This window comes from Coffea arabica, chromosome 2c, assembly GCF_036785885.1.
Source record: "Coffea arabica cultivar ET-39 chromosome 2c, Coffea Arabica ET-39 HiFi, whole genome shotgun sequence".
Lineage (NCBI taxonomy): Eukaryota > Viridiplantae > Streptophyta > Magnoliopsida > Gentianales > Rubiaceae > Coffea > Coffea arabica.
In genome coordinates this window covers 10516109-10629301 of record NC_092312.1, presented here as the reverse complement: position 1 = coordinate 10629301, position 113193 = coordinate 10516109, and the positions used below count along the sequence as shown (strand labels likewise).

At 36.8% G+C, this 113193-nt stretch overlaps 13 protein-coding genes across 19 annotated transcripts in view; 5 read left to right on the top strand and 8 right to left on the bottom strand.

The window, feature by feature from the left end:
* Positions 1-2769: 2769 nt before the first annotated feature.
* LOC113730881 (uncharacterized) lies at positions 2770-8195 on the top strand. Its single transcript, XM_072074299.1, has 3 exons — positions 2770-2960; positions 5620-6941; positions 7815-8195. Exon 2 carries the CDS (start codon positions 5622-5624, stop codon positions 6918-6920), a length of 1299 nt encoding a protein of 432 aa, XP_071930400.1. The 5' UTR covers positions 2770-2960; positions 5620-5621; the 3' UTR covers positions 6921-6941; positions 7815-8195.
* A 5353-nt stretch (positions 8196-13548) lies between these two features.
* On the top strand, positions 13549-16041 carry LOC113730878 (putative cyclin-D6-1). Its single transcript, XM_027255844.2, has 6 exons — positions 13549-13933; positions 14062-14148; positions 14526-14627; positions 14880-15081; positions 15189-15319; positions 15544-16041. Exons 1-6 carry the CDS (start codon positions 13757-13759, stop codon positions 15769-15771), a joined length of 927 nt encoding a protein of 308 aa, XP_027111645.2. The 5' UTR covers positions 13549-13756; the 3' UTR covers positions 15772-16041.
* A 4654-nt stretch (positions 16042-20695) lies between these two features.
* LOC113730877 (uncharacterized) lies at positions 20696-24843 on the bottom strand. Of its 2 annotated transcripts, none has more exons than XM_027255842.2 (3): positions 24703-24843; positions 21859-23487; positions 20696-21670 (listed from the first exon to the last, which is right to left on the bottom strand). In XM_027255842.2, exons 2-3 carry the CDS (start codon positions 23447-23449, stop codon positions 20886-20888), a joined length of 2376 nt encoding a protein of 791 aa, XP_027111643.2. In that variant the 5' UTR covers positions 23450-23487; positions 24703-24843; the 3' UTR covers positions 20696-20885. The 2 variants fall into 2 exon arrangements, with proteins under 2 accessions (XP_027111643.2, XP_027111642.2); XM_027255841.2 differs by lacking the exon at positions 24703-24843 and adding an exon at positions 23722-23869.
* Positions 24844-24925: 82 nt separating this feature from the next.
* Positions 24926-26197, top strand: LOC113728543 (probable disease resistance protein At5g45490). Its single transcript, XM_072076738.1, has one exon. It carries the CDS (start codon positions 24926-24928, stop codon positions 26195-26197), a length of 1272 nt encoding a protein of 423 aa, XP_071932839.1.
* A 2525-nt stretch (positions 26198-28722) lies between these two features.
* Positions 28723-31972, bottom strand: LOC113730876 (uncharacterized). Its single transcript, XM_027255840.2, has one exon. The coding sequence runs from the start codon at positions 31633-31635 to the stop codon at positions 28951-28953; it is 2685 nt and encodes an 894-aa protein (XP_027111641.2). The 5' UTR covers positions 31636-31972; the 3' UTR covers positions 28723-28950.
* A 588-nt stretch (positions 31973-32560) lies between these two features.
* LOC113730875 (putative disease resistance protein At4g19050) lies at positions 32561-39912 on the bottom strand. Its single transcript, XM_027255838.2, has 3 exons — positions 39560-39912; positions 33117-37285; positions 32561-32884 (listed from the first exon to the last, which is right to left on the bottom strand). Exon 2 carries the CDS (start codon positions 37271-37273, stop codon positions 33227-33229), a length of 4047 nt encoding a protein of 1348 aa, XP_027111639.2. The 5' UTR covers positions 37274-37285; positions 39560-39912; the 3' UTR covers positions 32561-32884; positions 33117-33226.
* A 617-nt stretch (positions 39913-40529) lies between these two features.
* LOC140035824 (myb-related protein 308-like) lies at positions 40530-41956 on the bottom strand. The gene is made up of 3 exons (XM_072077216.1): positions 41772-41956; positions 41506-41635; positions 40530-41100 (listed from the first exon to the last, which is right to left on the bottom strand). The coding sequence occupies exons 1-3, from the start codon at positions 41902-41904 to the stop codon at positions 40548-40550; spliced, it is 816 nt and encodes a 271-aa protein (XP_071933317.1). The 5' UTR covers positions 41905-41956; the 3' UTR covers positions 40530-40547.
* Positions 41957-44878: 2922 nt separating this feature from the next.
* LOC113730874 (uncharacterized) lies at positions 44879-49510 on the bottom strand. 3 transcript variants are annotated; one of them, XM_027255837.2, is made up of 5 exons: positions 48983-49510; positions 48310-48373; positions 47386-47550; positions 45700-45765; positions 44952-45551 (listed from the first exon to the last, which is right to left on the bottom strand). In XM_027255837.2, the coding sequence occupies exons 1-5, from the start codon at positions 49276-49278 to the stop codon at positions 45321-45323; spliced, it is 822 nt and encodes a 273-aa protein (XP_027111638.2). In that variant the 5' UTR covers positions 49279-49510; the 3' UTR covers positions 44952-45320. The 3 variants fall into 3 exon arrangements, with proteins under 3 accessions (XP_071930398.1, XP_071930399.1, XP_027111638.2); XM_072074297.1 differs by lacking the exon at positions 45700-45765 and having other exon boundaries at positions 44879-45551; XM_072074298.1 differs by lacking the exon at positions 47386-47550 and having other exon boundaries at positions 44879-45551.
* A 2455-nt stretch (positions 49511-51965) lies between these two features.
* Positions 51966-54759, bottom strand: LOC140035023 (uncharacterized). The gene is made up of 4 exons (XM_072074296.1): positions 54448-54759; positions 53227-53725; positions 52703-52947; positions 51966-52570 (listed from the first exon to the last, which is right to left on the bottom strand). Exons 2-4 carry the CDS (start codon positions 53673-53675, stop codon positions 52335-52337), a joined length of 930 nt encoding a protein of 309 aa, XP_071930397.1. The 5' UTR covers positions 53676-53725; positions 54448-54759; the 3' UTR covers positions 51966-52334.
* Positions 54760-56967: 2208 nt separating this feature from the next.
* Positions 56968-63332, top strand: LOC140035022 (universal stress protein PHOS32-like). Of its 4 annotated transcripts, none has more exons than XM_072074293.1 (3): positions 56968-58108; positions 58202-58277; positions 63126-63332. In XM_072074293.1, the coding sequence occupies exons 1-2, from the start codon at positions 57406-57408 to the stop codon at positions 58249-58251; spliced, it is 753 nt and encodes a 250-aa protein (XP_071930394.1). In that variant the 5' UTR covers positions 56968-57405; the 3' UTR covers positions 58252-58277; positions 63126-63332. The 4 variants fall into 4 exon arrangements, 3 of the variants coding, with proteins under 3 accessions (XP_071930394.1, XP_071930396.1, XP_071930395.1); XM_072074295.1 differs by having other exon boundaries at positions 56969-58108; positions 58212-58277; XR_011838934.1 differs by lacking the exon at positions 58202-58277 and adding an exon at positions 58342-58451 and having other exon boundaries at positions 56970-58108.
* A 6319-nt stretch (positions 63333-69651) lies between these two features.
* LOC140035021 (uncharacterized) lies at positions 69652-70949 on the bottom strand. Its single transcript, XM_072074292.1, has 2 exons — positions 70218-70949; positions 69652-69958 (listed from the first exon to the last, which is right to left on the bottom strand). The coding sequence occupies exons 1-2, from the start codon at positions 70767-70769 to the stop codon at positions 69896-69898; spliced, it is 615 nt and encodes a 204-aa protein (XP_071930393.1). The 5' UTR covers positions 70770-70949; the 3' UTR covers positions 69652-69895.
* A 16785-nt stretch (positions 70950-87734) lies between these two features.
* Positions 87735-90718, bottom strand: LOC113723241 (coniferyl alcohol acyltransferase-like). Its single transcript, XM_027246411.2, has 2 exons — positions 90095-90718; positions 87735-88813 (listed from the first exon to the last, which is right to left on the bottom strand). Exons 1-2 carry the CDS (start codon positions 90509-90511, stop codon positions 87848-87850), a joined length of 1383 nt encoding a protein of 460 aa, XP_027102212.2. The 5' UTR covers positions 90512-90718; the 3' UTR covers positions 87735-87847.
* A 21357-nt stretch (positions 90719-112075) lies between these two features.
* The window catches only part of LOC113725887 (G-type lectin S-receptor-like serine/threonine-protein kinase B120), a 3927-nt gene continuing 2809 nt past the window's right edge, over positions 112076-113193 (top strand). The window contains exon 1 of the mRNA XM_027249308.2: positions 112076-113193. This exon is cut by the window's right edge and continues 310 nt beyond it. Coding sequence (XP_027105109.2) covers positions 112177-113193 — 1017 coding nt within the window. The 5' untranslated portion in view covers positions 112076-112176.

Genomic DNA, 113193 nt, shown 5'->3' with positions numbered 1-113193 from the left:
TGCAAGCGAGCACATACACATTTAAACAAGTGCTTAGAGCATCTTAATAATGATTAAGCTAGTCGAGAAGGATTTAGGGTACGTTTGATAAAACTGAAATTGGTATCTGAAATCTGAATTTATTCTGTTGTTGAATTGTTAAGTACTAAATGTGATGCATTTTGAGTGTACATGTATCACATTAAGTGATAAGTGAATAACTTATCACTTATTTTTTAGAACAAATTTTGTCTAAAAAATTCAGTGCCACTTAATTAATTCAAAAGTTCAATTTTTCGTTATAAAGCGCGTCTAAACATCCTCAAATTTGAATCTATTAAATTTAAGTGCTGAATTGGATTATCAAACAAGACCTTAGTCTAGTAATCAAGATTAAAACTCTAAGAATTAAAGATTTTGGGTTCAAATTTTCCTTCCCCTTACACTTTTTAAATCTTACTCCTCCTTTGCTATAAAAATTAAAGAAAAACAACGATTAAGCTAAATTAACTCCATGTACATATTCTCACAAATATCCTAATCAAATCATTGGTGGTTGCAATAGCTTGGGTTGACGGCAATAGGTGACCAATTATAGCCTGCTGTGAACGTTTGACAACCCCTAGGAGTACATGGAATCCAGACTACAACCAGTTTTGCCATGTTAAGGGTATCTTCTTCGTTCAAAAGATATTTCAATTGTCTCATTGTGAATATTCTTGCTTTGATACAAACTCGGAAATTATCATTGTGTATCACGACACATACAAGAAAGTCAATGCATAATTGAGAGAGCACTCTGCCAGTAAAATGGAAGACTAATCACGCCGCTAGTGTCAGTTCTTTATTTTCAATCTGAGAAGGCATTGAGTGGTAACTTTTACAAGTATTTGTTTTTGTTGGATCGTATCCGGTAGCAACTTTAATCAAGCAAAAGAAAGGAAAAAAAAGTAGCTTTTATCACTTTTTGATGCATAATTCTAACTAAGAAAAGAAAGCACTCATACGCAACTTTGCTCATTCTGGCACAATACATTGATAGAGACTGTTAAAAGCAAAGGCCAACATGGACTCAAAGAGTACGACTAATAGATATGATCCTGTAGTGAATCAAATAGAAGTGACTGCCGTGTCATGTTTGATGCTCATATAATGATGGAAAAAAATATGCTGAAATTATCAGACCTATTTGCCGGAACATATCCCCGGTGGTTAAAGACTATAAAAATTTTTAACATTCAATATTGGTACATATTAATTTCTAGTCTTGCTGTGGAATATTGGGCAGCTTTTATTTCAGGGTAGAAAGTGGTTATCATCAGGTTGGGCTATTGTTGGCTGGGTTTCGTCTTTTCATGAATCAAGAAACCTCGTGATCTAATGTATGGGTTAGTTTCCTCAAGAAGTCAACGTTTTTCTCCCTCTTGCTTAACACCTTTTTCTTTGCACAGCTAGGGGAGTGCTCACACGGGTGTTTCGTGTCCCTCTTGCTTAAAGAAAATTTTCAATTGAACAAACAATAATAGTACGTTCGAGGAAGGAATAGTCATCAAATATGAAAAATTTAATAATAATATATTCTAATTACATCACATACTTGTACACTTTATTTTATCAATATTTTTACAATTTTATCATTCTCAAAAGGCCCCCACAGATATCTGCTAAAAGTCGTCCAAGAGTAAACATAATTTGTTTCGGACAAAGGAATATTCTCAAACAGTCAGTTATAGTAACGTGTTAATTGCACGACGTGTTAATATGTCTTTATGCTAATTGCACAATAGAAGCCACACTTGAATTAAATATGTCTATAATATTATTTCAGTATGTCTATAATATGTCTATATTTCAGTAAGTTTATATGAGTTGTATTTGATGCAAAAACGGTTGCAAAATAATTTCATATTTCAAAAATATTCAGATGTCTCCACAAATTAAAACTTTAAATGTACCAAAATGAGGAAATTTTATTAAATATATTTAAACACATGCTGTTCTCAGTTATACCAAAAATTTTAAAAAAACTACACAATATTTCACGTTTCCAAAAGACCCCCATCAATGCACTTGAAATTCAAATCCCCTTTAACCACAATTCATTCTTATATATCACAAGGATTTGAATTATTGACATTGAGGGGACTAACCCATGCCCATCCCCCATTCTGGGGCTGTTATTGCTCCGAAAAGCTACAGCCAACATCAGGTTTGTGAGAGATGAAAGGATGCACATAAATTTTACTACTAGTTATTTATTTCATCATGGATCAAGAATTCAAGATGAATTCGTGCCCTTTAATATGGTTACTTGGTTTTTACCTGATCGCCTCTATCCAACCGGAATTTGACAACAGTAGTTCATGCTTCCACTCCCGTGATCAAATACATTTTGTGGTGTGCTGTGCCCCAGTGACCATTCGTTCTTTTCTTCTTTCCCTTGTATGTATTTTGTTAATTAAAAGCACCTTTTTCTTTTTCTTTTTTTTCCCTTTATTTTGGGGAAAAATGTAGGAACCGCCCCATTTTGCCTTTTGCAAAGTCCCCAATGGGAAGGAATAGGACCCATTTTGGACTTATTGCAGATTGCAAAAATGGGATGATGAGATCTCGGGCACCGCCAGGGCAACGCTGGCCTTCAGTTGGAGACATGCAATAATTGGGTGCCACGTTGATAAGAAATAGCGTCACTTTGGACACAGGGAGGGACCCACATCCAGCTCTGTTTCTAACCATTTCTTGGCCCCACCACTTTATAGACCCTATACTCCAATTTCCAGCCTCCTCCTCCACTCCCAAACTAAACTTGTCCAGGATAAGTAAATTATAAGTCCGAATCTAACTAACTCCCTATATATACGCATATCTTCTCAATTCCTGCTGTCTCCTCCGGTTCCTCGTCCGGCCCGGCCCCCGGCAGAGTTGCAGAGGTTGGGAAGATTCGTTGAAGAAAAGGGTTCGAGCGATCACTGTGTAATCGAGTAAGTTGCTGTCCAACCCTACTCGTTGAGTTGAATTTGATTCGTCGCTTTCGTCCATGCTTAAACTGATCTTCGAATACGCTGAGGTTTCCCGTTTCATGGTTTCTATCATATATTTATCGTGCTTAAAGTGACATGCATGAAGCCGAAGTATGCTTAATCGTGTAGTATGTTGGCTTTTTGCTTGTTTGCGGCTGAATCAAGAGTCTCATTCACATGATTTCTTGGTAACTGAAGATTTGCGTTTTAATTCTTTATTGGAAATTATAGAAGTGGACAGCTATGATTGATTGATTCGATTAGTTTTAAATTCTTCTTTGCTGGGCTACGACTGGTTATTGATCAGTAGGGGTTAGAATAGATCCTTTTATCTACAATCGAACATTAATTTGAGAAGAAACGAGAAAAGGGTTCTCATTCAAGACTCCTTCATCAACTAAAGAGCTTCCTGCAGTGCCATTTATTTGATATGCTGATTCTTGATTAACCAAAGTGAAATGGACAGAGAAGATGACAATTTTTGTTAGTTTTTTTTTTTTTGGGCAGATATCGCTGTCTAATGTGGTGGGTTATTTGTTATTGTCATTTGTCAGTTTGTCATGGTCCTTGATCTATATATTCTTTTAACTTTATGTGTGGTGTGCATAGACCACGAGAGTTCGAACGTTGGCGAATATTCTTATGCACAAATAAGACGATCGATTTTGTTGCTAATGTTAAAAAAAAAAAAAAAGGGTTAGAAATTTAAGTTCTAAAAAGAATCTAGAAATTTGGGATCTTCTTTAAATAGTTCAACTAGTAAATTGTTCTGAAGTCACAGAGTTTAAAATTGCCTCTGATGTGAAGCTGCTATGTGAAAATTATTCACACAAATTTATTTGTATGCACCATAAATACATTATTATTTATACAAATCTATTTCCTTACATTATAAATACGTTTTTTTTATAAATTTTGTTATTTTATATATATCATATTTAAAAAATGTTATAATATTTTTTTAAAAAAATTATTTATCCCAAATAATTTTCTATCCAAACATACGGTTGGCTCCATTAATTATTTTTTCAAACCAGCAGGCCCTGCATTTTCGTTTTCGGTGTGATTTAATTTAACAGTCATCATCTAGAAGTTCAGTATACATATTCAGAAGGTCAGTTAATTTCCGGTTTGGTTTGCGGTCAATTGAGATCTTCTGTGTCACTATTTAATATCAAATTTAGTATCGATTCCACTTACTGCTGCTACGGGAGTTAAACAAATAGCACGCAATAACTTAAATAATAGAATGTTTGGTATAAATATAAAAGTTGTCACTGAGGCTCTTGGTTCATATTTACAAGGGGAACAAAAGGTTATTAGAAGGCTCCTTGTAAAGGTTTCTATTCTGTCAACATAAGAGCTAGAAAAGGCTGAGTGAATTTAATTTTTGCTAATTTGGTGTTGATGGTCATGGTCAATCAATCAATAATATGTTTGAATTGCCGCCAACGATTATAGGGTGGAGCGGTCATCACATCAATCATCATCCTCACGGAGTTGTTAGCCGTCCTCCAAATAGAAGTTAGACATTACTCTATACAGCGAGTCAATTGCTAGTGCTTAATTCCTAACGTTCGAAGAAAATCTTGAAAATTTCATAAGCTGCAAAATTAGTGGTGGGAGGATGGATTTATTCTCGTCATATTGATCTATGATGATGAAATCAGAGTATCATATAGTTTCCTACTTGACTACCAGGAAATAAATAAATAAATATGTGATCCTACTTGGAACGTCCACAAATCTCCACAACCTCTAAATCCTTTCGCAATTGATGATATTTCGGGAATTCTTCCTGTCCCTATCTATTTTGTGGCGTTCGAGCGTACTATTCTCCAAGCATGAAGCATCTCACAACCCAAAATCAATAATATATGGTTTGAGCATCTCGAACAATAGTACTACAAATTCCATATGGTGCAAAGCAGCATTAATCCCTTGCACGTTTCATAATTTTGGCTCCTAATTCTGACTCTTTAGCTGTATTTGCTTTCTGCATCATTTCTTTTTCCTCAAAACCAAAACGAAAACATGTATTCACCGTCATCCTTTTAAAAAAAAAAAAAAAATTACTCTTTCCGTCTCATTGAGAAAATATCCTGCTTTCTATTTTAGTTTAAGATCATGTTAAAGTCAAAATTACTTTTGATTTCTAATTTTAATGTTATTCTCACATTTATCTATACTTTATACTACTAAATTTAAATCATCATCAAATCACTATTTTTTCTTAAAATAAAGGTTGAAATCTCGAAATGTAATAAATAATTTGAGAGAGAGAGAGAGAGAGGAGTTCTAGTTAGTCGAAAATAAGAAAATATACGGAAAATAAGCTGGCATTTGATTGTCACTTCCATACACGACGGTTACCCCAGTTAGTTTCGCCCCTAATTACTTAGTAGTAGTGTTTATTCGCCTCGCCTCATCATCGTCCATGCACCTTTGTCCTTGCCACGCTCTCTTCGCCATTTTGATTCCACGCTAACCGGTAACCACCTCCCCCCCCCCCCCCCCCCCCCTTCTTTCTTGATGCTCCAAAACTTCCCTTATCTTTCTGCATATATTTAACATACTCCTTCGTCCTCATACAATATTTTCCTCTCTAATTTCCATACAGCTATGGCTTCTCACTACCCCGCCACCGACCTCGACTCGGCCGCAACCGACTCGGTCACTTCTACGCCTCGCTCAATCCAACACAACGTCCACGACGACAACCTCGTGGCCCAGCCACCACGGGTCCGCTTCATGTGCAGCTTCGGGGGCAAAATCCTCCCCCGTCCCCACGACAACCAACTGCGCTACGTGGGCGGCGACACCCGTATCGTCGCCGTCAACCGCCACACGTCATTTTCGTTCCTCTTGACAAAACTATCCAAACTTTCTGGGACGTCCAACTTCAGCATCAAGTATCAGCTTCCGAACGAAGACTTGGATTCTCTGATAACTGTCACCACCGATGAAGACGTGGAAAATATGATGGACGAGTACGATCGGCTTGTTCAGACCCACAAGTCGGCTCGCCTCCGGATTTTCCTTTTTCCGTCCGATTCTGACTCACGAACCAGCTCCATCAGCTCCCTTCTCGATGGCTCCATCAAGCGGGAGCATTGGTTCGTGGATGTTCTCAATGGTGGGTCGGGTCGCGAGCCGGGCTCGGAACGCGGGCAGTCCGAGGTGTCATCTATAGTGTCCGAAGTTCCGGATTATTTGTTCGGGTTGGATAATTCCGACGATGCTCCTCGTGAGTCTAACTCTAAACTTAGGAGCAAGAGCATTTTGAGCGAGACTCATCCGGGTTCGGATCCTGGATCTCCCGCACCAGTTGTTTCTTCTCCATTTTGCTCCACTTCCTCATCCTTGGCTCCTGCCAGCGTGCCAGCGATTCCGGACCTTCCACCGGTGAAAACCAAGCCCGTCAACCCGGTTCATACCAGCGAACCCAGTAGAGAAGCTCCGGTTGAGGCTGTTGTTGTTGAAGGAGGCGAGATTGCGGTTCCACAGCAAACGGGGTATACAAGTAATCCAATGTGGCATTACACGGGTCGGACCGTGCAATCAGTACCCGTTTATTACGTCCAGGGTCCAGTTCGGGCTGGGCATGTTCCGGTCCAGCAGGTACCCGTCGGGGCTCCATATGTCCAGCAAATACCGGTTCCTCCGGGCCAAGTACCACTCGGGTTCAATCATCATCCCGTTTCAAGTTTGGGTCAAGTTTACGCTGGAGGAGGGAGACCGATCACGGCAGTGGATCCAATGTCAGGAAGAATAGTGACCGAAGGGGTGAACCAACCTATGTATTATGGGGTTAGAAATGCTGGGATGGTTACAACTTATCCAGGAATGGGGGTTTCGGGTGCAGAAGAAATACAGGGACGTGGACTTGATGTCAAAATGGGCCGGGTATCTCAATCTTGAATATCTGGACGGAAGAATCGGGTACTTATTTTGGTATTTCTTACTTTTTCTTTGATGTTGGAATTTTGATAAAATACTTTGAAAAAAAGGAAAAAAAAAATCAGATGGGGTAAGTCATAAAGTGGGGGTTGTGATATATATATATATATATATATATATATATAAATTTGTAGCAGAATGGTGGGTGAAGTGTAATTGTGTAGGAGAGCCTTGCTTATTAGAGTTGTAACTGTGTGATAAACAATATAAGAATGGATTTTATAGTGGCGAATGGTAGTAGTTGTTGGATAAAAGCAGCAGCGCCCTTTGCTGTCTGTCTGTATGCCGAAAGAAAATGTAGAAAGAGTACTGATTCTTAATACACTTGAAAAACTCGTATGAGCTTGCCTGCCAATTGAAGACCCAAAGGCAAGCAGCAAATACTGAATTGGATTATATGCTTTGCGGGTAACTAATTGGATTAAAATAATGAATTATTTGACATGCTTTGGGGCATTTGAGTAGAGCTTCCCTTGGTTGGCCTGCAAAATCCATTTTACCTTGGATGGAAGATGTCCCAGAAAAATGTTCTTGTCTTTCGTGCTGGATGATTTGGAAAACTCAAATCCCTTTATTCGACTTCTCTTTTTTTTTTGGGACTTTCTTTCTCAAGGAAAAAAATAAGATATGTTGTATTTGCATTCTTCTCGTATGTACTCAGCACAATAAGTTCCGCCAGAGACATCCCTCCTTTATCAGAAAGTTTGGGGCTTTCCTGCTTTTAATTAGTGGATGAAAATGCAAATGCAAAATGATGAGACTTGGAGCTGCAAGCATTTTTCGCAGTAGGAAAGTCACTCGCTGGACTGACCATTTCCGTTGATGCCCAATTTCAACTGCCCATTATTTCTGCAGGCAAAATGCATTTGGACTCCGGGGACCGTTCTGGCTGGCAACTAAAAGCGAATCCAACACTTGTGGGCAAGACAATACAGGCTTGGTGGCCGGTCCAATGGCCATAGTCGTAACAACTCCAGCCTGCTATAGGAATATTTTAACATAACCAATGGGCGCCAGTCTACTGTGGTGTGTGTGCCTATGTGGAGCTTTAAACTCCCGTGGGGGGCTATAAACTGCGTCTTGATACTGTGAGCAAACTTCAAATTGAACTCTCACATTGACCCCTAAAATAATAATATTTGGAACGCTTTGTTCCCAAGCTTGTATTGTAGGTACCTTGCACGGTTTCAACATTAATGCCAAAAATGAAAAGAGAAAAATGTTTTGGCACTCAAAGTTTCTGGGTTATGTTGTAAAGTTTCAAAATTCCAACGTACGTAACGATGGTGCTTTGAATTTTCTTGTTTTACTCGCCACACCACACCCAAAAGCCACTTAAGATCAGCGTTTCCTATCCAACTAGCATCCTTCATACACAAGGAATAAACATCATTCCGTCCCTCAGTTTATCCCTGTGTCTGCTGGTGGAGAAGGCCCACGGGATTGTCTCATAGTACTGATCAGAAGGCAATGATGCTGCTATGTGAATGGGGAGAAGGCGTGAGAAACATGCAGTTTCTTTTCTTTTTTTCTTCTCCGAATCGACCCTCCACAATTCCACGCCTTAACCCTCATATATATATATATATATATTATAATATCATATACTCTTCTGATGAAAGAGCAGAATGCAATGGCATCCCACCACCATATTTACATCAGGACAGGCGGTGGCCCTGACAAAAATCTTTTGAGCTTCTTTAATTTCTTCGTTGGGGTTGGAATTAAAAACCTGCTAAAGTCTGTCTAATGAGTTGCAAGTTGGAGGCATAACTGTGAGGCAAAAGGTGGAGAGGAAAAGGAAAGGGGCAAAAGTAAAAGTCAATTGGTCTTGCAACAAGTATAATTGTATAGGGGGACGTTGAAAAGGGTTTATGGAGGGCTTTCTCTTTTACCAAAAAAAAGGGAAAATACTTGGTTTAAAGCAAGTTGTTAAATACTCCTACTTGGGTTCTCTTGCAACAAGAAAATAGAGAATTCTTGGTTTAAAACAAAAAAAAAAAAAAGAAAAGAAAAATGTGCAAATGTAAGTGAGAGCAACAGAAAGCTGATGATGTAAAAGCTACACTGGAGGGCTTGTCGTCCGCATATAAGCTCTGCTCTTTCTCTAGAGCTTATATTTCGAACGAGTTATAATTCATTATGAACTGTTGATATAATTTCGTTATATAAAGACGTAGTTAATGCATACGGATACATATGAGCAGTAGCTAAGTTGTTACGGAATTGTGCAATTAATTATAACAAATTATAATTTATTATTATTACATCGTTGGGAAATAATTAATTTATCTTAACAATTGCTCTTGCCCCTCTCGGCTTCTCGTATAGAATGCGACAAGCCACAATGTCAACCCTGACCATTTGGCCCGCCTAGTTTGTTGTCAATTTGGTGTTTTCCATTTATCGAACGAAGCTTTATAGCACACAACCCATCAGCTTCTCGCCCAAAAGGAAAAAGGCACAGTAGCACTCATATAAAGCTCTTACAGCATCATTATGTTCTCAGTATTTTGCTGAATCATTGTGTTGACTAAAGCGGTAAACCACGCACGATTCAGTACTTCACTAGAGGCAGCATTCGTCCTTGTACGTCTGTACTATTGAAGAAAAGTCGACCTCATGCTGCTTGCATTATTCAAGGGAAATTATACTTCAGACTTCAGAGATCTTAGGCGTGGACTTTTGATTTATTCATCTAGTCACATTGCGGAACTACAAGAAGAATAAGCGTCGGAGGAAGACGATAGCATCTCCAGGTTCTGAGAAAGTATTTTGTTAATGTACAGAACTTGGTGTAATTGCTTGGTTAAAGAAAACTCTATTGGAATCAAGTCCTGAGGCCATAATCAAGAAGCAATAATTTCGAGAAAGTGAAAGAGAAAAAGAAGAGGAGGCACTGCAAATTACGATGCTTTAAAGATATGGATTCAGTCTTACAGATTGCTCCAAATAAAAACGGCATATAAGCCAGTCTTTTTGGCTTTTATCAGTGTCCCTTCTCGCATACAACAATATATTGGCTTAATTCTGCCTTTAGATTTATTTTCTTTTTAAACTTTTTTAGGTAAAGCTTGTAACTTTATTTATCAGCGCGCTACACGATTGTACAAGAACAAAAAAAAAAAAAAACACTCAACTAGTGAACATGTGCTTTTATATATATTTTTCAATTAACGAAAGGGTTGTTGTGGTCTCAATTATTTTGAGAATTCTTGTCTTTGGTAGATCATTCTTCTAATCTTAGCTTCTTCTTTTTTTTTTTTTCATACAAAATTTCCTAGTCTTAACTTTTAATGGTCAAGTCAGTATCATACTGGCCATGCATGCATGTATAGAAGAAGAAAGATCATATAACAGAAGTGTTAGTATGCACTAAATCCTATCGATAAAATGACAGACGATTGTGAATTTAAATGTCCCTATCTCAGACTGTTACTAACCTACAAAATAACCACTTGACAGCCAAATATGAAAGGAGAATGTGTAAATTGGAAAATGCATGCAAAGGGACAGAAGCACGAGCTGTCGTGACAACGAAAGGCCAGCTGTACCCTCTGTACCATTCAAATTTGTAATGTTTGTGAAGTTGGAAAGTGAAAAACATCTCCTGGAGAGTAAGAGCTCAGTAGGTAGTAAATTTGCAGTTACCAATGAAGTTCAGACTCTAGACATTCTTTCCTGGCTTTTCCTATAGTGCCAAAAAACATCTGCTGCAGAGTAAGAGCTCAGTAGGTAGTAAATTTTCTCAGCCAATCCACAAGACGAAGTGGAGAAAATGGGGCTCACTCATTCTTTTCCGTGCAAGTTCTTCTCTGTGTGGCTGTGGAGGCAAAAAGTTAAAAAAGAAAACAGTGAAAGTTCATAATATGCTTAACTACATGCAAATTTTCTCCTTGTTGCTTGTCACTCGTACAAAATTTTGTAGTTAGGGTGTGCGCATATAGAATATGAACTCTCAAGATACCCAAAAGCATCTGGCATCTAAAGGCAATTAATTTGCAAAACATGTGAGCTCAATTTATATTTTTGGTTCTCTTTTCCCCTCGAGCAAAGCAAACATTTACAATCACTTAGAATTACAAGTCAATCACAAAGATTCCATGGCCTTATCATGCTCAGTGAAATGGGGAACCAAATTACAAGTCACTTGGGAAATTAGAAGATTCACTTAGAATTAAAGATGCATGGTTTACTTTCAACATGAATGCTGAAGCTTTTGAAAAACACACACGGGAAATTTCCAAAAATAGAGGTGACAAAGGTGGTGGGGTTCCTAGTTGAATGGTTGATATCGGACCAGCAAATCTGCTTCCTGCCCTTCGCTTCCTATATCGAATGCTTTGAGACTTGAGACGGCAATTTCACCACATAAATGAGCTTATATATATTAGGCCATCCCTAAATAATTACTAGCCTAAGAGAGAAGTAAACTTGACCTTCTCCTCCTCTGATTATAATTTTCTCCCCAGTTGTACTTATAATAGAATTACTCTTAATTTCATAACTTAATCTGAGCCTTCAAAGATATAAGATCAATAATGAAGTACTGAGAGCACAGCTGTGAACTATTTTGACATTGATTGTACTCACGTGTGTCGCACCTAGAATTATTCATCCTGCAATCTTGTATTCTCCTCCGAGTCTTGTTTGGTAGCTTGGAACTCCTTTAGCATTCATGCAGAGAAACTCCAAGAACATAGGACTCCACACTACTGTCTACATTGATATCCATCATGACCCACCACCCCACTCCAAGAATCATGTGAACGAACTTTCTTTCTTTCTTAAATAGATGAGTAGACTTCATAATCTGCCAATGCATATTCAAGAAACCAAATTGTCCTGCTTTTATACCACAATCCTATAAAACTTGGCTTTTTGGTCGTTTTGCTACTGGGCATTATTCACGTGTGATGTCAAGGCCTAAAAATTTTCGCATCAGGAATTATTAACAATAGTTTAAGGACTGATTAATCATTGCCCATTAATTCAATATAATAAGGTATCTCTAGGTCTTATGCTTTATTCGCATTAGGAACTAATTCTCGGAAAATGGCCTGACCAAAAATCTTGACGAAATCAAAACAATATCTTCTTCTGTCTGTGGCAGATTTGAATTGAAACTGAATGAAGAAACAGAAGGTGAGCAGGAAAATGTAAAATCCCATGTGAGTTTGCAGCAAAGTCATTGTCCGTGCTGAAAGCTAAAAGCTTGGCCCAGGCAGAGAGGAGAGGGCATTGCATTAAAGTATTCGAGTCCAGGATACATAGATCGCGTATGTACTGAAGATAAGGAAATGGTGATCCAGCTTCAGCATTGTACTAAGTTTTCAGATTACACTCTGATCAACTCTGGTTCTGAAGTCCAGGTTAACTGCTTTGTAATTCTTCCCAGATGACAGAGACGATAACGTCATGACCCGATTTAATGCCATGTTTTAAAGTGAGAAAGACATTGTGGACCATTCTGTTAGTTGATTGATTTTATGTTTTGAAAAAAAAAAAAAAGGCATTTTCATATGCACCAATTTAACTTTCCGAGTAATATTCATTTACTTGCAATGAAAATATAAGCAAGGCAAATTTACAGTTGGACAAGCGATGAAGCTAACTTGCACACTTCGAATGGGTTGCGGTCATATAGGAACATTTCATCAGTGTTGGAACTTGGAAGCGCTCCAAGATGAGATTGCACCGTATATAGATAAGACGTAGGTCTCGCTCTGTATTTATCTAATTTTTTTTTTTTTTTGTTTCACACCCTTTATTTGTAGTTCCATGTCCCTATTTTCTCGTAAAGATATCTCACAATATATTTTCACGTAGTTCAAAATTATTGATAAGATAAATGTATTTTGAGTTTTTCTGGCGCGTGCCTAAAATTGGCACAAATAGATAATTTTCTAGCGTGTAACCAAAGCAAAATTTATGACTGTTAAGTCAATAATTCGAACCTTAAATCTGACAGTAGAGAGGATTCTAATAAGAGCCTGTTCCAGTAGTACTGTGTCGTAGTATCAAGGATATTGCTGTTTTTAGAAATCAAAAAAGCATTTGGCTTATAATTAAGACAATCTCACTCATCCACTCTCATTTTCGCCATCCTCTCCTCTATTAGGACCAAATGATCACACTTGCCTGATAATCATAATCATTTTTTATGTTTAAAGTGTACTACGCCAAAGATGGAAATTTAATATTTTAGGCAGAAGAATAAGTGACGCGGAATGGAATTTGTTTAACGTCGTGAATCACACAACCTATACTAGCTAGAGAGCTCTCATCTTCAATAATATCACTACATTTGATGTGATGATGTAAACTCGCATTGCAGTAATATTGATTTGGTGTAATTCTTACTACATATTAGTAAGTAAGAATGCAGCAGCATTGTAGTTCAAACACCCATAAAAATGCAGTAGTATGTATTGATTATCCTGTGCATGGTGGAAAAGATAAAAGATAAAAAAGAGAGAGAGGAGGGGACACTTTTAAATTTGCTGAAACATTTTTCTCACTGGTCATCGACTCACTGCTGACAGGTTTCTTTCCTCGAGCGAGGAGAAGCAAAGCAGTCGTCGAGTTCTTTTTATTTCTAACTGGTATAAATATCGTATCGTAAGAAGCTAGAGACTGCTACCTAGCAACCTCTCTCGCTCACGTCTGAAAGTGAAACTGAGACAAAAGCAATAGATTACGCTACCTGAGAATGACTCTCACTTTCGCTTTATCTCTTTGAAGCTCCTTTGTTACAGCAAAGTTCTAACTGCCTTTATTCTAGTGAACAAGAATTAATGGAACTTGATTTGGAATATCCTCTAATGGCTTCATCGGAAGAAGAAGCCCTTCCAGCTCTCTTCGCCCAAGAAATAGACCACATGCCCTCGCAGTCCATCTTCCTCCCCTTCAACAGCTCCGACGACCACCATGTCTTCTCCGTCCGCCGCGAAGCGTTCTCTCTCATCTCCCACGTAAACTCTTACTACTTCCATTTGTCTGGATAAAATTACTCCAATCCCAAATGGTTCATTCGGTTTCTTTATAACAATTAATTTTTTTTTTTTAAAAACAAAAAGAACTTGAATCATGAACATTTCAGGCGAAGCATTGTTACGAGCTTAATCCCTTCACAACTTACCTGGCTGTTAATTACATGGATCGCTTCATCAGCAAAACGAATATCCGGGTAATATTTCTATACCTTTTCTTTTTTTAAATTCATTTTTGTAATGGATGCGGGAGGTGGAACTGGATCATACTCTATCCCTGGCATTAACTAATATGAATGCTATCTATCGCTGGTCCGGACCTCTGGGCTCTTACGCAATTTATTGGTAGGTGTTGTCTGTCCTTGTTTGCTGTGCAGTTTGCAAAAACCTGATTATGGGAAGTGACCCTGTAAAGAACAATCAAAATCGATTAAAGCTGTTATTAATAAATTCAAGATTTTATTTTATTAATAAATTAGAATATAAAATCAAGTGCATGTACATGCATGTTTAATTGTGTCTTAATTAATTATAGCACCAAGACGGTAAAACATAATGTCAGATGCCACTGCAGGAACAAAAGAGGTGGATTGTTGGAATTTTAGCAATAAGTAGCCTTTCACTTGCGGCAAAGATGAGGAACACTGATATATCAATTTCGCTCTCCCATGTACAGGTACCTTTTTTTTTTTTTTTTTTTCCGAAACGGAAGAAACTCACACACACTCACACACTTAGATTAGATTAGAACACATGTACAGGTACTTACTATATACACATATATATATATATATATATATGTATATATACTGTTATACAAAACTAGGAATCATAAAACTGATCAGTTCAAATTTGTCACTGGACTTGTTTATGAATGAGCAGATGATTGAAATGCCAACATATTATTGACACAAATTGAATGAAACAGAGGGAAGAAGGCTTTGCATTTCATCCACGATGGGTTCATCGAATGGAAGCGCTTATCCTCACCACTCTCGGCTGGCGAATGAGATCCATTACCCCATTTTCGTTTCTCAATTTTTTCATTTCTCTCTTCAAAATCCAAGATTCTTCATTGACTCGACCTCTCAAGTTTCGAGCCTTCGATATCATCTTAGACACGCATTACGGTAATATTAATAGAATTAATCCATCTCAATAATTAATACATTATTAGTATCAGACAAAAAAAAAAAAAAAAACACCACGGTCGACTGATTAATTCATCCATTTGCAGAAATGAAGCTTTTGGAGTACAAACCGTCATTAATTTCTGCCTCGGCTCTTCTCTGTGCTACTCTCGACTTAATTCCAATGGAGTTTCCTTCATTGCGGGATGCAATTTTGTCCTGTGAACACGTTGAAAAAGTAAGAATAACCAAAGTACGTTGGATGAAAATTTAACAGTGTGTTTGGATACAAAATAACTTTTTGTGATATAACAGCGTATTTGTTTCCATTTTTTTTTTAATTCTTTGTAACGAAAAAGAATTTTAGAAAATGGGATGCATATTTCTTCGTATTAAAGTTTGGGATAATGTGATGATTGTTATTTGAATTGACGGAAGTCGTTGTTGATTTTATTTTAATAGGAAAAGTTGCTGCAGTGCTTGAACGCAATGCGAGAAATGGTAATGGATAACTCTCTTAAAGCGTCCGGTGCGGTATCAATTTGTACCTCGACGCCAGGTAGCATCCTTCGCCAATTTACAAGTTCTGAGACCGAGGAGGCGACTGCTAAAGACAAGATCAAGCGGCGGAGATTGAATGGTTTTTGCGATGACCAGGCAGTCCAGATTTCACAATTTCAGCCTTGCTAAGTAAGGTTGGATGATCCATAATCAGTAATCACAATCAAATGAGGTTTTTAGTCAGTAATGTTTGGTTTTTTATGCATGAAGGCAAGAGACATTCAATGTGGGAAATAGAGTACATTGAAGTTGAAATAAGAGCAACAATTAATTCAGTTTCGACCAGTACTCCGTGTTTTCCGGTTTTAAGGTTTTTTTGTCACAACCTGTTTCTGTCAACAAGAATGGACAAAAGATAATGTAGTTCCTATATAAATTGCTATTTTGCTTCTTGACCAAGACCGCAATCGAGTCAAGTCAACTTGAGTTCAATTAGTGCATTGCTTGACTTCAACTCGAGTTAAAAAACTTGAATTCCAATTCATTGACCTCGAATTCCAGTACGATTTTATTTTATTTTACTAGAACTCAAACTCATATAGATCGAGTTTAATCGAGCCTCGTTGGGGTTAAAAAAATTTATATTTATATTTTATAGAGCAAATTACGCGAATTGTCACTAAACTATTGCGAGGTGTCGGTTCTGATCACTAAACTTTTTTATTAGCCAAAAATATCATTGAACTAATAAATCTGTACCATTTTGATCACTCCGTGTACTAATGCCGTTAGCAGAGGCGGAAATTGATTTTTTGAAGGGCAATTTCGTCAGTACAGCCTTTTCCCTGAGCTCTCCAGCATGTAAATTGATTCTCATGTTATTATAGCAGTTGAAAGTTCAAAAGGCCAAAGAGAAAGTCAAGGTTTTACCTGAAATTCAGCACTTGGGATCCTCGGTGACATGTTTTCTATGTCAATCCAATGCCACCAATAGTGTTGCGCCAAGTGTCATGTTATTATTTACACTTGTGTTAAATCAAGTCAAGTTGAATTATTAAAAAATTAAAGTGTAAATAATAACATGACACTTGACGCAACATTATTGGTGGCATTGAGTTGGCATAGAAAATATGTCACCGAGGATCCCAAGTGGAAATTCAGACCCCACCCCACAGCGGGACGCCGCTGCACCCACCAATACCATTGCCATTTCACCGGTCAAAGGAATCAGAAGCCTCCAAGAAAGAAAGAAGAGCACTAATACTACAGCTTTGCTAAATGCTAACTACAGAAAAGAAATGGGTTTCAACATTTTTGAAGTCGTCTTCCCCCTCATTCAAACCGCCGCCGTGAGAGGTTCATGCATCCCAGTTCCCATGTACCAGTGTTCTTAGTATACCCTCATTCTTCTTCACCCACAACCACCCATCACCTACATTGCCACCCACCGCCATCACCTCCATCTCCACTCTCCTTCCTCTCCCTTTTTCTTTCTTCTTCCTCCTCCTCCCTCTTCCTTCCCCCCTCCTCTCTCTTCCTCAACCACCCATCACAAAAAAGGATGTCGCGGGGGGGGGGGGGCTATCAAGACTAACTACCATTGAAATTTAATTAGCAGGCTGCTCACTGGCCACGGCTTCAGTCTCTTCAGCAGATGCGGGAGCAGAGCCATTAGCAATTGGTTCTTTAGTGGGGGCGGCAGCTGCCTCACCGACTGCAGATCCCTTGGCACTAGCTTCAGCGTCTTTTCCAGTGTTGGCCTTTGCATTTTTCCCATCCTATGGGTCCTTCCCATCTTTATCATCCTTGGAAGGAGCAGGCGGAGGCGGCTGTTGGAATGTATGCCCTAAAACAATGTATTTGTTTTTATTTTATACATTCTTTATTATATGTTTTGTATTTTAATAACTTCTTATTTATCTGTTAAATATTAGATACAACCGATAAAGTCCTTATAATATTACTAATGTGATGATAGTCACAAGAGTTGGTGACTATGAGATATCAATCACATTTATAGTAATATTATTAAAATTCCCTAGTTTTTGTACTAATGAAATAGGACATCTTTAGTACGGTAAAACTAGTACACAGTTAGCCTCTAATTAATGTAATTAATGGTTGTTCTCATCAACTATGGTATAAAGATACTTAGGCTAATGTGTAGATGATTTGAAAAGTACAAATGCATTGGAGTGATCCGTTTAGAGATCCCGTTAGGATATCTATCTAGTGCCAATGGTGTATCTCTAGTGAAAAATTGTGTAAGTGATCCTGCGACTTGAGATCACCATAGTATCTTGAGTGTGAATCGCTACATTTTGACTCTATTTACTTGTTACTCTTTGTGAGTACCTTAAAGTGTAGAAGTTGGATGTAGTGTGAAGCACGTAAAGAAAATGGGTGATCAAGATAGGATTTACCACTCTGATAGAAGGAGTTGATATCCGGATGGCCACTAGTGAGAAATTAACCCTAAAGTCGACTATTAGGTAAATTGAAGAATGTCTTCAATTTAACCTAATTAAGGGTAAATTTCGGGAACTGGAAAATTTAATTAGTCATCAAGGAATTGGCACTTATTCCTTATTCCTGACTGATTGGATATCTTTGGTGAAAGGATAATAATTACACGGTAATTTTTCACGGAAATGTTAGGTCAAATTCCCTTGACTAATTCCGAATAATTGGGCAGTCGCGATGTGTTGCTAGACACCGCTCGTGATTTATAATTATGGGTTAATTATTTATTATAAGTTATGATAAAATAAAGTTGTTTATTTTATCTAATTATTAAACCATAATTGTTACTAATACATTCGGGACCTATTGGGTCACACGCAATAGAGATTGAATCCTGGATTAAAACTATGTAAAATGTCGGGGTTTAATTTTAAAAGAAAATTAATCCCAGACCTATTTGAGCAGATAAGAGTAAATGATTATCTCTTATCTATCAGATAATGATAGATAGAGTCTTATGTGATGGGAAGTCTGAGGTTTTTGTTTTTGAATCAAACAAGAAGACTAATTAATCTATCATATGAGATACATCTCTCTCTTTCTCCGATGGTTTTTTTTTTTTGGGTTTAGCTGAGATACAGAAAGAGTGTGTGAGCGTCACATACAATAGAGAGAGAAAATTATACGTTCGAAGAGAGTAAAAAGGCTAGCACCTTTTCTCTTCAATACATAGTTCGTGAGACGATCCAGGGTTGCTCTAGCGTGGATATCAGTAGAGGCAGGACGATTGGACTGCTCAAGGGCTGACCATCCTCAAACAACGCTGCAAGGAGACGCCGCTTGGATTAAGGTAATCCTAAAACCCTACTTTTAGTACATCATACGTAAAATCTAGGGTGATTCCTGGATGGTTTTAGGGAAATTTTTTTTTATTTTATTTTTCCGCTGCGTAGTGTCCCTAAAACCAACAGCGGCATCATGTGAGGTGGGGGATTCTGCTTGAGCTTCGCTAATATTTGGCGCATCCTTGAAAGATCGGTGGGTTTGCCAGGTTTGGGTCCTTGGATGACGGTGATTGATGGCTTCTTTTCTTGTTCCTTCTTCCCTCTCCTTTTCTCAATATTCGGGACCTCATGCGGAATCAATTCTCCTATGGCTTTCCAATAGTGCTTATCAACCTCCTTGTGAAATTTCTCTTGACTTGCCAAGTACAACTGCCCCAAACAAAGATGGATTCGACGGTTAGACCAAATTAAACTCTCGGGAAGTCATCGAGAAGGCAGGGCGTAGGGGAAGAGATAGGAGGGGAGGGAAGGAAGAGGGAGGAGGAGGAAGAAGAAAGAAAAAAGGGAGAGGAAGGAGAGTGGAGGTGGAGGTGGAGGTGGAAATGACGGCGGTGGGTGGCAATGTAGGTGATGGGTGGTTGTGGGTGAAAAAGAACGAGGGTATAAATTTTTTAACAGCTGTTTAGACGAAATTGCCTCTCAAAAAAATGATTTTTCGTCTCTCCTAACGGCATAAATATACAAAATAATTAATACGATACAGATTTACTAGTTTAATGACATTTTTATAAATAAAAAAATTTGTGATCAAAACCGGCGTCTCGCAACAGTTTAGTGGCATTTCGCACAATTTATTCTATTTTATATAATGTTAAACAAGGAACAAAATAAACCTTTTATACTAAGAAATAAAAAAAGGCATATATATGTGAAGCTTGATTGAGTTTGATTAAGTTCAATCAACTTTCAAATTTTACATACTAGAATTGAAGTGCTTGATTTCAAGCTCAAATTTTGATTGAACAAACTTGTGAATTATTTGATTGAGTTCGACTTGCTTACACCTAACTATTAGATTGATGCATTCTCTCTCTCTCTCTCTTATATTGATGCATATTCAATTACCCAAAAAAAAAAATCCCTAACAAATATGAAAAGGAAGCAAGAGAGAATGTTCTCCGGAAAAAAAGAAAGATAGAGGCAATACGTAGAATTTCGTCTCAAAAATAAAAGGAAGAAGCAAGAAAGACAGTAGGAAAAGATGAAAGAAGAGGCACGTGAAATTGGTTTTCACTGCTGAGTGAGAATTTTTTTCCTTTTCAGTCATAAGAGCAAGTCAAAGGCCACCATTACATACTACTTATTAATGTACTTTGAGAAGCACCAAAAATATATAGTTAAAGAAGAAAAAGCCAAAAATAGCAGCCGCGAACAAAGATTTAAGTAACTGTATCCGGACGGTCCGGAAGGGCCAACATCTGAACGCAAATCATCCACGCGCTAAAAAAATGAGTCGCTCAAGTGTGAAAGAGAAGGCCTTTTTCCATTATAATTGAGCATGCTGCCCATCCCATATTATAGAATAATATTACGGAAAAGCCTTATCATTGACAGAGGGATCCATCTCATTTTTTGGGCTCCTGGATTGGTTGAACATAGCCCAGGGATAGTCTTTGGTTCTCCATAATAAACCTCGGGCTTGTAGTTAAGATATTCACCATCTGATTGCAATGAATGGCAGCAAGATTTTGTAGGTAAAAGATTGTCAATTTTCCCTTTGTTCTTCTGCCATGGTCGAGCTTAGGATTTGAGACTCGAATTTCTATTCATTGATCAGGTGCTAAACGAAATTTGTAAGAGCAAAGTTCAAGAACAACTTATGCATTTCTTCTTTGAGGAAAGATTTAGCAAACTTAAAACTTATTGCAGCAACTTCAAAAAAAAAAAAAAAAAAAAAAGGCAGTACAACAGATAACGAACGTGCAAATCAAAACAAAGTAGTATTAACTGGACAGACTAGAGAGTGGAGAGTAGAGTGCATATTGAGCATTTGAGCTACTTCCCCACAATCAGTTTAGCCCTGGCATGTCCTTCACTTATCTGAAATTGATCTCCCAAGCCAAAGTGAGCCATCAACAGCCACACAAAAGTGATGAGCTCTCCCCCTTTGCTAAGTTGTTGTGCATGAGCGCTTGCTCTGCAATGAATGGCAGCATAGGATAGCAGTTCCACCCACACTTTGCTCATTATCTCCCATTTATCTACTTCTATTCCCTCATCTGATGTTTTCAAGCCCCTAAGCTTTTTGGCCAAAATGCAACCATCGAACAGAACTGACTTGCTCCTGTCTCCTTTGATAGCAACTGGTTTAACTTCAGTTTTCACGTCAAGAATTTCTTTACATACTTTTGCATGATCGTCTTCCGTCTTTGCCAATTCCCCTTTGCCAAAGATTGCCAAAATGGATTGATGACACTTGTTGGCATTGCCCAGAATCACATCTAGCGCTTCCCATCCGAAGAGGGACTTGCTAATCTCCAGGATAATCAACAAGGGAGAGGTGATAATGAAGACTAAACACAGGATGAACCAATATAAACAGAGGAAAAAGTATTTGAAGAGGCTATGAATCACGTAACAGATGACTTGAATGACATTAGGCTCTTCTTTCTTTTTTTTTAATTTTCCTCGAAACTTTTTAACTTCTGCACATGTATCGCGAAATCTTATTTGCCCGATTCCTGTAACTGCAGACATCATTGTAGGCTGCATGACAAGAAGGTATAGCATATAATCTGAAAGGAGCTTGGAGAAATCGCGGTCCTTGTTAGGACTCGAGGCTGTCAAACAAACAAAACAGAATTTGTTCATCTCGACAGTATCATGACATCTCTGTCCAACATTTTAAACTTCTAAGTTGTAAACTCATGAGTAAAATAGGCAAATAAAAAAAGTAAGAAACACTTGCTCGTAAATCATCTATCGCACTTTCATATATAGTGTAAGTATAGATTATCCCTGACTTTACCTTTTGCTTCATCACTGTAACAGAGTTCAGTGGCAATATGCCACAAGAGAAGGCTTTGATCGTAGTCCATTTGGGAAATGTAAGGCAGCAACTCACCAAAACCTTCTAGTCGTAGAATCCAGTCACCTCTGGCTGAACTTATGTCCTTAGCAGTATCTAAATCGTCAGCCATATCTGATTTTTTCTTAAGCTCTCTGAAGATGAGATCCCTTAATTCCGTGGAAAAGGGCACCGTCTTAACATATTTCATTTGGTTCAAAATGTTGGCCAGTCCAATATATCCAATGAACTTTTCCTTCACTTCTAGGCGAGGATGAAGGCAGTAGCTTATTAAGTTGTAAGTCGAAACAGTTTCTGACCACCTCCTGCTGAAGACATGCCAAAGCCGCCTAAAAAAATTTCGAAAGGGAGATCGTGTTGATGCTCCGCCAGCAGCAGCACTTTGTTGGGAAGCTGCTTGAGTAGTTCCATTCTGCTTCTTAAATGCTAGTCGACGTCGAAATTCATTCTTTTTAACCACGGCCGAATCAGAGAAAATGAGCATAATGATAGCTATGACATCCAAGGCAATCGCACCATAAAGCAAGGTGTAGGTAATTCCAACGTCGAAGCCATTGAATTTTCTCTTCTTTCTTTCTGAGTAGAACAGACCAAGAGCAACAACAGTGCAGACAACAGAAACAAACCGGCCAATACATCCCAGGTTAGTGTACATCACACTCACCTTTGTGAAGAAGACGTCATAGTAGAAATTGAGTTCGACCTCTAATACTCTGAAAGCATCGTCCGCTGTTCTCTTGAGGAAGAAATCCCGGCTTTGATTACGCTCGCGAAAGCTGAATATGAGGTCCACAAATAGGCCTCTGAAGGTTCGGAAGAATTGATGAGCATAGAGAACCACATCCAGGTCTGTCAACGGTCCTTCCTTCACTCTTGAAGCTTTGTTTCCTCTACCAGATTCCCCAATCATCTGAATTCGAGTTGGAAGTTTTGCTTCTTTCTTTGAATAGTATTCATCCATGAGCTTAGCATAGTCAGGACCCGGGTCAGGTTCTGTAAGCATGGAGTCTTTGAATCTACCCAAGCTTGCAAGATACAACGAACGCGTTCGCTCAGAATACTTGATGATGCCTGCAACGAACATGAGGACGGTTGGGATCCATAGCATGTTTTCAAGTGACTTGAAGAAGATATAAAAGGCTGCTGCGGACTGGAATACGAGTCCAAGCAAGTGCCTAAGCCAGAGCTCATTATCCTCCAGTGCAAAAGCTGTGATGGTATCAGGGCCACCAAGATGCACGAGAAGAAAGGGAGCCCAAAATGCTAATAGATCTGCATCGTCATCGCGATCCTTATGAGGTCTTGAGTTGCCTTGACTGTTGGAGATGAGTCCTACTGCAAAAATAGCTGCAGAATCTGCCAGCAAGTAGGCTGACCATACTGCCATTATTAAGAAACCTGTTGATGCCCGCTTCCTCAGAGGGGCAAATAGAATCAAGAAGGTCTGAAGGGAGAGGCTTATAACGATAAATGCCCGAAGTTCCCATTTATCCCACAGCTGCTTCCAATAATCAAAGTTTGGGAGCTCCATAGTACACTTTGCGTTCTTTCTTCTTCTTCTTCTTTACCCTGGTCAGGAAGAAATGGACTGTTTCAGTTCGTATGAATCATGCCAGAGAGCAGATAAAGCAATATTAAGGGAGTTAAGATAATTGTGAGTCCGACTGAATCAATTCATTATTGTCTTTAAAGAACACAGCGAGGAAACAAAGAAAGGGGGGGAAAGACAGTGAAGAGTGAGCCTGAAAAAGACCACAAAAAAAAAAAAAAAAAAAAAAAAAAGAGAGAGACGGGATTCTTTACTTCTACTAGTCGTTTAAATCATCTTTATCAGGCGAATTCTTCATCTTTTCACTTTCATCTGCTTCGTCCATCCATTCACGACGATTATGACTTACAAGTAAATCTAAAGAACTGAAAAATAGGTCAATATTGGTCATTTATTCATGCATTAATGGAAAGCTTCTTGCATTATTATGTAACAGGATAATGGGCCCTACACAAAGCAGTGGCGAATTATTTTTACTTTTTTTTCCCCAGAGGATTCAACCTTGGCCGACATTTTGACGCAGGCCCTGGTGGTTTTCAAATGGGAAAAATCATTCAAAATGTTATTCATATTTTATCAAATTAACTTTTTTGTCATTTATTTTTAAAATATTAAATTTATATTTCTTACAAAATTAAATCAATAAAATTTAGTTCCAATCTTGGTTTTTGACAACTTTTTATCCGAAATCCATCATGTAGTTCACATATGATCATTTTTTTTAGAGATAAAAAGATAAATCCCTTTTATAATTGATAATTGACAAGTACCATATTCATTTTTGCTCCTAAAGGTGTAGAATCTGAGTTCGAGTTGGAAGTTTTGCTTCATATTTATTTTTGTCACTAAAAATGTGAGATTTGACTCTTTTTTTTTTTACATAAATAATAACTACATGGTTGGATTATTTTTGTAATCATTTTTGTAGGTCAGGTGGTGATTTCGGGTTAAAAGTGATAAAAAAATTAGATTGGAATTCAATTTTATTAATTTAAATTTATGAATGGACATAAAATTAATATTTTAAAAGTAGATGAGGAGAAAATTCATGTGGCAAATATTTTGAACTACTATTTCGCTTTTCAAATTGTTGAACCAAGATGCCTTCTAAAAACTACTAATACTTAAAAAGCATGTTAAGTGATGTCATGCATCTTGAGGCCCAGGACGTCAGCAAAAGCCTGAAAAATCAAAAACCCTGAAGTTGCCAATTATTTGCTGAAAGATGAGCTCACCTGGTAAAGTATGAACACTTGAGTCACCCACGAACTTACTCAAAGTATCAAGCTGGATGCTTTTCCGGATGGTCATATTATCATCCCATTCTTAAAAAGCTACCCGTTTTCAGCATCTCAAAGTTTTTGTCCTCAGATTTTCTTATAAGGCTGAAAGATCCACCCAGTTGTTCACATTCTGCCGGGAGAGTGCAAAACTAGAGGCCGTGTTGGGGTTGTTCAGATGGCCGGGCTAATAGAAGAGTACCTGTTTAACAAACTGGAATTAGCAATCGAAGAAACAAAGTCCACAGAGCATTGTCTGTCGACAGTCCTGTTTGGTCTGCATGGAGACTTCGAAAAATTGAAGAACTTGCTTAAAGACAAGTCAACGGCTATCAAACCTGAAGAATACAGGGAAAATCTTTACCTTCTCAACAATCTACTGACCCAGTGGCAGCTGATTTCCAAAGGCCAGAGTATATACAGTCCTGAGGCACTAGCTTTCGCTTATAAACTTGACAAGAGACTCAAGGAGATTAGTAAGAAATTAGAAGGTGGGGAAGGCAGTGGAAAAGGAGAAGGGTCTAGTACTGCTGCTGCTGCTGCTACTACTGCTACTACACAGGATGCTGCAGACGTGAGCTTAACTGGGAATTTGGATACTTATCGGTGGAGCTCGCGAACGGTGGATCCAAGCAAAGTCCATGGATTCGAGGACAAAGAGAGATTCTTGGAGAGGCTGCTTCTCAGGAAAGAGAGCAAAAATGGGTTCAAGGCATTTGCAATAGTTGGAATGACCGGGGTCGGGAAAACGACCCTGTGTCAGCTAATCTTCAACAATAAGAAGGTGAAGGATCATTTCCTCCCCAGGATTTGGGTGTGTCTGTCAAAGCAGCCCGAGGATGACGAGGACAACAGCAAGGAGAATGTTAAGAGGATGCTGATGTGCTTGGGAGTGGATGGTGAGATCATCCAAGAAGCCGGTAAAGATCAAAATCTTGGTCTTCAGAAACTGATGTTTGCTCTTCGCTTACAATTGATGGGGAAGAAGTACCTAATTGTGCTGGATGATGTTAGGAAGCCGGACGATGTTAGGAACTGGGACGAGTGCTTTGGGGACTTGGCTTCTGAGTCAACAGAGGATGATAAATGCTATGGACAACTTGCATATGGGCTCCCAAAAAGGCATGGTGGGACAGTCATTATCACAACCAGGTCCGAAGAAATTGCCAAGAAGATGGTTGGTGAAGAGAACTTGCATCGGCTTCCAATCCTCAAGGACGACGAAATCTGCTGGAAAATATTCAAAGACTCAGTTGAGAAAGATGGGAAAAAGTTCCCAGAAAATCTTATGCCCCTAAAAGACACAATTGTTGACAAATGTGCTGGTCTGCCACTGGCTGCTAAAATGATGGGCGAAATTCTGCATCAGCAACTTCCCAAACAACCCAACACACAAACTAATCCAGCAGAGAGCCAAAACCAGCAGCAATCACAACAGTCTACAGTCTAACCAGAAAACAAAAAACAACTATGTAGCAAGCTTATAACTTTTGTGTGATTTATGGTATTTGTGGTTCCGGCTCTCTTAAATTATTGGATTTTGTTATTTCTATGATAGCCCTCCATGAAATAAGGGGTTAGAAATCATATTTTTGTTACTTTTACCTAAACTTATGGCAGTTTCATGCTGGGATTTTACTGAATATTTTCTAATTTGGAAAAAATCAAGGATATAATTAGCTTAGAACCTGAGAATAAATAAAAGCTGCAAAAGATGAAAGCTCCACTTACCAACAGCACAAGTCATGAGGAAGGCCAAAACTTGGGTAGACCCGGTCTTCAAACTGCCTTTATTATTATTATTTTTTGGGCAACTAAAAGTTCCTTGATATTTTGTTTATTTCTATCTCATTCTGGACAAGGTTGCGTTCTTGAATATCTACCATCAAATTCAAGATCTATCATCTATGATCTAGGATAGCATCTTTATAAAATGTTACAGATATTTTCTGCCATTGCAATGTATAATTACTTCAATCATGGGACCATAACTTCACTATCCAGCCCGTTAACATAAAGCATTTCATCTGAAATAACTGCTGGGGCCAAAATATGGTCTGGTAATCAACATCCATTCCAGGACAAACAAAAAATCTTTTTTACTTTGAATAAGAACAAACTCATTCAATCTCTTCTACCTTTTGAGTCGTAGGCAACTTTCTAAACGAAATATTTCGGATTCATTACTTCAATTTGAGCTTTCTTTACTCGTCATGTGCTTTCACAGGACCGCTTTGTGAATGCCAGAGCATAAACGACAACTTTTTGCTTCTTATTCTCCTGCTATTACAAGTTTTGAATCTTGATCCAATGGGAAAATAAAAAAGGGATATTAAGATGTGAAACAAAGTGTAGGGAATAAAGAAAAGGAAAAGAAAACATGCATCATGAGTTAAGATCCCTGCTCAATCGCAAGTTATCCTTGAATGCGGCATATTCCTGCTCAGCCTTTTCTAGCAAACTTCTTAGGGGTGTGTATTGATAGTGATACAGTTGATTTTAAGAGAGAACGGCAAATCAATGCTGTAAGATACTAGGATTTTACCAGTTTCACTGACTCAAATGCACATTACGATTACATAGAAGACACTTAGACCACACTTTCACACCTAGTCTGCAATCCTGCATTTAGCTCTTCTATTATCTGGACGTCTGTTCAGGACCTGCTTTCAACTGATTCAGGGCGGACATAAATGACAGGGACAAATAAAATAAGAGGTTGAAGCTTATAGATGCATTTGCGTACTGGCTTCTTTTTGTGGAATTAACAGAAAAGTAATAATCATGATGTATTTGGTGGAGAAATTCTGTGGAATAACTAGAATGCTGGAAATCATTTACAGGCTTTCTTTGTTAGGGGATTGAAAATTCATGGTATTTATCTTCTTCTCAAGAAAACATGATCTCTATCATAATACTGGGTTCATAAGATAAGGCCGCCATAAAAAGGCCATGCACGGTATTCTATTGTGCGAGGTAAATTCCACAGGAATGATCTTGGCCCCATCTGAAGAAGAAGAAAAAGGAGGCTCTCCTCGCCCTTGGGGAAATGACAGCAGAATCTATTTAACTTACATTAGAAGTATGAAAAGCTAATCTTATTGAATTCCATTGGCAAGCAAAGTATTTGGCATCAAAACATGTGGCCACATGAGACATATAGTCTGGATAAACGGCTAACAAGGACATCTGAGACTGAAGAAATGAAAGGATGAGCCACAGTCGGCCAAACATGCTTGCAGATCATCCATTCTTATTTCATGTTATCGAATAAAAAGAATAAAAGAATCCAACAAGCCACATATCATGTTGATAAATCTAAGGAGAAATGCATTCGGAAAAACGTGCAGATTCACATTGTTAAATAGTCCAAAATGTTAACTCACTTGCAGAATATTGATCTTCCAACTAAGGTTCAATTCTAATCACCAGCAGCCCGGTTTGGCATGCAAGGTCGAAGTATATTATCTGAGAAATGTTTGACAAATTCATCATGATATCATTTCTTCTGCAGTTGTATTTCCATGTAGATCCTAACTCCATATCCATGAAAAGGGAGGAAGTCGAGCTTGGAATAATTGAATTTCTCCAAGCAAATCAAACAGGAGAATAAATCCTGCACTCTCCAATGCACCTCCAGTTCATTCTGGACCACTAAGCATTTTTCAATTGAGACTTAAAGACAGAGCAAAAAAAAAAAAAAAGAACCAGCGGACTATTCTTAGCCGTGCCAACATCTTTATAGCTTGCCCCTTGAATTACTACTATCTGAGGAATGTCAAGATTGACCTTGCACCTATGTACAGTTCGTCCATTCTTGATTTACAATGCAGAAGAAAACTTTGCAATGCTGGGATGTAATGCACAATAAATAAAAGAAATTCAAGAAATGCTCAATTGGCTAGCTGCAATAATCATACATATTTCTGATATGATTACCTACAATTCATCGTGTCCAACAAATTTGACAAGACATTCAACAAAAAACACAACCATACCAATTACTTCAACATAGAAGAAAAAGACAATAAAAGATATTCATTAACACATTGGTAAACATAGAAGGCAATTAAAAAAAACAAGAAAAAAAGTTTACTAGCAAGTCCAAAAAAAAGACAACCCCAATATCATGGTGAAATTTTGATCAGAGGCAACCACCATACACCCAGCATTCCAAGATTATTCGAGGAATGTTTGACAAATTCATTGTGACCTCACTTGCTTCTGCTTTAACTTCTCCTCGTTGATCCAAACTCCATATCCATCAGATGGGAAGAAAGAAAGCTTGGGGCAGTTGACTTTCTCCAAATAAATCAAATTTGGAAATAAGTCTTGCAGCTCTCTCCAATCCACTTTTATTTCACTTAGATACTTGAGTCGCAGTATTTCTACGTTCCATTTGTTTTTAGCTGGTTCATTTGGTCCTTTCTGATCAAGATACTGGTATTGCCCCAAATCAGAGAACTTCCCACCTCGAACGTATAGTTTCTTTAGTGACTTCAAACTGGAAGGCTCCAGCCAACCGGGGGTGGCAGTCTTGGGGAAAGACTTAAGGTCCAGTTTTTCCAGGTTCGTCAGTTGTATAGAGTCTTCAGTCTTGCTAGTATCTTCAGTATGCAGTGGAGTCCCACCCCATGCCATGGTAAGCTTCTTAAGAGCTTCTATCTTCTGCAAATCTTCAAGATGCTTACGAGTGGGAAATTCAACAAGGCCAGTATAAATGCTTAATTTGATCAGCTTTTTCAATTGTGCCAGGTCTTTAAGAGTGCAAGTGTTTTTGCCCTTGCCCTTGCCCTGGCCCTGCTCTGATTTTACGACAAACCCCTTCAGCACGCGTAGATTTGAGAGCATAGAAATACCTTTGGGCATACGCTCTAGCAAATAGCACTCGGAGATATCCAGGTATGTTAAATTCTTCATATAGCGGATACCTTCATGAATTGACTCAAGGCTGTGACAGGCTCTCAGGTCCAGGATTATCAAATTTGACAAATTTGAAATGGATTCAGGAAGCTCCATTATTCTCGAAACTCCTTGAAGACTAAAGAACTTCAAATGCTCCATACTGCTCAATCCATTCAAGAAATGGGACTCGTCAACCTCAATGTGATCAGTGGGTGACACTTTCCAACTTCCTAGATGAAGAAAATTCAGATTCTTCATCATTGAAAACCATTCGGGCTTAAAGTCAAGGATCGCCTCATTGACATTGAACACAGCATGAAGTTTCTCCAAATCTGGATTTGCGCGCTCGTTCTGTAAATCTTGATAGTCCAACAGACCTCTGCCCATCAAGCACGCCTGCAATGTGCCAGAAAAATCCTCAGTTGGATTACCCTCCTTGTCAAATTTAAAGAACTTAGCTTTTTCAGCCATCGTGATCAGTGCAAGCCTAACAAAAGGTTGCATTTTGTAACATCCCACATAGAGGCTACGCTTTTTATTCACTGGCTCAATGAATCCCAATCTTGTTAGCTTCTCAAAGTACTCATCAGCAAACTCCTCAGCAGTTTTCCGATTGGCATCTTGTTGTCTTGGTGGCATGAAACCTTCTGCTATCCACCAGTGGACCATCAGCCTCTTCTTGATAATAGCTTTTTCAGGGAACACAGCAAAACAGAGCAAACAGATCTTCTCTTCCAGAGCAAGCCCGTTAAAAAGAGCCTTAAATTCTCTCACCTCAACACAATTTTCAATCGAGCTGCTCTTATATAACTGAGGCATTTTTTCCTTCACGGCGTCGGGTATGTTTCTTGAGGACTTACCGGCCTGCTGACTTTTGTGTGAATCTTTCTCTTCTGCATCAGCTTTGTGTTTTGATGGTATCTGAAGCTTCAACTTGGTCACTTCCTTCCTGAGATCGGCAAATTCTCTTTCGGTACCTTGATCATTGCTGCTGAGATTGTCAAACCTCTGCTTTGCCTCATTTACCTGCGAAAATACTTGGGCCTTGTACTCGTCGAGCTTGATTATCTCCTTCTCTATGTACTTAATATCTGCATCAATCAACTTGCGAAGCTCATCTTTGCCAGAAGAAGTAGTGGCAGTGCTGTCTTGGACTGGCTTCTTCTTGGATTGTGGTTTTTTCTCCTTGGATTTGTGGAAGCCTAGAAAAGGGAGGCAGATTGAGTCTTTTTTCGAACGGACGCCTGTCGGAAAGGAATCTGGTTTTGGGGAAGCATTGGTTGAATCTTGTTTTGGGGTTTCAGTTACAGGAGGACTAGTGTTGCCTTTGGTGGTTAAATCTTTCTTTGGAGCTTCATTTTCATCAGTTTTCTTTAGATCACGGGTTATTTCACCGGTGGTGGACTGAGCAGGAGTATTATCGAGTTTAGGAGGAGTGGTGGCGTCGGCATTTTTGGCTCCGGCTTCCTCTGGTGTATTTTCTGGGACACTGGAAAAACCAGTTTCTTGACTCTGGGTTTCCGTGGGCTGGGCTGAACAGTCGAGTTTGGGATGACCAGTTGAAGCGGCTACGCCTGCACCCGGAGAAATTTCTTGGACATTGGACGGTTTTTCTTGATTCTGGTTGCTCGATGTGGACTCGGGCGGATTAGGGGAATTGGCTATTGCTTCCTCTTCTGGTATTTCTGGGCTGCTGGACATCTTTTGCTGGCTTTGAGCAGTTGCTGCCTGCGCAGTGTCGGTTGCATTCTCTTCTGCTGCGATTTCTGAGCTGCTGGACACCTTTAGCTGGTCCCCAGCATTTGCTGCCTTTGCAGTGTCGTTGACTGGAGTGGGAGGATTTGCCGACTCGGCCGCGGCCACCTGGGCGGCTTCTTGTTGGGTAATATCCGGCGTGGTGGTGGGGAGGGTTTCTTGGTTCTGAGGTTTTGAGACATTCTCCTCCTCCGCTTGGTCTTGTGGAATTTCTGAGGCGCTGGACATAATTTGCTGGTTGTTTCACTTGTTTGTGAAGAAACTGGAGGTGCAGTATCCTATCATTCCCCGTTAAAACTACATATTCCAATTCTATGTAAAAAAAAAAAAAAAAAAAAAAAAAAATTCCTAGAAGGCTGGAACCCAATAAAAATCATAGCACAGGAGCATGAAATTGCAACATTTTATTATTATGTTTGTTAAAGAAGAAAGATCCCACGTAATAACAACTGCCAAAGCAAAGAATAATCCGTTCCTTTGCTCTTTTTTTCACCTTGCTGCTGGTGCTGGGTGAAGAGAAGACTTGACTTGGGTCAGTGGGTGTGAGTGCGACCCGAGACAAAAAGTGTGTAATTTTTAGAGTTGCGTAAACCTCTACTACTCAATTATTCTTGGGTTCCTTTTTATTCTTTTGGTTGGAAAAGTTTCCTCTTTTTTCTTTATTCTACTATTCAAAATAATAAATTTATCCATATTACCAAGCCAACATCATGATCTTATCCCTTTCATTGTTAAAATTGCAGATAATTGTGAGGAATTAGCTCAAACCTAGACATCGGTTGTGTTCATCCAGATTAGCTAATGGCAGCTGGCTCTTAAAAGTATTGTATGAGAAAAATGAAATTCTATGCATCTTATCTTGAAACCTGCTGACTTATGCCAACGTACACTGGCCTTCTATGAGAACTTGGCGAGCAGCAGAGAAACTTGTGTTCGTTTTAGTACATCAATTAGCAAAATGAAAATTTCAGGTGTGCCTTTCAATCTTAGATATTTCAATGGAGCAAAGTATTGGTTACCAGACCTAGCCGAGAAAACAATTATCCAAGTATTGGAATATGCAATTTCCCTGCACATTTTTCTAGATTCTTTTTGGTATCTTTACCATAATAAAGCCTTTGTAGGTAGTTAACTTGCTTTGTGGGTTAGAAACTAGTCAAAATACAACTGTTCATTGATGATAATAGCAGTACATGTTCACCATGAGCAAAAATGGTAAACTCCGTACTCTCGTCCAAAACGAATTTTCATGCTTTCAACAACCCAATTACTGAGATACTGAAACTTCCCTCTTATTGCACACGTACGTACAACAGCTGCAACGTCAAGATCATTAACAAAATAAACATGAGTGTCCATTCAAGAAAGCAGCATGATGTTTCCTGTGTCAAAGAAAAATACACAAAATTCCATTGCCCATCTTTCTTTAATGACTCCAATTCTGGCTAATTGTTGAAGCGCCACTCCATCTGGGAACCTGTGTATAGACAATCAATCTTAAAATAGTTACACTAATGTTGAAACGACATGGCAGATAATGTCCACATGAAAATTCACCTGATTCATGGTGTTAGGCCAACCCTGAGAATGGCCATAATTACAGCAGAATTTCACCAAGAAGCAGTAAACCCTTTTCTATCAGTGCATATATTACGGAGTGGACATGAAAATATGCACTTAAACTAAAACAATATCAAATGGTGACAAACCTGAAGCTGTATCTATTCAGCAATCCGCACGCGAAGAATCATATTTCTTCCCTCCACCCGACTATTCTTCTTTCAATGTCATACTCCAATATGAACTTGACCTATGAAAATTAATTCCTCTTTCGCAGAGACAGTTTTGGGCATTCACGAACAACTTCCTTGCTTGATGATGGCCAGTCAGCACCAATACTCCTCAGCTCTGGTAAATTCCACAGACACAACATTTCCAAATTTGGAAGTGTCAAATTGCCGCATCCAAAGACAGTTTCCATTGCGTCACAAAATTTGATTTGGAGGTTCCGGAGGTTAACTAATACGTGAGGGGAAGAAAAGACATTTATAAGCATGGGGCACTCCCCAATCTCTAAAGTTTGTAGAGCTGGCAAGACGCATCTAACATTTTTAAATTCTGGGAGGGCCCATAGCTTTAAGGTATGCAATTTTGGAAATGCAGCTAGCTCTTGTTCAAATAATGTCACCAGTTTGTCACAGAATCTGAGTTGAAGAGTTTCAAGGTTTCCTAGCTGTTCGGGTGAAGCAGCAAGAGCTGAAATTTGAGGACAATGTTCTAGCAACAAACACTTCAGATTTCTTAGGCTACTGCTTTGCATGTCCCCTTTGCAAATGCTCCTCAAACTAGCAGCATGAGTAACACAGAGAACTTCTAAATTCTCCCCGATTCTTAAATCTCCAACATCTTGCTCCGGCAACCCAGTATTGGTACTTCCACCTGATCTGGCTGCATCTTCGACTTTTTCTGTGTGAAAAAGATCCTTCATTTCATTGCATCTCTCTATCCAACAGGCATTCATCTTCTTAATATTGTCAGTGCCTACGTCAGATAAGCATGTGAGAAATGGATCATCAACCAAAATAATGCATTCAGCATGAGCTAGGATAAGGCCAAGACACTTGGGGAAAGAAATGAATCCGCGAATTTCCAAGGACCGTTCTCTCCCCATAGGAGCAGAAAGTTGCCTTGTGTTGAAGTAGAGATCTCTGAGTAACAGTTCATTTCTGTAGAAATTCTTATCCCCATATCTACCATATGCCTCAGTAGGATGAACAAAGAAATGGAACTGAGTGAAACTTGCGTTCCAAAATGATGGATTATCCTTCAAGAATTGAAGAAAATCAATACTATTCACAGTTATGATGAGTTTATTATCAAAAGCTGGTTCCTTCGGCCAATTGGAAATGCTCCATGGGAGCTGACTCTGATCTTCTGATGGCAATTTGTCCTTTTCAGAATCAAGCTCTCCAACTCTGAAAATTGGCAGTTCAAGCTGCTCAAGACAAGTCACTTTTGAGATCTCATATGGAAGCTCTTCAATAGTAGCCTTCAGAACTTCGTGCATCTTCAGATCCTTAAATTTTTCCAAGCTCAAACAACCTTTGAGGAGAAGCCTGTGAAGATTGCCAAAATTCTCAAGGGATGGCAAATCCTTGATACCTGTTCCAGAAAGGTCCAAAACTTCAAGTTTTGTAAGTGCTTCTAGACCTGGTACCTCACTTAGAGACGGACAATCTCTGAGGGAAAGGTATTTAAGGTTTTTGAGCTTTAACAAGGAGAACAACTTCTCCAACTGGGTGTCAGATAGATCAAGGATCTGAAGATTGACCATATGCTCTAGATCAGGTGCGACTTTTTTTGTAGAACTGACTCCAGAGAGATTTAATTCTTCAAGTCTTGATAGATGATTCAGTGGCGGAAGTTCTTTTAAGTTGGAACAACCTTTCAGTATGAGGTGATGGAGGTTTGATGAAAGAGATGGCAGACAAGTAATGTTTGTTCCAGACAGGTCAAGTTTTTGAAGGCGATGCATGTTTTCAAGAGATCTACCCTGTACTTCTTTTAAAGCTTTACACCCTGAAAGATCCAAAATTTCCAATTTGGTTGTAGACTTTAACTCTCCCAATGTCTCCAGAGAAATACACTGGGAAAGTGACAGGTGACGCAGGTTACGCAAGTCAGAAAGGGCAGGTAGCCTTTTGATGTTTGTTTGTGAGAGATTGAGTACTCCAATGCTTGTTGGGTGACTGAAGAAACTTTCTGGAATGTCTTCCAGATAGCAGGAGCCTGAAAGATCAAGTATTAGTAGGCCCTTAACGGACTCTGTAAGCGGCAGTTCTTTTAGCTGAGGGCAATCTCTTACACAGAGTTGGTGCAAGCTGCCAATGTCTAAGGGTAATTTATCAACTGCAGTTTGTGATACATCAAGGACTTTCAGGCTGGCAAGCTTTTCAAAGGATGGATCAACGAATTCCTTAAAGTTTGTGGAACCTGAAAGATCAAGAATTTGGAGACTGGAAAGTGCAGTAATCTTACGAAGTCTTTCCAAATTGGTACAATCACGCAGCAAGAGATGAGTGAGCTTTTTAAGATCTCTAAGCAATGGTAAACTAGTAATCTGGGACTCTGAAAGATTCAGTATTCTGAGCTCCTGATTTGAGTAAAGGCATTTGTCTTGGATAGTTTTCAGAGATCTAGCACCGCTAAGGTCAAGCACCTCAAGTTTGTCGAGCATTTTCAAGCTTCGTACTTCTTGCAAATCAGAACAGCCTCTAAGGATGAGCCAAACTAGTCCTTTCAGATCATAAAGAGACAATGGTAATGAGGCGATCTCAAGAAACGAAAGGTTGATGCTTCTAAGATGAGGTGTATGATTGAAAAGTTTATCTGGAATATGCTTCAAGGCACTAGGACCCGATATTTCAAGAACAGTTAATTTTTGAAAGACACAGAGAGGAGCAGAGTTTTCAGAACAAATTGGATTCTCAAATTTCAGGAATTGTTCAATACTCACCAACAAATTGCATCCTCGAAGCACAAGTAAATGGAGTTTATCCATCTCAAATAAGGGCAGAGGGAATGGTTGAAGTCCAGGATTGAAGATAGCAAGAACTTCAAGTTCCTTTCCACAATGAAAGAAATCACTGGGGACTTCACTGTCGAGACAATCTAGGTCAAGCAATAATGTTGATATCTTCTTCCTAATCTCACCAGCACCACTTGTTTTTATCATTCCCTTTGCCTGCACAACTCTGCCAAGTTCACCATCAAAGACAGAAGCCAATCCCAGTTGAGTTGTTTGAACAAATTTACAGTAATCAAAATCATCCAAATCATATTTTGCCTCGGTCATGCCAACATGACCAGACTCTAGCTGTTTGAGTAGCCCGCAATCCACGAGCTCCATCAAAATAGTGTGCCCCTTCTTGTAAGCATCCTCAATGGAACAGTTGTTGTCAAGATATGCTTCTAGTATCCAATAGCTAATCAATTCACCAAAGTAGAAACTTCCACGTTTACGGAGGAAGTGGTTACCAATCCAACAGAAATCAATCAATATGTTTCTTGGAAACAACTCGTATCCATAGGTCAGCAACTGCAGTACATTGCAACCTTCAACATTATTCTCCTTAATGCTTTCCAAATGGCAAATTCCTGACTCGTTTTGCCCAAAATGATTTAGGACTTTTGCCATGATGGTCACCTCAAATGGAAATCTTTGTCTTTTCCCAAGGAAGTATTTAGCCAAGTCCTTAATGCGGGAAAGCTTATAAACTTTAGTGTCAACAAGCTTTTGCAACAAGTTTAGTGACTCATTCTCAGACAAGCACTCTACATTTATTGTTTTTGTTTCCCCCTCAGGACCACGATCATCTCTGTGTTGTGTGCTAGTGATTAAGAACTTATATGACTCTTTTCCATCTAGGAGCTGCAGATTTTTCAATTCACGCAAAATGTCATGACTGGTCATTTGACTTCCCTCAGCATCCAAGATTATAAGGAACCTCTTCTGTTCCAGTGCTTCCAATGTTTTTGCTCTTAGATACTCTTTTTTTTGCTCATGGTTAATATCATTCTCATTGAAGTTCTCGCTACTTTCTTCAAATTTCCACTCGTCAGAAACAGGAAGTAGAGATAACTGATGAGCAATACTCTTGCAAAGAGTTATAGAGTCATAATGTCTGTTAAGGGGCAGCCATAGATTAAGGTCAAACAGTCCCTCCCTAATAGCACGATCACTTAATTTCCTTGCCATCCATGTTTTTCCAACGCCTGGTTTCCCGACGAGGACAATTGTCCTCAGACGGTCATTTTTCATGCATTCAAATACTGTTTCAAGTTGTTCCCCTGAACCAGCTGCCATTGCAGATGACACCTATGGATCAGATAAAATATCATTAAAGTCATTCCACTCTAAGCAATTTCCAGAGTCTATAAAGCAAAAGAGGTTGGTACATGCTAAAAGCAGTATTGTACAAGTAAATCATGCATTTCTTGTCACAGCAAGTAGTAAAAAAAGCGATTTCAGCCAGTAAGACATAAAAAATTTGGCTTATGGTTATTCTCTGGTACAGTCTTTCAGTCCATAAATGTTACTGCATTTGCGGGTGAAGGAAAAGCAACAATTCCGTGCAGGTAAAATATTATCATGGTACCATCAACTATTTTGTTTGTGCAAATACTCCATGGTATCCCCATCACAAAGATTCTAAAGAACAATTTTAACCTAGTAGGCTTAACACCAGACTATAATATGTTAAAGGAAACTTTACAATACAGCCCAAACAAATACAATAGAAGCATGTACATTGAGGGAATACATGTTAGTTTATGAAGTTGTTATAAGATTATGTCAACTTTGAAAATTATCTGGATAAACATAATGATGCAGTACATGTTTGAGCTTAGAAGGGCAAAACGTGAACTAGTGAAGCTTAAATCCAAAAGTTTCCTAGCGCAGTCCTTCAGAAAGTATAAATACAGGTAAAAGTTAATGATGGGAAGCCATAAAAATTGAAAACCATTGAATCAAGTGCAGGATCGTAAAGAGAGGTATTTAAGTCAAGCAGTTATGACTAAAACTCTCAATGCCTAAGTGAACTCTTCAGAATCTAAAAAGTGTAATAAACTTTTACCTTAAACACAACTGACAAACAGTATTCAACTTTAACAAGATGTTCTAAAAGCTATATATTTCAGGTCTATACTACTTCAAACTGAAAATGGTACATATGTTGCAATATCTTCCCAATATCATGACAAGTAAAAAATGTGTGAAGGGGCTGACAGATAACAATATAGGATGCAATACTTTCTGTCCTAGTGCTGTTAGACAGACAAGTAGTAAGTGTGCATCTGAAATATGAATCTGGATTACGAAAGATGCACAAGCCAACAAATCAATGGAAGTTACTTACTGAACTGCTGACAACACCAACCCTGATGTAGAGAGGGGAAATGAGATGATCAGGCTTGGATGTACGAGTTTGGGACTTCAGTTGAGAAAATTTTCCCAATCATAGTGCCCACAAGCTATCTTCCTTGAACTATGCAAGTTTTGTTTCTCATAAGGTTGTATGCATGAGCCATTTTTCTCAGCTTTTCTAGTTTAGAGTCCCTATGTGAGGATGATTTTTTAGGAAGAAAGGAAAAGAGCCCAATTTTCAATAATAAACTACAAGATTCTTTTGCAGGTAGTTCAAAACAAAAAAAGAGTGATAAATTTAGGCAGATGACATCTCAGTACTCATATATGTGAACATTAATCGGAAGATTATCTTGGCCACACTTCATTGCAAAAATTCTAAGCAACACGTTCATTGTTATAATTATTGTTTGCACCTTAATTAGAAGCAAAAAAATTAGATTTTCAAGCAGTGCTTTCCACCCCCCCACAAGATTCATAATGCTTACCCTCATTGGTGTAAAAACCTTTTTCTAATCAGATTAGCATTTCAAACTTTAACCTATTCCTTTAACACTGTGGTTTAGTACTCTAGCAAACTCATGCCACCTCATCATTTCCAGCAAAGCCCATAATTTTATTTAGCGCCTCTCCCTCATAGTTAATGCAAAGTCTTAAATGACACAATTATCACTTAAGCAAGCATATAAATCAGTTGAGATGCTTCCACGCACTAGGGCTTTGATGGTAATCACAAAGAGCCTATACAGGATGATACAAGAATTATCAAATCAAATTTGTAGATCAGAAACAATTAAGCTTCAAAAATATTTCAAGCTCCATTATACCTTACTGATAGATTTTTATCATTTGCTTTGACAAAAATTTGTAAACATCAAGAGTAAAATTAATCATTTCTTGACTTATTTCACAACAAGATTCCTCATAAGCAAAGCATAAAGAACATAAGCAAAAACTTAATTGGCACTTCTTTCCAGCAGATATCATCATTAATTTTGACACTGATACTAAGAATTGCACTAACATCCAAGTGCAGAAGGTACGAATGATTCTCGATTAAGTCCACTCATTTTACTACAGATGAATCTTGAGACTTGCAGACGCGCATATATTACTAACAATGGAAAGAGAAATAGCTGAAGATGCTAATAACAGAAAATTTCAATTCATGAATAATCTGAAATAATAGCAAGAACAAACAGGGGGAGAACTGAGAAAGAAAACCTGGCAAAAGCAGCAAGCTGTCTCCAGTTAATCTCAAACACAAGCCATTATGATGTGAGGGCCGGCAGGAATTGCTTAATTGCAAAATTACCAACAGGGATCACACTCCCGATTACAACAGTCAAATCATTCTTTGTACCATGTAGAGTACTGGAAGTTACGTGCATTCTTTCCTCCAATCTGAAGCTAAGAGATTCAAAAAGTCCCTGGCTTTACTTTACTAAAGCAAAATACAGCAAAATTCTCCCATCATGTTGATTCATGCAGATGGATGTGGGACATGAGAAGAATAATACTGTAGAATAAAAGACGAAGGGCACCTTGGCTTCTGATGTACTATGTCCCAGATGTCTGCTGTAAATGACGACTTTGCTCCTCCTTAAAGTAGAGGCACCAAATTAACTCGTAATAAAAGTTAAACGAACTGTAGTGTCCCAAATTGAAGTTAAAGGACCAGAAGTTATTTAGCAAAAGAATTGGATAAATATTGGACCCTTGAAAATCTCAACAGAAATTAATGACGTTTTTTCAACGATTACTTACCTACATAAGATGTAGACCTTTTATAATAGTTGTAATGATCATATTGATTGATGTTAATTTGACAGTTAGATAGCACATTTGCCAAATATATATTCCATAGCTGAAATTTGTCTAACGATTATACCATATAGTTTTAAGGTTGTCTTCTCGTCCGATAGATTATAGGAGTTTACTGGTTTTAAAAAAGAGAAGAAGTTCTTCGTCAGTATTTCTCCAAAATTAATGCTAGAACATGTATGACTGGGGTTGTTTTCAGGTGGGGACGAGGTTACATTTAAGCGAGGCATTAAGAGTGTTGTTGGTCTGGAACCAATTTGTATTCTTTGAACAATTATTTACATTAACCATGCAGAGATATTCAGAAGCGTCTCAAGAGTACATTATACAACAGAAGCAGGGCCCTAGCCAGTCATCCAGGCCATGGAAAGAAGTAATTCTAAGCGGATTAAAATTGAAATTCTGGCCGTTCCAAGCAGGAAACATCTTCTTTTTCTGAATAATTAAACAGAATACTATCACAATAGCCAGAATCAAGGAAGCTAGAAGATGGACTTAGGGGCTCTTGAGCCCATATTAGAGGATCAAACTGAGAATGTATGTATGCCGATGGCTGGCTCTCCATGCTCAAATTTCCCATCAAGAATGGCTGCGTCCAAAATATCTGATCAGAATCTTCAATAATTTCCGTGGAGGAAGTATTTTCTTGCATGCTCCCACCAAAATCCCAGTGGCCACAAGAGGGAGACAGAATTGGAGGAATGTTTATTGAATTTTCAACGTGGAGTAGGCCTTCAAGTTCAGAGACTTCAGAAGTATCTGTCGCCGGTTCTTTGGCATTTCCTCCAGGAGAATTCTCCTGGATGGATTTTCCATCATCAGTGCCTTGTGATTTAGCAGCACTAGTTTTGACTAGAAGACGTTTCTTCAGTCGCGTGTGCCAGTGATTTTTTATTTGATTGTCAGTTCTTCCAGGAAGTTGTTTTGCAATTGCGGACCATCTACAACATATATAAATATAAATAAATAAGAAAGAGATCTGAAAACAAAATAATGAAAGGCGTTCAAATGATAGTTAAGGATCATGTAGACATGCTGCGACATCCTTGCAACTTAGATTAATCATAATTGTTTGAGGCAAAGATTGATCATCTATGATGTATAGACTAGCCTGCCTTATTTCCTTGGGAAAAGGAAATTAAAACACTACTAAATCAAAGCTATGGACAACTCGTACAGGGTACATGCCATATCATAGTAAAATGTACAAATACCAATACCATTAACTCGTCTGCATGTATATGCCCTGGAAATTTATTCATGGGATGTAGTTGTGATGGCAGTGCATGCAAGAGAACAAATATTAGAACAGAAAATTCAAAACTCAGTCTAGTATGATTGTTCACCTGCTACCTAGATTTGCATGCATGTTGATTATGGTTTGATCTTCTTCCTCTGTGAAGTTTCCTAGCTTTACATCAGGCCTTAAGTAGTTCACCCAGCGAAGTCTGCAACTCTTGCCAGACCTTGATAGACCTAGCAAGAAATAAGCAAACAAGAATCAACAATGATCAGGATATATGTTCAGTATTGCATGTGTGTGACGTTTATCATCTATACACGATACAAGTATGCATTTACCAAATTATCAAAAAATAATAATAATAATCACCTGCAAATTCAGGCATCTGATTCCAGTTCCAAATCCCATATTTTTTTATGTAAGCTATCAACTTCCTATCTTCATCAGAACTCCAGGGACCCTTCTTAACTGCTAGCTTCTCTTGTTTTCCAGACCTTACCATCCCAGTACGCACCAAATATCTCTCTCTTGCACAAGCACAACTTTAGCTTCAAAACAAAGAGTACTGCCTATTGGACTTGATACCAAAGTTGATGGTATTTATGTGCATAGACCCAACGCTGTAAATTATATTAATTTGCTGACCAAAATATGATTAACAAAAAAAAATTTTGGGTCTTACGTGTCGCCTAACGATTGTCACAACTTACTAGGCTTTCCATTTGTATCCCCTAATATGGGCTAATGCTCTGGAAATTTCATAGTAATAGTCAAATTTTCTAGTTGTATTCCTAATCGCGGGTAAAAAAGACGGAAACTTCAGGGTAATGATCACTTAATATCGCACTTGGAAATTGCAGAGAAAGATGCTCGTGTGAGTGATACTTGATGGCTAAAGTAAAGAGTATGGGAAAGAGAATTGATGTTCAAAGTATACAGAGAAAAATGGTATCCCTTTGTGAATGCAATGCATGCTTTTTCAAACTTTTAATTCTCCTGTCGAGTCGGACAAATAGTCTAATTCTCTAGACTACTTAGAGGAACAAGTTAAAACCTCTAGTGCTACAAATAGTCTCCTAGAAATTGTTTTATGGGACTGTCCTTCGACGGGATACGGGGCACAAACAGTTGCAGGTGCAACCGTTTGTACCGGTTATCCTCATTTTGCACTGTGCGTAACATTGGTTAAACACGATGTAACTTTTTTTTCACAAGATGTATTTTCAGAACAGATAGTGATGGGCCCCACACTTGGCGCGGAAATCGAGTTACATGGTGTAATCTCAGCCGCACAAAATTTTGAGGGCAAATCTTGACCCTTAACCGTACAGGGACGGTCATCACCCCAAATCCCGTTCGACGTATTCTCATCTTGAAACTTGCCTAGTGCCCCTAGTACTAGTATACATATATTTTGAAGGCATTGATTCATTTTTTTCCCTCCTAACGGAGAAAGGATGGGATTTAAAAAACTGAAAAAGGATTGAAGAATTTTTTAGATCTTAATCTTAATTAGAAGATAAAATGTTCTTGACGACTCATTAATTTTTTGTTTTTTTATCAAAGCAAATAAAGTTACATACATATAGGCCCCACTTAGCTTTTTCTTTAAAAAAAAAAAAAAGGAAAACCCAAAATCATGATCACCAAATTTTCTCAAAAAAAAAGTTACGGTCATTACTAATTTGAAACTATAATTAGCTAATTCTTATCAACTTCATGTGCTCTATTTCACTAATTATTAGTTCTCCACTAATCTCCAAATAAAATATAAACTAAATCGTGAAGGGTTGTGGTGATCCCCTGGGTCAATATTTACTCCAAACTCGTTACAAAGAAGAACTAAGGACCAAATGCACACAATGCATTTCCTTAGTCAGGAGGCTTGATGGTACCATACTGTCTCCCCGTTACTCCCATATATATCTACATGTTATTGGCGTAGAAAAAAAATCGGTGACATTGGCCTTAATATATGACATGCATTGTCGTAAATCATCATTAAAGTATAAAGGTACTAAAATTTTATTGGCAAATTTTGTAAGTGTTCTGTGTAGGATTTTCTAGGATTCTCGACGATAGACCGAGATATTGAAAGATGTTTGAAAAGCTTGAAAGAGTGAGAGATGTCTGAAAATTTTGATCGATATGTTATAGTTCACCTGCATGATACAGGTGATTCCCTCTCCAAATTCTGTATAGTGGACATCAATAGGGCAAGCCATTGATGGCAAGCTAATCTAGTAATACGATGCTAGTGTTACTTATCGATACCAAGTTCAGTCTCTCTCTCTCTCTCTCCAAATTCAAGTTCAAGTTCAAGTTCGAATTTTGTATGATGACATCAATGAGACAGGCCACCTTAGTAATAAGATGCTAGCGTTATTAATGTAAGAGAAACCTAATCTTTTTATATTCACAGTGAAACCTCCCATTAAGGTAACCTTAATTTGGATAGGTCCTACATTGATAATTCTAATTTGAATAGACCCTACACCACTGACTGAAATAGTTCTAGACCCCAAGTGTAATGGATCATAATGTTGTAGATTTTACTGAGCTTCATTTAACTAATTTTTGAGAAAACAAAATTAATTAATCCGTAGAAGCCCAAATTAGAAAATAATTCCAACATTCAGTCAATAGCCGCCAAGTTTGAAGGCGATGTAGTCTCAGATTTCTGGTATCTTGGCCCCAAAAATTGAAAGAAAAATAAAAGAGAGTGGAAGAAAAAAAGAAAATAAGGACAAGAAATTCACAAGACTCCTTTTATGTGTACTAGACTTCATAGTCTCCTGGAAATTCATGCATCAATTGGTCAGTGGGCAAAGAACGTTCTTAACTACTATACGGGTTGTCTCAGACTTGAGCATTTTCGTGTAACGTTGAGGCAGTACGTAAATTGTCACGAACCATCATCCCATTTGCTTTGATGCTTCCGAAAATTTTCCAGCTGCAAAACCTTTTTGTACACTTTTTTGTTTTTTCAGGAGATGTTCTCGGAAACCCTATAGACTTTTCTTTTGAAAAAAAAAAAAGAGAGAGAGAGAGAGAGAGAAGGTAGACCTTCATAAAAACATTATATAACAGTGGCAGAAGTTACTACATAAATGTTCAGTGAATTCCTGGGGATTCCCTCGTCCGTCAATGAAACATATACAGTACTGTGAAGACCAGGACCCCCAGTGCTCTGAACCCAAAATTTGTCAACTGAAAGATAAAGTTCACCCTTTTTTTTATTTTTTTTTGCCTTTCAACCGGAAAAAACCAACAAAAAAGAGGATTCTTTTGTTGATCATTAAAAATTGAAGAACTAAAGATCGAATTGGGTGGCACTTCTCTATATATCATCTACTAAATGAGGGTGGGTACTGAAATTTGTATTTTTTTTTTCCAACTATAAATAATAAGCAATTGAGTCCTACCCCAACCGAAAAAACCAAAAAAAAAAACTAGTCCAAAGCAAACCAAGATCATAACAAAACGACAAAGCCAGAAGTATTTACACGATGCTGGTCTTCAGCACACGGGTTACAGAGTTGCATAGGATAGATTCAAAGAACCCTTCATTTAGCTGATCAATTTCGAGACCAACGACCGGAAATCTAATGATATTCAATAATGAATTAAAGATACATTTTTTTCTTTTTACAACATTTTCGTGGAAACCATATATACACATGAGATGAGGGTCTTTTTCTTGAAGAATTCCCCCACTCTCAGAAAGTCCGGATGTAATCTTTATCTACCTACCTGAAAATATTTCACCACTCTTCCACAAGAAGGCTGCGCTCGAGACCAACCGGCGCAATGAATCTCATGCTTCCACCTCGCTTTTGTGCGACATTAATCTGAAGCTTCGACTTTCTGTCTGAGCTAGCTAGCTAATTCTGAGTGTTACAATTGTTCAGGAGCTGGTCAAACCAGGGGAGAAGTTTGACCAACTTCAGCAGCCCATACATGACTGCTCTCATCTGTAGCTTTTGAAATACATTGGGGCTCTGGAGACTGTCTTGACATAACAGGAGGTGGATTTCGCTCAAAAAGTGCCTTACCACCACCTTCGGAGTAGCTTCCTATGCATATTGTATCACCTCTACCATGCCAGATGCCATCTTGAACATTATTCATCTCTAGTGTTCGCGATTCCTGCTCCAAGTCATAGCAAAGTGTACATTACAGTAAACTTCAAAATAATACCCAAAGACATAATTTGAATTGATACACAGCCAATTTGAGCCAACTAGCACATCTATTATTCATGAAAGTGTGTGTATATATATATATATGCACACACCTGGCACAAGGAGCAACATGGGCAAATGAGATGGTATACACAATCATCGAAAGAACTCTCGCTATCCTGAAGAAAACACATACATGGCCAAGGTTAGCAGAACATTCACTGAGATGCCTTTTTTACTGGAAACATATATCATTTATCAAGTAGAAGGACAAAGACAGCCTAAAGTTCACCCATAGTAGCTCTACTTAAGGCCATATATAATAAACAACATCAATTCCTTTTTTTGCCCCCTCCCCGGAAGAGCAGAGCTAGGGAGACTCCCTTAGTTCCTTTATCGCTAATTATTTCATGTTACTTGATCTTCTAGTCCTGTTCGTAAGATCCATCACATTACTCATCCTATTCTAGTCCCGAACATCGTGTTTCTTTTAACTTGTCACTCAAATTTTTAGCAAACCAATTTGATAAAGTATGCCAGAAATACTAATAGAGAAACTTGAGGCAATTAAAGTTTAGAGACAAGACGTGACAATAGTTTGTCAATGTTTTCACAAACAAGGACAAACACGAATAGAGGTGAAAAAAATGCCTACTAGACATTAATACAGGTCTTGAATTAGGTGGTCTATTCATGTTTAATCCAACTCCACCAGTCGCATTCTACTTGCAGGATTTCAAGCTCTCCAGAGGAATATTTGGTTGATAGCATGAACCTAGAGGGTTCAACAAAGATCACCACACTAGAGAATACCGGTAAAAAAATGTACCTAGAAAACAACATTTGAATGGCAGGATGTGCATTACATTATAGTAGACCCTGGCTAACACTAGCAAACAACTTCTCTGTAAAGTAAAAAGGTCGTCCACGATTTCTGGGATTCCACCACACTAACATGACAGAATTCGTGCATCAGAAGCAGCTTCAGCTAGGGCAACACTGGGATTACCCTGAAAGCTGGCTCTTTTTCAATTTCATAGTCTTGAATGATCTTTGGGGAAACATCACATATTTGTTTGAGACAATAGACTTTGTGATTCAGAAAGTTAATATTAAATACCGGTCAGCTTCCAAGTTTTCACAGAAAATAAAGGAGTGAAAAGATTAAGCACAATAGTAAGAAACAACACCTTATGGAAATAATAGCATAACTTCTCAGTAAGTCTTTAACAAGTAGTGCAGTTTTGAACCCTCCATACAAATGTGGCAAAATCAAATATACATCATTTACCTCCCTTCGTGCCATTCACTAAATTCCCCCAGAATTGTCCTGGATAAGTTCCTCTCTAATGGCCAACTTTCCCAAACTGATAAAGTTCTATCTACTTCTAAGCAGAAACTATCCAGTCGTACCTCCCCTCATCCTCAAATACAAGAAGATAAAATCCTTTTAAAACTGCACTTGGGTTCTTACAATCTTTTGAACATGTGAAAAGAGAAACTTTGCCTCATGCAACTCTTGTCTATGTCGTTTTACACATAAATTTTTGGTTTGGCAGCTACTCTTAAGATTACTTTCTCTCACCCTGCCTTGAAAAAATTTGGCTACAAATTGACAGCCCCAATGATTTTAAACAACTAAAATAATTTGCTTTAAGTCAACCATGACTCACTGTTGCCCACATGAACGTTAGGCACAAGGATAAGATTGACTAATGTGGTCATGTCACTTGTAAGTCCAGAGAAATGGTAATAATAATCAAACCTTTTGAATCAACAATATAGAACAAGAAACTTACCCTAATATTGAATTTTTTCCTAATCTGAGTACGGTAAATTCCCAAATATATTCCCACTGAAATAGAAAAAGCAGCAGCCAAATAAAGAAAGCAGCGTCTCTTTGTACCCAGAAATGTGAGCATACTGAGAAGTGCAAGCAGAACAAGAATCATATAAACAGATCCCTGCAGAAAAAGAACACAAGTTGTTATCAAAAATTCTTTTATGAAATACAAATAATATATTGCCATTTAGATAGTTTGACACATTCAACTCTTTCAAATTTTCTTGCATGGTTTGGCACCTACTCTTAAGATTACTTTCTTTATCCTAACTTGAAATCTCCCCAAGTACTTTCACCGGTGAAACATACTGTAAGAATCTACAGATTATCGGTAAATCTCAAAAGTTTATTTTAACCTTAAGCGCACAAAAACAGAAAGTAAAGTTAAAAAACAAAATAATTACAAACTCATAAGCAATAAACTGTTGGTAAGTACACCTAAAGCAACAAACATGGGATATATACAAGCTTGTATCATCTCATGCCTTTTGGCATCACCATACAAGAGACATACACGAGTTTAATTCCAAACTCAGTCGTGACTACAAATTTTCTAAGGAGATTATAGATAAGTTTACCTATTTCTGCAACTCATATTTCATCAGTAATTGACCAGTCAGCATCAGTTTGGCAATTAAAATGGACCATATTTGACCAAGACAGAAGATAAGACAATAAATACCATGTCAATGACACCCAAGTTCTACTGGACTTATATTGGTTATAGACTTATAGTGAATAGATTGGAAATTAAGGTCAAACAATTGTATCATATATCCACAGGATTCTTCTTCTTCTTTCTTCTTTTTTGTTTTGGCCTATGGGGTGTGAATCAATTCAAGAGTTTATTCCAAAAAAAAAAAAAACAAAAGCCAATTACCTGAAGAAAACAAGAACCAAAACCAGCTCGTCTCATGTTCTTCCCAAATCTATAGCATGGACAACTGCAAAACCAAAGAATTCACGTTACATATAATATAACTAAGCTCATTAATTTTAATCCTTACAAATTGTGAATCTCTACTAGAAACTGGAATATTTTAAATCCATATGCTCATGATTATATGCCTTGGGTATGAAACATTTATAGATACAAAACCTTCCCAGCATACCTCCCCCCTTCCCCTCCCTCTCTTCAGAATTACTTCAGAATTCCGCTATAGAGCAAAGACGGTCAAACTAAGTTTCTGAAAACATGAGGCAGAATAAAGAAATAAGAAAAACAGCTTCAACAGCTGTTAACAACGTAAACCTTTCAGAAATCCCTTATTGGCAACAGAAAAAAGAAATTAGGCATAAAATTAGATTAAAAAAAAACCAAATTTTTTTTTTTTGTCCGCATTTTTCCTAAAAGGTGGGAAAATGGGCAACCTTAAAGAAGCTGTACAAGATTCAAGCAAGATGAAGAAGTTTCCATCCCTATAAACAAACAAGCAAATCTTTTCCAAAATACAATAACTGAAATTTGCACATGCCAGATGAGAAAGTTCGAAGCAATAAGACAACACTCGCAACAAAAGAAAAAGAAAAAAACAGAGGAAGAAAACGTTCACCAGGCAGATTGAAGGGCGATGCGGCGGTCATCAAAGCAATCGTAAAGGAGCTCACCTTCCCACATCCTCAAAACTCCTCCTCCATTACCATAAACCACTATATCTTCTTCTTCATCACCATTCTCACCCGCATTCAATGTATCCCACTTCCCCTTGTGGCTCTGCATAGCCACCGTCGCACACAGCATATCAAAATCCAAAACTGCCACCTTTTCCATCAAACTCTCCTTTTCCTCCTCTTCCTCCTCCCTCCTCTGATCAGCCACCACCACCACTTTCTTCTCCATCTCTGCCATCAATCCTGCAGACCCTTTTGGTCCTTCAGGCTATTTCGTGATAAAATGCAAGTAACTAGCTCTCTTCGGATAAATTACAATCTTCCCAATTCCCAAGATATATTTATAGCAGCAGTATTTGTCCGTCCGAAAATGGAATTTTTTTTTATTTTCCTTCGATCTTCTGGCTGGGGAACGAAAATGGCCCTTCAGGCTGGGTTGGCTGCCGAATGTGCGTTGGGGAGGTGGATTCTGGTTGGCGCGAGCAATTAAGAGATGACAGGGGAACGTGAATGGGATGTGGGCCCCATGGGACAACTGCCACTCAGCTCGTGCCACGTGTGCAAAGCGGCATTTTAAGAGCATTTTGCTCGCCGCCACTGAAAGTGGGATAACAGGATAAACTCCACGGGGTCAAAAGTATCTTTGACTCTAATTCTGACCTAACCCTGTCCAAAAGCTATCATACGCTTTGGATGGTCAAATTCTCATTTCATGTACGCAACAACTAACAACAAGGCATGCAAATTGCAACGTCCAAATCTTTTCTTTTTCTTGCTTCAAAAAAAAAAACCTTTTCTTTTTCTTTCTTTTTTTTTTTTGGCTGGTCACGTTGCTGGTTTTTATTTTTATTTTTTAAAAAAATTCATTTTAGGATCGCAAAATTTGATGAAAATTTTGAAATATTCTGATTATTTAGATAGTTTAACAAATAGATCTATAATTCACTAATCATCAAAATATATTTGAAATATTATAATAATTTATGATTTATAAGAAGACGAGGCATTGTCCGAGCGATTTCAATGGCTAAACGAAAAATTATGAGTTGCGAAATTCAAAAGAAGAAAAATCAAAGCAGAGTATCCCATCTAATCTATAAAGAAAAAAGTCAAGTATGTTGACAGTTCTTACTTTGAAGTCCGAACTAGGGTAGGTTTGATAAAACTAAAATTTGAATCAATTAAATTATTAATTTATTAGGTATTAAATTTAATGCATTTGAGTGCATGTCACATTAAGTGATAAGTGAATTCACTTTTCACTTAATTTTAACAGCAAGCTTTGTCCTGAAAATTTAACATTATTTGATTAATTTACATGTTTAATTTGTAATTATCAAACGGTCTGAATATATTAAGATTTGATTTTATTAAATTTAAGTGCTGAATTGAGTTATCAAACATTGCTTAAGTCTAAAGTTATCCTTCCATGTAATCATCACAGCCAATAAAAAAAGAAAAAGAAAAAGAAATGTTGAATTTACTCCGGTGCTCAATCACTCATTTGTTCTTCTTGTTGGTCAATTCGAGTTGGATTCTTTTTGCTTTTTGTCCCTTTTTTCTTTTTGAAATAGCTTTTTTTTTTTTTCTTTTTGGGGAATAGGTTATAGGTTATATAATTTGTTATAGGGAAATAACATTTTTCTTTTTGCGTTATAGGGAATAATTCCTCAAAATTTTATATTCCTTAATTTGGATGGGACATTAAATTAAGAAGAGAGAGGCAGAGAGCGTAAAGGAACGGAGTGTCACGGGACATTAAATTGGTTGTTGATTAAGCAACTGACATTGACCAATTTAATGGCTTGTAAGAATTGTTGGGCCACTTGATTGAATAATAATCTCATCAAGAATACTACTTTTAAATAGGGTTGCGTATGGTCTTAGTTATGATGCTATCACTAATCATTTTTATTTTTTATTTTTATAAGTGTCACATTTTATCTTTTCATTTCTTTTTCTTTTTTTTTTTTGTGTTTTTGGAGCGGAATGGGGAGGGTGACGTGGAAAGGGTTGGAAATTGAAATGATGATTTGAAATCACAATGATTGGGTTTAATGGAATAGTAGTAGTGTAATCAATAATAAATCCACCGCAACAACTTTCCTATTTTCAATCTATTTTGAGCGTTCAAAATAAGATATTCAGATTGAAATTTAATTACACAAACATGGCACTCTTTTGTACTTTTTACGATTTTCTTTTCATATAACTTATTTTTAAGAATTAAGATTATCATTACTACTTTACTTCCAAAATGCTAGTAGCTCGGTAAAACAGCGGACGAAACAACAGCCATTTGCTGCAGCGTTCCTATTCGTCATTTTCACCAATACGACCTCTACTGTACCTAGCACACAAAATATGAACCCTTTGCGGTTGGACCCTTCATATGGAATCGCTAACTATTAATTATTAGCCTCGTGCGAATTTCACTGCAAAAGGAAGACTGCAAAGTGAGGAAAGGGAGCAGAACCCCCTACGCTTCTTCTACCAAGCAAGAGAAACTCCCCTGGGACTCAATTGGATTTTCACATTCAATTCCAGACTAGAATCATACATCCACGGGACCAACTTAGGATATCTATGGAGATATGCAGCTTCTTACTGCCAGAGGATGCCAATGCATGATAAGCAAACAGAGAATTAGTAGAAACAACTGCTGCATTGCAGATTCCCTTTCTATTTTGACAGAATTTGACATAAACATGGCAGGTAAATGCCTATTACAATTAAATACACATACAAATTCAAGAAACAGGTGATATACATGGTTGACGGGGGGGTAGTCAATACAAAATGTTTCTCTCACCCTTTATGTACTAGTCATCCCCAGTTTCCGCCAGTCAACTTGGGACTGGAAGGCTCCAACTCTAAATGCAGTATGGGAATCATCTAATAAGACCTCATTATGAAAATTATACGTTACCACGTAATTACACAACTTCATTTATGTCTCCGAGTTTGAAACTTGTAATTTCTTCTCATAGAAGCTCCTATTATACTAAACGCAACAAAATTTCAAACAATCTAGGTAACAAACATATTTTTGGTCACAGATTACTCTGGGGCAACCTACTGCACTTTCCGAACAAAATTTCATGAAATCTTTGTTTAGTGCTGACAAGAAGTAGCTAGCTAAAATCCTTGCTTGCTACAGAATGGAAAACCTACAGTCTAAAAGCTGCTGCTGATTCAGATGTTACCATCAACCAGACTAACATCCAAGAAATAAGAATGGACCGAACGAACTTGACCAAGATGGCAAAATTTCTTTCAGGACAAAAGGGCAGTTTAGATGACACACCGGAGTCTAGCGAACGTCAAATAGCCAGTGTGCCCTCTCCCTTCACTGGAAGGCCTGGCCACGATCGTGGCAGAAACAGAAGCTTCAACTCCATTGCTTCCATCAGTGGAACGCTGCCTCCTTTTACGAGACCCAAGAGAACCACCTGCATGATTCTCCCAGCTTTCTAACCTTTCTCCTCGAACTTCATAAGACCGGAGAAGTATCTCGAAAGTTCTTATATCTACAGAAGCATTTAACATAAAGTTCACCCTTAATGCATTCTTTAACTGAAGTCGCAGCAAACTGCTCAATAAACACCATTTAGCCGTAGAAAACAATGCAACTTTATAAGACAATGACAAATGGACTTTACCAGTAAAACATGATTTTAGTGTTTCACATGATCGTTGTACTTGTTCAATGCATGGTGAGAAGGAACACAAGACCCCATCTTCTTTCAACATCTTCCCAGCAGAAGGAATGGCAAGCCATGGCTGAGGTAGGTCAAGAAAAACTGAATCTGCCTGCCCAATAAATTCATCGGGAAATCCTTCACCCTGAATATCTCTGACTCCCACTGTTACTAAACTGCTCAATCCTGTTTTTTCAAAATCCTCCCTACGGCAGAGATTATGAATCAGATTAAGCATTTTACATAATAGCCGAAAAGAAAATCAAACCACTAGGATTCTAGTCATGCCTAGACAAAACAATGTCATGCACTCCTAAGTACCTGCCGTGATATAAATTATAAATTTAGTTTCTGAATGAATGGATACACTGGCAAATATTAAAAAAAAAAAAAATACTCCAACTTGGAGTGACTTTACTCGTTCAAGCAATATAAACTGCAACTACATTATTAAATAGCCTCAGGTAATCTGTTTCACTGCCAACCTGGCTGAGGAAGCCCTTTGGTCATGAAAATCAAATGTGTAGACATGCCCAGTGGGTGCTACAGCTCTTGCAAGTGAGGTAGTTAAAGATCCACTTCCAGTACCGGATTCAAGAACCAGACAACCAGGAATAATCTCCAGATACATAATAACAAAGCTAATATCAGCGACATAAAGAATCTGAGTTCTGTGGCTTAGAACTAAAGTCCACAGCTCTGCAGTAGGTGCTAACAAATAAATGAATCCACCTTTATTACTGAACACTTTAGACCCAAATGGTTTCCCTATCCAATCTGAATGTTTGAAAACGCCAAAACGATTTTGGAGAACTCCATTTTCACAAACTTTCACAGCCTTCATGTTGTCATGCCTCTCATATACAATAACCAAATCTCCTTCACGAATGCATCTTTTGAACGATACTTTGTTCTCCAGTTCCATCGACAACATCCTAAAGAGTCTGTATTTACCACAGCTATATTGCCAACAAGGCCAGTTATCTGGAAAAAGGAAAGTACAAGCAGTTACTACACAATGAAGGCCTCAACAATCTGCATTGAGCGAGTAAAACCTGGAAATACTCTACTGTTTTCCGTAAAACCAAGATCATAGAATTATATCAGTTCATACTGGTATTACTTTTAAACACTGCCACTTCAATAGTCACGAACAAGCACACACATAAAACATCAATCTTCAACTATTTAAAAAAAAAAGTGCCACCATGCTCATTCTACAACTTCTCAAGCAATTCTTCATATGCATAAGGAAGAATTATTATTAATCGTAATTGCCGATGATAATTCTCTCCCGGGCCACTTCCTAATTCATGTCAACTTTTATAATCGACAATATACTTCCGTTTCATATAAATTTGATTTGACAACTCTAAACAGGTTAACAAACATATCCTCCCTCCACATTATAGGAAACTCATTGACTGCCAATGACAAGTAGAAATTCCTGCCCCCAAAAAAAATGAAAAAGAGTAGAAATTCCTGACAACTAATTAAGGGGATCCCAACAACCACATTTAACTGCTGCCTTGTCCTACTGTAATCCAGCGTCAGAATTCGAAGTCGTAATTCCAAAGGCTCCATTTTTCTCAGGGATGAAATAACAAAATTGCACAACACACTCTCTTCAAAAATCAACTTAAATTCAATGAAAAGCATACATACAAAATACCCAAATTCTCATGGAGCGTGAGAAGCTGTCGTACCTTGAATTGAATCGAAAAAAAGTCTCAAGTTTCTTAGCTGTTATCTGGGTTTGCTGGAATTGCCAACTAACTTTAGCAAGACCTTTTGTTTATCAAAGTAAAAGCTTTGATTATTTGAGCATTAAACAGGTAGTTGGCCTTCGACAGCAAGAGGGGGTTAACAAGAACGGACTTTAGCCGGCGAGTATTACTTCTAGAGCGAAAAGAAGAGGAGGTGGTGGAGGAGGGCGGTTCCCTTGGCCTTGGAAGGAGTTTTGCTTTGCAGTCTCAGGAATGGGGAAAGGCGTTGAGTTGTATCAAACCCAAACCCTTTAATGGGCTGTTGTGCATCCAACTCAACTTGTAGAATTTGGAGACGGCGGCAGGTTTTCAGCCTGCGAGAGGAGATATGGGCTTCCTATTGTTTGAGTGTTATGGCAACTGGCAATCACATTGATGGGTCGTTTTCTCAAGCCCATTAACAAAAGTTGAATTCCACTGGGGAATGGCTCCAAAAACTTTTTGATGGAAACTAAAATATACGACTATAGGGAAAAAAGAAGAAAATAAGTAGAGAATATGCTTTATCAAATTCCACATTCATCATCAAATGCCAATTGTAGTTACCCAAGTTGGCAAGAGATTCTGCCAGCAATTATTTTGGGAATATTTTTAGCTGGATCCGAGTTCCAATGAGAATGCGTGCGAATCATTAGATCCAACTATGTAGCAATATAATCAAGGGATAATTTCAAAAACCTTATTTTACTAACCTCTTTTCCAGATTTTGAAATTATATTAACCTCCTCTGAGATTAATTATCTTGTAACGTTTAGATCCAAACAATAATTTAAAGTTATATTAGAAGAGATAACATAATATGATTTCATTATTATCCCTCATTTACTATATTATTTAATTAATTTAATACCAACTCACGTATTAAAGAAAAACACTAAAATTTATTGTTTATTATTAGGAATCAAATAACATATAATATCAATATATATATAATTTTATATTTTTCCCTTAATACAAAATCCAAATTACTCTTTTCAGTTACATATCCATTGTCAAACATGATCAACAATAAATAGTCAAAAAATTTGCAACCAAAATATTACAGAGAACAAACTTTAACATCATAAATATTCTTGTCAACAAATTAAAGTCAGTTACTGAAATTTCTATGGTATTAAAGCTCACTCTTTGTAATATTTTAATTATATATATATATATATATTTTTTTTTTAAGGCTCGCTCTTTGGTATTAAATTAATTAAAATATTTAGTAGATGAGGGGAAATGATAAAATCATATTATCTTCTTTCTCCTATATCATTTTTTAATTGTTGATTGAATTTAAATGTTACAATATAATAAATTTCAAGTGAATTAATGTAATTTTTAAAACTTACAAGAAAGCCAGTGAAATAGAAAGAAATCTCAAGGGAGGTTTCTGAAATTATCCCTATAATCAACTCATCACATTCATCCACAACTTAACGGTCATGTGAAAATGAGAACTAGATAACTATAGTTTTTTTTTTAATAATAGTTTGAAAAAAGAAAACAAAATTCTTTCTTGAGACGAATAATCCAAAGATGGTACTTGAATCCTACTAATATTCTGCTGCTTTCTAATCTATGCAATCGTATATGTTTTTAATTAAAAACACTAAAAAAACTTTGCGGCTGTCCTACTCTTCTTTTTTCTTTTACCATGGAGTAGCTTGTTTTTTTAAGCAAACATTTGTTTTATTGTTGGATTTGCTCAATTAAAAGGTGATCTTATCTACCTAATTATAATATGGGGAGATTAATGATTATCCCTACTCCCTAAGTGTTGATAGTCACCGCTATAATGAATTCACAAGTCACAACATGGTCCAATCATTTTTAATTCTATAGCATGATCGGGGAAAAAACGAAAAATAACGAAAAAAATGAATATTTTTCCATTGACGGTCTATCCGGCACTAATTAAGAACAAATAATTTACCCTTTAATCATATGCACTTACATTTCCTTCTTTTTTTTTTTTTAATTCAAAGATATTAAAAATTTTGTTAAGTCAACGAGACTTTAGTCCAATGATTAAGGTTAAAACTCAAAGATTTAAAGATTTTAGATTTAAATTCTTCTTCACCTGCCTGTTTTTTAAATCTCACCTTTAATTTTTGTCAAAAGAAAACAAAATAGCAAACACTTAAAAAATAAAAACAATCCAAAAGAAAACCTTCATTTTTATTTGATTAATTTCTCTAATGGCGAGTAATACACATTTATTGGACAAAAAAAATTACGTGCAGTCTTTTTTTTTTAAATTATTATTTGCACTCCCGTTATTTATTTTATTATATAAGCTAATAAATAAAAATTATATGATTAAAATGACAGGCGAGTGGGATCAACAAAAATACAAATATTTCCCATTTATTGGGACTTGTCACTTTCAAGCACCTTCAATTCCACCTTCTCCAAACTACTAACTAACTACTAATACTCACAGTGCTCTTCTTAATCGGAGTTCATCTCGCATCTTATAGACAAATCCAAAACGGAAACACCAGTACAATACACTCTATCTCAATTCTGAGATTGCTTTGATAAGGTAGTCGATGGAGATGGGGGACGAGAGTCAAGTAATGTACGAAAATGAAATATGTACCAAGCGAAACCGAAAGCTGGCGAATACGATTGGTTTGACGTCAAAATGTTGACCTTTTTCTCGACATAAATCCCCAACTTCACGAATGTTCATTTGTAGTACCAGATTCCACCACCTCCAACAGCCCTGTACTTCTTCCTGTACAACCTTTTGAGAAAAACACGCACACTTCACACACTCCAAATACCCACAAAACCCCAGAAGACAACAGAAACTAATCGAAACCCACAAATTATTCATTAAAGCCCACCTAAAATCCGTTAGGGAAAGAGGAATTAAGAAAAAGTTATAGTCTTTATCCTTTCCGCATGGCATCACCGCAAAAGCCGCCGGCGGAGTCGGACCGACCACCGGCCGCGATTCTCCACCAGCCAGCTTCACCCCGCTTCCCATCTGGGACACCAACATCCGGGGCCAATCGGAAGATAGCTATCGCGGTCGATCTCAGTGACGAGAGCGCCTACGCGGTGAAATGGGCTGTTCAGAATTACCTACGTCCCGGCGACGCCGTGATCCTCCTCCACGTCCGTCCCACCTCCGTTCTCTATGGCGCTGACTGGGGTTCCGTCGACTTATCAGTCACCGACGAGGAATCCCAGCAAAAAATGGAAGATGATTTCGACAATCTCACCACAACTAAAGCTAATGACTTGGCGCAGCCGCTGGTGGAAGCCAATATTCCGTTCAAGATCCATATTGTTAAAGACCATGATATGAAAGAAAGGCTTTGTTTGGAAGTGGAGAGATTGGGATTGAGTGCGGTAATCATGGGAAGCCGGGGGTTTGGGGCGGCGAGGCGAAGCACTAAAGGAAGACTCGGGAGTGTTAGTGATTATTGTGTCCATCATTGTGTTTGTCCTGTGGTTGTTGTTAGGTACCCTGATGAAAAAGATGGAGCTTCTGATGTAGGAGAAGGTTTGAAAAAATCAGGGGAGTTGAAGAATCTTGAAGGGCTTCACCCTGTTCCTGAGGAGGAGCCTATCTACCATGATTCCTCGGATAAAGCTACAGGTAATTAATGAAATGATTGTGTTCAGTTGTATTTTTATTTATTTGGTGTTTATTTGTAGTGCTGAGAAATGATTTCAGCTTAAATAATTTTAGTTTTCGATAGGGGAATGGTGCCAAAATGGATCAAGGCTGGTTTTGATTAGCTAAACTTTTACTGCGAATTCTTCTTGTACGTGACCCTTATTCTTTTTGCTCCCCCTTTGATTGATTGTGGTTTGGTTAATTTGCTGCAGCGGTACCAAAATAAAAAAGACTTGTGCTTGACAAGCTCCTGGATGAATAAGGATTACTCCTAATTGTTCGAGTTAAAGAGGAGCCTTTTTTTCCTCATTTGATTTACAAGGTTCAGATGGTCTAAAAAGCTGCCTCTGTTAGTTTTATCTATTGAAATGGGATGATTAGCTGCTTGTCTTGGTTTGATGTTTAACTATTGGTACCTGAATTTCCAAGAAACTTTAAGTGTCTTATTTATCAAACCTTCTTGATTGCAAGCTGTGGTCTGGTTTATGTTTGATAGAATAAAGTGATCTTCTCATTCATTGTTTCTAAGCATAGAGAAATTGTTTTCCTGTTGCCGAAATAGTAACGGTAGGGAATTGTGTAAAGTGCACCAGTACAATACACTCTAGGGTTGATATGCATTTGGTAGATCATGAAGTGTCTAAAAGAGAATGATGGCGACTTAGTGATGTGGAGTTTTAGGAGGTTAGAAACCATCATCTGGAAATTTAGTTTGCGATTTGCTTTATTCATGGGAAATGATGCTTTGAAATTCTTTTCTTCTTTTTAGAGTTTCTTTCTCTGTCTCAAATGCATCTAGAAGAAGAATCATTCTGTCAAATTAAAAGAAAGAGAAAAGAGAATGAAAAGTTTCATCATCAGATGCTTGATAAAAGCATGGAGAGGGAGAAAAAGATATTGAGACAAGGAAGGCATTAAATTTGTGTTAGTGGTGAGACCTGGAGATGACTTTGAGGTCTAGTATTTGATCGAAGATTTCAGGTGACATGTACAACGTACATAGGACAAAATTACATCAAGAAGTGAATGGGCAAATTTAATTTGTTGAGGGATCTGTCCAAATTGCTGAATCTTTAATGCTGGCATAAGCCTACTTGGAATAATAGTTGAAGAGAGACTGCTTGAAGTTTCAGGGATGCAGCTTCGGTGAAACTAAAGTGAAGTGACTCAATCTTTGGGCTTTTCAAGACATGAGAACAACATTAGGGTTCTGAAAGGCGTAGATAGTAGATAATAAAGGTGAATGTACCCTAAAAACGACTTGATTGATGGTAACAGCTGATGTTTATGTTGAATAGGGTTGATGTCGGGGAAGGAGGTCGTAGACTTCACAGGATTCCTATGAAATTTAAATGATTGTGGTGATGTATCTCCTTTCTAGTATGCTTTGGGCCATAGGTATAACAGTTGCAGGCCTGCTTCGTTTAAGAGTTTTGATTATTTGGAAACAAATCAGTCGCCGTTGGCATTGGGATTTGTTGGTTTGTGTTGTTGAAGAGCTTTAACAGCTCATGAATAATTGTTTATCCTGTGCCTCAGCTCTTGCCATGCTTTTTCTTCCCAGATATTGCTACTGATTTTGGGGTTTGGAAAGATCTAAGGAAATAAAACATGTAGCCTGAGTTAATAGAGTTGACTGCTGAGTGTCAATGCCACATATCAATGCGTCCATGGAGTAGAATAACAAAAGTATAGCCTGATGTTTGAGAAAGTTATATCGCTCATTGATTCACCTCTAAGCACATCTGCATTGAAGGAGCAAGCTTTATGAGGCCATAGTGGAATAGGAGATCAAAAAGATGCAATAATGCTGATTGTTGAGATCCTTATATTGAACACCTCCTGTCATGTTAAGGATGCTTTAGCACCAGGAGATTATAAAACAAAAAATATGTGCTATTGGAGTCAATTTTTATTCTGAAACTGTCACATTTCATCTGATTTAGATGCCTTTTCCTATATCAACTTCCTCAAAAATCACTCTCTCCCTTCATCTGATTTCAAGATGCCTTGCATTGTTAATGAACAAAAATCATCTGTAAAACAAGTGTTATTGATGTCAATCATGATTCCGAAAATATCACATTTTTTTCTGATTTAGATGTTGTTCCTATCTCAATTTCCTCAAAATTCAACTCTTCCTTCATCTGATCTGGACTGAGTTGTTTCTTTTGTTGTGTGAGTGGAGATGTGATTTTTCACATTATCAATCTGGTTCTCATTTGGATAGCATACTTCATTTCTCATTTGCTCTTGGCTACAAATGCTGGCCTCTCAGGTTGTTGAGGCACTGCTTGATTTATTCTTGCAGATTTCCTACAATGACCTGATGGTTCTTTCATTTGGTCATTTGGTCTAGTTATTGAAATGGTTTCTAATTTATCTGACATCTTACTTGTAGATGTTCCAGTCTTAGAACCTTTGGACCTTGTATAAAGGATGAAAGTATTGGCCTGTAATATTTGGGTTTAACTATTAGGTGTATAGGGATGCAGCTCTATGGACTCGGTAGGTGATGGTACTAAAGTAGTGGTCTAGCTGCTACAATGAAGGACATTGTAGATATAAGAATAGTTCAATGCAAGAATAACAAGCAGTAAAATGTGGTTTTTTATTATGTCTCTTTCAGCTTTGAAGTGTTTGAAATATGACCAATGCATTATGTTCTCTTGGGAAAATGGTACATGTTCGTAAAGAAGGTTACTTCTGACATTTCCAGATGTTTGAGAAAATAGAGTATAAATGTTTCTTTGCTTCAAGGGATTTTCCAATCATTCAACTTGAATTGCCTTTCTAATTGAATATCATTGACATTGTCTTCTATTGGATTCATGATTTATTCATTTCATTGTCCTTGAACAGCAATCAAAATGAATATGAAAATAAAATTGGAATGGTATCAACCATTATCACCTTCTTAAGTTCCATCTCACGTATCTCTGGTAATTGCAATGGTGACCTGATAAAAATTGACTATAAAATTTAATGTACGGGGAGACGGAAAGTAGCTTGACAGGAAGTAACAAAAGAGTACATGCTTCTCTCATCTCTGTTAGTTGGAATTGTTTGATATATTCATATGGTGTCTGTTACGGTTGCATTGACTGTTTGAAATTTCAAATAGTTGCCTCGATATGATGTGAAATAAGGAGAAATTTGACAAAACTTGTTGTAATTGACGAAAACCCCTTTCTGGTTGGTTAGTCTCACAAGTTTCTATAGTTTTTGCTCACGTCGACGGACTCTTAACTCAGCAACATCTTCAGGATCATAAGTGTCATTGTATGTGGTTGTAGGAGTACTACCACAAGAATAATCTCCATCTATTTGTTGGTTTGCTAAAATATGGGAGTTAATGTGTATAAATTGCAAAATAATGGCTGATGTAGTATACGAGGGGCCACCACTTCTTTTGTTATACAAAGTCCTTAGGAAAAACTTTAATGGATAATCAATATCTTCAGCTCTTGGAAAGTGGACATAAAAATTGAATGCAAAATTTTATATGGGGAACAATAATAGGAGATCAGTTTAAAGTATCAGATGACCTATGAGTCACAAAAATAGTTGAACTATACACTGCATAACACAACCCATAAATAGTTGAACTCAATCCAGATAGTGTCGATTTTGTGATGGAAATTTACGTATTGATTGATTATCAAGGTGATGGTGAATGCATGTTGTGGAGTTTTTGGAGATTGCTAGTGTCTGAACCATCATGTAGCAATAATCTTGCTGACTGACTTTATATGAATAGAGAATGGTGATGGATATAGAGATCTGCACTGACATGACTGCATGCTCATGTCTCAGGCTTCAAGCAGTGTGTCCTCCTTGTTAGCTATAGAGTTTATGGCTTGTTAAAGTTGATCATGGTAAAACCTGTCGTTATGGTGTACTAATGCTTATACGATTCTAAGGAGAGATTATTCTTTATAAAAGAAATTTGTTAGAGAACTAAGGATTGGGAAACTTGTAGTTGAGTATTCTCCAAGCATGCAAGATTTAGTAATGATCTGAATTCACTTTATGGTTTTATGGAAACTGGACTGTGGCAATCCTTGCCTCCTTACAAAAAGCTAAATAATGCCATTATATGTGTGTGTGTATTATTGATATGAGATTTGCTGAAAGTACGTAGACAAAAATCATTTGCTTCTAAAGAAGTGGTTTAGCTCAAACTTAAGTAAAAAAACAGCTGACATGATAATCAGATGCTGTTGAATGTTTTAGAGCCTGGCATTTTTTTTTTAAAGCCTAGCATATGTAAAAGCAAATTCAACATTGACAGGAACGAGAACATGAATTAAAGATATGCTGCTTGGTTCATTTGGCGCTCAAAAGTCAAACCAATTTCTTCATTTGTAAAGCACCTTTCAGTCCCACTGGTCTAGTATATCCTTTTCTCCATTCGTCTTTGGGCAGGCAACCATATCTTATTGTATGCTTTTGCTGTATCCTGAACATAATTTTCATCATCTGCTGAATTTCTCCTCTTTTTTGAAAATTTCCGGAGATTGTACGCAAGTTTTTATTTCTTGGTAGAACAATTCATTTAGTGCGATTGACTAGTCCCTGTTTGTTCCTCATGATTTTCAGGAGCATGTCGTGCGAGTTCCTATAAGGGTTATAACTACTGCATAAGAACTTAGCATGCCTAATTTAATTCATGGCCCTCACCACTATATTACCCCACTTTCCTGACCATGCACTGGTTCTTTCAGTAGACAGTTGTACATTTGAAGCCTCCTCCCTGTTACTACGACTTCTGACTGGTGGTAGGAAGCATGATTACAACAGTTAGCTCAACTTTTTTAGTGGAGCAATTACACTCTACTTGCACTCCACGCCACTCATGTATTATGCGATACTTGTGCTCTTTTTCTAATGTAATTTACCTCTTGCCTCTGTTTTCTGGTGATTATATATCTGGAACTGTTATGCTCGTCTTGGTCAAGCTCTGATTTGTGTTGAAGCTTTTCATATGATACAGATTCGGAGAAGGCTTCTTATGAAGATGGAACCGGAGCGAAGTGACCGAATGAACCTGAGTGGTGTGGACTTCTTCCTGTTGAATATTGGGGAGTGGTTGTTTTGAGGTCTTTATTTCTGCCTATGCTTGGCAACTGTCTTTCAAGAACAAATGAAGTTTGAATGGGATTGTTAATGAGTATCTTTGCTCTCTTCTAAGCTTCCAAAATGGGTTTCAATGCTCTTATTTTGCCTTAATTTATACCTCAACGCAGACCGACTTGCAAATTGATCCGTGTAGTTTAATGAGTTGTAGTAGTGATATATGGTAGTAAAGTAGGTAAGATTGTTGAATGACTAATCATGAAAGGGCTCGAGGATGATGACTTAAATAAACGGGCAAATTTACCACTTCTCCGTACTGATATGTTCTGAAAAGGGGAGGTGAGGGGAGTTTTGAACACATGGTGAGAAATGAGGAAGGAGATGAGAAACCTGATAAGCCTGAGGGGTTTCCTGAGTGGCAATTAACAAATGAATGAGTGTGTGGTGTGGCCTAAGGTTTGTGTAAATTTTTGGAGTTCCTCTCACAGCATTGGCTTGACTAGGCTGGCCTGGTGCCCGGAGGTTCTTGACAGGCGAACTACAATTGTATTGTATCGCCATGGAAAAGGGGATGCAATTGTTTCTTGATTTCGTTTCTCCATGTCAACATGATATAAAAGAAAGTGAATGTGAATTCGAAAAATCCGTTGTCCATTTTGCGTTCTGAACTTAGTACACCATGAAATGAGGTATGAATGATGAATGTTTATTTTGATGGAAATGAGGTATGATTGATGAATGTTTATTTTGATGGAGGCTGGAAGGTTGGGCTCTTACTTCTTGTAGTTTAATTAGTACTACCGTCTTGATGTCAACCTTGGAGCGTTCGATGTTCCAAATATGTCCGGTTAATTAACGTGTTGAACGATTAATGACGTGTTCGGTAGGTGTAATGCACTGATACTTACATACTTCCTCCGTCCCGTTTTATTAGTCTTGGTTTTTTTTTCACACAGATTAAGAAAGTGTAATTAATTTGGTTGGAAACATAAATTTAGATTAATAATTTCCTAAAATACCCTTATGCTAATCACGAAGAGTGCATTGGAAAAGCTCAATGTATTCAATGTAGTGAGTTAGTATTTAATAACAATGTATTAATAACAAGATATTTAATAAGGGTATTTTAGACAATTTGAAAGATTACTACATTCCTTAATGGGGAAGTGGACTACAATTTGGGACGGACGAAAAAGGAAAACAAGATTATAAAAGTGGGACGGAGGGAGTACTAATCACCACTATAATGGTGAATTTTTAACAGTTAATCTCTCTCTCCAAATATGTAAGAACACTAATAAACTCGATTATATTCCAAAAACCAAAATTAATGATTGATGGTGTGTTCTACTTTTACCAAGCAAGTTGTCTAACCAAGAAGCCATGGAGCGAATGACAGATAGACATAGCCGGCCTTATATTCTCCTATCAACACTTGACAGTAATGGTGGCGCCGATGGGATTCTTATCTGAAAAAGCAGAATTGACAGGCGAATTAATAGCAGTGATTTTCTTTTTCTTTTTTTGTGAAAGAACATGCCCCAATTTTGGTGCCTCTCCCCTTTTTTCGGTGAAAGGAGATCTCCCAAAAATGGAATTTTAAACCTCTCAAATTGTTTGCAGAAAAGGGAGGAGATTTCTCAACTAAGCTAAACAATTCCTAGAGCACGTTTTTCCCAGATGCGGCTGCAGTTTAATACTTCAAAACTTGGTCAGTTGCCATAGAATGAAACAATGTGCTATATTTTTCTTCAAACTATGTAATTGATCGAATAAATCCTCCTCTGTCTGTTGCGGGTCAAGGGCTCCTTCCTCCCTGCTTTCGGCGCTTTCTCTTGGTCGGATGCAAGTAATCTAGCCGCTGCTGTCAAAGGAAACGAATAAGCCGCTAGAAACTTGGCGCAACACTATTGATGGCATTGGATTGGCATAGAAAACATGTCATCGAGGATCCCAAGTGAACATTTCGAGCCCATATGAATAGATCAAAATGGTAGATGGAATGAGAAAAAATAAAAAAGAATTCACGCAGCATGAATTACGTTAATCCAATATAGTATTCATTTCATTTTAATTGAGAAAGACAAAACATATTATATTGCCTTATTATTCTCTGTCGAGGTTTTTCTGGTCATTTATTATGCTAAGGGTTTTTGGCAGAGCAATAAGCACTCCTCTAATATCTTGGAAACCTTACGATGAATTGACAAGAAAATTATTTTCAAAATCTTGTGAACAAATTTTTCAAAATAGAGTGAGTTTTCTTTGTAAGCATCCTACCATCTTCGTACTACCATGGTGGATGGGCCTCACTTCCCGAAATAAACAAAGTTTAATGGATGCATGTTTAGAGAGTTTTGTTACTGCACGAGACAGGTGAGATGAGATGCATGTTTTCGGACGAAGTTCAATGGATGGAGTGATTCTTTATGTTTCTTCCAGTCCTTCTTTGCAGCCCGGCATGGACTTTAAATGGTGGCACAGTTGCAAATGAGCCATGTTAATGGGGAACTAATAAATGCACGAGATTATTTTTTTTTTCCCCTTTATATATAGACAGAAGGAGAAAAATGAACATAAATTTAAGCTTTCTTTTCTCCAATTAAACAGAGGATTCCAATCTCCTAATTCTCACAATACGTCACTTGAAAAGATTTTGAGAAACAAAAAGCTTCTTTAAGAGCATAAAAACGTGTTATAGAGATTGGAGTCACGAGCAATTATAGAGAAACCAAGAACTAGCTCAGGCACTTGGGATAGCTACTCCTACAACATCCAAGAAAAAGAGTTTGAGAAGTTGTCAAGGGCTTCTTACACTTTGAAGTTCAAATGCAATTGTTGTCTTATGGCTCCAAGTTTGTTCGTGCATGAGATGCATCCGGAATGCATGGGTCCGGTACAAAAGAAAATTTCACGAATTTTGATTCAAGATGAAGGAGTAATATTGAGGATCGAGGGTTTGAAATCTCATGCCCTGTTCCCCTCCAAAACCTATTGGAAAAAAGATATTATTATCGTTTGTTTGTCGAAGAAAGATTATTCAAGAAAGAAAGAGTTTCAAAGGGAGGAGGAATGGAAAGAATTGTAAGCTAGAAGCTTTCGATTCAAGTCCTCTCATGCATGTATCAACCAAACAAGGCAAAAAAATAAAAAAAAGAGTTTCAAAACTTAAAAAATGCACGGCCATGATAAAAAAATAGCAAAAGCTATTACTAAGAATAATCCGAGACGTTTAGATTGGACAGTAAGACGGGAGAAATTGTAAGTCTTCCGCTTATTCTAAAAAAGAAGAAGAAGAGTTTCAAAGTACGTGCGGCCATGATCGGAAAAGGCAATTACCAAGAACAAGTGCTTTCTATTTCAGCGAAGTTCATAAAGTTGAGTCAGAATCCAGGGATGAATGCGCGAACCTACTCTACTCAAGAAATAAAAGATTAATCACTTCTCGTCCTTCATGGTGGAGAGACATTTTCCACACAAAAAAAACACACACACAGAGCCACACAAATTAAAGTCGTATTTCCTCATCGCATAAGGCGCCTCCGCCACGTAACAGTTTGAGGCCTCCCCCCACCTCAAACTCCTCTTTCCTGGATTCTCTCTCTTGATTATCTTAGCAGGAAACAATTAATTAACAAGCAGTTCCATCATCAAAGCTACGATTAGAATATCAATATGTGGTTATGTTAGGCACGTGGAGGTGTCGGTGAATCATACCTTTTCACATCTTAGGATCCCATATCAACTTTATACACTATTCTATTCCTAGGTTTAATTAATTGAGTGGTCAGTTTGGAAGATTTTTTCCTTCATTGTTACCTAACCTGCTTGCTTAATAATCCTCCCCAAGTTGAGCCCTGTCAGGTACTACCACCGTCTTGCAACTATTGGCTCGTGTTGCTGCTAAACTCGTGCAAAACAAAATATAAATAGTCCACTGGCAAACCATTCTGGGATCTTAAACCCTAGCCGATTCACTTTGACATCATCTCTTGCTTCTGACGTTATCTAAGCACGACTTCTTTCTTTCTTTCTTTCTTTTTTTTTCCCTCCCTTAAGTGGAAGCTTTTGAATAGTTCAGCACTATCTATCTTCTTATTATCCCTCCCATCTTAATTACTATTTAATCCAACCTTCTTCCTCGTCGTCTAAGAACTCTGACTTGCGCTCTTTTGAGAATTTCCAATTTTCTATATATTTGTTGGAGTAGATTTTGAGAGAGCAAGAATCATTTGAAAAGAGAAAAGCAGCAAAAATACTTTTGGCCAATCACAACTCTTTTTTTTTGTTTTTTTTTGGGCTAGTAGTAGTTCATTGGCGTTTACTCGGACAGGTTGAAGTGGTTTTTAGACTTGTTCATGATCGAATCCAAGTATAAAACCATAAACCCAACAAAATAACCATTCACTTCGTTTTAAATTAACTCCAAGAGCTTCTCTTCCCAAAATTTTCTTTTCTATTACCATAACCAGAACCTTGATGAACGCAAAGAAAGAAGCGTCACGAGTAGAGTATTAGGTTGGCTTATGTAATGGCAAACACAATACTACTACCAGCCGGGGGGTGCATGGTGCAGGCTCAAGCATATAACAAAAGCGGGGTCCGGAAAACTTGTGGCGCAGCCAAACGTAGAATAGAATGCTACTGCCACCAAATCCAATGACCAATTTTGAGTAGTGACTGACATTATTGTCCATTGAGATTGAATCTTCAATCAACAGCCTCAGGTTCATTGCATACTTGGAATATGGTACGCAGGGAGATAGAGACAAGGGGAGTCAATTAATTAATGACCACGCAAGTTTTTGAGTAAAAGAAAGAATTTTGCTTTCATTAGGAGGCCAAAACCATTGCTGTCCACAAATTTCTTTTTTCCCCCGTAGTCAAAGGTCCCACTTGCTCGAACTCTCAAAGTTCAACTGCGACCAATTTTTACACTAATCTGCAGTGGAATGAGCGCCGGCAATTATCTATGGAGTCAACACGAGTTGGGTGGGGTTGGTTTGATAATTTAATGACTTCAACCAAAGGACCGGAAGCAGGAGTTCTTTCCATCCACTTGCTATAGAACAAAACCATACGGTAAAGAAGGATTATATCTATTCGGTTTGCTATGCCGCGTGCTTGCTTGTCCTAAGTCCTAACTTTTGGGTTTTTTCTTTTTTATGGCATTGGAAGGAGTGGAGTAGGAATGGAGCGGGTTGGATACTCTCAAAGATTCCTTTTACAAAATCCTTAACCGTGTATCTAAATCTTGTCTAAAGCCAAATCCTTAACTTATTTGGTAATCCTGCAAATTTTAACTCCCTCTACGAAACCCTCTCTTGAGTTCGATTATTCATCGCATACCCTCTATCACCTAATCTGAATAATTCAAAAAAAAAAAAAAGAGAATTAATTGTCATCAAATTAAAATTAATACATATACCGTGTTAAATTAACACACTACCTTAAATTTTAAACTTCGATAAAGTCATAAAATTTGCATGAGAGGAATTCAACATTTTTATGAAGGGTTATGTAAAGAGCTAGGTTTAAATTATATTTTATTAAACTATAAAATTGAGTCCGCGCGTGTGTGTGTGTCAAGTATCGATCTTTTAGGATTCTCTTACAAAATTTTATTCGATTACCCATTGGTAATCCCTAATCAATGCCAAACCCTAAGATTATCAATCTATTATCTAATCGGATTATCAATTGATCGTTTAATTGGATTAACCATCGGAGCGAGTTACTGCAGCTATCGAGTTTTACCCTATCTCTGCTACCATCCCTACAACGGAGACATTAAGATAGACGGTTGGGGCTAATGTAGTAAGACCACGAGTAATTTACAGTTTAGGTGATTAATTTTATTTCCCTTCAATTTGTTACAGTAAATTGGAAAATCAACACCTCAACATGCTGAAGGGATAAAGCCCATATCAGAAGTTTTTTTTGAAAAAAAATTAAATCTTGATTCCATATGGTTTACTCAATATCCCATTGAGAAAGAGTAGAACGAAAATAAGAAAAATGGCCCTATATATATATATATATATATATATATATATTTCCATATAGATTAAGGTGCTGCTGCCAATATAACGTGCAAAAGATGGTCAATTCTCATCTTATCTTGTTTCAGAAACGAACAACACATCATGCATTGATGATTACCTTATTTCTCAAATGAAAAGCATTCTTCATTGCCAATGAGTAATAATATGACTTGTCAAACACCGTCTCCAGCTGGAAGTTATCCTGTCCTTGTCGACTTCTCCCACCAAGTACAAATTTTTTTCTTCAAACATTCTCCTCCAGTATTTAACATGCATGAAAAATTGATTTTTTGTTTTTTAAAATTTTTCCAAATCATAAGCATCTAACAAATTTTAAAGCTAGCCTACCACTGTTGATGGCCTAAAATTCAGAAAAGATGGCAAATATGAACACAGAAATTGTAACAGCAGATGTTAGATTATCGAATAGATTCTTCGAGGACTCCACAAATTTGTCAAAATAAATCACATTATTCCGGAAGACTAGCACTCTACCTGGAATGCCATTTACACAACCGTCTTCATGCTCTCTTCACTTTACATCAAAAGTAGTAAAATTGTAAGGTCATATTGAACAATCTTCCTCGAATGTCAATATATGATCTCTATCTAGTAGCCCTTTTGATCTCTAATCTCTTCATCTTCAAACCCAGGAGGTTGGAGAACTGATCCTGTAATTGCCCTTTTGCCTTGATCTTTCAATGCTCTGAAGGACAAAATTTTGCTATGAGAAAAAGGTGCCGAACAGCACTGTGATTAACTGAAGAGCAAGGAGCTCTATTAAATTCATTTGCGAACTTTGAAATTGTCTCTGAGTAAACAACAGAAAAATGCTGTGCGAAGCTAAGGTAAATTCACATTTTTGAGACTGGTTGTGCAGAGAAAACAGAGGAAACAGAGGATTAAAGGGGTAGCTGCTAATGCACATGTAAGAGAGAGAAAGATTTGAGGAAGAAAGCACATACATCACAGGAGAATCTGCCATTTTCATTTGAATGATTGGAAAAATACCCAATTCTTGAACTTGAGACGCCTCCATCTCTTCTATGAGAAGATCTTCTCGATGAATCTTCGCTACTAGAAGAGCTCGAGATCAGAGGTGGAGGTAAAGGCGTGGGAGACAAAGGCACAACTTGATTATCTCCATCATCTTCATCGCCACTGTCATCGCTGCTATCACCATCATCATTGTCATCTTGATCATCTTCATCTTCACTATCAGCATCATCGTCCTCGTCGCTGTCGTCTCTATTATTTTCAGGATCATGATCACCGTCAATACTACTTGAAGTTCTATTGGCACAGGCCTGGCAAACTGAAACTGTAGGTCCAAGTTTGGGACCAGAGGCAGTCCAAGGTGTTGGAGATTGGCAGGCATGGCAGAGAAGAGTCCTCAAGTGCTTAGCAACAAGGAAGTTGGCAGTATGAACTCTGGCATCACAATCCCAACAAAGGCTTGCTTGATCTGAATCACAGTACATTTTTGCTGTAGAATTGCAGAGTTCACATTTCTTCATATTGTTTTCTTTTTCTCTTTTTCCTTCTTTTGGGGGGGGGGGGGGGGGGGGGGGGTTGAGGGGGTTTGGTGTGTGTCTGTGTGTGTCGGGGGGTGTTTGTCTTTCACCTTTGTGAGTTCTCTCAAGAAGTCTCGCCCTATGATCAAATCTTTATGTGCCACCAAAAGGGGTCTGATAGATATTATGCTTTCAGGTGGGGTGGCTGCTCTTTTATTAATTTTTTATGTTTATATTTCTTGTTCCTGGTTTTCCGGCTGAAACAAAGAGGATAAAAAAAAAAAGAAAAAGAGAGTGAGAGAGGGGGGGCAAGTGGCAGCTGTGTTGGGGTCTCTTTGTATTTTATGGTCTTCTTTCATCTACTATTCTGTATCACTCATGCAATAATAAAGCCAGACGCCACGGCCAATGAGGCAAAGAGGCCTGGGAATCTTGCAAGATAAAAATCTTGGAAATTATCCTCAAGTAGTGAAATAAAACCATCAATAGAGAACTAATCAAATGACAAAATTAAAGTTTCAAAATTCGTTTCTCTATATCTTTGAATTATATCCTCTTTGTTGTTTGACAATTGGGACTACATGGGATAGGGATGAGATTTATTTCTGTTCTGTCTATTCCATTCAGGATAGAGGGTGTGAGACAGAAGATCCGTTGCGTATTCAGGAGACTGCTAGAGCATATATATTACTATTCATGCAAGTCCCTTATTTTTTTTTTTTTTCCAAATAATAAAAAAGTTGAATCTACTTTCCATATTTGCTTCGTGGATATATATACATCTATAAAACGGATATGATCAAAAATTAGCACGCATTATTAATTCCTAGCTAATGGAAACCAAAAACACCCAACCCCGTAAGGTAACCCGATTTCCTTGGCTGGGAAGTGAGAGCGCTAGCTGGTGTCCGTTGAAATCCACACACTTTGTCACACGCAAGTTTGTCTATTTTGTGGACGGCCAATTCAGATACTCATTGACTTAAACACGCCATCCTTTCCCATTCATAAGTTCCACTTTCTGAGTTTGTATTTTCTGCTTCTGAATTCTGATATGAGGGGAAAGAAAAAACAAAAGAAAAAGAAATGGAATACTCATTAAGCGATGAAAAATAAAAAGTCAAAATCCATCATCATCATCATCGTACTTGGACGTTCTAAATTCTGGGTACAGGCAACAGAAACTCACAAGTAACATGTCAACATATCTCTCATCTCCTCCTAGTCCACATATTCAGAATCTCCATCCGCCCGTTGTTTTTGCCCAGTTGCCCTCCTTGTCGTCTCATTCTTCTCGAGTCCCACCTAACATCTAGGACGATTTCATCAATCCATTTATTTACCTAAAAATATATATATATACACTATATAGTGGCCACAAAAGGATGGAAAACTGAACAAAGTTCCAAGAATCCACAATAATTGCTAACACTGAGAAATGTATCCATCAGCCTCATGCTTTATATATAACAAGGGGATCTATCTGTTAGTTTTTGTGCTTCTGCAGCACCAAATGGTAACATGTTTGATGTTTCCTAGTTCATGACCGATAAAATTTTGAGTTGGCAAGAATGAGCAGAGTCAGCAGACAGGTGCCATTTCATTGGAGCAATGCAGCTGATTATTGGGCCCATGCCTGTTCCTTGGGTGGTACGACGATGTGGGTGGGTGTTATGGATGGATAATACTTTATTCATCAGAAAGAGAAAGAGCAAAAAAAAAAAAAACTAAAATATAGGTTGATTTTCTAACTTAACATGATGGAATATGAACGTCTTGCAGGAGCTAATTCTGTCAAATTTAGAAGTTCAGTTGGACAGGAAGCTGAAACTCTCTCGTGAGTTTGCACAATCATTATGTTTTACTCAGTAGCAAAGAAAATCGCAGCAACGATGGGATTTTGATTTAGTGACTAAGGTTGAAACCTCATAAATAAGCAGTCTTGGCTTTAAATCCTTATTCCACCTTTTTACTTTTTAAATCTCAACCATCTCTTTTGCTAGAAGAAATTTAAAACCAATTTTGAGCAAGTTTTCTAGAAAAAAAAATTTGCATAATCAAGTTAGGAATTTTGACTTGCCTTATAATCATGTTATTTACCCTCGTAATGCTCATGCATAGCAAGATTTGTTTCTTCTTTTACTTGCAAAATCAAATTCATTGCAGCTGCTAGCGGTCGCACCACACGATTAGACTACTTAGAAAGTTTCTAAATTCTTGAAAAACGTCGTCTGGATATTAAGGGTCGATATGATGGAATTTGGTCGGGACAACGACTTTTTAGTGTCTTGGAGGCAAGAAGCTGGTAGAGTTTGACTAGAGTGGGCTCGAGTTTTATTTATTTACTTATTTATTTATTTATTTTATAAAAGTGAAGATCATTTCTGAACACGTCTAAATATAAGAGGGATTAAATATGAATGCGTGCATTCACATAGTAAATTAAGTTTAATTTCTACATCAATGAGTGCCTATTAAACATCCATTAGAAAAATTCTTTCAAAATAAATAAGAGACTCAATTTTACATTATTTTTAGTTGTTTAAATTGCTTGTGATGAATTAGAAAATAAAAAACATTGTATATTGTTAACTGAAATAGTTACTTATCCAGATTACCCTTGGCTTCACATGTCACCAGGACGGCTTACTACGTCTGCAAATGCTCTATTGTTAACTGAGGGAGGAGACCTCTAGTTCCTTTGATAATTTTGCCCCAGGTCATCTCCAGGTTTTAATATAGTAATATTCTTCACGAAGATAATTAAAGGAATAGTGGGTAACTATATATATATATATATATATATATATATATATATATATAGCTGAATATTGAACATCCTTTTTTAGTTTTTAATGCATAAATAACTAAAAAAATTGAAGATATTTGGTTTTTATTCATTCGACCACTAATTATACTTCCAATCTCTTTAACTCTAACAGTAGTGTTCAACAGTTATAAAATATGCATTCGAATATTTCTTTTCAAGAGAGAGGTAAAATACTTTCCAAGTTTCTTCAGCAATTTTACTTGAAAAACAAGAAGTACTTATAAAAAATTAAAAATAAAAGGAAAAAGTATTTAGATGCATTTACCAAAACCAGCGGGGAGTTGAAAGTTTGTGAAATGGGCAAAAATAAATGGTAGAAGAAAACGAAGCGTCTTTTGGTATTGACTTGATGTGGGCCACAATCTATTTATTGGGCCAGAGGCTTAGTATTTTCATCGGAACCCAATGGGTCACATACTTTTGGGTCTGACTATTTTAGTAAAACCCTGTTTGATAACCCAACTCAGCACTTAAATTTAATGAATTTAGATTTTAACATATTCATAAGATCGTTTGATAACCAAAAATTGAACATGTGAATTAATTAAATGGCATTGAATTTTCTAACCAAAACTTACTCTCAAAATTAGGTGATAAGATATTCATTTATCCTTGAATGTGATATGTACTCAAATGTATTAGATTCAGTTTTCAGACTTCAATTTTATTAAACACACCCTAAGTCTCATAAAAGGAGAAAATACCACGAATTCTGCAAAATATTACAAGGGACTGTGTCTCCATAACATTTGAGATTACTTCACCTTGAAAACGGACTTGACTTAGCAGAAAATACTTTGATGTACAAAGTTTAGCATCCCTGCAAAGTTTAAAGCCAAAACTTTAGCATAGTCACCATCATTCGCTAAAGATTGTTATCTGCAGATATCTTCTTCCTTGACACAGTAAATACGGCTTGTTTGCTCCTGATCATGATGGATGGATACTGTTGGTTTCTTGTTCCGGAGGTGTTAGTTTCAAGTTTGGGATAATGTACGTGTCGCACTGACTAGACCACCAAAGCCACCAGGACGGCGAGGGGAGAGCATTGACCGCCGAAATGAGGGTAGCACGGATAAGGATTTGGACTGAGCCATTTCTGCCCGTGACACAAAAAAACATGTTGACAGAGCGGGCGTCTGCAACTCGATGGTCAAAAATGCAGCCGATCATCAAGCCTCCGCAATTGAATTTTGTAGCCTTTGGTTGGATAAAATGTTTCCAATTCTTGTCTTATGGATCAAGGTTGCAATGGATCGAAACCTCTCAAGTTGAATAATTGTTCAATTCTGTCTAATTAGGAAATTTGTACAATATACCTTTTCCTTTTCTCTAACTTCTCTATATTTTTTCTTCTCTTTATAAAGGTTTTCCCTTAAGGAGGGAGACCACACTATAATTTCCTTCCCGTGATTTTTTTTTTTATTTTATTTTTTGAACAAAGTCACTCCTAAATTTTGTTAATGAGAGTTTTCTATTTCTCCTAGAGATTTTTAGTGAGAATTTTCTATTCTCCTAAGGATTATTCCTATGGAGACTTTTATGGTCTTTCCCTTATTTTCTTGTTAGATTTGAATTTATTTTAGATTTGGTTATTAGATTTGAATTTTTTTTGAATCTTGGATCTATTTTGATAGATCTCGTCATCATTATTAGAGTTTAAAATTGCAATTGTAGATTAGCAGATCTAGTGATTGCAATATACACAAAAGGGAGTTGCAATGATTTATCTAGTAGAAGATAATTTTGAAATTTCTTATATTTTTTAAATCTATTCATAACTCTTTTTAAATTTATTGTATCTGTTAAATTGCAGATTTGTAATTTCTATTGCATGTTTAACCTGCAATTAAAGTAGTGGTACAAATCAAATCGTGCTAGATGATTTTCAACAGTGCGTAAATGAAATTTACTATTTATAAAAAAAAATGAAATTCGTACAACATTTCATTTAAAGTTGCTATAACTTTGGTACGTATAAACATGAGTTTATTAATTCATACGACTAAATTAAAGTGAAAAAAAAAATAATTACACATAACAAAAGTTATAAAAATTTATGTCAACGGAACTGAATTAGACAGAAACCAACTTGAGAGGCTCCTGATCGATCCAGTGGTAGTAAGGAAATAGTGGGGTTAACATACTCTATTTTTGGATTAAGGCAGGACCAATTATTGATTTAAAGGAATTGATATGATATAGGAAACCAATGGTTAAGGAAATGTCACGGGTGCACATAAATAATGTGAACAGTGTACATTTTATTTCTGTAAATTTCCATGTCATCATGGTTAAGATGCACATATCATATGTCAACGTACACATGAATGTTAATATGTGTACTGCTATTGGTCCGACCAATTGCGTAGGATCTTGGGCAAGCATTGACCCGTCGTTTAATATCAAACATTTTTGGAGTACTAGAGGGCATGGTTTAAAATTCACAAGAAAATAAAAGAAGAAATAAGGCGAGACTTGGTTAGAGGTTACGAGTTGAAATCGTTCTTTCTTCATTTCTGTTTCTTCGGTCTATTGTGAGATTATTCGTTTATCTCCAACATGTATGTTGTATGATAGTTAATTATATATCTTTAATTTTTTTTTTTAATTCTACATTCATATACTAGTTAGTTACCTGAACGGCGAGTATACCTAGCTTCTTTTTAGGGACAATTTTGCCTTCCGTGCTTTCATCTGGACTGTACAAATAGACAAAATCCACCCCACCGTTAGTGCATAGCAGCTCCATTTTGCTCCAACTCTCCTGCAAATGCATAGTAGGAGACTAGTGTTTGGGCAAAAGCCTTCCTGAGAACGCTAACCATAGACTCGAATGTGTGGTGTGGGGGCCGGAAGAGGAGGGCTTCTTGTAACAAAAGGTAACACCTACATCAAGTGGAAACAAGATCAAGTCGAGATTGGATTGTGGTATCCAATGTTCTTGGCTTCTTGCTTTGGAACCACTGCAGCCACAAGCTCAATCTTGCTTACCTTCACTTCAAAGTTACTAAACTCTTGTTTATGAACCATATTTTCTAGTTTTCTTGCTGCATATGTTAATCTTTCCAAGACAAGGTGTTGGTATGTATCAAATTAAGAAGCAACTAACTTATAAGATTTGTAGTTATTTTAACATATCAATATTTACGTTTCTCAAGATGACAGTCTAATTCTCCCATAAACAACAAAAGAATGTACACCTTCTGCCTCATTTATTGTTATCTTCAGCTAAACGGACAACTTTTGGAGCTTTTAATTTCTTGTTTTTTCTGTAAACTTTTTTGCTGGAATATTAAAATATTTGTACTGTGATTATTCATGCGAGTTGGAACAATGTCTAAAAAAATTTGTCCCAAGTCTATATTATGAAAATCTTGGTTTTTTTTTTTTAAATTAAAGAATATGAAATGATCTGCAATCGTTTTTGACAGTTTAGATGCAATGGAGGGAATAATTGAAGTGTTTTAGATAGAAAGTTGAAATTTATTCGGTCTATATGGTCTACCTTTATTATGGTATCACATTGAATTCATGCTCGCGGGACATTGGACAAGTTCAATTGCTATTTTTTGTTTGTTCAGGTACCAAATATTTGACAACAAAGCGTAGCTTATGTTTCACCGGTAATCAACAGATCACGAGTTCGAGTCATCAAAAAATAAGTGAGGAATTACTGTTGATCCTCTTTAAAAAAGAAAAAAAAAATCAAATATTCGTTAGGGAGCGGGATAGCGACGAACTGCATAGGATCGGTTTTTTAGTCGACTACGAAACGTTTAAGAGCGGGGTGGAATTGATGCATATTGTTGCACTTGTCGCATCATCAGCCCTCCCGGCTAGAGAGTTTAATTAATTGATAAAGATGGAATGGAACTACGATCATCATCTTCTTCTATCATAATCGGCTGTCTTATTGTCGTTTTCGATTTGTTTCGTCTTATTTCTTTTGTGGGTTTGGCCGTTTCGTATTTCATTTTCCTTCAATGTAAAGGAATGGCAATTAATTGGTATTTGCTCTAAATTACATTTCAATCTCCAGCTACAACATATAGCATGCTTTTTTTAAAAAAAAAAAATTAATAATTTTCTTTGACGAACTGAAGCAGACAAAGTTATAGTTTTCAACAGTTCACCACTTTTAGAAAATAATTATTTTATTTTTAAAAAAATAAATAAAATAATATTTTTTTCTTAATAAATAATAAAATATTAAGGATGTATATGTAATTTTACTATTAAAATAAGAAAATAAAAAATATATATATACTTAAAATAAAAAATATATTATATTATATATATATATATATATATATATATATATATATATATATATATATATATACTCAAACTCGAGAGCCGGCTCGCGAGCTAACGAGTTTAATATTTTGAACTCGAGTTCGAGCTCGATTTCGACTCGAGCCAACTCGAGCTCGATATTGATCGAGTTCAATTCGAGCTTGACTCGAGCCACTCGCGAGCGGCTCGATTCATTTGCAGCTGACAGGTGTCGAACCTGTACAATAATAAATACCTACTCGAGAAAAATACAGATTTTGTATATAGCGGTGAGTAGGGTCGAATCCACAGGGACTGGGGATAACTCGTTCCTTCTAGAGTCCAGAGTATGGGGGGTTTTGGATTGAGTGCTAACTAAATAAATTAACTGCAGAAAATAATTAATTAAAAGAAATAATTAAGGAAACTCTAGCCAAGGGTACACATCAGAGATGGTTCATGCACTGATCATTGATGCGGAAATAATTCCAACATTTAGCAATAGATTAGTTATAGTTGTCATGCACGCGATAAACAACCAACCCTTCCTTAATTTCTCGATAGCTAAGGTACGACCGTTAGCCATTTCTCTAACCCAAAAATAACCCTAGGTACGACCGTAGGATTTAATTTCTAGATTGCATTAATAATTAGAGAGGCCCAATCCTAACCAACAAACACGCTACGAGGGTTTGTTTAAATTAGATCATATGCTCCCCTGACATAAACCCAATTACGCCAGTTGCTACTGAGGTAGAGATAACGAACAATTACGGATTCAATTACCCCTATTTAGCAAAAATAGCCTATATGAATAATTAATTATTGCGCACTAATCAATCATACACAAGGCCATAGCAATTAAAATCAAGGAACATATAAATACCAATAAATGAAGAAAATAATTAAAACAGATTCGATCTCACAGTAATTGTCGAACCAAATCGTCAGTTGTCCCCTTGACTAGAAAAGCTTAACCACGCCTCATGAGAAAATCTCCCCGTTGGGGAATATTGTCGAACACCTGGCGTGTGTCAGAGGCCAGTCCAAAGAAAGGAAAATAGAACTAAACTAAAAAACTAAAACTAAAGCCCTAGATGTCCTTTGCTTCTGTACGTTGTCCCCTTTTAAAGCAACAAAAGAAAGATGACTAAAAGCTATCTAGGTGGTCCCCACACATGTGGACAAAGCCTCCAAAGTACTTCTTTCTCCAAGTCTCTCTACGTAGCTTCTTTTGAAGAGCCCAAATGACTAAATGCCTTTCACTAGCTTGTGGTCCCCACCAATTCAAGGGCCCAAGAATTGAAGCCCTTAGAAGTTTCCATATTTTCCATTAAATCCCTCCTTTTTGGTAGTTTTCTACTTCATTCCTGAAATTAAGTGCAGATACCAAATATGAGTAAATATTAACAATTAAGCAATATTTGGCAAGGATAAAAAGGGAGATTAATAATAAAATAACTAACAATTAACACCCTATCAATTCCCCCCACACCTAAATCATGCTTGCCCTCAAGCATGGGAACAACAATTGAACACCAAAATTTGACCATGGCTGTTACTCCAACTACCATATTGCCAAGACACCAAGAAAATCATATATCAAGCGACACAGGTCAAGATCCAAGAAAAATCACCCCGGTTAGCATCTAAACTACCAACTCCTCCAATTTAAAGCAAACTAATCTAAGAAAAAGGAATGGTTGCTCACATTTATCAGCAAATGGTCCAACTATTAATCCAAATCTCAACATTAACCCATAGATCGGTAAGCTGACTTTAGACACACACTTACACAACCTTCACCTTTTTTATCACGTTTTTCTATTTTTCTCTTTTTTTTTATTTTTATTTTTTTTTCTTTTTCAATAATAACAAAAGACTTAGTTTCTAGCTATTAGAGACTTTTGACGCGAACTCCAACATTTGATAGATGTAGGATCCCGGTTACTCAGCTCCAATCGCTACGAGACCATGCACTCATAGCAACTACTACCTTTTGACGCGAAAATCGACACTTTAGGTGAAAATCCCCGGTTACTCAGTAGTAACAACTAGTGGAGTACAGTCACCTCTTATTTACACTCATAAAGCACAATAACTAAAAATAACAGCAGCCAGCCTCAAATTCCAAACATGGAGAACTAAAATTAATAATTGGACCAATTCACATGAAAAATGCCAACAATCATTCCCCATGCCTAGAAAAGTTAACCAAAAATAGGAAAAGTTAAGCAATTATTGATATTCACCAAAGAGATATTCCTGAACTCAATCACATTAGCTTGATACCCTTTTATTAATAAAACTTGGCAATAGCATAATTAGAGGCAACAATCCAGCATCAAAACTTGGTATTCATTTAAGGACTGACCACTAGAAAGAAAAAGAAAATAAAATAAATGAAAGATAGGCAAAAACTAACTAAAAATAAAGGAAAAGCCCCAAGAAACTAAAAACAAAAATACTAGCACCCCAACTGATCTCCCCCCCACACCTAAATGACACATTGCCCTCAATGTGATAATGTAAAAGTAGAAGGAAGGAGAGGGGCAACACTACTTCCCTGAAGTCATCAAAATAGGGGCGGTTCAGGTGGAAATACCCGGCCAGGTTCTTAGGGATTGGAGCCACTTGGTTGGCGATATGCATTACTCGTTCATCCACTGAGCATCAGAGGCCATCGGTGGGAGAGGCCACTTAGCAAATTCAAAACAATAACAATATAATAGCCACTGGTGCCTCCTTCGTAGACAACCCAATCAACAAAATGCACAACCCAGGCACCTAGAGACTATACAAATATCCCAACAATACAGCAATTTCAATCAATACTCACTGGTGGCCCCAATTGGGTCAAATGCAGGAACAATGTAGTCCAAAATCGCAACAAATGCTCTAAAGATTTAGCAATTGAAATCAATAGGTAAAATACTCCCAACAAGTCAATTAGACGCCACCAACAGCAATAAGCAATGGAAGTGGCACAGTAGCCTTCCAATTCAACAAACAAATGAAGAAAATACCCAACCAAAGGCATTTCAAGGGACGCAAGACAGAAATTAGCAAAGTAAAACTCAAGTAATACCAAAAATAACCTCAACAAAGCAGTGAATTCAACCAATTTGAATACGTAGAATACGGTCAGAAATGCCTCCCAAAGATCAACAGAGAGTGACAAAACTTGCCCACCCAAAATCTGTCCAAATGGCTCCAATTGGATAAGAAATTACACAACTCAACCAACCGAAATTAGCAAATGAGCCAAGAAACCGTCAAAACCAGCAATAGTAGTTCAAATTTTGGACTACAACTAAATCAAAATGTTTGGCAGTTTTCGATCAAGTAGCCCACCAACTAGAACCAAGTGGCAACAAATGTAGTTATAATACCCCAACCAGTACCACTGGTGCATCCCACAGATAATGAAGCAACATAAACGGCCACCCCAATCAAGAAAACGGAAACTTCGGGCACCTAAGGACTAGGCGAAAGTCTCAACAAAGCAGCTATTACAAACAATAAGCAATGGTGGTCCGAATATTAGTCAATGCAGAAATCATGCAACTCAAAATCTCGGCAAGTGCTCCAATGAGCTTAGCAATTGAAATCACAAAACCGAATACTCCCCAAACAAGGTACTTAGAGTCAACCAATGGCAATACTAATTCAACAAACCAACCCAGAAAATTACTCAACTAAGGGTGCAATAGGGGTCTCCAGCAGCCACAATCCCAAATAATGCCCAACAATTCGATGAATACCAGAAAATCACCCCAAACAATGTAACAGTTAAACTCCCCGGGCAAAGGACGTCCAACCAATTTCATTCGAACAAACTAGGAGCAGTGTGAGTGACTAAACAAAGCAACAAATTTCAGTAATTGGACACAAATCCACCCAAAATCTCAACAACTGCCTCCAGTTGGACAGTCAAGTACCCAACTCAAACGATCAAAACTTAGCAATTGGGCCAAGCAGCAGGCAATGGCAACAACCAATGGTTAGGATTCGAGAACAGTTCAGGCACCAAAACTCAAGAATCAAATAGGCAGGCCAGCACAGAGGATTAAGAAATGGAAAGCAACACTGCAACCAGTACCACTGGTGCACAGACAGGAAAGAATTAAATTCAATGGCAGCAACTCAACCGCAAGAACTTAAACTTTAAAATTAATCAACCAGTACCACTGGTGAGTCACAGGGAAAAATTAATCAAACGGCCAACAATCTAGCAGCAATTAAACTCAATTCAGTTCTAAATGAACCCCAGAAAATGCCTCAATCACCCCCTGCTATTAGCTATCAAGAAACCCAAAAATGCAAATTCCAGCATTAGAAGAACTAGAAAAATACGAATCGAGGTTGAAAAGGGAATACCTCCACCTGTCAACTTGGACAGGTGGGATGGCGTGAGCAGCGGAGCAGCGACGGCTAGTGGCGGTCACGAGGCCAATAGGCAGCGGCGCGCTTGGAGTTGCGCGTGTGGTGAAGCAGAGCGAGAGAGGGCCGCGCGCTGTCGGCTGTGGGCGGCGATGGGCTGGTGGTGGAGCTCAGAGCTCGACGGCTGGCTGGAGCGGCGGCTTAGGGTGAGTGGAGGCAGTCGCGCTAGGAAGAGGAGAGTGGAGGCTGCCGGCTGCGAGCTGCGCGCGCGGGGTGGAGCTGCTGTGGTGGTGGAGCTGGTTGCGGACAGTAGTGGAGGGGGCAACAAGAACCGTGGACGGCGTGAAAGAAAAGAAGGAAAAGGGGGAAAAGGGATAGCAGCGGGAAGCTAGTGGTTGCTGGTGGTTGCGCGCGAGCTGTCAGCTGCCAGGGCTGTGATAGCGAGGGAGAAGACAGGCGGCGTGCGGCGGACGAAGCTGGGGAAGAACTTGCGGAGGTGAGCTGAAGTGTGGCTGGCGAATTGATGTGGTGGCGTGAGTGAGGTGGGCGGCGTGAGTGGGCGGCGGGCAAAAGGGATTCGGACAACAGAGAGAGAGCAGGGGAGAAGGAAGAAAGAAAGAAGAAAGAAAAAGAAAGAAAAGAAAGAAAAGAAAAGAAGGAAAAAGAAAAAGAAAAAGAAATTTTTTTTTTTTTTTTTTTTTTTGGAAAACTGAGCTACGGTGAAAAGGGAAGAAGAAAAAAAAAAAAGAAAGATTTTTTTTTTAAGTTGAGAAACCTAGCCACGGTTGAGAAATTTTTCTCATTTTTTTTTTTAATCCTTACCTTTCCCGCGAACGTGACGCGGGCACGTCATGAGGGTAAGAGAGCTCCCAGAAGTTTGAAGTTTCTGATCGTGAGCTTCCTGCTCGTCACCACGCGGGCACGTCATGAGGCCAAGAGAGCTCCCAGAAGTTGCAGAAATTCCTGATCGTGAGCGTCCTGCACATCACCACGTGGGCGCGTCATGACTGAAGGTCACCTACAAAACAGCAAAAACGAAAATTAACACCCAAAATCAGTCAAATTCAAGGAAGACAGATTTAAACTAACAAATAAAATCAAACAAACAACTAAAAGAAATTGGGTTGCCTCCCAATGAGCGCCTTTCTTTAATGTCTTTGGCTAGACATTATCCTGTTTTGCTCATGGAGGATAAAATCTTGTGGCTCGCTTCAATGCTTCATCTTCAACGTGATCCTGGTAACCCTCATAGATGGAGTAATTCTTGGGCACACGAGTTACGGGCTTCCATGGACTAGTAAATGGCGCTAAACAAGTCAACAATGATTTGCATTCTCCACTCACTCCTCCATCACACGCATTCATTGGTTCAAGATATTCTGCCATCTCCACTCTTAACTTATTCCTGTCATGAAATTTTAAATTTTCTGGTATAATAAAATCAATTTCAGTAACAGGAATTGAAGAATAGGAGTCAGGAAAATATTGATTAAGGAGTGGAGAAGATGTCACCGCATTTGGAGATTGTTCACTGGATTCATTCACTTGAATGGGTTGCGGTTGGGGTTCCATTTCTTCATTTTCGGCTTCTTTTTCAACTGCATCTGTAGATTTTTCATTTTTACACTCTTGCATCTCCTCATCACTAGTCAAGCAAATTGCACTCTCATTTTCTTCAAAATCAACAATGATTTCCGAGGACAATTCTTCCATTTGAGAAGCCAATCGATTCATTTTGGATATCAATAGACATAGTTGATCTGCCAGATAACTCATTGGATCCTTCATCATCTCATTCCTCATTTGTGTCTCCTGTTGGAATCGGTATGTATTAATAAATAATTCACCCAATTCCTGAAAAGACATACCTGACAAGGACGATGGTTGTTGAGACTCTTGCTGTTGAAAATCCATTGGCCCGGTCGCATAATCAAAATTGGAATTATCCCACCATCCTTGATCATACCCGTTTGAATAAGGGTCATACTGCATTTGATATTGAGGTGAAAAATCTCCAAAAGTATCAATTGGAGCACTTAGATTATCTTGAAATGCGGGGCATGTGTCAGTTGAATAATCTGAGTCAAAATAAGTTCCACAATTTGCACTATCCCATTGATCATTAGGAAACACATGAGTCTCATAACCCCATTCAGGAACAAAGTCCAGTCTATCATCAAAATATGGAATGTTAGCAGCCATAAACTATATTAAAAAAAAAGAGAAAAATAAATAAAAAAAATGAAGACAAGATGAACTGAAAAAGAAACAAATTAATCAGGCACCAGTCCCCGGCAACGGCGCCAAAAATTGACAGGTGCCGAACCTGTACAATAATAAATACCTACTCGAGAAAAATACAGATTTTGTATATAGCGGTGAGTAGGGTCGAATCCACAGGGACTGAGGATAACTCGTTCCTTCTAGAGTCCAGAGTATGGGGGGTTTTGGATTGAGTGCTAACTAAATAAATTAACTGCAGAAAATAATTAATTAAAAGAAATAATTAAGGAAACTCTAGCCAAGGGTACACATCAGAGATGGTTCATGCACTGATCATTGATGCGGAAATAATTCCAACATTTAGCAATAGATTAGTTATAGTTGTCATGCACGCGATAAACAACCAACCCTTCCTTAATTTCTCGATAGCTAAGGTACGACCGTTAGCCATTTTTCTAACCCAAAAATAACCCTAGGTACGACCGTAGGATTTAATTTCTAGATTGCATTAATAATTAGAGAGGCCCAATCCTAACCAACAAACACGCTACGAGGGTTTGTTTAAATTAGATCATATGCTCCCCTGACATAAACCCAATTACGCCAGTTGCTACTGAGGTAGAGATAACGAACAATTACGGATTCAATTACCCCTATTTAGCAAAAATAGCCTATATGAATAATTAATTATTGCGCACTAATCAATCATACACAAGGCCATAGCAATTAAAATCAAGGAACATATAAATACCAATAAATGAAGAAAATAATTAAAACAGATTCGATCTCACAGTAATTGTCGAACCAAATCGTCAGTTGTCCCCTTGACTAGAAAAGCTTAACCACGCCTCATGAGAAAATCTCCCCGTTGGGGAATATTGTCGAACACCTGGCGTGTGTCAGAGGCCAGTCCAAAGAAAGGAAAATAGAACTAAACTAAAAAACTAAAACTAAAGCCCTAGATGTCCTTTGCTTCTGTACGTTGTCCCCTTTTAAAGCAACAAAAGAAAGATGACTAAAAGCTATCTAGGTGGTCCCCACACATATGGACAAAGCCTCCAAAGTACTTCTTTCTCCAAGTCTCTCTACGTAGCTTCTTTTGAAGAGCCCAAATGACTAAATGCCTTTCACTAGCTTGTGGTCCCCACCAATTCAAGGGCCCAAGAATTGAAGCCCTTAGAAGTTTCCATATTTTCCATTAAATCCCTCCTTTTTGGTAGTTTTCTACTTCATTCCTGAAATTAAGTGCAGATACCAAATATGAGTAAATATTAACAATTAAGCAATATTTGGCAAGGATAAAAAGGGAGATTAATAATAAAATAACTAACAATTAACACCCTATCAGCAGCCCTAGTGTAGCCATAAGTAATGTATGATAAATAAGGAAAAGGTCATCAGTCTACTCACTCTACATTAAAATGGAATTCAGGAAACATCCCTGTCCTAAATGACACATTTGCAACTTAGCTAGAGTTATTGACAATCCTTTGAGGTGTACGTTTGTCCTTTAATTTCAAATGTATCTGCCGACTCTCTAGGCAAGCCAATTTTTCAATTTTTTTTGTTGTTGTTGAAAGGTGACCAATTATCACATCAGTGAGACAGTAACCGCTTCTCCCACAATTTTAATACCTCAATTCTGTGCTTAGCACCTGCCCTTTGTCCAAGTGTTGAGGATTGAGGTGTAATTGTCAATATATATCATAAATTAATTAATTGGTAAATCATCTTTAAGATAAAAGTGATAGCCGTTTGTATTGAAAGCGCCCGCCAATGATGTCCACACATACATGAAAAATGCAATAGATAAGGGGAATTTAATTACCTCCTGATAAGCTGGAGAGGACAAATGTTGCACTTGACATTTTCATATTATGAATATATATAAAGCAAATAAATACTTGAGCAGGAGCTGACAAATAAGAGGTCCAAAACAAATAAATCCTTCATGAATTTTGGTATTCATTAATTTCTCAACTTGGAAGGAGATTTTTTTTCCATTCGTGCATGTAATGGAGGCCATTATGCAGTAGTTCTTGACATTAATGCAGATTACTTTAAAGTAAATAAAATGACCCTCATTTTTGTATATATATTTTTTGACAAAACAACATAAAGTACGTGGGTCTCCTTATACCTAACAAATGTAGTTTAACTACAATCATTTCATGGTGTACATGTTATGTCTAGGAAAGGGCTGAAATGCAAAATTTGATCCATCATTTTTACTGATTTCATTGAACAATGAACATGAGGTACTGTTACTAAATACAGTCTCCATCGTCTTCATTGGAAATTGCAACTTGTCTTCCGGAGTCATTGCAGGATTCATTGTTTATCAGGGGAAAAAAACAAAAACCATTCAAGTTGAGTGTTTCCGCTAGAATTTGATTGGACTAAATGGGCAACAACAGCAGCCCGTTCCTTGCACTAGTTAACAGGGAAATTATGCAAATTATTACAATACCAAAATTATAATTGAAATGTGTGGGGGGAAAGAACTGCGTTACCAGATTTGCTTTTGTTTTGTGACTAAGGAGGTCGAGTACTATGGACAGGCTGATAAAATGGGGAATGCATGTGGCCAATGTCAAATGAGTTTTCCGTCAAGTAGCTGGTGAAACATTCGATCACTTGTTTTTTGAGTGTAATCTGTCTCAAATAGTTTGGCAGAAAGCTCAAAGGATGCGTGTAATGTTTAGGGGTGGGAGGAAGAGATCAGGTGACTTGCTTCTTACTGGCAAACTGATTCTTTAATTTGATCATTAGTTAGTTCAAGAGGCTAGTTTTTGCTGTAACTGTTTATCTTCTGTATATGGAGAGTTAGGAATGTTTCAATTGCAGTCCTCAAATACTGTGAACGTTATGAATGCTATTGTAAACTCTGTGCAGCATGTGGTACAGTCCTGGGGTAAGATTCCTAGTAATAGAGGGAACTATTTATGAACTTGCACTAGAATGGGGTTTTCCTTTAGACAAACTTTGTTAGTTCTTGGGCTAGCTTTCCCTCCTCAGTCCTTTGTGAAGAATGTACGGAATAGTGGTTCTTATACGCAGCTAGAGGGTTCCCTTGTGTACCAGTAATAAAATGTTGCATTTGCGCAAAAAAAACAAAAAAAAAGTTATCGAAAGCATCAATTCCAAACCAATGATTAATAATGGAGTAATACAGAATCTTTTTTCCATGTGCACGAGCGTATAATTCTAGAAAACTGGAGTTATGGGGAGTACAATTTTAACTTCGGCAAAAGTTAAAAAAAGACAAAGAAATCCATTAAAAGAACTCAACTCAAATTAATACATTACTTGTGTCTGATCAATTGTAGCGAACCAATTAATCCAGTGGAAAATCAGATGGAGCTGATCAGAGATAATCATGGCTGAAAGGTCTAAAAACATGTGGTGCCTTAAGCTCTATCACTTCTATCTGCTCTTGACGAAGGTGCATGTAGACAATCCAATCTCCATTTCCAGATGCACAGGGCATTGGCATTACAAAGCCCGATTGTGCTCCCCATGGAAAGTGGTACGAGCCAAATACTGGCACACCCCACCCGAAGTCTATCTTTCTTATTGGAAACTGCTGCCCTGATGACACCACAAATGCCGGTTCTTCTCTGGTTACTTTAGAACCATAAATTCTGGAAAATGCCGGTTCAGGACGGTGAGCCTCCACGTAATCAATCAGCCCCAGAAAGTGTTCTCTTGTCACTGCCCCGTCGAGAAAATTGTGGACTTCATCGGCTATCATGCTTAAATTCATCTCTTTCAGCTCCTTGTTTCTCTTTTCGCCAAATGGGATAGATAAAACATTTCCAAAATATTTATTCATCATCGATTCCTCTCCATCATTCAATCTAGTCCTTCCGTCGACCACGATTCCTAGCCTGCAATATTTGTCCCCTGCATCTGTCCCTTTGGCAATTAATTTCCAGAGGAAGGCAGTGAAGGCCTCAAGCTTAGTCCTTACAAATTTTTTACTACCACGTTTATCGTCATTGGCTAGTGATTGTAGTTGGTGGACCTGTTCGGCCTTGACATAATAGATGCGACTTATTGGTGCCTGATTATTATTAATGTGGTCATTTAATTCTTTGTCTGGAGGTGGCATTTGTGGTATTTTCATGTACATGTCGTTAATTGAAATGTCGAAGTGCCCTGGCCGGCGAGAAGACAGCAGTGACCGCCGGTGTGAAGGAAGCGTAGTTACCGGCATGGACTGAGCCATTTCCGCCCATGACACCAAAAACATGTTGGCCGAGTAGGCATCGGCAACCCGATGGTCAAACGTGCATCCTATCACCAGTCCTCCGCACTTGAGTTGAGTTGCCTGCGGGTTAGATATTGGTTAACAATGACTTTTTTTTTTTTTTTTTTTTAAAGCAGGTAGAGGTAGGATTTAAGAAATATGGAGGAGAATAAGGATTTAAAAAGAAATATGGAGGAGAATAGTGATTTAAATTCAAAGTCTCTAATTTTTAGGATTTCAATTTTGGCCACTAAATCAAAACTTCATCCGCTGATATTAGTTAATTTAAACAGCAGCTAAACATATCTCAAAAGAAAAAAGGGAAAAAAAAAAAGAAGTTGGATTACTAGATTTTCTAGAATAAATTTTCTGGAGCACTCAAGCAAACCGCTTGCATTGCAGAGGAGGTACTAAAGGTTTTTTTTTTTTTTTTTTTTATTCATCAATTAAAGTATTATGTTCTTTCAGAATTAGTCCAACTGAAATTTTCAGTTGTAAATCAAACTTTGGTTCCTTAATTAGATATCTTATTAAATCAGGCCTCCTACAATGTTAGATGAACACTACAGCGATTGATGATTAATTAACATCCTTAGATGGTTTCAACTTCAACATAGTTTACAAATTGCCATAATGCAACGTCTCAAACCGGATCAAAATAGTTTATAAAAATCTAACATATCAGAATAGACACGCATGCAATATTTTCTTTTCGAAATTTGATGATTACAACTTGTAAGTAGTTTTTCAATGTTTTTTTTTTATTTCAGCAGATAAAATACCTCTCATTATTGCCAGCATTTCACTAATAAAACAATTATCACCAGAGAAGCAAGTAACCCGTTCACCTAATTTATGATTTAAGAAAATGCTACGTTCCCTTTTTGGGGTACTATATCTATGATTCTAATTGACTTATATCTTACAATATCATTTAGTTATTTAAACTCTTGAAATAATCTAAAAATTGATAACTCTTGTTTTTGGATATCCAAAAGTGAATTTAATCTCATCTTTACGATACCCAGAAGGGAGCGTAGAAATCTGCTATGATTTGTGGTTGAAATGGCACGAACTTGCAATCCCGAATATGAGCATGCATGAGTTTTTGCAGGGTAATTTGCCGGCCACGATGCCGAATCATGTTACTTTTCATAAGTGCAATTCCGATAAAATTTATGTTGCAATACAAAAACATAAATCTTTCGGTGGAAAAGTGAAAAGTGACAAACTTACAGGGAGCAAATTAAACGGAATTTAGAATCAATCGAGAAGTGCTTGGTTAGAAATCTTACAAATTCTGCATTTCTTTTATGGTCATCAGGACTTGGAAATGATAACTTCTTAGATAAAATTACTAACCTGAACAGAGAGCACGCCTTGCTCCTTTTGGGGCACAAGTTTACCTTCGACGCTCTCATCAGGATTGTACAAGTCGAGCTGTCGAAGCTCAATATCAGCAAATGCTTCAACAAAGTCCACCCCACGATTGTTGCATAGAAGCTCAGGCTCCCCTGAAAGATTTTGCACCATTTCCCCCGCAAAAGCGTAATAGGAAACCAATGTTTGGGCTAGTGCTTTCTTAAGAGCGCTGGTCATGGACCCGAATGTGGTGGCAGCTGAAGAGGGGTTCTTGTAGCAGAAGAAGACACCGACATCGACGGGAGGCAAAAGCAAGTCGAGGTTGGACAGCGGCAACCAATGTTCTTGCATCGGAAGCACTGCAGCAACTACCTGAGTCAAGGTTACCTTCACCTCGAAGCCTTGTTTGAGAGCCATATCTTTTTTTTTTTGGTTGCCCAGTGGATTGGCTCATCTGGTCATGAAATAGTAGTATTTATAAGCAAAAGTATCATCTGCGTATGGTTGGAGTGTGCATGGGTTTCCAGCGTTGGCAAACAAAAATAACCAACTTCTTCTCGTATTGGGTAAAGATAAAGGGATCGTCTGTAACTTACAAGTCGATCTGTGCTGCTACATCTTTATGCCAAACTCCAACGATTTTGGTATTTCAAGAATTGCCTAATGAATTCTGTGGCGAGAGGTATAGTTTTGGGCAAGGATGTTTAAAAGGAGAAAGAAAAAAAGTTGGAGGGGTTGAGGAGAAGTAGAAAATTGGATAACACCCAATGAATAAGGGCATTTGTTTTCTTGTTCTATGGTTCGGCGTTTACCTTCCCTCTCTGCTATTTCTCTCCCAACGCACCAATTCTAAATTGTTTCAAAACAAAGAAAATTAATTGTTGAGGGGATCATTTCTGTAAATTGATAAACTAATATGCAGGAGCGCATCTTTGAACTTATATCAGACGCCAAGGGTGGTTGTAGTAATTAACCCTATCAACAAGTGAATCACCATATTAATTGGTTCCAAATTTGAATTATATTATGAATATATATATATATATATATATATATGTGTGTGTGTGTGTGTGATTACATAATCAGAAGACATAAGTATAGTGAAAACTCAATTGCTAACGAGTCTTTGGTACATCAAAGGAAAAGAAAAAGTAAAACCCTTTTTTTTTTTTATGTAAACAAAATCAACATTTTATTTAATAGATGGGAATGTTAATTGCTACAAATTGGATTATAAATTTCATTTCTTTAGGCAAATGTGAGTTTCTTGTGTCGATCGATAACAGGGGGGAATTTGAAGAACGCCAAAGCAGGCGCTGAAAGATACAATTATTGAATTAAGGTCAAGCCAACTTTTGTAAATTTTATTGAACTTAATTAACTCGGTATTCTACAACTTAATTTCATAAATATCGCACCTAAATTTTAAATGGGGCACAAGCACCAGATTATTGTTTGGGGATAATCAGTAATGCTTTACTTCTCTAATATATTGACCTGCCTTTCTCCGTGGCCCTTGAGTTTCACCTCGGAACAGCTACCTTTCGTCGGAACTGAATTGTACCATACCCGACCCGAGTGAATTGAAACGTTGCCTTACGCGGGAACGTCGGTACGTGAATCTTCCATCTTTTAAGATTTTGTCCACATAGATATGTCTGATTGTATAAATCTTGACTTGTCTTTTTCTGTCGTCTTCAAACTTCGCGACAACAGTGTCCGGCATAAGGATTATTCGAACTCGTCAAATAAACTCAAACAAAGTCGCATCCCTAACCCTTCCACAGCCAATGCTCGCACTTGGCAACAAGTGATGTAAACAGGCCAAGTGCCCTTTCCATAATCGATGTGGCCGGGACAGAATCAATAATTTCCTTCTTACACATCACACAACAAGCAACGTTTCACTTGAGTTCAACTATGTGGGATAAACTCATAAACATATTGAATACCAAAAATATCTTTACTTTACCAATGTAATTTTGAAAATGAACACTTACTTATATATGCGCTTCAAAAGTAAGTGAATAGATCCGAAACATATAAAATGCAGCTAATCCCGCGATAGACCAAGCTGCCTTTTTATCGCATGATGCTTCCTCTCACATATTGGAATCTAGGTTGGAATTGCCCCAACCCTTTCCTTTTCATCTGACGGGCAATATTTCACCTGAATATGTGTGACTACTGGAAGGATATGTGGGATAAATTCAATAATCCCCCCCCCCCCTCACACAGGATTTCATCCCATGGGCATCATTTCATTCTAGTACGTGTGACTGCTACAAGGAGTTCATTCTATTATGTTTGACTGCTACAAGAAGTTGTCATAATCTGATTCTAATACCAGTGTTGGGTGATATTGGGTCTTCCCATCCCGCAAATTAGTTCAAGGGATAAGGATTTCCCTCACACTTATAGCCAATTACCCTGCTTCTTCCACAACCAGTGTGGGATAAACACAGTAAAGTTTAAATAAATAACTTACGTTCTCTGTAGATGCTACCATTTGCCTTGATTAACTGAGTTCAGATAAACATTTTCTGTTGCTTATTGAAGAACAAAAAGAGGGAAAGAGAAAGAAAAGTTTTAGGTTGCTGTTGGAAATGTCTCTTGAGCTTGTTTTCAGTGAAGTTAATTAAATCTTAACCAACCTGGAGGTTCAAGGGATGCTGTCACCACTCGTCAGTCTTCAAGAAAATGGTAACTTATCGACAATTAGAGTTTCTTGTTATCTGTCTTCACCAATAAGATCATGTCCCATTACCTCCCAAACATGTGAAGTGACGCTCTCTGTAGGAAGGCATCCTAACAAAATCTATGCATGTACAGACACGTACATATATTAATAGTGCTATATTACTTACTTTTCTTCGGTTGACGTATGTATGAATAACAAGATAGTTTAAAAAATGTATTATCATACCAAAGAAATATCTTAAAAGTAACCAATTTAAATGCACTCGACTTTTTTAACCGTTGTCCCTTAACATAAAAGTTACCATTCCACTGAACTAAAACTAGAGGTGACAATTTATCCCAAGTTCCAAAGCACTACTCATGCCCAAGGGAACTTTGGGTGGAATAGGTATTATAATTTGATATTGGATTTAAAATGGGATATATCCCAATTATATCCATCAATTGATGGGATATGTTGGGAAATACTTGGGTACCCATTGGGCCCAAATATCTTCCCAAAAAGTTTCATTTATCCAAGAATTTCCAGCATTTCAGTCAATTTAGACTTGCCATTCTTGGACGGTGATAAGGATAAATATTCAGCAGCCTCGGTGCCTGGCTATCTTGATATCTGTCGGAATATGGCTGTATATCTATCTTTTTCTTTATTTGTTAATTCAATTTTTGGTGGGAATCTTGAGTATAAGGCACTTGCATGTTTATTTCTTGTTAGCTATTTACATGCTTTTGAGGAAGTGAAAACTTCAACTTCATGTATGAATACACCAAAACATTCAATCTTTGGTTTAGTACAGGGAGAAGATATGTTCATTCTTACCAAAATGTTATGTCCTTTTGAAGTAATTATTGATCATTCTAGAATGTAAAATAAATTTAGGAAAATATAAATTCACAATAAGATCAAAAGAAATTTAATAACAAAAATATTAAAGTTATATAAAAAAATAAAATCGAATTAAAGGAAAAAATATAGAAAATAGATTTGGGCATTGGACGGGATCAATGTAAAACCATTCCAAAGTGAACCCGCCCAATTTAGTTCCAAAGCACATATGAGTAAGGTTAGACCCAAATCCATATGATTCAGTTTTATTTCAACCCCAAGCAAGTCTCGCCCATCCGGCCCATTTTGCCAGCTTTAGCTAAAACATAAATCATGAAATAGCAGGAGAGGTTTGCATTAAACCACGATGGAGTAAAAAGTAATTTACCAAGAAAACTGAACATAGATCTGACTTGCGAAGAAAATGTTCACCGATTCTTAAGCTATGTACCTAACTAGCATGACTCTTGTGCTAACTAAAGAAACAAATTAATACAACCCTTATTGAGCAGAAATGAACTTTTTCTTTTTTCTTTTTTTGAAGTATAAATGAAACTTTTAAATTACTACTGCAATTCTTTAATCTTAATGTCCCTTAAGATAGTAATATGATGTGTCTGAAACTATCTTTGATTAAAAATCTTACATTCTTTCATTACTTAGCCATCTTTTGCCTTGTAGCTCGTAGTTTACTCCTGCCCTAGGAGAATATACTGGGACCTTAACTGCCCAGATAAATTACTCTTACACACGTGCGGTAATCAATTATTTCACAATCGAAATTAGACAAACGTACTTCAGTTTAACAATTAATTACGGGGCATGGGTTTCCAATTCTTGCTAGGACTTATTGTGATGAATAAGGCAGAAAAGCAAAATAGGTGCATGGCTCTATATCTCATACTCCCTTTCATCTCTCTTCTTGTTGTTTCTTTTTCTTTATATTTTGGATTTAAAGATGGACGAAAAATAAAACCATTCCGCTCAAAAACAAGTTACTGATTTTTGAAGAACCATGTACATGAGGCAATGGACGGACAATGTCAATTATTTGACTTCAGAAAGTGAGATCCTCTGAGGGAAGTCGAGAAAACTTTGCAATCTAAGTTTAGACTTTAGACAACTTTGGAAGAAAAAATGGACCTTAAAACAAATTAAACAACAAAAGGCCGAACTCAGAAGGGGACGAAATTGGATTATATACACTACTCTCTTGTAGCTCAGACCTTCTTTGAGTGAATAGAACGCCAATTTTACTGCAAATGGAGTTAGTAAGCTGACAAAGTTAGAAAATAGTCGCAACAAAGGAGCCCGAAACTTCAAGATTTGCTTTGCGGAGCAGATGCGCGTTTTGTGGCCCAACAAGAACCCCTTGGAAATTCTAGCATTGCTGCATTTAACATGCTACATCAGCCCCCTTTCTTCTTGAATGTCGAATTATGAATTTTATAATCACTTAAACTAATGTCCATATTGATTGAATTAGGACATAAAAACTGCAATCTGTACCCAATATAGTCTAATAGGATGTATTTTTATTATTAAATTTATCATTATTGTTCCCTTGATTTTAGCCAAATATTGTGCTAATTAATAGATTCTATTTATATTTGGTTAATCGTACTAATTGTAGGAAAATGACCAAAACGTGATTAAAAGGGGCAATTTTTCGGTATGTTAAGAATTAATTTGGTGGTGACATGATCGGGACCTGCTTTCAAGTCCAGTAGACTTGAGAATTTACCGCGCACGAGGATTTATTAGTTTGAGTTAACTATGGACAATTTTTGGTTGAAGATTTGGAAGACTTTTATTATCTTTATTAGTCGTAGTATTGGATTAAGAAACGTGAACGATTATCTTTTGTAGTTTCTTTTTCTAATGACGCAATATGCCTTTATTATTAGTAGTAGATACGAAGTAGGAAATGGAAAAAAAAAAAAAGAAAAAAGAAAAAGGCCGGACTCCTATTTGATTAGTACTTCGGTAAGTGGCAAGACTGAGAGGGTCGTGACTCTGCATTAAACAAGATCTCTCTTTTCTTGATTATTTTCTTGGAAAAACACTTATGTGAATGAACTCAATGGAATTGCTTGGCTTTCCTGACGATGCTCAACTAAATCTCTCTTTTCTAGCTGAAAAACAACAAAGGACTTGGTTCAATTATATTTGTGAAATCTAATTGTTTTTATTAATTTTTTTATGTGTTAGTATTCGTATGTTTTCTAATTTAATTTTTCATAGTTGTTAGTTGTTTGGATATAAAAAGCGCCTAATATTTAATTCAATTTAACAAACTATTGCCAGTTAGGGCATTTAAATCTGTAATTGTTTAATTATTTTAAGTTAGTGATGACTAGCATGATTGGTTTCATGTTAGGGAAACATATGATATAATTTAAATAAACATTGATAGTGTGTTTATTGATTGGAACAAGGCATTTCTAGTTTCTAATGTAATCAAGAAATTAAATTTTATGGACATACTTAGAGTTGTTTCTTGGTTAGGGAAGTAGGTAAAGGACGTACTTTAACTATCGAAACGGTAAGGAAAAGTTGGTTGTCATTGCTTGTTTGGCAACTATAATTTGTTTATTAACAAATAAATGAAATAATCATTGCATTATTGAGTAGTTGTATGAACCACTTCCAGAGTTTGGTAATCCTTGATTTAAATTTAATTTGCTTCCGTTTAATTATTTTTATATCCGTTAAGTATTTTATTTTAATTTTAATTTTCCAAAATCCCCAGTTAGTTTTTACTTGGAGAGAGACAAATTTTCCCCCTAATCCCTGTGGAGACAAATATTCATTTATATCTTGTGTCATGAGTAGATTTATTGTTATATAGGCTCGACACCTGTCACAGTCCATGAAAGGTTCCTTCAAACATTAGTTAGCGACCATTAACTCTCCGGTTTGACTTTAAAACTCTGTACTTTTTTTTTTTTCTTTTTGCTATTACAGTCTCTAATGAATCAAAAAATAAAAATGTTTTGTTCAAAAATATGTCCTGCAACTTTCTACGACCAAGCAGAAGAAAGCAAAAAGACAACTTTCAATTTGCTCGCACATGTTTGGTTGTTTGATATCTAAAGCAGGGGTAGCGATAGGTATGTTTAGAAATCTTTGTGCTAAGCATTGAATTGGAAACTGTTTTCAGTCCTTTTCCATGAACAATAGAAATTGAAATGATAGCTGTCATTTTATTTGATTGAGCGTGTAAGTTCTTCATGGTCCTAAAACTTGAGGTAACCCCAAGGAAATATCCATCTTTACCTGCCCGTTTGAATCTTTTATAGCAGTACTGCCACAGAAGGGTTGGGTTACTGACCACCAGAAAGCTTGGTGATCGTGACAAACAAAAGTGACAAAGGAAGAAAAGTAGAAATACATAAAAAGCAAATCGTTATGAAAATCTAGGAAAAGATTTGTTGACTAATATTCCAATTAACTGCCACTGCTCAAGTATTTTCCCTTGCCATAGACTTTCTACCCTAAATTTTTTAAACTGTCATTAGTCTCCCTATCTAGATCTTATAAGAAAATGAAACAAAGAAGAGGAGAAAAATGTCGTAGATTAATCACACCACGCGTTCACATCATTATCAAAGTCCGGTTATATGCTTGGTTTAGTAAGGACAACTTAACATAAAACATTCTTGATTCTCATCGGAAAGTTGTCTTGCTTCTTTGTGCTTAGTACTTGAAAAGATTTTAAATCTCATTTTCTTTTTTTTTTTAATTTCTTGTATTTGTGCAAATTGACCATTTATGCATTAGATGCACAAGAACTTTGCAAATTGGCCATCCTGCATATCTTCATATTTGATTTAAACTTCCGAGCTTCTGTATTTCTTATTAATTTCTGAGTGACAATTATTTCCGCGTAACCTTTCGGTCTTCTTGCTAGAAATAGAATCAAATTGGGTAGACGATAGCAAAGCCTCTCAAGTCTCTTAAACAAAGAAGATTATGAGTTGCAATGACACAAGTAACCGTGTTAATTGATGGGAAAAACCACCCAAAAAAGGGAGGAAAAGTGAATCCTTCACGCGAGAAAACTGATTAGCAATAAACTATGGACAGGTAGGTGATGTCAAGAAACAAAGCCAAGCTTCCTTGTTACACTACACGTATATGCGTGGTGCAATAAATTATGACGGTGGGATCTTAATGGTCAATGCTAACTAATTTCCCTATCTCCTTTCACAGGTCTTGATTTTCCTTTCCAATAAAGAAAATGGTTTCACATGTGCAAATTTGCATCGTTGAAACCCTTCAAATGGCAAAGCCATATGTGCTTGGACGATCTTTCTCTTTTTTGGTTTTTTTTTTTTTTTTTTTTTGGCTCACGGGCTCTCATTAGAGATGCCACTCCAAAAGTTGGCATTGGATGAACATGAATTATACCTAAAATCAGGCTTCAGACATGCACATTTGTGAAAAATATAATTCAGTGTTGCACAGCTACTGCAATTTGATCAATATTTTCATAACACAACAGCAAGTAATTACTCCTATGATGGAGCAAAATTAATTGGAGAAGCATTAATAATGCAAGCATTCGAATGGAGGCCCTTGATTCATATATAAATCCAAATTTCCATTTTTTTTTTGTTTACTAAATTAGAGCCTATTTAAAACTGATTCAATATAGCTTCTTCAACAAACATCCTTGAAGTCTTCATTAATTCAGGACTCAATCTAAACATAAGAACACAGAACTCCATTTCATTCAGACTCCCGTCACCATCCAAATCCCCTTCTTCTAACATGCATTGCAATTCATCATCCTTCAAGTCTTGCAAACCTAACAAAGCCGAATTTTTCTTCAAGCTCTCCAATGTGATCAACCCTTTTTCTTCATCCATCAGCAACCTAAACCCATTGCACAGCTCATCCAAGAATCCTTCTGCGCCAAGTTTCTCCACCATTGCAGGGAAAAAATCTTCGAACTCGATAACATCGCCTTTTAATGCCATTAATTTCCGTGCCAAATATTGATATGCAGGTAGGAGAGGCTGAAACAAGAAGTTGATGGGAAAAAAGTAATGGTGTAAGAGGGCTTTAAATAATGAGCGACGGGCAGAAGATCGATAAAAGAGCGAAGTTTCTTGGTGGAAGGTGCGCCTGTAGGGGAAGGAGATGCCAACGAAGGTACAGATCAGGGGTTTCGGGGTGTTTTACATTGCAGTTATAAAGTTCTTGACCGCTACATAGTGGCATCATGGGGTAGGGCTTCCTCGAAGTTGCATCGGAAGCTGCCCGAATACGATTTCTAGATATCATCGGCTTTGGCTCCAGTGGGTCAGCAATCACGACAAGCATTTTCTTTTGGAGGCAGATATTTCTTGTAGAAGCAAATTATTGCCCAATTCGTATAAAACTGAATCTGAAGGAACAGTTAGAAACAAATTTGAAATAGTAATAGTAAATAAATATGAATTGACAAATGTTATTTCTACTTCACTTTTTATTATTTGCACTCCCATGCACCATTTATTTTATAATATAATATGATTTAATAAATGAAAATTATATTATTAAAACGATAGTGAGAGGGTAATTAATAAAAATGCTAGTGCAAATAACATTTTCCTATGAATTAGCGTCAATAATGGGAAAGTCGTTCTTCCACATTCACAAGAATATTTATGAATTTCATACTAAGTCATGTCTAAGTAATGCGATCACTTAACTTAGAATTACTTTAAAAAACTATTCCCACGGTATTAGTGATATGAGGCAAAACATTCGGGGCGGGTCACAACCCAAAGGTTTCTTTTCAATTGAGGCTGAAGGACTAAATAATTCTTTCCCAAGGTATAATTAAGGACATAATAGATAATACAATTATATTGAAATACTTTACTAACTGATGAATCTAACAATATCTCGTGCACACACACAATTTTTGAAAGACTGAAGTATGACTTTTGGCAATTGCCTAAAATATATCAAAATTATATTATCAAGTGTGAAAAATGAAACTATAATTGTGTCTCATATATATTTTCTTCCTGAATTCTCTTTGAAAAGATTGATTCTGTTATAACTTCTATATCCCAATCACCTACATTTTCATACCTTGCAGTTCTCTTCGAAAAGATCCATCGGACTTTTTTATACTCCACACAAAAAGGAGGTTAGAAGTATAGATAGAACACGAGATCTGACTTTATTAAAAGTTTGAAGAGATTATAGCCTTTTAAAATAATAAATAATTTTTTTTATAATAAAGGAATGGTGAGATTTAAGAAGTGGAAGGAAAAAGAAGGATTTGAATTTAAAATCTTTAAATTCTGGAGTTTCATCCTTGACCACTAGATCAAGACGTTTGCGACAATACAGATAAAATTGGTATGTGATAGATTATAGTTTGACATTTTGTGGCCCTTGATGGTTCTTGGTGCTATCCTCAAATGGTATACAAAGCATATATTAGGTCTTTTTTATTTTTTAGGAGAACAGTAACCACCCCCACACACACACACATATATATATAGTGGTAGTTTTTAAGATCTGCACATTATAGTAGTATTATGGTACTGAGCTGGAATAGAACTAACTTAGAATTATAATTAAGTATTAGTTATCAGACGTATCAATACTAATCAAAGGCTATATATTGTGAGACATATACATTAAATCACACGTCGATCAGATTACTTTTGATTACACGCATACGGTTGTTGATCGAGCTTCCCTAGCTTGTTTAATTGCTTAATTTAATCAGCCCGATCTTTCACGTGATATACATTCCAGCTATTGATGATTTTTTTTTCTTTTTTACAAACTTTAAATTTTAGATGTTCCATGCATAATTTGTTAAAGAACGGAGGAGAAGAAAAACAAAAGAAATTGACCAAAAGTGGAGGAACAAAAGGGGGGGGGGGCAGGAGGAGAGGGGGGAGTGATTAAGGCGTGTTTATATCCTTTGGAGTTAATTTCGAAGAGTTTTTGCAGATGAGCGTAACATACGGAAAAATAAAAGAATTAACAGTACTGGGAATGAAACTCTGCAAAATGACAACACAACATGTTTTAGGAAAGGTGTCAAATTACTGGAAATGATACTCGAATAAGTTGCTAAATTATTGGAAATGTGTCAAATAAATTAAACAATAACATGATACGTTAATAAATGAGTAAATCTTATATACACTGGCACTAAAATCAAATGTGTTATGTACAAGTTTTAGTAGACTCGTTAAATATGAGTATGATTATAACACAACACGACACAATACATTGACAGTGTAGTCCTTGAATCCATAATTTAGCTATTTTAGTCTCTAAAGTGTCATTTTTAATCAATTTAATCCTTTTAACCAAAGTTCAGCAAACTAAAATTTTTTATTGGCACTAGCTGAGAGTTAATTATGGAAAGCAAGTAATTGTGAAATCTAATAGAATAACAGGAAACCAAAGATATAAGGAGATATAACCTTATTAGAATAGGAAATTAGGGAAACTAGAAGTATTAGTCAATCAACGCATCTATATAAAAAAGACTTTGTAGTTTATTTTCAATATCGATTCTTCTCCAATACTCCAAACTCTATTATTCAAAGGAAATATCCATTTTTTTATTCTTTTTTTTCCTTTGCAAGTTATTCTATTGCATTTCAGTTATTAATCACATAAACAACTATTCTTGTTTAGAAGTAAGAGGTAAAAAAGATTCATGTCTAGAAGTAAGAGGTGCAACTATTGTTTGTTCCACGTGGAATACCTTGATGAAAATTATAAACTTCATTTTGACATTTTTATTGTGATTTGGGTGTAATTAATAAACCACTATGGAATTGTTCTGGGTATTTCTCTGCTTCCAAGAAAATTTACACTTTGTTTGGATTGCAATTTTTCGTCGAAAAATTAAATTGCTTTCCGTGATCACATTTCCCTATTATCTTTTTCCCTCACATACATCAAATCGTTACAATAATTTTTTCATGAAAAATCATGAAAAATGCAATCCAAACTAGTTATTAGTTTTTCCGCAATACATATGTGGTTATGTGGATGGGCGGCACCTATGTTGTCTTTTTTTTTTTTTTTTTTTTTTGTGGGGTTAGTAAGGAGATTATTGGGTCCCAAGACAGGAACTAATCTGAGGGTAGTCACATCTATTACATCAGTAGAAAGTATTAATGGACTCAAGAGGATGAAAAGATTCTCTCCTGGTTGGTGTTGGAGCTCAACTTCGTTAGCGCACTGATTTCCTTCCCTCCACTGATGCTTATACCACTGCAATAATCCAAAAACCCGTATAAACGAACCCGGCCAATTGATGATGAAACCCGGATTTGCTGATTTCTAGGGCTTGTTTAATACGGTTTCGTCGTCAAATGGTGGGGTTCGTATCAAGCAGCCTACAACCCCACTGCATATCCATCCCCTCTCTAGCTACCCAGATGAGGTTGTGGTGAGGGCTCTCTCTTGGAATCCTCTGGATAAGCTCAATGCCTGTTTATGAATCTGTTTCCACTATGACCTCGTTAAAAGTTCATTTCCACGCCAACTTCAGCCCATAGTTGATTGCCTCAAGTTCCGCAGCAAAATTTGTAGCAGGTCTTAGGTTAACACAGAAACCCACGATCCAGAAAACTCTCTCATTCCTGATGACTCCCAGCTCCGGCTGCTTTCGTCGTTCGGTTTGCTGCACCTATGCTGGTCTGGTTTGATTCAACGGTTGTAAGCACTTTCGTTAACTAAACTTTATTAACATCCTATCAACGACCCCCTTTTCTACCGTGTATTTTGAGTGTGTTTGGGTGGTAGATTATTTGCGATAATTATTTTTTTTTTTTAAAATATTTTTTTATTATAATATTTTTTTGATATGATGTATATGAAATAAAAAAATAATTAAAAAATGTGTTAATCATACAAACAAATAAATTTTTTGTAAATAAATCACTATCCAAAAAACTTGAATTCATATAAATCTCTTCATGACAAATTAGTTTCCATGTAACCTTTCGGTCTCCTCACTAGAATCACATTGGATAGACGATAGTAAAACCTCTCAAGTCACCTAAAATAAGAAGATGATGAGTTGGAATCACACACACAAGTAACCGTGTTAATTAATGGGAAAACAGCAACCTAAGAAAGGGGGCGAAAAAAAGTGAATCCTCCACCCGAGAAAACTGTGATAGCTTATATGAATGGATAACAAAGTACGTAAAAAACAAAGCCAAGCTTCCATCGTACGCTACACGTATAAGCGTCACGCAATACAGTAGTATTACGTTCGTTGGTTGGTTGGTTGGTCGGTGTTTCAATGGTCAAGTCTAATCTCCTTATTCTTAATCAACTAATCAACTTGTTCTAGAGGAGTTGGCACCACAAGTATTGTGGGATAGAAGGTTAAGGATTCAAACCTTACCTATCTTCCGTCAATGTGTCATTACATGTAATTTTTTCTAAATTCATATGAGTGCGTGGTGCGCATGCATGGTCCGATAGTAATTCAATTTCTGTTAATTCTTTCGACTTAGTTGGACCACGCCTAGAGTAGCGGAAAGAAAAAAAAAATCTCCTTATTCTTCTTTCATAGGCCTTCATTTTCCCTTTCAAATAGAGATTTCACGTGTGCATATTTGTAGCCTAGCAAACAATTTTTTGGGACATTGTTCTGGTACGGCTAAAAGAACTGCCTTCGAATGCCTTCCAGTGCATTATAAGATTGGACGATCTTTCTTTTTTTAACTTTTACGTTTTGCTTTTTGTCCCTTTTTTGTTTGGGCACACGCGTTCTCATTGGAGATGCAACTCCAAACTTTGTCATTGGCTGAACATTAATTAGACTTAAAACCAGGCTTCAGAAATGCCCATCTGTGGAAAATATGACTCAGTAGTGTTGCTTGGTTACTTCAATTTGATTGATGTTTTCACCCATGGATGAACCAAATTCATCAGACAAAATCTACAGCAAGTAATTACCCCTACGATGGAGCAAAACTAATTCGAAAATTATTATTAATTAATACAAGCAATCGGATCGGACGGAGGCCCTTGATTGATCTATTAATCTAAAATACCATTACTTACTAAATTAGAGCCTATAACTCATTTAATATGGCTTCTTCAACAAACATTCTTGAAGTCTTCATTAGTTCGGGACTCAACCTAAACATGAGAACGCAAAACTCCATTTCATTCAGATTCCCATCACCATCCGAATCCCCTTCTTCTATCATAGATAGAAATTCATCATCCTTCATGTCTTGCAAACCTAACAAGGCTGAATTTTTCTTCAAGCTTTCCAATGTGATCAACCCTTTTTTTTCATCCATCAGCAACCTAAACCCATTGCATAGCTCATCCAAGAATCCTTCTGCGCCAAGTTTCTCCGCCATTGCGGGGAAAAAATCTTCAAACTCAGCAAGATTGCCTTTTAATGCCATTAATTTCTGTATCAAATATGCAAGCACGTAGGAGATGCAAATTAAACAAGAATTTGATGCAAAACATGGGATGGTGTAGGAAGGCTTTAAATAATCAGAGACGGGCAGATGATCGATAAAACAGCGAAATTTCTTGGTGGATGGAGTAGTTGTAGGGGCGAAGGAGATGCCAACGAAGTTACAGATCAGAAGGGGTCTTGCGTTGGAATCGGGGTGTTTTTGCAGTTAAGGTTCTTGGCCGTTTCATGGTGGCATCACGGGTAGGCCTTCCTCGAAGTTGCATGGGAAGCTGCCCGAAACCAATTTCAAGATAACGTTGGCTTTGGCTCTAGGTGGTCAGCAGTCACGGCAAGCACATTCCTTTCTGGGCAGAAACTTTTAATTTGGAGGCAGTCTCCAAAGAATTCCATTTATCACATATTTCTCGTAGAAGCAAGTTACCAACCTGATTTATGTAAAATTGAATTTGGCTGAGTGGTTATAGGCAAATTTGGAATGGTTATAGACAAGTTTAAATGAGCTTGAATAAAGTGCTAGTCATTCTTCCACATTTACAAGAATATTTTTGAATTTCGCACTAAATCATGTCCGAGTTATGTAGCCTCTTGGCTTAGAATTACTTTCAAAAAACTATTCTCATGTCCGAGCAACTGGTGCTGGACAAATTCCAGCAAGCTCGTCAATAAAATTTTCGCCTTCTTTTTCAAAAAACATAAGTGTATGAGTAGAGGTGTCGGTCACAATTGAATTATATTGATTCGTACAAATCTACCCACTAATTAATAATTCGTCCAAACCTGTTCATTAACTTTAAATGGGTTTAGATAGGTACCCAATTAAATTTATTTAATTGGTAGGTAGTGGATTGACTCTACTCACTCATTTATATTCATTTAAAAATAATTATACATTTAAACTCAATTTTTAATAAGTTTTAAGGAGGTAAATTTGAATTTGCTATCAATCTAATAACAATAAAATACCATTATTTCTTGTCAAAGAATATGCAAAAAAAATAAATATAATTTCAAATGAGTCATAAATGAATAATCGAATATACCCCAACCTATTTATTAAGTATCCATTTGAATAAGTGAATATAAATGGGTTAACTCAATTATATCCATGATCTAATTATGACCCATCCAAACCTATCTAATCACCCATTTTGACACCTCTATGTAGAGGTATCAAAATGGGTGACTTGGGCGGGTTTGGGTTGGGTAAAATGGGTAATGGGTATAAGTGAGTCAACTCATTTATACCCATTTAATTAGATGGGTATAAATGGGTAAGTCAAAAAATGAATTGGGTAACCCAATTACCCATTTATAACTCATTTATTTTAACTTTTTGCAAACTCATTTAAATTCATTTTTGCAAACTAAGTTATCAATTTATACCACTCTTTGTACCCATCATTAGTTTTAAATATTTACTTATAATGTTCAATAAACTTAATTACCAATTTTTTTCATTTATACTCTATGTCACAAAATTACCTATTATTTAATAATTGAATAATACGAATATAAAAATTTGAATTAAGTACTATAAAAATTAATATAAAAACTTAATCCAAAAATTTTGAACCCATAACATTTTTTTCATATATAAATTTAAAATTTCATTTTATAAAGATAAGAAAATAGGCTAAAATTTATCATAAATTGGTAATGCTAAAAAATGAGCAAGTTAACAAACTAAGAAAAAATAAAATAATAAGATAAAACCAACAAATAATAATAATAATAATAATAATAATAATAATAATAATGTTAACATAATGACAAAATGAAAAATTTGAAAAAAAAAAAAGTAGGGGAAAAGAAGAGACTTGGGGGAAGAGAATTTTAAATGGGTTAGTATTATTGGGTAACCCATTTATCCCCATATACAAAAATTTAAGATATCCATACCCATTTATTCATGAGCGGGTATGGGTAAATCTAGTTAATTGGGTTGATTTGCCACCTCTAATTGCAATATATTAGACTTGCAAAAGTGGGAGAAAAAACTAACGTATAGTGAGACTTGAACCAAGGACTTCTAGGTTCTGAAGCGTTAATCAACTTTGTTAGCAAAATTAAGCTAAACTTCTTAATAGTGTATGCTTCGTATTTCAAATTTAGAAATTTTCATATATAGTCAAGTTTTAGTAATTTACTTGTTTTTTGGGTATGGAATAATTATTTGATAGTTTTTGTCTTAATCGTTTCTTATTCACCACATCTTGTGTGCTATATATAAAATTGTGTGATTGCTGTAAAGGTAATTCTATCTAAAACTTATGCTGGTTTCTCAATATGAGAGTTGAATGTGATTAATATTTGTGCGATTTATAAAACTTACCCTCTCCCATACGTGTGTGTGTGTGTGTGTGTGTGTCAAATACACCTCCACTCCACTATGTGATTTTGTGTGCTAACAAACTTGGCACAATAGTTGAGTTCCATGGAGTGGCAAAACGATATCCTAACAACCGTGCAACATAAGGCGACTGTTAATAATTTCTCTTTTTAGTTTTAAGGATGATTAACTGTGGGACTTTACCTATCTCTTAATAGCTCAAACTTGGTAATTTAGATCTTTTATTGGTGCAAAAAAAAAAAAAAAAACTTCAAATAATTTTAGCTTCAGTCACCGTGATGGACCAAAATAGATCCTAGAACCATAAATCGCTTACGGGGATACTTAGGACTGGTAATAGGATTGGAGCAGCCTAAACTAGGCTTGCTCAATCTAAAAAAGATTGGGCCTGAGCTTCATGTTTAACTTTGATAGGCAGGGCTTTATTTAACTTCTAGGCAGCATAAATATAATACTACTTGAATTAAATTTAAATTGAGTTTGGACTTTATTAGGCCCTGCTCAATTAAATTCAACTTTGATAGGCCTAAGTTTGACTCAAAAATTTACACACACACACACACACACAAATTAATTATTTATAATTATATTATATAATACTTAAACATTTACAATATATTATATATAATTACATATTTTTATTACGAGTTTGGGCCCAACCTAAGATGGGCTTGAAATGCTAATGTAGTTTTGAGATAAACATGAACCTCATAATACAAACTCGAAATCTAGGAGGCTGAAAGCTCTATTTCTTTTTTGACTGAGTTTAGATTTAGATTTGAGCGCAAATGTTTGATAAATAAAGCTCGTAGGCATCGAAGTTTATTATTTTGAAGTTTGAGATCAATTTATTATTCAAATAACGCGAACTCGAACTCAAATTCGACCTAGAGTCCAGAGTCCACCACCAACCAGCACAGTTCATTTAGGCCCGTACATTTTACTCGACCTTTGGGACTTCGAAAGTGAGAAACGTTCTTAACGACCTTTTATTTTGCGAAAAGAGACAGCACTGGTGGGGCTCGATTTCTCAAGTTGGTCAAACCCGAGTTTATGACGCCAGTTGACTAATCTCGTCCCCTATTTGACTAAGAAAAAGATTACGCTGATCTAGTGCGAAACTCATTTTTTATTCTCGTAGCACGAGTCGGCAAAAGTTGGCGCGATTCGTGGCCGAGCCCCCGTCTCTAATCTTAGCCAACCCGTCAATTTGGGCAACCACAAAAGGTATAAAAACAATCGCTTCTGGAAGCATTTTTCTCCGTGTGTGTGCGTGTGTTTTATTTTTATTATTTTGTTGAAAAACTAATAAGTCGAAGATGCATTTTCCGTTCTGGGATTCTGGCACTGTATCACTAAATAGCTCTTAAGCTCAGCTGCTTCCGCTGTCAATATTGCTGCAGATGTTATATGAAGGAGGAAAAGAAAAATTTGTAAAAATTCTTTTTAATTAATAATGCTGGAGATTTTATATCATTCTAGGATACTGGTAATAAAGGATTGGGATAATTTCAAAAACCTCCCCTTAGATTTCTAACAATTTTACTGAGCTCTTCTGAGATTTGAAAAATTACACCTACCTTCCTTGATTTGATAGTTTTAGTAACAAAACCTTAAAATAATATTGACTTGGTTACATTTTTAAATAAATACTCAAAAAATGCCTTTGTGTAGTGAGTTTTAATTTACTTTCATATCCAATTATAAGATTATCTAGTGTAATTATAAGGAAAAGATGCCAAAATTTTCATGTACATACCTACTATTTGCTAAACAACTATAATAATAATTTTATCACTATGATAGGATACTTTTTATGGTATTTTATTATGAATTTAGATTTATAAGATAGAAAAGAAAATGTCAAAATAATTGATTTAGAGCTTATGAATTTTTTGAGTAGTGGGATTATCATAATTTAGTAGTGATTGTGGGCCATTTCTTTTTGATTTATTGTTAATTTTAATACTAAAAAATAGAAAACAAAGATTAGCAAAAAAATTGGATTACGTATAAAGTTAACTCATAAAAAAAATCACTAATTCAACATTTGGTTACAATAGAAACTAGAGATAATAGTGGTAGTTCTACAGTTTTATTGGCAAAAAATTAAAATAAAAAAGAATAAGAAGTAAGAGAATGAAAAAAATAATTTTAAAAGCCATTCTAAGTATAAGTATATCAAACAAGGGAATTGCATTAAAATATTTAAGGGTTGTATTGTCATTTTAAATGATAAAGGAGGTATGTGTAATTTTAAAAATCTCGAGGGAGCTGAATGAAATTGTTAAAAACCTCAAGGGAGGTTTCTGAAATTATCCCTAAAGGATTTTGTGTAATGTGATTGTGGCCGGGGATTCAGGGAGGGTAAAACACTTAACACCTAATTATTGAACGCGGCAAGATTAAGCTTCCTAAAATGTGATATCAAGTTGTTGCACTTGTAGCGACTATTTGATTACTTGTTGGACCCATCCACTTAAATAAGATAATACCTAAAAATATGAAAGTAAGTTTCCCATCTAAAATAGTAAATTAACCTTAATAGATTAGTAATTTTTATACCTCAAAAGGTAAATTGAAATAAAGATTAAACTTACTTTTTAAATAAATAAATTACTACTTCATATCCCAAACTTACTTTTTAGAGAGTAAGTTTAGTTCAAATAACAGTAAGTTTTTATACATAAATAGTAATTATTGCTAATGACATGGTAAATTTGATTAATGATCAAAACTTACTGATTTTTGGAATACATGTACAATTTTACATTAAAAAATTATCTCAAACTAGTATTGGAAGTTTATTTGAAATAATGATAAGATGTTTCATTAATGATTAAAACTTAGTACCTTAGTTAGTAAGTACTCATAATATACCTATATAATAAATGATTATAGGTATAATTTAATTTTTATTATTTATATATTTTAAAATACGATGAAAAGTAGTTTCACTTTTCAGATAACCTTGTAAAATATCTAATAAAATTTTGTCATATTATAAATTTTTAATCATTTTCAATTTTTGAAAAGTTTGAAAGTTTGGATAACAATAATAACAAATCTTCCTAGTTATATATAGAATATCACTTGTTTATATATCACAATTTTTATAATTTAACACCTATGGATATAATAAGATAATAAAGTTTTAATAAATTTACATCTGGGACACAAGAATTAATAAGAATTAAAGCCCAAACAAAATGAGAAATAGTATAACAATAAAAATGACAAAATTAGTATAACAGTTAAATAAGAAAATCAGTATGATCTGGACTTTTTTCCTTAGGAGATTGTTCATAAAAATAAGATCCAATAATTAAATGAAAATCACTTGCACATATAATACAAGTTTAATTCTTATTATTTCTTGTGTCCCAGACAATAAATATATCAAAACTTTATCATCTTATTATATTAATAGGTCTTAAATTATATAAATTACATTGATAAGTGATATTCCATATATAACAAGGAAGTTGTGTTGTTATTATTATCCAAACTTTTAAACTTTTCAAAAATTATTCAAAATTATAATATGACAAAATTTTATTATTTTATAAGGTTATGTGAAAGGTTAAAATATTTTTCATAGTATTTTAAAATATATAAATACAAAAAATTTTTAAATTATACATATAATCATGTATTATACAAGTATATTACGAGTACTTACTAACTAAGGTACTAAGTTTTAATCATTAATGAAACATTTTATTGTTATTTCAAATAAACTTCCTAGTATTGGTTTGGTATAAGTTTTTAAAGCAAAATAGTACATTTGTGCTCTAAATTAGTAAGTTTTGGTCATTAATCAAATTTTCTATATTATAAGTAAGAATTACTATTTATGTATAAAAACTTACTATTACTTGAACTAAACTTACTCTCTCAAAAGTATGTTTGGAATATAAAATAGTAATTTATCTCTTTAAAAAGTAAGTTTCATATTTATTCCAATTTATCTTTTGAGACACAAAAGTTACTAATTATCACGATTAACTTACTATTTTAGATGAGAAACTTACTTTCTTATTTTTAGACATTATTCTATTTAGGTGGATAGGTCCAATAGGTAATCAAATGGTCACTAAAAGTATAATAACCTGTTATATCAGGTAACAACTATTTAGTTACCATAACGATAGTTACTACAGCATTTTCCTATGAAACATATTGAAAGAGATTGAAGTGGGAATGATGGGAATTAGTTGTAAAGACGATTTGATTAGTGAAGGGTAGTTTTGGCTTTCACTTCGCAACTGCTTAATGGTGCATGGACAAATTAACAACTAATAATGGTATTCGTTTTTTTTTTTTGGGGCGGGGGGGGGGGGGGGGGTTCATTTAGAGCATGGGGCGCTATTAATGAATTTTGTAACAAATCTTGAATGTTAATTACTACAACTACATGCTTACTCATTCACCATAAGTTCAATTTATTACTTTTTTGAATAAAGATTACAACGAATCTCTGGGAGAAACAGTAAGAGATTAGCAACAATGCATTATCGGTTAAAGAAGAAATTAGTAAGACATGGGTGCTGCAAAGTTTACCTGATAAGGAGATTAATCCCTTGAGTCGAGTCAAATAAACGCCAGAGTGTGAACTCTTGTTAGTCCCATTACAATACCTTCGACCTCACGAATAAATGATTACAAAGTTTATAACAATGTGCTGAGACACGTGTGAACATTATTTTATACTGCGCCAACCGGCGGACCAGCTTTCATCCTTGTATAACTTAATGGTACTATATGTTAGTGACAATCTCCAAATTAGACTTGAGGTACAGACGGCTGTCAAGTTGTTGTTGATTTTTGTTCAATTTCACAAGATCTACATTTATTTTTTCAGAATGTAACTCGCTTTGAATCCAAAATAAATTTTTGTGGATCTTATACATGACGTTAAAAATGATGTACATATGCAGTAATCTATTGTACTTGGTGAATTGTAGATCTTATTTATTATTTTTAGTACACATTCAATTTAATGTAAATCAAATCATGTTGAACGATTTTAAGTAATTCATTAATAAAATTTACTTTTATGCTAAAAGAAAAACATGTATCGATGTGTAATCTCAAGAGTAGAGACTGGACATTACACCAAATCCGATCGCGATCGCAATCGCAAATGTTGCCGACGACACACTAAGCAATCTTATGCACACCAAAAACTCGTGAGAAAAAGACATCCTTGAGTGCCCTGCAACAATGACCAGGTGCCTATAAGATACTGACGTCACAGGATGGTATTCTAGTTTGTCTCGCTATAATTAATTTCTTAAAAAAAGAACGGCTGCAGTATAAATAAATTCTTTTCTATTTGACATAAGAGATGGCTAGGCTCCCTCAAAGATTAACTACCAATTTATATCAATTTGTCCTTTGTTCATTTATTGACCAGAATTATTTCTTCTGTTGTTCTCCTGAGTGGGAAAGGAGAATTTTCGGAAAATGACACTTGATCTTTGTTTTCTGAGCATGTTTTTAGAAAAGCAGATGAAATATTGGAAATCAAACTTTACCTAACAACATCGCAGTTTTTCGCTGGATTGATGTCTAAGGCCTGTCCCAGTGGGCTAGTCAACTAGGAATCTTCAACAATGTGTTTCAGCTTCCAGGTCAATCTTTGTAACTCGTTATAAAATTCCCCTAAAGCTCCTGCCGGGGAGGCCTGCACAAAAACCGCTTTCTTGATTCTACTGGCACGTATACAATATCTGATTCTTTAAACTGGTTTGATTTCTTTATACATGTATGTCAGTAACAATCCAGGCTCCGAAATGGGACAGGATTTCAGGAGGTTCAGACATGTCTACTTCTGGTGTTACTTGTGCATGATTTATTGCTTCTGTTTTCTTGGCTTTTCTACTGACAGGATTTCATCAGGGCATCCAGTCAAAGATGGAGATGTGATTGTTTCTGCTGGCAAGAAGTTTGCCTTGGGGTTCTTCCGCTCCGGAAATCCAGATTTAAGGTATGTTGGCATATGGTTTTACGGAATTCCAGAACAGACAATTGTATGGGTTGCAAATAGAGACAAGCCTATTCATGGTCTTGGAGGAACTTTGACCGTGGGAAATCATGGTAATTTAGCCATTTTGGATGCTAATGGTGATTCGATCTGGTCGACAAATGTTCCAGCTGCATCAAGAAATTCTACTGCAATTCTTGAAGATTCTGGTAATCTAATTCTGTGGACTAATCACAGGAAGCTTTCGTGGCAGAGTTTTGATAATCCAACAGACACTTTTTTGCCTGATATGCAATTCTACTTTAATGTCTCAGCTGGGGAGAACCGTTTTTTCACTTCTTGGAGAAGTGCGAATGATCCTTCGCTCGGCAATTACTCAATGGGCATTGATCCTCGTGGATCGCCACAAATACTAATATGGGAAGGAAGGAACCGGCATTGGAGAAGTGGGTACTGGAATGGACTGATATTCACCGGTATTCCGAGTATGACGGCTATCTACTTGTATGGCTTTAAGCTTATCAACGAGGGGAATGGGAGGTTGCATCTCACTTATACCCCGTCTAATAGTTCAGACTTGATAAAATTCCAGCTACTCTGGAATGGCACTGAGGAGCAAAGAACTTGGGATACTGGTTTGAAGGAGTGGAGTTTAATACAATTACAGCCAGTAAATCAGTGCGAGCTGTACAACAGGTGTGGACCATTCGGGGTTTGTGATGTTATGAATTCACCGATATGCACTTGTTTGAAAGGGTACGTGCCTAAGGACAATGATCAGTGGAACATTGGGAAT

Bases quoted from the DNA above. Each gene is read 5' to 3' on its own strand.
- LOC113730881 (XM_072074299.1), top strand. From the start codon at position 5,622: ATGGCTTCTCACTACCCCGCCACCGACCTCGACTCGGCCGCAACCGAC.
- LOC113730878 (XM_027255844.2), top strand. From the start codon at position 13,757: ATGGAACTTGATTTGGAATATCCTCTAATGGCTTCATCGGAAGAAGAA. The intron at 13,934-14,061 runs GTAAACTCTTAC...TGAACATTTCAG, and splicing joins CGTTCTCTCTCATCTCCCAC to GCGAAGCATTGTTACGAGCT. The intron at 14,149-14,525 runs GTAATATTTCTA...ATGCCACTGCAG, and splicing joins TCAGCAAAACGAATATCCGG to GAACAAAAGAGGTGGATTGT.
- LOC113730877 (XM_027255842.2), bottom strand. From the start codon at position 23,449: ATGGAGCTCCCAAACTTTGATTATTGGAAGCAGCTGTGGGATAAATGG. The intron at 21,671-21,858 runs GTAAAGTCAGGG...TTTGTTTGACAG, and splicing joins TTACAGTGATGAAGCAAAAG to CCTCGAGTCCTAACAAGGAC.
- LOC113728543 (XM_072076738.1), top strand. From the start codon at position 24,926: ATGGCCGGGCTAATAGAAGAGTACCTGTTTAACAAACTGGAATTAGCA.
- LOC113730876 (XM_027255840.2), bottom strand. From the start codon at position 31,635: ATGTCCAGCGCCTCAGAAATTCCACAAGACCAAGCGGAGGAGGAGAAT.
- LOC113730875 (XM_027255838.2), bottom strand. From the start codon at position 37,273: ATGGCAGCTGGTTCAGGGGAACAACTTGAAACAGTATTTGAATGCATG.
- LOC140035824 (XM_072077216.1), bottom strand. From the start codon at position 41,904: ATGGTAAGGTCTGGAAAACAAGAGAAGCTAGCAGTTAAGAAGGGTCCC. The intron at 41,636-41,771 runs GTGATTATTATT...ATTTCTTGCTAG, and splicing joins TCAGATGCCTGAATTTGCAG to GTCTATCAAGGTCTGGCAAG. The intron at 41,101-41,505 runs GTGAACAATCAT...TATATGTTGTAG, and splicing joins CATGCAAATCTAGGTAGCAG to ATGGTCCGCAATTGCAAAAC.
- LOC113730874 (XM_027255837.2), bottom strand. From the start codon at position 49,278: ATGGCAGAGATGGAGAAGAAAGTGGTGGTGGTGGCTGATCAGAGGAGG. The intron at 48,374-48,982 runs GTGAACGTTTTC...TTGGTTTTGCAG, and splicing joins ATCGCCCTTCAATCTGCCTG to TTGTCCATGCTATAGATTTG. The intron at 47,551-48,309 runs GTAATTGGCTTT...CTTTTTCTGCAG, and splicing joins TTGGTTCTTGTTTTCTTCAG to GGATCTGTTTATATGATTCT.
- LOC140035023 (XM_072074296.1), bottom strand. From the start codon at position 53,675: ATGTTGTCGATGGAACTGGAGAACAAAGTATCGTTCAAAAGATGCATT. The intron at 52,948-53,226 runs GTTGGCAGTGAA...TCTCTGCCGTAG, and splicing joins CAAAGGGCTTCCTCAGCCAG to GGAGGATTTTGAAAAAACAG. The intron at 52,571-52,702 runs GTAAAGTCCATT...ATGCTTCTGTAG, and splicing joins ACTAAAATCATGTTTTACTG to ATATAAGAACTTTCGAGATA.
- LOC140035022 (XM_072074293.1), top strand. From the start codon at position 57,406: ATGGCATCACCGCAAAAGCCGCCGGCGGAGTCGGACCGACCACCGGCC. The intron at 58,109-58,201 runs GTAATTAATGAA...AAATAATTTTAG, and splicing joins TTCCTCGGATAAAGCTACAG to TTTTCGATAGGGGAATGGTG.
- LOC140035021 (XM_072074292.1), bottom strand. From the start codon at position 70,769: ATGAAGAAATGTGAACTCTGCAATTCTACAGCAAAAATGTACTGTGAT. The intron at 69,959-70,217 runs GTATGTGCTTTC...TTTGTCCTTCAG, and splicing joins ATGGCAGATTCTCCTGTGAT to AGCATTGAAAGATCAAGGCA.
- LOC113723241 (XM_027246411.2), bottom strand. From the start codon at position 90,511: ATGGCTCTCAAACAAGGCTTCGAGGTGAAGGTAACCTTGACTCAGGTA. The intron at 88,814-90,094 runs GTTAGTAATTTT...TCTAACCCGCAG, and splicing joins AAGGCGTGCTCTCTGTTCAG to GCAACTCAACTCAAGTGCGG.